This window comes from Oncorhynchus nerka, linkage group LG12 (genome assembly GCF_034236695.1).
Source record: "Oncorhynchus nerka isolate Pitt River linkage group LG12, Oner_Uvic_2.0, whole genome shotgun sequence".
In the NCBI taxonomy this organism is placed as follows: Eukaryota; Metazoa; Chordata; class Actinopteri; order Salmoniformes; family Salmonidae; genus Oncorhynchus; species Oncorhynchus nerka.
The window spans coordinates 61,737,266-61,855,619 of NC_088407.1; the positions used below are offsets into that span (position 1 = coordinate 61,737,266).

Genomic DNA, 118,354 nt, shown 5'->3' on the forward strand with positions numbered 1-118,354 from the left:
CAGCGCAAGAGCTCTTCGTTTTTGAATGAGTTATCCATTGCCAGTGCCTGCGCACATGAGGATTCCGCTAAGGTGCTGAAAGGACAGCTCCTGGGAATCAACAGAGCCGACGACAGGTACAGTATGTCTCAGTAGGCCGGTAGCTCTTGCTTGAAAGGGAAAGGTGTTGTTGAGTACTCTGTAGCCTACATTACTGTTATCTCGATTGTTCAGATAACGGAACAAAACTAAACTGCAAATTGTGTTTTCCATCTCTATAAATAACCATGGACCTTGTAGCCTATTCAAGGGTTCTATAAGCACATAGGGTAAAATAACTCGCAAAGTCCTTGCACATTATTTTAAATGTGCCTTGGTTCAGTACAGTAGGCTACTGTACTGAACCACCGATTCTGCCAAACACTGAAAAAATATCACAGCATCTTCCATGTATAGACGGTAACCTTGTGATTTCAGGTCAGATTCATTAAGGAATTCTAACCATTCACAGTGACAATGGCAAGCAATGTTGGACTTTTTTCTATATGGAGCATCAGTCACAACATCTCTCAGGTCAGACAGCAGGATATCCCCTTCGTTATCTTTGATTTCATTGGTCAAAATATAACCACACAATAGGCTACAGGGAATGAATGCCACAATTGTGAACTGGGTTTCTGTTTTTCTATAGAGAACAAGATCTTGTTGGTGGTATCATCTGTTTGTAGAGATTTGCAGATCTGGATTAGCTAATTTAGGAGTGCCAGATGTTAATTTCGGCAAGATGCCTATGTAATTCTGTTTAATCCAAATCCTACCTTTTAATCTTATTTGTGTCATTGACCCTCCATAATAAATCAATGTCATAAATCTATTTTTATGCATAGAGCTCCCTACAAAGGCAAAGTACAGTAACTATGTAAACAATGTATCTGCAAAATCTGATTTAAGTCTTTTTCTTTCTAGACAGAAAGCAATTTCTGGAACTTCATAATATAATTTGATTGGCTGACTGACTTGTTCTTGTGTCAAGAAACTAAATACCACATTAAATCAGATAATATACCTTGTCATTTCAACAGATCAAATATGTTAGTTTTTTTACAAAATGTGTACTTACTGCACTTTGCTTATAGGCCTATACGCAGAGGAGCTGTCCTTTTCAGCACCACTGTCGCCTTGTGCACACCTACCCAGTTACACAATACTGTAGTCATGTTATAAGTAGCCTAATGCTCGTCTCCATTTTATCACAGGAATGATAATCAGGATGTTTAAATTAAGACTCCTCAACGCTGTCGCCCCAGCATACTTTTTCTCAGCCACAGCGGTAACCTTCATTTTTCACTTCTGCTTTTTCATCCCAACGATTTTTCAAAGCCCGGGCATCTCACTGAGAGCATCAACTGTGATTCACACCGCTGTTTTCCTATACCTGATGCTGAACGCTTTAGGTAACTATATCATGACTATAAAGTACCCCGCTGAGAGCGCAAATGAGACCGTGATTCCTGCATGTTCTGCAGATTGCTCAGATAAAATAGACGCCCACTACCTCCTCAACGGTCGCCACTTCTGCAAACTCTGTAAGAAAGTCATACTCAGGAGGGACCACCACTGTTTTTTTACTGGAAACTGCATTGGCAACAAAAACATGCGATACTTCATCATGTTCTGCATATACACGTCATGCACTTGTTTGTACTCCTTGGTTCTTGGTGTGGCCTTTCTAACTGTGGAATACAACATCTCCTTTGAGAACCCATTGACTTTCCTCACCCTTCTGCCCCTCTCTACTGGTTACTTCTTCCTCGGTGAGTTTCACATATAGCACTTTAAAATTTATGCAAGGATATTGAGTTTCTGAACTTACCAAGCGCTCTTCTTTCTCCTCTATTCCCCTCCCTATCAGGAGTTATTTCAGGTCTGCAGTTCTTCCTGGTGTTGATGCTATATGTGTGGCTGGGCATCGGCTTGGTGTGTGCAGGGTTCTGCTGTCAGCAGGTGCTGCTGGTAGCGCGGGGGCAGACCTACTGCCAGATGAAGCGAGGCCAGCTGGTGGAGAGCTGCAGCTCTTGGAAGGACAACCTGAGTGATGTGTTTGGCTCCCACTGGGCGGTGGGGCTTTTCCTGCCAGTACAGACAGTGGAGGCCTTTTCAGGAGAGGTCGCTGCCCACCACCATAAACATGACTGAGGTTCACCAGGATAGAGAGAACCTGGGCATCATTCACATGAACTACCCCCAGTGGTTCACATAAAGAAGATATCAATTGCATACTCCCCGAGTCCTATCTCTTCGTCTCCGTCTCAAAACCCATTGGATGAGAAAGCCAGAGGTCCCACCCCTCTGACCTTCTCCTCCAATGGGTTATGAGAAGGAGACGAAGAGAGAGGACGTGAGGAGTATGCAATTGAGATCTTCCCATTGACTCATCATCATGCTTCCTTGTTGGGCTTGTCAGGAGGATAGTTTAAAATGTGCATCAAATGAGGGAAGCCCAGAACAAACATAATGTGTCCATGATAGATAGATATGCACACACATACCTGTTCTGACCTCTTCATCTTAACTCGTATACAAGAAAACTGTGCTCAGCATATATACACATATACATATATATATACACACACATATATATATATAAATAACTTACTGATAATGGCTTTTAATGACATTGGTCTACTATTCACGGAATGTATACATGAATACATTCCTTGAAGGACAGGAACAATAGCAATCTGAGAAGTGTATGGAATGCAGGTGTAAAAAGCAATCAAAGAAGATGTATAAGTATGTACACTGCATTTGGAAATTATTCAGAACCCTTGACTTTTTCCACATTTTGTTACTTTACAGCCTTATTCAAAAAGTGATTAAATAGCTTTTTCCCCCCTCATCAATCTACACACAATACCTCATAATGACAAAGCAAAAACAGATATTTTTTGTGTGCAAATTATTAAAAATAAAAATTGGAAATATCACATTTACATAAGTATTCAGACCCTTTACTCAATACTTTGTTGAAGCACAGTTGTCAGCGATTACAGCTACAAGTTTGGCACACCCGTATTTGGGGAGTTTCTCCCATTCTTCTCTGCAGATCCTCTCAAGCTCTGTCAGATTGGATGGGGAGCGTCGCTGCACAGCTATTTTCAGGTCTCTCCAGAGATATTCGATAAGGTTCAAGTTTGGGCTCTGGCTGGGCCACTCAAGGACATTCAGAGTCCCAAAGCCTGTCTTGGCTGTGTGCTTAGGGTCGTTGTACTGATGGAAGGTGAACCTTCTCCCTAGTCTGAGGTCCTGAGCGCTGTTGAGCAGGTTTTCATCAAGGATCTCTCTGTACTTTGCCTCAAACCTGACTGGTCTCCCAGTCATTGCCGCTGAAAAACATCCCCACAGCATGATGCTGCCACCACCATGCTCCACCATAGGGATGGTATTGGCCAGGTGATGAGCGGTGCTTAGTTTCCTCCAGATATGAAGTTTGGCATTCAGGCCAAAGAGTTCAATCTTGTTTCTCATGGTCTAAGAGTCCTTTAGGTGTCTTTTGGCAAACTCCAAGCGGGCTGTCATGTGCCTTTTATTGAGGAGTGGCTGCTGTCTCGCCACTCTACCAAAAAGGCCTGATTGGTGGAGTGCTGCAGAGATGGTTGTCCTTCTGAAAGGTTCTCCCATCTCCACAGAGAAACTCTGGAGCTCTGTCAGAGTGACCATCAGGTTCTTGGTCACCTAACTGACCAAGGCTCTTATCCCGATTGCTCAGTTTGGCCTGGCGGCCAGCTCTAGAAAGAGTCTTGGTGGTTCCAAACTTCTTCCGCGTAAGACTTGATGGAGGCCACTGTGTTCTTGGGAACCTTCAATGCTGTAGGAATGTTTTGGTACCCTTCACCAGATCTGTGCCTCGACACAATCCTGTCTCGGAGCTCTAAGGACAATTCCTTGGACCTCATTGCTTGGTTTTTGCTCTGACATGCACTGTCAACTATGGGATCTTATATAGACAGGTGTGTGCCTTTCCAAATGATGTCCAATCAATTGAATTTACCACAGGTGGACTCCAATCAAGTTGTAGAAACATCTCAAGATGATCAATGGAAACAGGATGTACCTGAGCTCAATTTCGAGTCTCATAGCAAAGAGTCTGAATACTTATGCAAATAAGATCTGCTTTTTTATTTTTAGTACGTTTGCTAAATTTTCTAATAACCTGTTTTCGCTTTGTCATCATGGGATCGTGTCTGTAGATTGAGGAAAATAATTGTTTTAATCCATTTTAGAATAAGGCTGTAACATAACAAAATGTGGAAAAAGTGAAGGTGTCTGAATACTTTCCGAATGCACTGTGTGTAGTTATTTTGGACTACATGATATCAATTATAATTCATGTAGTGGTTACACTTAAATAACTGTAAGTGCATGCTTACCTTTCCTGTGCGGATTTTGTGGCAATATGTTGCTAGATAGCATTTAACACAAAATGCTGTGATAGAACATTTAAAATAAGGATTTAGAGTCTTTAGCTGGTATGCACAGGTATGATACTCCAAACATTTAGACATTCAGGAAAACACAGTAGCATAAATGACTGTATTGGGGCAGATGTTGGGACCTACACATAATGGGGGGAAGATGATGTTATTGTCATCAACAAAGTGATTTTCTTTGGTAGATTTCCCAGTTTTAACTTTCACCAAGGGCTACTGTCGCTAACAATATGTAACTCCACTGGAGGGAAAACTCACTAAAATGGCTGTATAGCACAATTTGCCAGGCTTACAATGGTATCAGGAGTATGGAACATTCTATTGCATAACAACATTTGAACTAGAACACTAATTTAAATACTTTTTGTTGTTGATAAGTTTTCTCTGAAAATAGGGGAAATGTGTTAGCAGTTTGTAGATACACATTCAGACAGTGCTTTACAAGGAGAAACAGAAATCTACAGCAGAGGAAAACCAGGGTAAGAATTGAGGTTGCTGATCTTTATTTCCAAACTATTGTCCATTGTTGTCGTATGGCCTGTACCTACAAATGACCCCAAAGATGATGAACCGTATTTTGGATTTGTTCATGGTGGGATCCTACAATAAGACTGTACACTTGTTCCAAATTTGTTGAGCAAGAGATCGTGCCTTCAGAAAGTATTCATACGGGGGGGTATGCAGGCTGTTGTTTGTTTTCTCACCCATCTACATACCCCATGATAACAAAGTAAAAACATGTTTTTAGAAAATTTGGCAAATTTATTGAAAATGAAATACAGAAATATCTCATTTCCATAAGTATTCACACCCCTGAGTCAATACATGTTATAATCACCTTTGCCGCGATTACAGCTGCAAGTCTTTCTGGGTAAGTCTCTTCTGGGTAAGTCTAAGAGCTTTGTATCCCTAGATTGTACAATATTTGCCCATTATTATTTTCTAAATTCTGTCAAATTGTTTGTTGATCATGGCTAGAAAATCATTTAAGTCTTGCCATATATTTTTGAAGCCAATTTAAGTAAAAACGAACTATTGATTTTAGGTTATTGTCCTGCTGAAAAGTGAATGAATCTCCCAGTGTCTAGTGGAAAGCAGACTAAACCAGGTTCCCTCTAGGATTTTACCTGTGCTTAGCACCATTCTGTTTCTTTTTTATCCTGAAGAACTCCCCAGTCCATACAAGCATACACATAACATGATGCAGCCACCACTATGCTTGAAGATATGGAGAGTGGTACTCAGTAATGTGTTGTATTGGATTTGCCCCAAACATAGGTTTATATTCAGGACAAATTTTTTTTTTTTTGCAGTATTACTTTAGTGCCTTGTTGTAAACACGATGCATGTTCTTTTCACTCTTAGTGTAGTATTGTGGAGTAACTACAATGTTGTTGATCCAGCCTCTGTTTTCTCCACACACACAGCCATTGTATATTTGCCATTGTATATTTGTAATGACTGGATGTATTGATACACAATCCAAAGTGTAATAACTTCACTATGCTCAAAGAGATATTCAATGTCTGCTTAAAAAAACAAAAAAACATCTACCAATAGGTGCCCTTCTTTGCGAGGCATTTGAAAACCTTCCTGGTCTTTTTGGTTGAATCGGTTTAAAATGCACTGCTCGACTGAGGGACTTTACAAATAATTGTACGAGTACAGAGATGAGGTATGTTAAACACTATTATTGCACACAGAGTGATTCCATGCAACTTACAGTATAGTCACTTAAGCAAATGTTCACTTCTGAACTTATTTAGGCTTGCCATAACAAAGGGATTGAATACTTGTCTTGAGTCATTTCAGCTTTTCATTTTTTATTAAAATGGTAAAATAAATATATAATTCCACTTTGACATTATGTGGTATTGTGTGTAGGCCTGTGACAAAACAATCTAAATTGTAGAAATGTCAAATGTAACACAACGAAATATGGAAAAAGTCAAGGGGTGTGAATACTTTCTGAAGGCACTGTATAACATTTTACAGCCCATCTTTAACTGTAATGAATATTCTGGTATTTATTCTGGTATTAGATTCCATCTGGAGCAAATAAATTATCTTATGGAAAAACAAACTGCTTTGTAGAACTATTTAGTCTATTCCTGTTATATTACCACTAAAACAGTTCAGTATGGCAGTGGTCTTTTCTGGCTCAGATGGAGTGCACTCAAAAACACCAACAACAGAGTGTAAAATCATTTCAAAACCACTGTTTATTAAGCAACCATGTCAATGCAAACAATATTTCTTTAAAAAAGTACAAAAAAGTGCACTTCAGTAAATGATGGTTAAAATGGTCTTTGTGCTATTCTCCAAAGCTAGAATTTCCCTGTACTTTATTTTGTACTGATGATCGCAGTATTTTGCCATACCAATTTTGATAACATATCAATACCTCCAAATCACTAAGAACACACAACACAAAGCTAGTTACTGTATTACTAGAGCCAATAGTTTGAGAAGGCTAGCTTACCTAAACCTTTGAGAGCCATTGTAACATTTATAAATGAATTATCAGTACCTACAACAGTTGTAAGTCTATTACCAAATGCTACATTCTAGTAAATAGATGTACAGTCAAGAAAATACTGAGCACCTACTGTAACTAATATTCTAATCACACTGGACAAAACCAGAAGAGCATTAGGCCTACATTTCAGTATTTTGTCAGTCCCGGGACATACACATGTATGACTGACATTTGGCAGTACTTTCTCTTGTTAAAGTTGAAGAACAAAGAGCATTTTATAGGCACAATCAAATAATTGGCCAAAACACAAAGAAAAACTCAAATGAAATGATGTAACTTGCGTTTAGGAAACACATTTATAATAAGTATTCATTCCTAATAGCATTTAAATATATAAATATGATCACTTCCAAGCTATTTTTACCACTCCCCTACATGAACGTTCCAGTAAAGTCCTTTAAAACAAGAACTGCTTCAGCTGAAGACACTTTAGCACAAAGAGTGGGATTCTAGTAAATTACAAATGAGCTGACTAGTAATAACTTCAAATATAAAACATTTTCAACAGTTCTTTCTGTGTGTACAATACAGCATGTGAAGGACTAGTTCCAGTTCGAGAGAGATAACAATCAACACAATGCTACTTTTCATCAGCCATCTGACTCCTCAGATCTGAATTAAAAACATTGTTTTTAGCCTGCAACCACTGGGGTTTTTCCTCAACTCAAATATTGAATGAAATATTATGATGTAATATGTAGTACAACCTATACTGAACAAAAATAACGCAACAACGTAAATTATATGAACTGTAAATAGTTGCAGTTCATATAAGGAAATCAGTCAATTTAAATAAATTATTTAGGCCTTAATCTATGGATTTCACATGACTGGGAAAACAGATATGCATCTGTTGGTCAGATACCTTTAAAAAAATGGTAGGGGCGTGGATCAGAAAACCAGTCCGTATCTGGTGTGACCACCATTTGCCTCATGCATGGCGACACACCTTCGCATAGAGTTGATCAGGCTCTTGATTGTGGCCTGTGGAATGTTGTCCTACTCCTCTTCAATGGCTGTGCAAAGTTGCTGGATATTGGCAGGAACTGGAACACGTTGTCAAACATGTTGATCCAGAGCATACCAAACATGCTCAATGGGTGACATGTCTGGTGAGAATGCAGGCCAAGGAAGAACTGGGACATTTTCAGCTTCCAGGAATTGTTGACAGATGCTTGTGAAATGGGGCCGTGCATTATCATGCTGAAACATGAGGTGATGGCGGAGGATAAATAGCACGACATTGGACCTCGGCAACTCATCACGTATCTTTGTGCATTCAAATTGCCATCGATAAAATGCAATTGTGTTTGTTGTCCATAGCTTATGCCTGCCCATACCATAACCCAACCGCCACCATGGGGCACTCTGATCACAATGTTGACGTCAGCAAAGCGTTTGCCCACACAACACCATACACGTCGTCTGCATTGTGAGGCCGATTTGATGTACTGCCAAATTCTATAAAACAATGTTGGAGTTGGCTTATGGTAGAGAAATTAACATTAAATTCTATGGCAAAAGCTCAGGTAGACATTCTTGCAGTCTGCATGCCAATTGCACACTCCCTCAAAATACTTGAGACATCTGTGGCAACTGCACATTATAGAGTGGCCTTATTGTCCCCAGCACATGTTGCACCTGTGTAATGATCATGCTGTTTAATCAGATTCTTGATATGCCACACCTGTCAGGTGGATGGATTATCTTGGCAAAGGTGAAATGTTCATTAACAGGGCTGGACATCTTTTTTTTTGAGAGAAAGAAGCTTTTTTGCGTATGGAACCTTTCTGAGATCTTTTATTTCAGCTCATGAAACATGGGACTAACACTTTACATGTTGCGTTTATATTTTTGTTCAGTGTATAATGCAAGACAGTATTTCAATAACATACATAAGAATGGGTGCCGTCACTTCAGTAGCTATAATTGTCTGCATTTAACAGGCATTAATTTTTTGGTCTTTCATTAATAAAAGACGCATTGTAACTATGGTGTTTAACTGTACTCTATTCAGTTATTGATGTTGTCCTAATTCAAAGGCAGGTTTAAAAGAAATAGCAACATCAAGGACAAGGCCATATTTCACTAGATACATACTAGGTACATACCTAAAAAAAAGACATCATAATAATACAAAAGCTTTATGTACAGCCCTCTAAAGAATCACAATCAGTAATATACAGTTGAGCGCTGTGCTAGTCTAGTACTGACAAATACTGAAGAGGACATATTGCTAGGCTAGCTAAAATATTCTCTGACTAAATACGATCAACTATGAAATATTCTTAGAGCTGTTCCTAATCTCCCTTTATTGGTTAAAGTTTTTAAAGCAATTTTTAAATGTACACAAAACTCTAATGTCCGGTGTACTTAAATCATCTTTACAATTTGGTCCCAAAAATGATTATCGTTGTCATAAAGTGATGTTTCCCCCATAATAAAGCAGTTACTGTTCTGGCCAGGTACGGATTAATTCATTGTATTATTTTATCCGTATCTATTCCCTGCATGTATTGATAGATGTATTAATCTAGAAGCCATAGCCCTATTGCAAGCAGTACTTGCTATTTAAACAGAACACGGATTATAGGCAAGGGTTCAAGGGTTAAGCACGTTTCTCCATTTGTACTGGTTTACAGCAGGTGTGCTTATGATCCATGCACCTCCTTCTGCTAGTGTCTTATGCCAGGATAACCTGTGGATCCATGGCCTGACACTGCCCCTCCTCAGCTCTGGCAGGGTCTGTGTCTAGCTGCAGGGTCAGCTGGAGCCTAGTCCAGACCAGGGGGTCACCACTGCCCAGGGCCTCCACAAACAGATCTGTCTGCTCCTGCAGCTGCTTCAAATGGCCCTGGGTGCGCCGGTTCTGCCTGATCAGCTCCTTGATGCGTAGCGTTATGCCTAGCAGGCCAGAGTTGCTGAGGATGTTGTAGGTGTTGCTGAAGCGTTTACCTTTGTTGTTGTCTGTGGACAGGCCGTCTTGGCAGCGGTCGTTGTCGCCTTGGCAACTGCTCGCCTCCGACACAGGTGCACATTTATTGGAGACTACAGCAGTGGCCTCAGTGCCCAGGGAGTGAGGCATGCCTAGGAACTGAGGTATTGGCAGCTTCTGAGAGCTGGCCAGCTGTGTTTGTTTGTCAACAACCTCTAAGGTGGCCACTGTTTGGAGGGGTGTCAGAGGCCTTGGCTGGGGGCTATGGGAGCTGTACAGTTTGTCGCCATGGTGACGATACCACCGGTTACGCCTCCCATGATACCCAGGCGTTGAACTTCCCCTCTCAGCCGAAGAGGCCCCCTGCCTCCTGGAAGAGCTCTCCCCAGGGTGAGGGGCGATTTTGGGATAAGATTTCAGTATGGGCAGGTAGTTATTCTTTGAGTCCCGGTGCTTGTCTGAGGAACGCTTTGGAGAGATGTTGTTACTGATGTTGTTGCTGCCGTTGGGGACCATGGGATGGAGGAGGACCACCTGGGACTGGGGGAGAATCTCCAGGGAGGAAGGGAAGCCCCAGGGCTTTACTACTGGAGACATTGGGCTTGGCTGGGGGCATCATAATACCATCTCACTCATTAGATCATACAAAAAGATAGTAACTGACAAAGAAGAATGCAGTACTGTAATTGTTCCCTGTGTTAAAAGAATGTAGGGCTCTACAGTGATACCATTTAAGGGCATTTGCTCCTAAATATTTTGCTGTGCTGGATTTTTTTTTATCTGGGAGCACCCGAGATAAAAAAAATATCAAAGGTAATAATTGTTGTAATGATTTCTTCGCTGTCCCTCAGCCTCAGTAGTATGCAAACATGTCGTGGCACAGACAGAAAAGACAAGGGAGCGCTTCTTCAGGAGATATAGGCCAAATGTAGGATATTATCTCAATCTTAAAAATCACATTTTCTGGTGCTCCTAACACTATGTTGTCATTTATGGCAAGTCTTATAATTAAAGCACCAATCTGCACTTATTACATCAATTTTTGGACATATATTAATGATATAAACCCATTGATTCTTGAAGAGCATAACTTATTAATGCCCCATTAGCTAAGTTCAACCGTCTTACCCCATTAGAAGCCAAAATATAAAACATGTTTTCCAATGTTTGTAAACGAAGTAAAAGTATCTGGTGTGGTTAAATGGTTAAAACTATAATTGTGATATCATGTATGGTCAGTCCTTGCATCCATAGCTCTTTCTATGATTTTGAGGGTGGTTACATTCCTCCAGCCCCGTCCCTCAACCTTTTACCAAAACACCGGTGGGGAAAATGCTTTGTTATTGTTTCAAATGCGGATTGCCGCTTTAGTAACTAAAATATTTTTCATTGTGCTACATTTTTTTCCACTTAGGAGGACATGTGCTCCTTGTAAAAAAAAAATCACTGTAGAGCCCTGGAATATTGAAGCTAATAAACCCAACCACAGAACAACTGAACTACAAGCTGAGCAGAGAATAATAGCACATAGGTCACAAACAAGGCACAGTTTAGTCTACAGTACCAGATTCAGGACTATGTTGTTCATGACGATCATGGGGGAGGGGCCAGGGTAGGATCCTCCGGCTACAGCCACCTGGGGACCTGGGGCCCTCACCATGTCCTCTGAGTCAGTTTGGTCCATCACATTCTGGTACCCAGAGCTGGCATCTGGAAAGGAGAAAAAAAAAGAAAAGAAAAAGTTAATAGAAACACCACCGCCTTTGTTTTCTTTCTGTGCCAAGATCTTGAAGAGCAATTTTGGAAATATTTGCAAGGGTAACAGAGAGATAACAGCTTGAGGTAATAACTCCACAGCCACAGTAAAGATTCCATGGGAATCATGCCCTGACCTAGTCATAGCTAAGTGAACCCACAGCAAAAAAAAAAAAAATAGGTCACCACTCCTGGTGCTCAAAACAACATTTTCGCTGAGGAAATGGTGGTGGCCTAGATTTCTGGATTAGAGTTGATAGAGAGGCAGGGTGTACATTCGTGTGTTTGTAACACCTGAGAAACCGGAGTCCCTCTCAGACTCCCAGTCCCTCTCAGGCTTAGATGCTCTCAGGTGGTACATCATAGTGGATGAGGGCCTCCTGTGGCTTGCTCATCTTTGCTCTTCCTTGGACCTCTCAAACCAAACCATCTACAATGGGGTTGAATCGTCCTAATCATAGAAATAATAAAAGTTATAGTTAGAGCCGATAATCACAGTGTAGTAAGGCTACACATCACATGAAACATTTAATCACAGTTTCAACCTAGCCGCATATGGAGTAAAATTCACTAGGCAAGCAATCTAGCTAAAGTTAGCAGACAGTAACAAACAACAAACAGTTAGCCACAATAATCACGCTTGCGTTTTGTCAAGAGAGCAAGCCAATAACAGCTTACTAGCGATCCACCTCATTTTCAAACGTTGCTATGGGCAAAGACAAACAACGGAAGTGATGCTCCGGGTTGGAGCGAGCGGTCGCATCTGAGCGGTCGCATCTGCACTCGGTCCGCAGGTAGTATTACATTTCATTACATTTCATTATAGTACAACGGTTTGATTTGTCTAATCTTAGCAATTTCTTCTTAGCTAGCTACACAGCCGTCTTTGTATCATAGATAATTGCGTAATTATCGTATTTCGTCGTCCTAACGCAGTCTACACTGCCCTGCAGCTAGCCAGCTAGCTAACGTCCACCGTTAGCTAGTCCACCGTCTACCGATTAGCAGCACAACTATTACACTCAACTGAACGACTTGATTAGTGTAGTGTTAGCTAGCTACATAGTTGTCTTTGCTGTCTTCGTACCCAAGATAATTGTGTAGTTTAGAGTGTGTAGTTTTATGTCGTCCTTAACATAGGAGACTCTGCTAGCTAGCCAACAGCTAGCCAACGTCTACCGAACAGAACTTCTGCACTCAACAATCCGGTCGCATTTCGCTTCGCTCCACAGGTAGTATCACATTTTTCATTTCATTTCATTACAGTACAACGGCTTGATTTGTTTGATCGTAGCTAGCTACATAGCTAGCTACATAGCCGTCTCTGTATCAAAGATAATTGTGTAGTCTAGAGCGATTTCCTAGGTTAGCTAGCCAGCTATTGTCGTTCTTTTAACGCAACGTAACGTAATCAACACTGCTAGCTAGCCAGCTAGCCCCGAATAGCAGCACAGTAGAAACTATTACACTCAACGGAACGACTTGATTAGTGTAGTGTCAACAACGCAGCCAATGCCAACTAGCCTACTTAGTCAACAACGCAGCCTCTGCCAGCTAGCCTACTTCAGCAGTACTGTATCATTTTAATCATTTTAGTCAATAAGATTCTTGCTACGTAAGCTTAACTCTCTGAACACTCGTGACGTGTAGTCCACTTGTCATTCCAATCTCCTTTGCATTAGCGTAGCCTCTTGTGTAGCCTGTCAACTATGTGTCTGTCTATCCCTGTTCTCTCCTCTCTGCACAGACCATACAAACGCTCCACACCGCGTGGCCGCGCCACCCTAATCTGGTGGTCCCAGCGCGCACGACCCACGTGGAGTTCCAGGTCTCCGGTAGCCTCTGGAACTGCCGATCTGCGGCCAACAAGGCAGAGTTCATCTCCGCCTATGTCTCCCTCCAGTCCCTCGACTTCTTGGCACTGACGGAAACATGGATCACCACAGACAACACTGCTACTCCTACTGCTCTCTCTTCGTCTGCCCACGTGTTCTCGCACACCCCGAGAGCTTCTGGTCAGCGGGGTGGTGGCACCGGGATCCTCATCTCTCCCAAGTGGTCATTCTCTCTTTCTCCCCTTACCCATCTGTCTATCGCCTCCTTTGAATTCCATGCTGTCACAGTTACCAGCCCTTTCAAGCTTAACATCCTTATCATTTATCGCCCTCCAGGTTCCCTCGGAGAGTTCATCAATGAGCTTGATGCCTTGATAAGCTCCTTTCCTGAGGATGGCTCACCTCTCACAGTTCTGGGCGACTTTAACCTCCCCACGTCTACCTTTGACTCATTCCTCTCTGCCTCCTTCTTTCCACTCCTCTCCTCTTTTGACCTCACCCTCTCACCTTCCCCCTACTCACAAGGCAGGAAATACGCTCGACCTCATCTTTACTAGATGCTGTTCTTCCACTAACCTCGTTGCAACTCCCCTCCAAGTCTCCGACCACTACCTTGTATCCTTTTCCCTCTCGCTCTCATCCAACACTTCCCACACTGCCCCTACTGGATGGTATCGCGCCGTCCCAACCTTCGCTCTCTCTCCCCCGCTACTCTCTCCTCTTCCATCCTATCATCTCTTCCCTCTGCTCAAACCTTCTCCAACCTATCTCCTGATTCTGCCTCCTCAACCCTCCTCTCCTCCCTTTCTGCATCCTTTGACTCTCTATGTCCCCTATCCTCCAGGCCGGCTCGGTCCTCCCCTCCCGCTCCGTGGCTCGACGACTCATTGCGAGCTCACAGAACAGGGCTCCGGGCAGCCGAGCGGAAATGGAGGAAAACTCGCCTCCCTGCGGACCTGACATCCTTTCACTCCCTCCTCTCTACATTTTCCTCTTCTCTCTCTGCTGCTAAAGCCACTTTCTACCACTCTAAATTCCAAGCATCTGCCTCTAACCCTAGGAAGCTCTTTGCAACCTTCTCCTCCCTCCTGAATCCTCCTCCCCTCCCCCTCCTCCTCTCTCTGCAGATGACTTCGTCAACCATTTTGAAAAGAAGGTCGACGACATCCGATCCTCGTTTGCTAAGTCAAACGACACCGCTGGTTCTGCTCACACTGCCCTACCCTGTGCTCTGACCTCTTTCTCCCCTCTCTCTCCAGATGAAATCTCGCGTCTTGTGACGGCCGGCCGCCCTACAACCTGCCTGCTTGACCCTATCCCCTCCTCTCTTCTCCAGACCATTTCCGGAGACCTCCTCCCTTACCTCACCTCGCTCATCAACTCATCCCTGACCGCTGGCTACGTCCCTTCCGTCTTCAAGAGAGCGAGAGTTGCACCCTTCTGAAAAAACCTACACTCGATCCCTCCGATGTCAACAACTACAGACCAGTATCCCTTCTTTCTTTTCTCTCCAAAACTCTTGAACGTGCCGTCCTTGGCCAGCTCTCCCGCTATCTCTCTCAGAATGACCTTCTTGATCCAAATCAGTCAGGTTTCAAGACTAGTCATTCAACTGAGACTGCTCTTCTCTGTATCACGGAGGCGCTCCGCACTGCTAAAGCTAACTCTCTCTCCTCTGCTCTCATCCTTCTAGACCTATCGGCTGCCTTCGATACTGTGAACCATCAGATCCTCCTCTCCACCCTCTCCGAGTTGGGCATCTCCGGCGCGGCCCACGCTTGGATTGCGTCCTACCTGACAGGTCGCTCCTACCAGGTGGCGTGGCGAGAATCCGTCTCCACACCACGTGCTCACCACTGGTGTCCCCAGGGCTCTGTTCTAGGCCCTCTCCTATTCTCGCTATACACCAAGTCACTTGGCTCTGTCATAACCTCACATGGTCTCTCCTATCATTGCTATGCAGACGACACACAATTAATCTTCTCCTTTCCCCCTTCTGATGACCAGGTGGCGAATCGCATCTCTGCATGTCTGGCAGACATATCCGTGTGGATGACGGATCACCACCTCAAGCTGAACCTCGGCAAGACGGAGCTGCTCTTCCTCCCGGGGAAGGACTGCCCGTTCCATGATCTCGCCATCACGGTTGACAACTCCATTGTGTCCTCCTCCCAGAGCGCTAAGAACCTTGGCGTGATCCTGGACAACACCCTGTCGTTCTCAACTAACATCAAGGCGGTGGCCCGTTCCTGTAGGTTCATGCTCTACAACATCCGCAGAGTACGACCCTGCCTCACACAGGAAGCGGCGCAGGTCCTAATCCAGGCACTTGTCATCTCCCGTCTGGATTACTGCAACTCGCTGTTGGCTGGGCTCCCTGCCTGTGCCATTAAACCCCTACAACTCATCCAGAACGCCGCAGCCCGTCTGGTGTTCAACCTTCCCAAGTTCTCTCACGTCACCCCGCTCCTCCGCTCCCTCCACTGGCTTCCAGTTGAAGCTCGCATCCGCTACAAGACCATGGTGCTTGCCTACGGAGCTGTGAGGGGAACGGCACCTCAGTACCTCCAGGCTCTGATCAGGCCCTACACCCAAACAAGGGCACTGCGTTCATCCACCTCTGGCCTGCTCGCCTCCCTACCACTGAGGAAGTACAGTTCCCGCTCAGCCCAGTCAAAACTGTTCGCTGCTCTGGCCCCCCAATGGTGGAACAAACTCCCTCACGACGCCAGGACAGCGGAGTCAATCACCACCTTCCGGAGACACCTGAAACCCCACCTCTTTAAGGAATACCTAGGATAGGATAAAGTAATCCCTCTCACCCCCCCTCCCCCTGAAAAGATCTAGATGCACTACTGTTCCACTGGAGGTCATAAGGTGAATGCACCAATTTGTAAGTCGCTCTGGATAAGAGCGTCTGCTAAATGACTTAAATGTAAAATGTAAATGTAAATGATGCATTAGACTTCCGCTCTACTGCAGCACGCCGGTGATTTAAAGGAGTACATTTATAGAGTATAAAAGTAAAGTACACAAGTGTAATTTGATATTAATTTAATTCAAATTCACTAACTATAATGATACACTATTGGCTATTAACTATAAAAACAAAGGTGGGCATCCACACTAGAGGAAAGTTTGTTTTACAGTCCTACACCTGTCAATCAACTGATCAAGCCATGCCACTGCTTGCTGCCTATTAATAAAGTGGCAAAACAGACCATTCATGAGGTCTCTAACGCATATACTGGTTCAGACCATTCAGTGCTTTCAGGGTGTGATCATTGTCATAGTGACAACTGCAAGTAATACTTCCATGTACATGTAGGCCTAATGAAAAATAATATTAGGCCTAACTCGTATATAAATTGATAAATTCAACAACAAATGCAGTTTAGCCTGCACGTCTTATACAACATGTCATTGTCTCATTGCTCAAGTGGTTTGTAAGTGATTTCAATGTTTCCATTATTCTTGTTTTGTACTTATTATCCTTTTTTCTCCCCAATTTTGTACGAACTGGGGAGAGGCAAAGGTTGAGAGCCATCCGTCCTCTGAAACACGACCCGACAAGCCGCACTGCTTCTTGACACACTGCTCGCTTAACCCGGAAGCCAGCCGTACCAATGTGTCAGAGGAAACACAGTACAGCTGGCGACCTGAAGTCAGCGTGCATGCGTCCGGCCGCCACAAGAAGTTGCTAGAGCGTGATGGGACAAGGACATCCCAGCCAACCAAACCCTCCCCTAACCCGGACCAATTGTGTGCCGTCTCATGGGTCTCCCAGTCGCGGCGGGTTGCGACACAGCCCGGGATCGAACCTGGTGCAATGCCTTAGACCACTGCGCCACTCAGGAGGCCCGATTTCCATGTTTCTAATGGTTGTCAATTCCTTTCGGCCTTCTTTTTCACTGAGCTCATCTCTCTGTATGTCCTGTGCAACTATTTGCAATGCATCAGTACAACAATGTTATCATAACAGGCTAAAAGTGATCACACCAATGCACTTTCTCTCCTAAAACTTAACCCCGACATGCCTTTTCTATGCTGTAGGCCTGTTTTACATTGAGCAATTAACCAGAACAAGCCTGCTTCTTTCCCTGAATAGGCTATTAGGCCTAGAATTTAAAAAATGTTCCCTGTGAACGCAAAGCTTCACTATTGATTCAGCCTACATTTTTAGTCAAGAAAAATAGTATACCTGGGCTACAAAAACCCAATGCAATGAGGAATGTATTGTTATCTAAAAGGCTATAAACTGCAGCGATTTAGACAAATTTGGGCTGAGTGCTCTCCCTCCCAGTACCCTGGTGCACACCTAGCTAGAAAAGCTAACCTATTGTTCTAGGGACAAGACATGTATCATACCTAGGCTACAACAACACAAAGTAAAGAAGAACTTCACTAAGTTAGTACACAACTCTAGTCTAGGCTGTAAACTGCAGTGAATAGCCTGTCATTTGTATAACCACTCAAAAGCCTGCCTTTTGAATGCATATTCACCTCGAAAGAACTGCATCAAGCCTGCCTGATTGGACAACCATTTGGGTCAGTTATTGTTTTTTTTTCTCAGCAAATTAGACGACAAGGTCCAGACACATCATCAGCAGTGTCAGACCTGTTTTGAGCCCTACCTGTTTAGCAATATAAATATATTGTGGCAAACCTCTTCAAGGTTAGGAGAAGCCACCATTAGGTTCCTCCTAATGCAAGACAATGCTAGACCTCATGTGGCTGGAGTGTGTCAGCCGTTCCTGCAAGAGGAAGGCATTGATGCTATGGACTGGCCCGCCTGTTCCCCAGACCTGAATCCAATTGAGCACATCTGGGACATCATGTCTCGCTCCACAGACTGTCCAGGAGTTGGCGGATGCTTTAGTCCAGGTTTGGGTGGAGATCCCTCAGGAGACCATCCGCCACCTCATCAGGAGCATGCCCAGGCGTTGTAGGGAGGTTATACAGGCACGTGGAGGTCACACACACTACTGAGCCTCATTTTGACTTGTTTTAAGGACATTACATCAAAGTTGGATCAGCCTGTAGTGTGGTTTTCCACTTTAATTTTGAGTGTGATTCCAAATCCAGACCTCCATGGGTTGTTAAATTTGATTTCCATTGATAATTTGTGTGTGATTTTGTTGTCAGCACATTCAACTATGTAAAGAAAAAAGTATTTAATAAGAATATTTCATTCATTCAGATCTAGGATGTGTTATTTTAGTGTTCCCTTTATTTTTTTGAGCAGTGTGTGTATATATATATATATATATATATATATATAAAATAAGATACTAAATGTGGTATATACAGTGCCTTGCGAAAGTATTCGGCCCCCTTGAACTTTGCGACCTTTTGCCACATTTCAGGCTTCAAACATAAAGATATAAAACTGTATTTTTTTGTGAAGAATCATCAACAAGTGGGACACAATCATGAAGTGGAACGACATTTATTGGATATTTCAAACTTTTTTAACAAATCAGAAACTGAAAAATTGGGCGTGCAAAATTATTCAGCCCCTTTACTTTCAGTGCAGCAAACTCTCTCCAGAAGTTCAGTGAGGATCTCTGAATGATCCAATGTTGACCTAAATGACTAATGATGATAAATACAATCCACCTGTGTGTAATCAAGTCTCCGTATAAATGCACCTGCACTGTGATAGTCTCAGAGGTCCGTTAAAAGCGCAGAGAGCATCATGAAGAACAAGGAACACACCAGGCAGGTCCGAGATACTGTTGTGAAGAAGTTTAAAGCCGGATTTGGATACAAAAAGATTTCCCAAGCTTTAAACATCCCAAGGAGCACTGTGCAAGTGATAATATTGAAATGGAAGGAGTATCAGACCACCGCAAATCTACCAAGACCTGGCCATCCCTCTAAACTTTCAGCTCATACAAGGAGAAGACTGATCAGAGATGCAGCCAAGAGGCCCATGATCACTCTGGATGAACTGCAGAGATCTACAGCTGAGGTGGGAGACTCTGTCCATAGGACAACAATCAGTCGTATATTGCACAAATCTGGCCTTTATGGAAGAGTGGCAAGAAGAAAGCCATTTCTTAAAGATATCCATAAAAAGCGTCGTTTAAAGTTTGCCACAAGCCAACTGGGAGACACACCAAACATGTGGAAGAAGGTGCTCTGGTCAGATGAAACCAAAATGGAACTTTTTGGCAACAATGCAAAACGTTATGTTTGGCGTAAAAGCAACACAGCTCATCACCCTGAACACACCATCCCCACTGTCAAACATGGTGGTGGCAGCATCATGGTTTGGGCCTGCTTTTCTTCAGCAGGGACAGGGAAGATGGTTAAAATTGATGGGAAGATGGATGGAGCCAAATACAGGACCATTCTGGAAGAAAACCTGATGGAGTCTGCAAAAGACCTGAGACTGGGACGGAGATTTGTCTTCCAACAAGACAATGATCCAAAACATAAAGCAAAATCTACAATGGAATGGTTCAAAAATAAACATATCCAGGTGTTAGAATGGCTAAGTCAAAGTCCAGACCTGAATCCAATCGAGAATCTGTGGAAAGAACTGAAAACTGCTGTTCACAAATGCTCTCCATCCAACCTCACTGAGCTCGAGCTGTTTTGCAAGGAGGAATGGGAAAAAATTTCAGTCTCTCGATGTGCAAAACTGATAGAGACATACCCCAAGCGACTTACAGCTGTAATCGCAGCAAAAGGTGGAGCTACAAAGTATTAACTTAAGGGGGCTGAATAATTTTGCACGCCCAATTTTTCAGTTTTTGATTTGTTAAAAAAGTTTGAAATATCCAATAAATGTCGTTCCACTTCATGATTGTGTCCCACTTGTTGTTGATTCTTCACAAAAAAATACAGTTTTATATCTTTATGTTTGAAGCCTGAAATGTGGCAAAAGGTCGCAAAGGTCAAGGGGGCCGAATACTTTCGCAAGGCACTGTATATATATATATCACAAGTACCACACACCAACTCATTCCAGGGTTTCTTTATTTTTACAATTTTCTACATTGTAAAATAATAGTGAAGACATCTAAACTATGAAATAAACACATATGGAATCATGTAGTAACCAAAAAAGTGTTACTCAAATCAAAATATATTTGAGATTCTTCAAAGTAGCCACCCTTTGCCTTGATGACAGCTTTGCACACTCTCGTATTCTCTCAACCAGCTTCATGAGATAGTAACCTGGAATGAATTTCGATTAACAGGTGTGCGTGCTTTGTCAGTTGTGTTGTGACCAGGTAGGAATGGTATACAGAATATACTATTTGGTAAAAGACCAAGTCCATATTATGGCAAGAACAGATCAAATAAGCATCAAATTAAATCAAATGTATTTATATAGCCCTTCTTACATCAGCTGATATCTCAAAGTGCTGTACTGAAACCCAGCCTAAAACCCCAAACAGCAAGCAATGCAGGTATAGAAGCACGGTGGCTAGGAAAAACTCCCTAGAAAGTCCAAAACCCTGGAAGAAACCTAGAGAGGAAACAGGCTATGAGGGGTGGCCAGTCCTCTTCTGGCTGTGCTGGGTGGAGATTATAACAGAACATGGCCAAGATGTTCAAATGTTCGTAAATGTTTCATGACAGTCCATCATTACTTTAAGACATGAAGGTAACTACATGCAGAAAATGTCAAGAACTTTGCAAATTTCTTCAAGTGCAGTCGCAAAAACCATCAAGCGCTATGACGAAACTGGCTCTCATGAGGACCGCCACAGGAAAGGAAGACCCAGAGTTACCTCTGCTGCAGAGGATAAGTTAGTTAGCTTCGTAAGGTAAAGGGGGCAGCATTTTCACCTTTGGATAAATAGCATGCCCAATTTCAACTTCCTGCTAATCATGCCAAGAATATAAGATATGCATATTAGTAGTAAATTTGGCTAGAAAACACTCTGAAGTTTCTAAAAATGTTTGAATCATGTCTGTGAGTATAACAGAACTTATGTAGCAGGCAAAACCCTGAGGACTAACCGTTCAGATTTTTTTTTTTAGGTCTCTGTCTGTTCAATGAGTTCTCATTGGGAAACTATATTTCTTAGGAACTTGTTTTCAGTTCCTACCGCTTTCACTGGATGCCACCAGTCTGGAATTTGGTTGAGGTTATTCCTTTGTGCAATGAAGAAGTACGGCCATCTAGGAACTGCGTAACACTGTTGAGAGTTGCGCAAGACTTGAAAAGTAGCTTGGTTTGTTGTCTTCCTGTATTGAACACAGATAGACCCATCTTCAATTTGATCAATTATTAACATTTAAAAATAGCTAAAGTTGTATTACAAAGGTAGTTTGAAATGTTTTGGCAAAGTTTACAGGCAACTTTTGAGACATTTTGTAGTGACGTTGCGCAATTTGGAAGCTGTTTTTTCTGGATCAAACGCGCCAAATAAATCGACATTTTGGATATATATGGACGGAATTAATCGAACAAAAAGACAAATTGTGATGTTTATGGGACATATTGGAGTGCCAACAAAAGAAGCTTGTCAAAGGTAAGGCATGTTTTATATTTTATTTCTGCGTTTTGTGTAGCGCCTGCAGGGTTGAAATATGCTACCCTCTTTGTTTACTGTTGTGCTATCATCAGATAATAGCTTCTTATGCTTTCGCCGAAAAGCCTTTTAAAAATCTGACATGTTGGCTGGATTCACAACGAGTGTAGCTTTAATTTAGTATCTTACATGTGTGATTTAATGAAAGTTTGATTTTTATATAATTTTATTTGAATTTGCCGCGCTGCATTTTCCCTGGCTTTTGGCCAAGTGGGACGCAAGCGTCCCCTATACCATAAGGAGTTAGAATTACCAGCCTCAGATTGCAGCCAAAATAAATGGTTCACAGAGTTCAAGTAACAGACGGATCTCAACATCAACTGTTCAGAGGAGACTTCGTGAATCAGGCCTTCATGGTTGAATTGCTGCAAAGAAATCACTACTAAAAGGCCACCAATAAGAAGAAGAGGCTTGCTTAGGCCAAGAAACATGAGCAATGGACATTAGACCGGTGGAAATCTGTTCTTTGATCTGATGAGTCCAAATTTGAGATATTTGGTTCCAACCACCATGTCTTTGTGAGACGCAGAGTAGATGAATGGATGATCTTTGCATGTGTGGTTCCCACCTTGAAGCATGGAGGAGGTGTGATGGTGTGGGAGTGCTTTGCTGGTGACGCCGTCTGTGATTTATTTAGAATTCAAGGCACACTTAACCAGCATGGCTACCACAGCATTCTGCAGCGATACAACATCCCATCTGCTTTGCGATTAGTGGGACTATCATTTGATTTTCAACAGGACAATGACCCAAAACACACCTCCAGGCTGTGTAAGGGCTATTTGGCTAAAAAGGAAAGTGATGGAGTGCTGCATCAGATGACCTGGCCTCCACAATCACCCGACCTCAACCCAATTGAGATGGTTTGGGATGAATTGGACCGCAGAGTGAAGGAAAAACAGCCAACAAGTGCTCAGAATTTGTGGTAACTCCTTCAAGACTGTTAGAAAAGAGAGAATGAGACAAGAAAGTAGTCAAGACGACTAGACGACTAGCTTGATGTAAGTCTGTGTTATACACTATGTTATAGTCTCCCACAATAATGATTTGATCATTTGTTGCCTGTAAGTTCAATAAATTGGTATAAATATTTTCGAAGAAGTATGGATCATCCTGATTTGGACCGTATAGATTAATGAGCCAAATCTCTTTTTCATTCACTTTCATATTCAAAAAGATCCACCTACCATGCGAATCATTCCTGACTATTTGTACTAGAGGTTGACCGATTAACTCGGCATGGCCTATTAATTAGGGCCGATTTCAAGTTTTCATAACAATTGGCTTTTTTGGATGCCAATTATGGCCGATAACATTGCAATCCACGAGGAGACTGTATGGCAGGCTGACCATCTGTTATGCGGTTCAGCATCAAAGGGACCCTGTGGCTGCAAGGAAGTAAGTTGCTAGCTAGCAAGATAAGTTGATAGCTAGCATTAAACTTATCTTATAAAAAACAATCAATCTTCACATAATTACTAGTTAACTATACATGGTTGATGATATTACTTGGTTAACCTCTTGCTCCTACCTGACACGCAGGCGTCCCATCTAGACATCTGGAAATGCAAATGCGCTACGCTAAATGCTAATAGTACTAGTTAAAACTCAAACGTTCATTAAAATACACATGCAGGGTAGTGAATTAAAGCTACACTCGTTGTGAATCCAGGCAACAAGTCAGATTTTTAAAATGCTTTTCGGCGAAAGCATGAGAAGCTATTATCTGATAGCATGTAACACTCCAAAAGACCCGCAGGGGACGTAAACAAAATAATTAGCATAGTCGGCGCTACACTAAACGCACCAATAAAATATAAAACATTCATTACCTTTGACCATCTTCTTTGTTGGCACTCCTAGATGTCCCATAAACATCACTATTGGGTCTTTTTTTCGTTTAAATCGGTCCATATATAGCCTAGATATCAATCTATGAAGACTGTAATCAAGGAAAAAAACATTGTTTTATAACGCGACGTCATTTTTTTAAATTAAAAAAGTAGACGATAAACTTTCACAAAACACTTCGAAATACTTTTGTAATGCAACTTTAGGTATTAGTAAACGTTAATAAGCGATCAAATTGATCACGAGGCGATGTAAATTCTATAGCTCTACATCTGGAAATAATGTCCAGGTAAATCTCAACCAAAATATCCGGTCGGAGACCGGAAGAAAGGCAATGCCTTGCGTCTTTTTGACCCAAGAAACAAAAGGTAAGCAAATGACAAGACTGTTGACATCGTGTGGAAGCTGTAGGTATTGCAACCTCAGCCCCATTAAATGTGGTTCACCTTTATCAATGGGTTCAAGTCGCGCATGGATATATTTTTCCATTTTCAGTGATCAGATTTTCCTGCACTTTTCGATGAAACGCACGTTCTGTTATAGTCACAGCCGTGATTTAACCAGTTTTATAAACGTCTGAGTGTTTTCTATCCACACATACTAATCATATGCATATACTATATTCCTGGCATGAGTAGCAGGGCGCTGAAATGTTGCACGATTTTTAACAGAATGTTCGAAAAAGTAAGCCCTAAGCTTAAGTGTTTCCTGTTAATTTGTCATAGAATAACCGCCTTCTTCAACTTCGCCAAATGGGTGATGATTTAACAAAAGCGCATTCACGAAAAAAGCACAATTGTTGTACAAATGTACATAACCATAAAAATCAATGCCTTTCTTGAAATCAATACACAGAAGTATATTTTTTGAAACCTGCATATTTAGTTCAAATAAATTAATGGTAACAGGCTATATTAACTCGGGAAATTGTGTCACCTCTCTTGCACCCAGTGCAAGCAGAGTCAGAGTATATGCAAGAGTTTGGGCCGCCTGGCTCGTTGCAAGCTGTGTGAAGACGTAAAACGTTTTGTTTTCTAAATGACAGTTTACGGATTTGACCATATTAACGACCAAAGGCTCGTATTTCTGTGTGTTTATTATATTATAATTAAGTATATGATTTGATATTTGATAGAGCAGTCTGACTGAGCAGTGGTAGGCAGCAGCAGGCTCGTAAGCATTCATTCAAACAGCACTTTACTGCGTTTGCCAGCAGCTCTTAGCAATGCTTTAGGCACAGCACTGTTTATGACTTCAAGCCTATCAACTCCCAAGATTAATTTGGCAATACTAAGGTGCCTATAAGAACATCCAATAGTCTAAGGTATATGAAATACATAAAAATGGTATAGAGTGAAATAGTCAACGCATCATAATTCCTATAACTACAACCTAAAACTTCTTAACTGGGAATATTGAAGACTCATGTTAAAAGGAACCACCAGCTTTCATATGCTCTCATGTTCTGAGCATGGAACTTAAACGTCAGCTTTTTTTACATGGCACATACTGCACTTTTACTTTCTTCTCCAACACTGTTTTTGCATTATTTAAACCAAGTTGAACATGTTTCATTATTTATTTATCTATTATGTCAAGTTAAAATAAAAGTGTTCATTGAGTATTGTTGTAATTGTCATTATTACACACATATATATAATTAAAAACAAATCGGCTGATTAATCGGTATCGGCTTTTTTTGGTCCTCCAATAAAATCGGTATCGGCGTTGAAAAATCATAATTGGTCGACCTCTAAATTGCACATTCAGATCGAAATTTTTGTTAATTAATATCAAATCACACCTTTCAAGTTCCTTTGTCCATGACAGAAAATTATTTCACCACCCTATTCTTTTTCCACACAACTTCATCTAAGGCTGTAGAGTGAGTTTCCTATAAACAGTATATGTTATATTCCTTTTCTTTTAGCCACGTAAAGACAGATCTTTTTTTATAATCTGCTAAACCGTTACAATTATAACTAGCTATACTTATTTCATCCCTTACCATAACTAGATACTTTTCTCAGTCTAATTTGACCATAATTAGTGCTTGTAAAGTTACTGTCATAAGAGGTATTATGACAGTCAAAATTAGAGTTTTCAAATGTCTGATATTTAGAATTCAAGAAATAGGTTCTAGAATTTTTTTTTATTTGATTCCCTTGCCTGTTTTCATGTGAGCCAATGCCACAGATGTTAGGAAATTGAGACAAGATATTATGTGTGTAGTAAATCTGAGTAGATTGATGTGTATGATATTGGACGTGATTTAGTGAGAGCGTGTATGATGTCTGTATAAGAGTAAAACTATAATGTGTGATGTGATGTCCAAATAATTAATAACCCTGCCAATTTGCATGGTTGAGTGTCTATGTGTGTAAAATGTAGTGCAACCTAAATATTCAGGATGATAATTGTAATCCATATCGTATCACCATCATAGTTGCATCATAATTACCTTTAACATCATTGAAAAACACATCCCAGCATTTCCATAGCAATTGACGTTTCACATGATCGAGAAAGAGACCTTGCATTACTATAGAGACGGCTTCACTACAGTACAAATTAGTGATGAACCAATATGACATTTTTGACCAATACCGATATCCAATATTTTCCTTACCAAAAAACATGACACCGATAACCGATATTTAAAATTCTAGCAGCCTTTTAAGCATTCTAGTACAGTTAAATAGTTAACACACACACACACTCAAGGACGCAGCAGTCTAAGGCACTGCATCCCAGTGCAAGTTGCGTCACTAATGTCCCTGGTTCGAATCCTGGCTGTATCACATCCGGACGTGATTGGGAGTCCCATAGGGCGACGCACAATTGGCCCAGCACCGTCCGGGCCATCATTGTAAATAAAACTTTGTTCTTAACTGACTTCCTAGTTAAATAAAGGACACACACACACCAAAAAGTTATTTTGTTTGCATTTACATATGTCCCCATTACCAGTAAAACATAATCAAACCTATTTCTTTCATTTACCTGCTGTGCTTTTTCGTTGTTCATTTGACATGTCAAATAACACTATTTCACGTGTCAAATAACACAAGATAATCTGTTTCAGGAGCTATATAGTTAACTAGCCAAGGTGTCGTCATCTAAAATAACCCTAATTTATAAGAGAGTTCTTATTTGATTAATGGTGCTCGGACCAATCTATGTGAAGCTAGCCACAATAAAGATTAGCCACAATAGTGGACTTTGCGGTTATCCTTCAAAATAAATGTACGGCATAATTATACTATTTGTATTAATTTGCATCACTGTCAATGACATAGTTTTATTTTGAAGGCAAACTGCAAATTCCACTATTGTGCGTAATCCTTATTATGGCTAGCCTCACAATTCATAACCCCCTCATAACACTCATAACCCCAACCCCATCATAACCCCATGCCCGAGATGGCATAGCAGTTCAGACGTCTTTTGTCCTCGTCTTGTCGTGTCGTGTATATATATATATTTACAACTTTTTTACAACTTTTTTCACATACATTTTATTTTTATTTTCCATCAACTCATCTTCAATACACTCTCCTGCAACCTGCCTCACCAATTGATATGTATAAATACGTATTATTTACCTCAAATCTGCAATCCTCCAAGAAGCTAGCCAGAAGCTAGCCAGAAGCTAGTTAGCTTCTTTACTGGCAACTCGTTAGTATTCAGCTAACCACGGTTTGTGGTCATCAGCTATCCTTTAACTCGAAAATCTATCGCCAGTTTTGTACGGCGCAGCGCGGCTCGGAACGGAACATACCGGACCGATTTTTCTCTCCATGTCCCTGGATTTCAACTGCTTTCTGGACATTCACTCCCGGATCTCACAGCTAGCTGGCTGCTATCCGTGTGTCTATCTGCTTTCGTCGATTCCGGAGCAAACATCAATTACTCCGGAGCTAGCCAGCTCCGTCAATCACTCCTGAGCTCCGTCAATCACTCCTGGGCTGCAGTCACCTATCCGGACCCGTTTTACTGCCTACGCGGAGCCCCACCGGGCCTTCACAACTGGACTGCCGACGTTATCTACCCGAAGGAGATCCGGCTGGCTCCTCCGTCGCGACGTTACCTGAACGCCCATCTGCGGCCTGCTAACCGTTAGCTGTCTTACCGGCTGCTCTCAGAATAGACAATCGGACAATTTATTTATTTTTATTATTATTATGTTTCTTCTTGGGCCTCTATAACTATATCTATTGTTTTTATTTTTTTTGTTGTGTGATTTGGACTAATCCCCTCTACAACACGGAACTCCACTAATCTACTGACGGAACGCAAGATGTGGTTAACAACAGACCTCCATCCTATGCTAGCTTGCTACCGATGTCCTGGCTAGCTGTCTAAATCGCCGTGACCCCCAAACCAACCTCTCCACTCCCTGGACCCTTTTGATCACTCGACTAAGGATGCCTCTCCTTAATGTCAATATGTCTTGTCCATTGCTGTTCTGGTTAGTGTTTATTGGCTTATTTCACTGTAGAGCCTCTAGTCCTGCTCACTATACCTTATCCAACTTATTAGTTCCACCACCCACACATGCAATGACATCTCCTGGTTTCAATGATGTTTCTAGAGACAATATCTCTCTCTTCATCACTCAATACCTAGGTTTACCTCCACTGTATTCACATCCTACCATACCTTTGTCTGTACATTATACCTTGATGCTATTTTATCGCCCCCAGAAACCTCCTTTTTACTCTCTGTTCCAGACGTTCTAGACGACCAATTCTTATTGCTTTTAGCCGTACCCTTATTCTTCTCCTCCTATGTTCCTCTGGCGATGTAGAGGTGAATCCAGGCCCTGCAGTGCCTAGCTCCACTCCTATTCCCCAGGCGCTCTCTTTTGATGACTTCTGTAACCGTAATAGCCTTGGTTTCATGCATGTTAACATTAGAAGCCTCCTCCCTAAGTTTGTTCTTTTCACTGCTTTAGCACACTCTGCCAACCCGGATGTTCTAGCTGTGTCTGAATCCTGGCTTAGGAAGACCACCAAAATTCAGAAATTTTAATTCCAAACTACAACATTTTCAGACAAGATAGAACTGCCAAAGGGGGCGGTGTTGCAATCTACTGCAAAGATAGCCTGCAGAGTTCTGTCCTACTATCCAGGTCTGTACCCAAACAATTTGAACTTCTACTTTTAAAAATCCACCTCTCTAAAAACAAGTCTCTCACCGTTGCCGCCTGCTATAGACCACCCTCTGCCCCCAGCTGTGCTCTGGACACCATATGTGAACTGATTGCCCCCATCTATCTTCAGAGCTCGTGCTGCTAGGCGACCTAAACTGGAACATGCTTAACACCCCAGCCATCCTACAATCTAAACTTGATGCCCTCAATCTCACACAAATTATCAATGAACCTACCAGGTACCCCCCAAAGCCTTAAACACGGGCACCCTCATAGATATCATCCTAACCAACTTCCCTCTAAATACACCTCTGCTGTCTTCAACCAAGATCTCAGCGATCACTGCCTCATTGCCTGCATCCGTAATGGGTCAGCGGTCAAACGACCTCCACTCATCACTGTAAAACGCTCCCTGAAACACTTCAACGAGCAGGCCTTTCTAATCGACCTGGCCGGGGTGTCCTGGAAGGATATTGATCTCATCCCGTCAGTAGAGGATGCCTGGATATTTTTTAAAAATGCCTTCCTAACAATCTTAAATAAACATGCCCCATTCAAGAAAATTAGAACCAGGAACAGATATAGCCCTTGGTTCTCCCCAGACCTGACTGCCCTTAACCAACACAAAAACATCCTATGGCGTTCTGCATTAGCATTGAACAGCCCCCGTGATATGCAGCTGTTCAGGGAAGCTAGAAACCGTTATACACAGGCAGTTAGAAAAGCCAAGGCTAGCTTTTTCAAGCAGAAATTTGCTTCCTGCAACACTAACTCTAAAAAGTTCTGGGACACTGTAAAGTCCATGGAGAATAAGAACACCTCCTCCCAGCTGCCCACTGCACTGAAGATAGGAAACACTGTCACCACTGATAAATCCACCATAATTGAGAATTTCAATAAGCATTTTTCTAAGGCTGGCCATGCTTTCCACCTAGCAACTCCTACCCCGGTCAACAGCACTGCACCCCCAACAGCAACTCGCCCAAGCCTTCCCCATTTCTCCTTCTCCCAAATCCATTCAGCTGAAGTTCTGAAAGAGCTGAAAAATCTGGACCCCTACAAATCAGCCGGGCTAGACAATCTGGACCCTTTCTTTCTAAAATTATCTGCCGAAATTGTTGCCACCCCTATTACTAGCCTGTTCAACCTCTCTTTCGTGTCATCTGAGATTCCCAAAGATTGGAAAGCAGCTGCGGTCATCCCCTCTTCAAAGGGGGGACACTCTTGACCCAAACTGCTACAGACCTATATCTATCCTACCATGCCTTTCTAAGGTCTTCGAAAGCCAAGTCAACAAACAGATTACCGACCATTTCGAATCTCACCATACCTTCTCTGCTATGCAATCTGGTTTCAGAGCTGGTCATGGGTGCACCTCAGCCACGCTCAAGGTCCTAAACGATATCTTAACCGCCATCGATAAGAAACATTACTGTGCAGCCGTATTGTTCATTGATCTGGCCAAGGCTTTCGACTCTGTCAACCACCACATCCTCATCGGCAGACTCGACAGCCTTGGTTTCTCAAATGATTGCCTCGCCTGGTTCACCAACTACTTCTCTGATAGAGTTCAGTGTGTCAAATCGGAGGGTCTGCTGTCCGGACCTCTGGCAGTCTCTATGGGGGTGCCACAGGGTTCAATTCTTGGACCGACTCTCTTCTCTGTATACATCAATGAGGTCGCTCTTGCTGCTGGTGAGTCTCTGATCCACCTCTACGCAGACGACACCATTCTGTATACTTCCGGCCCTTCTTTGGACACTGTGTTAACAACCCTCCAGGCAAGCTTCAATGCCATACAACTCTCCTTCCGTGGCCTCCAATTGCTCTTAAATACAAGTAAAACTAAATGCATGCTCTTCAACCGATCGCTACCTGCACCTACCCGCCTGTCCAACATCACTACTCTGGACGGCTCTGACTTAGAATACGTGGACAACTACAAATACTTAGGTGTCTGGTTAGACTGTAAACTCTCCTTCCAGACCCATATCAAACATCTCCAATCCAAAGTTAAATCTAGAATTGGCTTCCTATTTCGCAACAAAGCATCCTTCACTCATGCTGCCAAACATACCCTTGTAAAATTGACCATCCTACCAATCCTCGACTTTGGCGATGTCATTTACAAAATAGCCTCCAATACCCTACTCAACAAATTGGATGCAGTCTATCACAGTGCAATCCGTTTTGTCACCAAAGCCCCATATACTACCCACCATTGCGACCTGTACGCTCTCGTTGGCTGGCCCTCGCTTCATACTCGTCGCCAAACCCACTGGCTCCATGTCATCTACAAGACCCTGCTAGGTAAAGTCCCCCTTATCTCAGCTCGCTGGTCACCATAGCATCTCCCACCTGTAGCACACGCTCCAGCAGGTATATCTCTAGTCACCCCCAAAACCACCTCTTTCTTTGGCCGCCTCCTTCCAGTTCTCTGCTGCCAATGACTGGAACGAACTACAAAAATCTCTTAAATTGGAAACACTTATCTCCCTCACTAGCTTTAAGCACCAACTGTCAGAGCATCTTACAGATTACTGCACCTGTACATAGCCCACCTATAATTTAGCCCAAACAACTACCTCTTTCCCAACTGTATTTAATTTATTTATTTATTTTGATCCTTTGCACCCCATTATTTTTATTTCTACTTTGCACATTCTTCCATTGCAAAACTACCATTCCAGTGTTTTACTTGCTATATTGTATTTACTTTGCCACCATGGCCTTTTTGCCTTTACCTCCCTTCTCACCTAATTTGCTCACATTGTATATAGACTTGTTTTTTTTACTGTATTATTGACTGTATGTTTGTTTTACTCCATGTGTAACTCTGTGTCGTTGTATGTGTCGAACTGCTTTGCTTTATCTTGGCCAGGTCGCAATTGTAAATGAGAACTTGTTCTCAACTTGCTTACCTGGTTAAATAAAGGTGAAATAAGTCAAATAAAAAAATTCAGTTGAGCCTCCCTAGCCAGATGAAGCTATCTTTGGGCAACAGGGTTAATTAGCTGGTTAGCTATTTACTTTCATGAACTGAAGTTCAATTTCAATAGGCGAACAACAAGTGGCAACCTAGCTAATACTTACTTACAAGGATTCCTAATCATTGCTAAGAATAGTGAAAATGACTGCAGTTCCTACTGGTTATTATTTTCAGGCTGGTTGTATTGGTGCACGCTAGGTACCAAGCTAAAGCTTGCTGCCCTAGTAGTTGCGATTGAACAAATTATGCTTTATTATGAACACAGTATTGTAAACACATTGTTCGTGGTCTGTGTTTGTTTTTTGTACAGCTTTGACAGTGACACTATCTTTTTTGACACGCAAAGACCCAAACGGCGTTCCATAGTATGTCGTGAAGATAATAGCAGTGACGCTATTACTGTGCAACTCTGGTAGGGCAACATCTGAACAATAGCACACTTGGTAGTGTGTACCGGTGACGAAAGCCAACATCCCCAACGACAGAGAACGGTTGATTGTCAAGGGCAATGAATTCCATTATCTTGGCTTTAATGGATTTTGCCTTTGAGTTGTCTCGCTGAAATGTTCTTACTCTTTCAAATGACTCCTCAAAATGTTGACTGCTCGATCCACACAGCAGACATTGTGTGGGCTAGGTTAGGAATGTGGCGTTATTATGTCATGTACCTACTTTATATAAGATATACATAGTAGCTTTGACATTGATTTCTAACATCGGTCTAGTTTAACAACTAGAAATGTTGGCATTTTTAGCTAATATCGGCCGATTCTGATATGTTCACCAATATATCGCGCATCCCTAGTACATATGTATCCCGTACAATATGTTATTATTCCCCAATGCCCCTATTCTGATATCTTCCCTTTGCTTGTTGTAAACATATATAAACATGTAAACAAATACAGACAAACAATAAACATATTAAATTATAGAACAGTTCTCGACAATAGAGGGAGAAAAAATTGTGAGAAAGACATGAGTGAGAGAAGAGAGCGAGATCAAGTGTATGTGTAAGTCCGTATGTGTAAGCGAACATGTAATTGAGTAGTATGTGTTCATATCCACCTCATAGTGTTCAGATATTTTTACAGTTCCCGTACTTTTTTTTTCGTAACCTGAAGTCCCTTTAGAATTTACTACAGCCATGGTGTTATGGAGCTGTCTCGGAATAGCTGTCCGTCTATAAAAATAGTTTGTCCCTCTGCTTCCTCTGTACGGATAACAGACACAAGCTAATTCGGGGATTTCTAGTGGCACGCACAAGAGCGCGAGCGCAGGGGGAAGTTGTACCCATAGTTTCCCCGTTTGGCTTCCGTTTTTTAAAATGAGGTGGATATCAATCTCTAAAGTTAGCTACACAGCTAACTGCATTAGCCAGCTGTGTTTGCTAGCCTGTCGTTTACGCTGCGCCCCTTCGCCAGCCATGTCTGGACTGGTTGAACCGAGATTGTTGTTGTCCGGCTCTACTCAGTCAAAACACGGTGCTGTGTAGGCTACATCGGACTTTGAAAGTGGCGGAGCACTGCCAACAATGCAATCACGAGATCACAAAATCAAATATATCGTTTTGTACCTACTTTAAGTGTTGAGTCCTCTTGAAAATTCGACAACGTAGACGTGTTCACATTCACAACTATTAAAGTAAAATAGTTCGCATTGCTTTCGCTTCGATGAAAGACCAAAACTTTTCAATTTAAAACGGATTCAACACTCTAGCCTTTGCCGTATAACTGGGCAGCAGGCGTTGCTAAGGAAACTGTGGAGACGTCACTCCCTCTATTTTTTTCGAGCGTTCCTATTGGTGTACAACATTGGCATTGCGACCAGAGCGATGTATTTAGCAAACGTGACCCACGTGATATGGCTTGATCAGAACCAACATTAACATCATATGTGCGATGTGTAATATAATATGGAACTGTCTGTGCCATTATTATCCTGTATACTGTTAGGTATAATCCAAAACAGATTGAGCTGTTATCAACATATATCTTTCTCACTCACACGCACGTACACACACCACCCTCTCAACAAATGGTTTCTCACAAAAAGTATGATATTTGAGCTACATAAGACAATGATATATTTCTTTATTAACTGTTGCACACTCTTCACAGATATAATATATCTATATCTATTTACAATATATAATACTCACTCAGATGGGCATATCCTTTATCATATTTGATTACAACATCACAGATTCTATTTTATTTTTTAGATAAAATAGGCATACACTTCTCCAGAACAAATTTGTTCTTAGTCATATTAAAGGACACTGTCTAATAAATACACAACAAGCACAAATGATAAAACAATTCTCTACTCTTAAGCGTGAAATGTAATTCATGGTTCTGTACATCAACCCACTGCTTTATTCAACAGACAATACACAAAAATGCCAATATGAAAGTCATGTTAAAAACAGACCCACCACAGGTGGAGGGCAATGTGATAGTGTACTCGATTAGTGTGTAGATTGTAAAATGACTTGAGGTGAGTGGATGACAGAGGGGAATAGAGAACATTGAAACTCTAAGAGCAGCAACTCGTTTTAATATTTGGTTCAGCTGTGAAAGAATCAGAAACACAAAGTAGTCTGGAAAAAACACAATAACACCGTAAGTCATGAAACAGAAATGACAGCAGAAGTTATAGGCCTATAAATGAAATAGAGAAACAAGGAACACACCTAGTCTGAGGGTCTTGATCACCAAGTTAAAATGTTAACAGAGTTTATATGGTCCAATTAGCCATTTCACAGCAACCAGTCAGTTCAAGTTCCATGATTGTTCATAGCTTAAGTTGGTTTAACTCAGCTCTTTCTAATGCAGCTCCTTAAATTCATACTGGGGTATAGGTCTACTTGCAGTGTAGGTATACTTGCAGTGTAGGTCTACTTGTAAGGTCTACTTGTAGGTCAACTTGTTGTCTGATTTAACATTAAGATGAAAAATACAATATGTATGTTACAGTATATTGCATAGCCTACATGTATATAGATGTTGTGGTTATTTTATGATATTTTCTATTTAATTAAATAAAAGTACACCAACACCTTGTCCTATGAAATATTTATGATGGACATAACTGTACCTATTATATCAATAATATAATTCTATACCTCATCCTAAACAAATCTCTTTTTAAAAAATGACTCTGAAAATGCCATTGGTAACCACTGGAGGGTAATATTCTACTAGTATAGTCCTGTTGCTGCTGCTGGGGCTCCTGAGCACTTAGTACGCCCAGACTCCACATAAGGCTGAAACTCACTGACTGTACTAGTCCATAGTCCATGTATGACAGTACAATGTTTTATATCACAACACAAAAAGTTAAATGTAACTTATTCCGTTTGGGAAAGGAGTTGCTAGTCTACTAATGAACCTACTTGCCATGAGAGGACCCCAAGTATTTGGTTAGTCGGTTAGTCCTAAAGATTTTAATGAAACAACATAGAAAGTTCATGAATGGAACATTTATTCATAAATAGGCCTATTCATGTTAAATGGGATAAGCAGCTAAAACAACCACAGCAATAAAATAAACAACACTAAACAATAATAATCATGTAATTATGCAAAATATCCATCATGATTTTAACTTTACAACCTTTAAATGTTTGGTCTTCAATTGCACTGCTTCACAAAAATGTCTCTCAGGTCAGTTGTCACCAAGGTATTTCTTTCACCAAGCAACATGTGCTTCCTGTGGAACCTAAGTTAGAAACACTCCCCTACAGCAAGAGGGCCTGTCACCATAACAACCCAGCTGCTTAAGTCTCTAGGTGCATGGAGACACACAGTATTGATGTGTTTGTTTTGAAGACACTTGATACTGTTAGCGCTGGGCAGGGAATAAATAGAGATGCCGGTTGCAACGGGTGTAGGGCTGCTACTGCAGTTATCTGCGAGGTGGCTGACACCTTGGACACAAACGAGATAGATGATACATTAATATGTGGTGCATTTTTACTTCACACAGAAAGAAGGATGGACAAATGTTTTGCTCATTTTTCCAGACGTCATTACTCACCTGTCACAATCTTTCACTCTCTGTCTCTCCTTTCTTTTCTTTCCTCTCCCTCTCTGTCTCCTTCTGCAGAAATTATCAGCGATATGAGCTCAACTATCAAGTATTATAGAGACATCTGTCCCACTCTCTAACTTTACAATGTACATTATGGCAATTGACAGGCTCACCTTTCACTTTTCACCACAGCCTTCCTGATTCTAGGAATGAAATATGAACACCACTGATTAATTATATAAACATCAGTCATATAATTTTACATAATATCATATTACAATGCAGCTGGTTTACAGTGACCAAACACATACTACCAAAACAGGAAGTCATTTTTTCTCTTACCTACATTCACATGTCTGGTGCTCCACAAAAGTCATCTCAACGTATTCTTGACCCTGCTCCGCTGGCTTGATTTTCAACAGCTGAGAATGAACACGTTGTTGAACAAGTTGCAGGGGAAAAAAAGTAGAAAAAAGCATTTTTCCTTGCCTTGGCATACAAATATTAAATACACTGATGACCTCACAACATGGCATCCATCCTCAGAAGGGATGTGTCCTATTACCTGCATGGTGACATTAGAGGTCCGAGTAGGATGACACTCCAGGTTCTCGTCGCCACAGCAACCAGCGCAGCGCACCAGGGGCACACAGGAGGGGCTGTAGATGTGCTCCACCTCCCCAGGGTACTCTTGGACCACCTCCACCAGCTTCTCTATAGTCCGGCAGAAACTACGGCCCCACACATCCTGGAACATTAGTACTGGAGGAGAGGAGAGGAGAGGAGAGGAGAGGAGAGGAGAGGAGAGGAGAGGGAGAGGAGAGGAGAGGAGAGGAGAGGATAGGAGTGAGACAGCTGTCCATCACAGGACATATAGCCTCATAAAGCCATTGTACAGTTCCCTGGATGCCCCAATCACATCCACCCATGCCTCCTGGCAGCTCCCCAGCCTGATGGATCTGGACTGGAGGAGAGATGGCTGGTGTGATGGCTGGTGCTGAACCTGCACGTAGAGGGGATTACCCGTTTCAACACTTCAGCCGATAGAGACGCACACTTGCACAATTACAGTGTGCCTCATTAGCCTAGTCTCATATCATCTGTCACACTGTGCAATTCAACAAGCAGAGTTTTACACCAACCGGCTGAGGTTTGTGTGTGTGTGTGTTGTCTGTCAGCTTAATTCTGAGATGGCACAACATCCTTTCTTAATATTTCCCAGTCTGCCTTATTGTTTTTTTCTCCATAATGTACTGTACTCACTGTCTATGTTATCACAACCACTATGGCAAAAAATAGAGCCATCTGCAGATTGTTTCAAAAAGATTTAGGACACTCATCAAGTGTAGATGCTGAAACATAAAAAGAAACACTGTGAAATGCTTGGTGTCTATCCTGGTTTTCATTTTTAAGAAAAAAGGTTGTGTAATACGAGCTTTCCTGTGGGAGCATATGTGTGAAAGTGTCCCCATAACATTGTCAGTAAAGAAAAACAAGGACCAACTCTGCCCGAACAAACAGAGAGGAAAGAGAAAACAAACACTGGAAATTGTTTTCCATGAACAGAACCTGCCCGGGAGCAGAGCTGAGCTGAGCTGCCCCCCGAGGCACCTCTGGGATCTGGCTGACCCTGGGGTCACTGCATGGAGCCCGGCACCAGAACAGCTGTTTATAAAAGCAGACAGGTCAGGGGGAGCCAGGCCAGGCCAGGGAGGGGTGAAGGATATGTTGTCTCAATCCTCCTAACAGGTTATAGGTGCACATTACATTAAGTCACACATTCCTTTTCTTTTTCACTGTTGTTGCAGTGATTTACAATATAGTGGGGAGAGAGGATGTGAGAGGAAGTGTGTCAAAGGGGTTTAAGGGTGTCCCCAGTACCTCCTTCAGCAGCCCCTGTAATTCCTAGCTGCTTGTCCTCACTTACCCCTTCAACCCTGAAACCTCAACCCTCAGAGCTTATTAACAAACCTGACATCCTCCACCCCAATCAAGGACCATTCATTAATGCCTTTCAACCATATCTATAATTAAGCTGCTAATAGATGAATCAATTCTGTTTTCGAGTGTTCAGAGAAAACAAGCTACAGAGAGTGTTGTAGTACTTGATGTATTTCAACATGGAAATATCTCACTGTACTAAATGGCTATGCAGCATGTGAGGAAGAGGAGGGAAAGCACCCCATGGTTTACGGCAGGAGGATGTAGACTGTAAAAACAGTGTGCGTCAGCCTCTCTTTCACCAATCTGTCTGTCTGTCAGCAAGACAAGCTGCATAGATGGAAAGCTAGCTTCCCTCCTCTGGGTACATTGACTTCAATACAAAACCTAGGAGGCTCATGGTTCTCACCCCCTTTCATAGACTTAAACAGTAATTATGACAACTTCCGGAGGACGTCCTCCAACCTATCAGAGCTCTTCCAGCATGAACTGACATGTTGTTCACCCAATCAAAAGGATCAGAGAATGAATCTAGTACTGAAAGCTTAAGCTACAGCTATCTAGCACTGCAGTGCATAAAATGTGGTGAGAAGTTGACTGAAAGAGAGAGAAAGACAATAGTTGAACAGTTTTGAACAAATTAATTTCTTCCAAAATTAAGGAGAAGCAAGACAGAGAGAGAGAGAGAGAGATTTCATCCTTTTTTTCACTTTCATAGCTAGCAAATGCAGCTAGCTAGTTTAGTCTACTCAAACACCCCGCTCAAACAGAGGGATGCTATGTTAGCTAGCTGGCTATGACTATCCAACACAACACTAGAACTCTAATACTAATTTATTGCCCCCGGGGCCCGCCGATGTTTGTGTAAAACTGCTTACTGACTGTACACTGTAACGTTACGGTATGATTGTAGCAGGTTTACTAACACATTAGTTATATTAGCTATGCTGACTATGATGTTACTTTAGCTAATATGGTGATAACGATGTAGCGGTTATGATATGGTTTGGAAAGTTTTTTTTCACCTGGTCACATACAGCTGATGTGTTGTGCATTGAAGTCCATAAGCGAAGGGAAAAGGTGAGAGGAGGAGAGAACATATATGTGAGAAGGAATCAAACGTGGTTGTTATGAAAGTGAACTGTGTTTATGTGTGATCAGGGGTGTATTCATTCCACCGATTCTGTTAAAAATTTAAAAAATGTTTCTTAAACGGAAGCAAACGGAACAAAACAGGGATAAACATACCTGAATTTGTCCAATAGAGACTCTTGTTTGCAACTGTTGAACTAATGATTACACCCTAGATCAGCTGGATGCAAGACAGTATTGAATGTGTCACTGTCTGTCCATGTGTCACTGTCTGTCACCTCAACATTTTCTCTCGACCTGTGTGCACCTACATTGTAAACTTTCATTCATAGGCTAGGTTGTAGAAACGTCATGATGGGTATAGGGAAAATTTGAGTATCATGTTGTAGCTTAACCCTATTGTTGTTACATTAAACTGGGAGAATGGAATGGGAATGACAGTCATCCAATATGCTGTAATAGAAATAAGGCCATGCTCATGAAAAAAAAGCTATCTTTCGCCATACAGTACAACAGTGAGCAGGACATCAGTGGTATTGGTATCCCAGAAATACAATTTCTGTGAAACAGAAATGGATATTCAGCATCACCTGTAGGCTAGCTACTCCTGTCTACGGAACCCTCACACATAAATCAGGAAATGTATGTTGCTTTGAAATATATATGATCAACATTATCTCATTTGTGCAGTAAAAATGCAGAAAAGATTCTTACCTCCAGTTGTGTTGTTTGCGCTGGGTGAGGGAGTACTCTGCAAAATAAAATAGACAAGAACTTAACGTTTTAAAAAAGCACCTGGACAGGATCATTTATTTCAGACAAATAAAATGCTTTCCAGCCATCTCAGAGAGTATATAGAGACTTGGAAGATCTACTGCGCTGCCAGAAGCTACAGATAGTATATGCGTGTGTCTTGGACAGTTATAGTTCTTGGAAAAGTGTGTGTTATAAAGTAACACGCCAAATGTATTGGCCTGACTTTACAGCTATGTCCTCTGGTGGTTAAGGTTGGAATTGCAAGGAGACGGAGCCATCTTGCAGAAGGAGCAGTTTTTTGTGTGATTCTTTCAATGGAAAACTCTCTTTGACAAACACCAGATCCAGAGTCTCTTATATACCACATTCCTCTCGGTGCCCAACTGTTTAGGTTCAAAACCTGTTTCCTGTGGTGTAAGATTCAGCTCTCTATTTATTTTCCCGTTGGCGGCTTCCCCCTCTGTCTTGATTTTTCCCATCGTCCAATGATAAACAGTATGCGTTTCTCATTGGGCTGGAATAACACAAAACCTCTGGGTGACTCCATCGCATGATCTCAGGAAGAGAAACCTCTATTTGTTCAAATATCCTCCAGCAGGACCATTGGACAGACAGGCGACGAACAACTTGCTTCCTCATTCTGTCATCGACACCAGTTTTGAGTTTCACAGGCTGATTGTCTGTGATGAGTACCTGATGACAAGTATTTTGATACACTGTCTGGATATCCATCCAACTACTGTGTGTGTGTAACAATGCTGGTCCAACAGTTACCATTGCCTACAATGGAAAATAACGGCACACGAGCAAAGTGACAAAGGACAGTCAGATGAAGTAAATCGGAGGTCTGTTTAATACTCTGTTAAAACCATCTATTAGAGGCCTCCTGAGGTTCTTGAGGTGTCACTACAGACCAGGGTTCGATCCCAGGCTGTGTCACAACCAGCTGTGACCGGGAGTCCCATAGGGCGGTACATAATTGGCCCAGCGTCATCCAGGTTAGGGGAGGGTTTGGCCGGGGGGGAGGGGGCTTTACTTGGCTCATTGTGGCCGAGTGATTCCTTGTGGTGGGCCTGCAGGCTGACTTCAGTCATCAGGTAAAAGGTGTTTCCTCTGACACATTGGGGCGGCTGGCTTCCAGGTTAAGTGGGAAGGTGTTAAGAAGGTTAGGCAGGTCATGTTTCAGAGGACACATGACTCAACCTTTGCCTCTCCCGAGGCTGTTGGGAAGTTGCAGCGACGAGACAAAATCGCAATTAGATATCATGAAAAAAAAATATATATACAAAAGAAAACATATATTAGAAACACCTCGACCATACTTGCAAACATTCGTTTGAGGATCAGCCAATTCAAATTGTCAATGTAGTTCCATGTGATCAAAGGCTACATGTTTGCTGTTCCCATTACGTGACCTGTTACATTCGGCCCTATGCTAACCTCACAAGGTGGCCGTGAATATTTCCTGTAACAAATTCAGATTTCTTTTGACATCTTTTCTATGGCATGCAGGGCATTTCCCACAATGGACTAAAGACAGGCATCGGTCTTGGAATTATTGTATCTGGGAGCTTGCTATGGTACTGTGAGTAACATTGGGTTTTCCCATTCATTTGCTGAATAATTCCTTGTGCCTCCATTGAGCTCAAATGCGTGTCGACGTTAGCTTGCAAGCTTGCTATGTCGAACAGGTTCAGTGACTAAGTTTTAATAATGCATTCTGCACCCGGGGGTTTCTATTTTTATTTCTATATTGTGACCAATGTTCCCATCTAAGCTGCGTGTGATGCGTGGACACACAGTTCCCCTGGGGCTGCCACTGCAGAAGAAATATCAGAGCTCGCAGAGAAGCACAAGATTGAACACTCAACTTTCTAGAGTTTTCACCTTAAGTTTCCCCCTTTAGTTAACACTATCAATTTTTTGTTGTTGTTTTTGTCTTAAACAGGCAGTGTTGTATTTTGAGACAGGCGTGAATAAGCTAAGTAGCCAATAGGCAGAGGGTAGCATAATCTGTCTGATTATTTGTAATAATTTATTTTGTAAAGTGGTTTCTTGCATCAAACAACACAACAACATCTCCTTGTCTTAAGTAAGCAGTGTGGCTTTGCAGCGTCGTGTTTCGGAGGACGCATGGCTCTCGACATTTGCCTCTCCCAAGTCCGTAGGAGAGTTGCAGCGATGGGACTAGACTGTAACTACCAATTGGGGTAAAAAGTACCAAAAAATGTTTTATGGTAGGCCTACATTATGATCAAATAGCCACAGTAACCTACTTGACCACTGTTAAAACTAACTTAAAGTGGGTACCCTCAGTGTTGACAGTAAACGCTAGCCGGAAGTTACACAGAATTTTCACAACGATAAAGTTTGCACTCAGCAGACCTGAAATTTGCTCAGTGACTAAAATAGTTAGAGGGAACATTGATTGTGACTGATCATTTATATTAAATAGCTAATACATTAAAGTCAAATTGCATTCCCTGTGTTGTTGTATTTGTATTGGTTCATTCTGATTTCATGGGAAGACATTCTGAGAAAAAGTTGTCTAAGTCTTTATATAAAGTGCATTCAGAAAGTATTCACACCCCTTGACTTTTTCCACATTGTTTTGTATTACAGCCTGAATTTAAAATAGATTTTACATAGAGATTTTTTGGACGCTGGCCTACACACAATAATGTCAAAGTGAAATTATGTTTTTGACATTTTTACAAATTAATAAAAAATGTCTTGAGTCAATAAGTATTCAACCCCTTTGGTATGGCAAGCCTAAATAAGTGCAGGAGTAACATGTCACATAATAAGTTGCACGGACTCACTTTGTGTGCAATAATAGTGTTTAACATGATTTTTGAATGACTACCTCATCTCTGTACGCCACACATACAATTATCTATAAGGTCCCTCAGTCGAGCAGTACATTTCAAACACAGATTCAACCACAAAGACCAGGTTTTCCAATGCATTGCTAAGAAGGGCTTAGCTGAGATGAGTAAAATAAAAGCAGACATTGAATATTCCTTTGAGCATGGTGAAGTTATGAATTACACTTTGGATGGTATATCAAAACACCCAGCAGTGGTGTGTATTCATGGATGCCAAGGGAAGCCAGGCTTCCCCCAAAAATGTAAAATAAAAAAACATAGATAATAATTCATCTTTTGTCTCGCTGTGTTTTCATACTTTTCCTTCAAATCTCAAATTGCGCGTAACTGCGTGTAACGATGGTGACAGGTGTGCACCAGAACGAGCAGCCTGGTGACCTAGAGGCCGGAGAGGGAGCACACATGGCACCATCTTTCTGATACTATCTGGTCATAAAGAGTATGACATTTTTGCAGCCTGTTACATTGAATGCAAGGGAAGCCAGCGAGCATTTGGCCTCCCTTGATACAATTTTTTTATAAAATAATAATCAATCAGCGTTAAGCTAAACTGAGTGAGTTCAACTCTGAACGGTCCTGGCACACCAAAACAAAGTGTCAAGGGAAGCCAGTTGGATTTGGCTTCACTCCAAATCACATCACATCAAGAGAAATAGGTCATTGTGTTGTTGTCCTCCGATGACTAGCTAGCTAGCTAAAATTGTCCCTTTCCTAAATTAGCCATGGTTGGAGATAGGTATTTGGACATGTGGTTTTACTTAATTCTCTGTACTGGCCAATGATTATAACAGCGATTCTGATCCAACCATAAATTCATACATTGTGACCCTGGACTGAGAGGATGAAAGTCCAATATGTAGCTAGATGTAGAAGGCTAATGTCAATTAGCTAACGTTGCCCATGAAAGGAAGTTAGGGTAGCGAGCAAGCATTTTTTCCAGGTAGCCTGGGACCACAAAACATAAAAGCATGTACTGTATGACACAGTCATAGACCGTTTCATCAACAAGAAAGAGAGGAAGATGGCATTGGCGTTTGTCTGCAAGTAAGGTGAGTCATCATGTTTTTTCTACTTGCATGAACGCACGCATGCACGCACACAGGCACGTGCGCACAAACACAAATCAGAACCATTGACAGCCACATCATATTTAGCTTACGTTGATTGGACTAAATTGTCTTTGGTATCTTTTAGTTGTCACTGTATTAGACTAAACATAGGTGATTTGATGAAGTTGAAATGGTGCTGGAATAGTGGAAACAGCTCGTTTCCTTTGTGACTTGCGGGAACTCTGTGGTTCTAAATCAATAGTTGTTTAGTTGTCCAAAAATGTTGGAAACATGAACTTGCTTGACCATGCTGTAGCCTAGGTCATGTAACTGTTTGTTACATGCAATATGCTTTGTGGAATTCACCAGACAGATGTTGCTCTCTGGTTTTGTGATGAAACAAATGTGTGGTTGAATTTATTCTGCCACTGTGTCTTCTTATTGCCTCAGTCTATATATCACAGTGTCAAGGCAAATTAACTAACAGGTTATAGAGCAAACAACGCAATTATCACCACCGAGCACGCCCCCCATTCTCATCGACGGGGCTGTAGTGGAGCAGGTTGAGAGCTTCAGGTTTCTTGGTGTCCACATCACCAACAAACTATCATGGTGCAAACACACCCAGACAGTCGTGAAGAGGGCACGTCAAAACCTATTCCCCCTCCGGAGACTGAAAAGATTTGGCATGGGCCCTCAGATCCTCAAAAAGTTCTACAGCTTCACCATCGAGAGCATCCTGATTGGTTGCATCACTGCCTGGTATGGCAACTACTCGGCCTCCGACCTGAAGGCGCTACAGAGGGTAGTGCGAACGGCCCAGTACATCACTGGGGCTAAACTTCCTGTCAACCAGGACCTCTATAACAGGCGGTATCAGAGGAAGGCCCTAAAAATGGCAAAAGACTCCAGCCACCCAAGTCATAGAGTTTTCTCTCTTCTACCGCACGGCAAGTGCTACCGGAGCGCCAAGTCTAGGTCCAAGAGGCTTCTTAACTGCTTCTACCCCCAAGCCATAAGACTGATGAACAGCTAATGGCTACCCGGACTATTTGCATTGCCCACCCCTTTTTACACTGCTGCTACTCGCTGTTTATTATCTATGCATAGTCACTTTATCCCTACTGTACGTACATGTACTTATTACCTCAATTACCTCGACTAACCTGTACCCCCGCACATTGACTCGGTATGTTTGTCATCGGCAAAGACTAGGGAGTTTTTTGGGGATAAAAAGAAAAGGAATAGAGCTAAGCACAGGCAAAGTCCTAGAGGAACACCTGGTTGAGTCTGCTGTCCAACAGACACTGGGAGACAAATTCACCTTTCAGCAGGTCAATAACTTAAAAAACAAGGCCAAATATACCAAGACAACATTGAATGTTCCTGAGTGGCCAGTTTTTACTTAAATCGGCTTGAAAAGCTATGGCAAGACTTAAATGGCTGTCTAGCAATGATCAACAACCAACTTGACAGAGCTTGACAGGAATATTAAGAGAATAATGTGCAAATATTGTACAATCCAGGTGTGAAAAGCTCTTAAGAGACTTACCCAGAAAGACTCACAGCTGTAATCGCTGACAAAGGTGATTCTAACATGTATTGACTCAGGAGTGTGAATACTCACAGTACCATTCAAAAGTTTGGAAACACCTACTCATTCCAGAGTTTTTCTTTATTTTTTGCTATTTTCTACATTGTAGAATAATAGTGAAGACATCAAAACTATGAAATAACACCATTTTGGAATCATGTACTGCAGTATCCCAAAAAGTGTTAAACAAATCAAAATATATTTGAGATTCTTTAAAGTAGTCACCCTTTGCCTTGATGACAGCTTTGCTCACTCTTGAGATTCTCTCAACCAGCTTCATGAGGTAGTCACCTGCAATGTATTTCAATTAGCTGGTGAGCCCTGTTAAAAGTTCATTTGTGGAATTTCTTTCCTTCTTAATGTGTTTGAGCCAATCAGTTGTGTTGTGACAAGGTAGGGGTGGTATACAGAAGATAGTCCTATTTGGTAAAAGACCAAGTCCATATTAAAGCAAGAACAGCTCAAATAAGCAAAGAGAAATGACAGTCCATCATTACTTTAAGACATGAAGGTCAATCAATGTGAAATATTTCAAAGTTTCTTCAAGTGCAGTTGAAAAAAACAGAGCACTATGATGAAACTGGCTCTCATGAGGACCGCCACAGGAAAGGAAGACAGAGAGTTACCTCTGCTGCAGAGAATACATTCATCAGACTTACCAGCCTCAAATTGCAGCCAAAATAAATGCTTCACAGAGTTCAAGTAACAGACACATCTCAACATCAACTGTTCAGAGGAGACTGTGTAAATCAGGCCTTCATGGTTGAATTGCTGCAATAAATCACTACTAAATGACACCAATAAGAAGAAGAGACTTGCTTTGGGCCAAGGAACAAGAGCAATGGACATTAGACCGGTAGAAATCTGTCCTTTGGTCTGATGAGTCCAATTTTGAGATGTTTGGTTCCAATCGCTTTGTCTCTGTGAGACGCGGAGTAGTAGCATGGAGGAGGAGGTGTGATGGTGTGGGGGTGCTGTGCTGGTGACACTGTCTGTGATTTATTTAGAATTCAAGGCACACTTAACCAGCATGGCTACCACAGCATTCTGCAGCGATACACCATCCCATCTGGTTTGCACAGTGGGGGACTATCATTTGTTTTTCAACAGGAAAATGACCCAAAACACATGTCCAGGCTGTGTAAGGGCCATTTGACCAATAAGGAGAGTGAAGGAGTGCTGCATCAGATGACCTGGCCTGCAGAATAACCCAGCCTCAACCCAATTGAGATGGTTTGGGATGAGTTGGACCGCAGAGTGAAGGAAAAGCAGCCAACAAGTGCTCAGCATATGTGGGAACTCCTTCAAGAAAGTTAGAAAAGCATTCCTCATGAAGCTGGTTGAGAGAATTCCAAGATTGTGCAAAGCTGCCATCAAGGGAAAGGGTGGCTACTTTGAAGAATCTTAAATATGTTTAACACGTTTTTGATTACTACATGATTCCATATGTGTTATTTCATAGTTTTGATGTTTCACTATTGTTCTACAATATAGAAAGAAAAACCCTTGAATGAGTAGGTGTGTCCAAACATTTGACTGCTACTGTATGTAAATAAGATATTTCTGTATTTTATATACATTTGGAAACATTTTTTAAAGACTTTATCATTATGGGGTATTTTGTTACCTTTATTTAACTAGGCAAGTCAGTTAAGAACAAATTCTTATTTGCAACGACAGATTTGTACCTTGTCAACCTTCCGGTTACTAGTCCAATGCTCTAACCACTAGGCTATGCTGCCGCCTGTGTGTAGATGGGTGTGAATCCATTTTGAATTCAGGCTGTAACACAACAACGTGGAATAATTGAAGGGTTATGAGTACTTTCTGAAGGCACTGTATATATTATTAATATCCGTAGCCTCTTGTGTCCCCCCCACCCCCCACTAACTGATCATCACAGAAATGGCTTCCTTCCTGTTGTGGACCAGAATAAATCAGATAGGGAGGATGATAGCTGTCAGTGGTTCGCTGCGGTCAGCTAAATTTGTCCAAACAATGTGAATGAAGAGGAATGTCCAGCTTTCATAACTATGATCCATCTGTTATCATGACAGCAGACGCCTGACACACACACTTCCTCCTAAGTGCCTTTCATTTTCCTGTGGCAGTCAGGCCTTGGCTGAAGAGGGTTCAGAATCTCTCTGTTCAACATCAGGAGACATTACAGAGATACAAGAGATGGTACAAAGTCATAAGCAGGGAGTGCAGAAACCACCAAACATGCAAGTCCTCCCAATATCTCCTGACATTCTGCACACAAGCACCAGGATAACCTGGCTGTCACTGGTCCTTGGCGTCTCCACCCCTCCCATCATAGGCCTGTGAGTAGTCCCCCTGTGGGCCTGTGTGTAGGCCTGTGCGTGGCTGTTGTGTGTTAACTGTGAAACTGCTACGCAATTCTCCTCTATGAAGGGATACATTTAACATCAGTTAACTACAGTGGCCACCAATAACACATCCCTCTTCATGCACAGCATGGTGAAGGCAGAGTTCACCAGCGTTATTGTTCAAGTAATTTCCCACTCAGTGGGGCATTGATTAATGTCTTCATATGCGGAGGTAAAAACATAAATCCTTTACCAGTGTTAATTGGCATATGATTCGGGCCTCTTCTTTTCATGCGGTTTGGGAGGATCTCCACTCCACCACATCACAAGGTCTTTTTGGCCAAGGTCTGACATGCCTTTGGGTGTGTGATGGGGCGGGGAGGATTTGGTGTGGATTTTCCGAGCCTGGCGTAAGTCTGGCGTCTGGACACGACAAGGCAGTCTCTTGGCACCGTCTGTGGCCATGAGCAGGGGAGCGGGGTTTGGCAGATTAGCAAGTCTGCATGAAGATCCTCACGTAGCAACTCCTTACTCTTTGGGTGTGTGAGTATGTGAGAAAGAGCGAGGCTTGGGAGATAATTCAAGTCTGAGGAAAAATTCCAAAATGACTCAGTATAAACTGGGAAACTGATCTTAGTTTTGTCCCACTCTCATCACAGTTCGTCTCATTCCTTCAGCTTGTCTGAGACACATATACAGACCCCCCTGGCGTAGAATAAGACCATAGCCCACATTTGTATGTGCTGTATTAATAGGTATTGAACAGCTAACCTGTGTCCTATGCGGGTATCAGAAGAGAATTCAATGTCAATTCCTTGGGGATTTCAGAAGCAGTAGGCCTAATACAGCACTAAGGGAGTTGGTCAATTAGCTGGATGAGGGAGCGGGTCTGTATGCCGGTCAATAGGCTGGTGTTGGGCCAGAAGGCTCCCAGAGAGAGGCAATTCTCACTATCTGGAGGAGAAGCAGGGTTCAAGCTCCTCCACGCCTTTCCCTGTATTCATTGGAGAGGTTTGCAGGGTAATCTCTTCACATCCATTCCTCAAGGCCACTGTGCTGAGTGTTACTGTACTCAATACAAAACTGCTCCCTAAGACAGGGCACTAATGCTCTTCACTCATTACATCTGCTCATTTCCTTTGTCTGAAAACTCAGGTTTCACTCAGATATTGTCACCCATTAAAGAACAGGCTCGTATGCAACTTTATAGTACATGCAGATACTTTTAAATGACTCACAATCTCTTAGGGAAAAAACATATAAACTACTGGAACCAAGACTTAAAAATAATTGACATTGGCACAAGATGGAGGGAATGTTGGAACATAACTAACGAAACTGAAAATGTTGCTTATATTATTTTTGCTTATGTATAGAATGCATTACACAAGACAAAATTCACAAATTCCACAGCCCAACAGTAGAGTCATGTCTTAAGTGTAACACTAACTATTACTCAATAATCGATGCATTCTGGGAATGTCAGAAGTATTACAATGTACTACAATGTAAATGTACCTTTAATCTGTCTGTCTGCATATGTCAAGACATGGCATATGAGGGTGCAGTGAGATAACCGATGGGTTGGATGATACTGTTCTCGTCAATCATCTTGAAAAAAGGTATATTTAAAAACTGGAAGTCAACCAGTTCTCAATCGTTAACACAATGGAAAGGTCAAATGCTTTATTATCTAAATGTTGAAAGTGGGTGGGCGAAGGAGAGAAACAGAATGATGCCGTTTGAGGCCATGTGGCCGGGGAGTGTGATACAGGCTCTAGAGATGAGGGTGTGAGCAGGTGGGTCTGGACATGGGTGATGTTGCGTCTGTATGTTGTCGTTTGTACGTGTATATTTTGTATTAAAAAAGATTTGATCAGAAAATCTTACCCAAACAAATCTCCTGTGTCTGATTCCCTCTATCCTGTGTCTGATTCACTCTATCCTGTGTCTGATTCACCCTCTCTCCTGTATCTTATTGACCCTCTCTCCTGTACCTGATTCACCCTCTCTCCTGTACCTGATTGTCCCTCTCTCCTGTACCTGAATCATCCTCTCTCCTGTACCTGATTCACCCCCTCTCCTGTGTCTGAATCACCCTCTCTCCTGTATCTGATTCATCTTCTCTCCTGTACCTGATTCACGCTCTCTCTTGTACCTGATTCACCCTCTCTCCTGTACCTGATTGACCCTCTCTCCTGTACCTGATTCACCCTCTCTCCTGTACCTGATTCATCTTCTCTCCTGTACCTGATTCACGCTCTCTCTTGTACCTGATTCACCCTCTCTCCTGTACCTGATTCATCTTCTCTCCTGTACCTGATTCACGCTCTCTCTTGTACCTGATTCACCCTCTCTCCTGTATCTGATTCATCTTCTCTCCTGTACCTGATTCACGCTCTCTCTTGTACCTGATTCACCCTCTCTCCTGTACCTGATTCACCCTCTCTCCTGTACCTGATTGACCCTCTCCTGTATCTGATTGTCCCTCTCTCCTGTACCTGATTGTCCCTCTCTCCTGTATCTGATTGTCCCTCTCCTGTATCTGATTGTCCCTCTCTCCTGTATCTGATTGTCCCTCTCCTGTATCTGATTGTCCCTCTCTCCTGTATCTGATTGTCCCTCTCTCCTGTATCTGATTGTCCCTCTCCTGTATCTGATTGTCCCTCTCTCCTGTATCTGATTGTCCCTCTCCTGTATCTGATTGTCCCTCTCCTGTATCTGATTGTCCCTCTCTCCTGTATCTGATTGTCCCTCTCTCCTGTATCTGATTGTCCCTCTCCTGTATCTGATTGTCCCTCTCTCCTGTATCTGATTGTCCCTCTCTCCTGTATCTGATTGTCCCTCTCTCCTGTATCTGATTGTCCCTCTCTCCTGTATCTGATTGTCCCTCTCCCCTGTATCTGATTGTCCCTCTCCTGTATCTGATTGTCCCTCTCTCCTGTATCTGATTGTCCCTCTCTCCTGTATCTGATTGTCCCTCTCTCCTGTATCTGATTGTCCCTCTCTCCTGTATCTGATTGTCCCTCTCTCCTGTACCCGATTGTCCCTCTCTCCTGTATCTGATTGTCCCTCTCTCCTGTATCTGATTGTCCCTCTCTCCTGTATCTGATTGTCCCTCTCCTGTATCTGATTGTCCCTCTCCTGTATCTGATTGTCCCTCTCTCCTGTATCTGATTGTCCCTCTCCTGTATCTGATTGTCCCTCTCTCCTGTATCTGATTGTCCCTCTCTCCTGTATCTGATTGTCCCTCTCTCCTGTATCTGATTGTCCCTCTCTCCTGTATCTGATTGTCCCTCTCTCCTGTATCTGATTGTCCCTCTCCTGTATCTGATTGTCCCTCTCCTGTATCTGATTGTCCCTCTCTCCTGTATCTGATTGTCCCTCTCTCCTGTATCTGATTGTCCCTCTCCTGTATCTGATTGTCCCTCTCTCCTGTATCTGATTGTCCCTCTCTCCTGTATCTGATTGTCCCTCTCCTGTATCTGATTGTCCCTCTCTCCTGTATCTGATTGTCCCTCTCTCCTGTATCTGATTGTCCCTCTCCTGTATCTGATTGTCCCTCTCTCCTGTATCTGATTGTCCCTCTCTCCTGTATCTGATTGTCCCTCTCTCCTGTACCTGATTGTCCCTCTCTCCTGTATCTGATTGTCCCTCTCTCCTGTATCTGATTGTCCCTCTCTCCTGTATCTGATTGTCCCTCTCTCCTGTATCTGATTGTCCCTCTCTCCTGTATCTGATTGTCCCTCTCTCCTGTATCTGATTGTCCCTCTCTCCTGTATCTGATTATCCCTCTATCCTGTATCTGATTGTCCCTCTCTCCTGTACCTGATTGTCCCTCTCTCCTGTATCTGATTGTCCCTCTCTCCTGTATCTGATTGTCCCTCTCTCCTGTACCTGATTGTCCCTCTCTCCTGTACCTGATTGTCCCTCTCCTGTATCTGATTGTCCCTCTCTCCTGTATCTGATTGTCCCTCTCTCCTGTACCTGATTCACCCTCTCTCCTGTACCTGATTCACCCTCTCTCCTGTATCTGATTGTCCCTCTCTCCTGTACCTGATTGTCCCTCTCTCCTGTACCTGATTCACCCTCTCTCCTGTATCTGATTGTCCCTCTCTCCTGTACCTGATTGTCCCTCTCTCCTGTACCTGATTCACCCTCTCTCCTGTACCTGATTCACCCTCTCTCCTGTCCCTGATTCACCCTCTCTCCTGCATTATGAAACAACTTTAATTGCTGGATGAGAGTGTGCTCCCTCCCTGGGTCAGATAGGAGGCCCTAGCTGGGCTTCATGCTCCGAGGCCCTGTGCTTGTGCTTCATGCTACTACAGTACTCCTCTCTCCTGACTCCCACACAGCTGAGCTGTGTCATTGTTAACCTTCTCGCTCTTGATGCCGTCTGTGGGAGGCAGGGCAGGAAGTTTAAGGAGCAAAAATAAAACAAAATGGAGACCAAACAATAATTGTCCTTCAGGACTTCTTGGATGTGAGTCTCAAATGTCAGCTGAGAGGCTGAGACGACCTGTTCGTTTATTGCAATTGCTATACTGCTAATTACCACCACACCAATCACAACACCCCAGTACATAATAGAGGACTACAGACAAACACTACTACTTATTTGCCTTCTTATCCTGAGAGGTCGAAGAGATGATGGGAGACTGTTACAATAACTATGACATTGAAAGATGAAAAGTCCCATAAAATTAGGATAATATTGTTCAGGAACAGCCATGTGTATAACCTCTTATGAGTCCTGCAAGAGGTTTTGCCAAATCAAACATTCCTGTTCATAACACACATCAAAGTCTTAAAGGGATGCTTTGGGATTTTGGCAATGAGGCCCTTTATCTACTTCCCCAGTCAGATGAACTGGTGGATACCATTTTTATGTCTCTGCATGCAGTTTAAAGGAAGTTGCTAACTAGCGCCGGCGCAATTGATAACTAGCATTAGTGCAATGACTGGAAGTCTATGGGTATCTGCTAGCATATTAGTAGATACCCATAGACTTTCAGTCATTGCGCTAACTCTTGTTAGCATTGGCTCACGAAATTACCTCTAACTTCCTTCATACTTCACACAGAGACATAAATGTGGTATCCACGAGTTCATCTGACTTTGGGGAAGTAGATAAAGGGCCTCATTGCCAAAATCCTGAAGTATCCCTTTAAAACCATAGCTCCATGGTCCAAATAGACAGGGCCTTTTCTTCTCCTGAGTGGTTGTATTGGTGGAAGTTACACTGCACTTGATTACATCATCTGTCTGTCTCCTCTCCTGTTGGACTGTCAACCTGCTACAGTACAGCGTGAGATGACCAGTTATTACCGGACAGAGGAGCCAGTTTTAGAAACTAGAAAGAGATCGTATAGTAATAGGCCCGTTTTGGGCGATAAGGACATCTTCAATCACTAGTTGATAGTGGAGTAAAACAAAAAGCCAGTTGATATCCAACAGACACACACCAGCCCCAAAACATCACTGTGATAGTGTGTCTCATTACAGTGTAGAAAATACACAGGACAGAAAGCATAATGTTCTTTGTCTTTCACGTAAGCTTTTTCAGGGAAAGGGACTGGGAACGGGGAAAACTCAGGCACAAATGAAGGTGGCCTGAATCTGCGGCAATACCATTGTGGGTTGGCAGGCCCTGGATGAGTTGCAGGTCAGTGAGTGTATGGGTTAGGAGAGCTAAGGGAAAACCAGCCACCATCCCACCCCCACCTCAGGATTCAATCCAGTGTAGCACAGCAGCTCCCCTCCTGGGGTGCCCTGGTCCAAAACACAGGGTCCACTGGAACTGTGTCATGTTGTAGGACTCCTGCTGAATGGTGAGTCTGGCTCTACACTTGAGACCACACAGGTCAGTGGTCAGTCACTAGCAAAGACACACAACAAACTGACAATCAAATAATTGACATTTAATGGTCATGGATTCCAGCTCCACAAATCCACCATAACATGAATAACAAGATTTTCAACGAGCTGGTGTAACGCTGTATCGATCACCACTGTCTGAAAGGGAGAGCACTGCTGTTTTGTATATATTAGGTGAACATAATGACAGCAGCCCCCCTGTGGGTCTGACAATGTCCATCTGGAGCTCCAGGGTGGTCATAGCTCCATGATCAGAGAGCATTCCCCAAATACCACCAATCCAACGCCCACTGAACACACGTCTCATCAGTATACACAGCATATTAAAGATACATTTTAGTATACAGGTGAAATATAAACATTGTAGGATTATTTAAAAACTGGATATAAAGCCAAAAATATACTCCTAAAAGAGCAGTAGTTATTGGGCTTGGGTTAATGGAAGAGTACAAGTGTATTAATGGTAGTATAGTAGCTGTGTTACTGCGTGTTTCAGGAACATAAACATCCATTTGGGGAGAAACAGAAAAGAGCACAGTAGGCTCTGCTGATAGCTTGTGATGTATTCATTTGATGAAGGGTGGGATTACTGTCTGGAAGAACACAGTCCTGAAAACCAAAACCTGTCAAAGGAAGTCTACAGGTAGCACAGTACTTCACTGGGTGCAACTTGTATTGTCTTGTAAAGAAGAAGACCAAGGTGCAGCGTAGACAGCGTACATATTCCTTTTTATTATGGATGATGCCAACAAAAAACATATAAAACCAACCGTGACACTTAAGGGCAAAGTGCCACTAGCAAAGATAACTACCCACATGGAAAGGAGGGAAAAAGGGCTACCTAAGTAATGTTCCCAATCAGAGACAACGATAGACAGCTGTCCCTGACTGAGAACCATACCCGGCCAAAACATAGAAACACAAAATCATAGAAAACAAAACATAGAATGCCCACCCCAAATCACACCTTGACCAAACCAAATAGAGACATAAAAAGGCTCTCTAAGGTCAGGGTGTGACAACACTGCATTGTTCAGGGGCAGAACGGGGATTCAATCTTGCAACCTTTCGGTTACTAGTCCAATGCTCTAACCACTAGGCTACCTGCATGCAAACTAGCTATGTAGGTAAGGGCCTATTTAAATTTGTTAAATGCTGTTTTAGATAGAGCTCATTTCCCCATATGTATATGTGAGCACACACACACTAATCGGGCCCTGGATTAAACTAATGGCTGCTGAGGCTAGCTTCTGACTAAAACGACATATACTGCAGTAACAAAGGACACACACACACACACACACACACACACACACACACACACACACACACACACACACACACACACACACACACACACACACACACACACACACACACACACACACACACTCCCACACACCCACACAATCTAAAGAATAAGGGTGATCGGTGGTAATTGTGGTCCTTGCTACAGTAAATGCTGTACACCCTGTGTAAACTACAGTAAATTACAGCCAGATGGGAGATTAAAGCCTGGTGAGTGGACTGTTGCCCCGAGCGCCACCGCTCCCCAGTCCCCACCCCCGTAGGAGGAAGGAGAAATCCATATTTCCTGATTGTGATTGTACACCTCCTCTGGGCCAGGGAATACAACTAAAGAGGAGTAAAGACCTAAAGACCTTTGTTAGTATAACAACATAACAACTACAACAAACATGACAGCCAGCAGCACCGTGCCATTGTCTGTCCAAACAGTCTGGCATGCTCATTCACCTCATCTGGATCACATAAGACCACCTCTGAAATAGAGCTACACTGAGCATGAGGAGGAAGTTAAAGGTGGAATTGATCTGTGTGTGTGTGTGTGTGTGTGTGTGTGTGTGTGTGTGTGTGTGTGTGTGTGTGTGTGTGTGTGTGTGTGTGTGTGTGTGTGTGTGTGTGTGTGTGTGTGTGTGTGTGTGTGTGTGTGCGTGAGTGCGTGTTTTTGTGTTTGTGATCATAGAGAGAGAGTGTGACCAGTTATCTGCTGTGTAACCTAGTGTCAGGTGTTTACTTTGAGGCCTGGCTGGGTTGCCTACCACAGGGCCAGTGTATAAATAGATACATCTCTTCAGTATAGGCCAGGCCAGGGGTAATTGGCTGTATGTGACACAGATGGTCAGACTCAAGTATTGTTTTGCTCTGAGTGTTGATGTAAAGGAAACACCTGTACAGAATCATCTCCTCACTCACACAAACACAGCACCGGGTGTTAGAGGCTTTCCTCTGTGCACCAGCTCAGGGACGCTCAGGAAATGAATCAATTGTGAAATGTTATGATAAAGACCTTCACCCATATCAGAGGATAGCACTCTCTCAGAGAGTCAAAGGAGGTAAACAAGGAGGGAAATTCTCATCAAACACAAACCCTCTTCTGGGAACGGAGACAGAGGAACAGTGTTCTACCCGTTCATTCATCATAGAGGTTTTCAATGCATAGATAATCCACTATAGAGGAGAACATTATGAGACAGCCACCACTGTGTGAAATTCTTACTTATACTCATCTTCATAGGGAATCTGTTATAAGGTAAGCAACATCATTGAGACACTTCCCATGGTTTTGGTAGCAGGTGTTGGAAGGTTACTGTCAGGGCAATGGGCTGATTGGAGTGGAGTCATTGGTCCTTAGTGTGAATGCAGCTAGTGAAGACAGGATGTCAGTGCTGGTACACACACGGTGCTACAGTCGTCATTTTACACACACGACCATCAGTACCCTCACACCTTGGTGCCCAGGGCAGGAAGTGCTAAAAATACATAGAACAGGAAAGACAGAGCAGAAAATAAATGGAATGTGAGCGTTTGTCTCTGATGTAAGATGGGGTTGGTGACTGGATGATCGTCAGACGGTGAGACAGCCAGGCCACCATTGTTCTAGAAGGAAACCCAGGTGCTTCCTATCCTGACTGTATGGAGAGAACCCATCTACGACAGTGACTGTCTCTAACGAATGTAACACTGACAAAAAAAATACACACTCAGATGAATGCATGTCAGCAAACACAAGAGATGCACAGACAGTCAGGCACGCACACACATACACACGCACACGCACACGCACACACACACACACACACACACACACACACACACACACACACACACACACACACACACACACACACACACACACACACACTCTCTTAGATAAAAGGGTTCCAAACGGGTTCTTTGGCTGTCCCCATAGCAGAACCCTTTTTGGTTCTCCTATGTTTAAAGGGTTCTACGTGGAACTAAAGGGTTCTTCAAAGGCGACAGCCAAAGAACCCTTTAAGGTTCTAGATAGCACCTTCTTCAGTGTGCTTTTGTTCCTTAGAAAGAAGTAGGATGGGTAATTGGCACAGGTCTGAAAACACTTCCCTTCATGGTCCGGTCTGCCTAAACTTTCCTCTCGGACAAGAGTCATAAAAAAACGTGTCCACAGTGGCAGAGAAATCATCATCAATTAAAGGTGGATATTTCAGAGAGGAGAAACAACTCCACGCTAAAAATGTTTGCATTTCCATTCTGGTTGGCAGGCATGCAGAATGGTTTACTGTGGGCCCAGCAGGGTAGATACAGTTGAAGTCGTAAGTTTACATACACTTAGGTTGGAGTCATTAAGACTCATTTTTCAACCACTCCACAAATTTATTGTTAGGACATCTACTTTGTGCATGACACAAGTAATTTTTCCAACAATTGTTTACAGACAGACTATTTCACTTATATATCACTGCATTACATTTCCAGTGGATCAGATGTTTACATACACTAAGTTGACTGTGCCTTTAAACAGCTTGGAATATTCCAGAAAATTATGTCATGGCTTTAGAAGCTTCTGATAGGCTAATTGACATAATTTGAGTCAATGGAGGTGTACCTGTGGATGTATTTCAAGGCTTACCTTGAAACTCAGTGCCTCTTTGCTTGACATCATGGAAAAATCAAAAGAAATCAGCCAAGACCTCAGAAAAAAATTGTGGACCGCCACAAGTCTGGTTCATCCTTGGGAGCAATTTCCAAACGCCTGAAGGTACTACGTTCATCTGTATAAACAATAGTAAACAAGTATAAACACCATGGGACCACGCAGCATGCATACTGCTCAGGAAGGAAACGCATTCTGTCTCCTAGAGATGAACGTACTTTGGTACGAAAAGTACAAATCAATCCCAGAACAACAGCAAAGGACCTTGTGAAGATGCTGGAGGAGACCGGTACAAAAGTATCTATATCCATAGTAAAATGAGTCCTATATCGACATTACCTGAATGGCCGGGAAGCAAGGAAGAAGCCATTGCTCCAAAACCGCCATAAAAAGGCCAGACAACGGTTTGCAACTGCACATGGGGACAAAGATGTTTGGCCATAATGACCATCGTTATGTTTGGAGGAAAAAGGGGGAGGCTTGCAAGCTGAAGAACACCATCCCAACCGTGAAGCAAGGGGTGGCAGCATCATGTTGTGGGGGTGCTGTGCTGCAGGAGGGACTGGTGCACTTCACAAAATAGATGGCTTCATGAGGAATGAAAATGATGTGGATATATTGAAGCAACATCTCAAGACATTAGTCAGGAAGTTAAAGCTTGGTCGCAAATGGATCTTCCAAATGGACAATGACCTCAAGCATACTTCCAAAGTTGTGGCAAAATGGCTTAAGGACAACAAAGTCAATGTATTGGAGTGGCCAACACAAAGCCCTGACCTCAATCATATAGAACATTTGTGGGCAGAACTGAAAAAGCGTGTGCGAGCAAGGAGGCATACAAACCTGACTCAGTTACACCAGCTCTGTCAGGAGGAATGGGCCAAAATTCACCCAACTTATTGTGGGAAGCTTGTGGAAGGCTACCCGAAACCCAAGTTAAACAATTTAAAGGCAATACTACCAAATACAAATTCAGTGTATGTAAACTTCTGACCCACTGGGAATGTGATGAAAGAAATACAAGCTGAAATAAATCATTCTCTCTACTATTATTCTGACATTTCACATTCTTAAAATAAAAGGGTGATCCTAACTGACCTAAGACAGGGAATTGTTACTAAGATTAAATGTCAAGAATTGTGAAAAACTGAATATAAATGTATTTGGCTAAGGTGTATGTAAACTTCCAACTTCAACTGTACCAACATCCCAGTCCTCCTCCTCACATAAGCAGAATTACTCTGAGCACTCAGTGTCACCTAGGTAACCCTGTTGAGGATGACCTCACACAGCATACTGCGTCCAAAGCATAAGCACTTTGTTTAAGTTTCGGTACCTTGTTTAAGCTTGTTCAAATAGGCCATTACCCAAGCCCATCCAGACCTGGTTTTCAAGTACCACATCACATTCAGTAAGATTGAATGTTTCTGGTCAGATGTGAACGTGCAAAAAGATCAATTCTGATCTTATTGCGATCCTCAAAAGTAACGCAGGGAGTGCCCATGGAATGCTGCACATGATGAATTCATGATGAAGTGTGTGGGATTGGGAAAAAGTAGAAAACCCTGCATTGGATAAATCCTTTGGCTACTGTGTGAGATGTCTGGAAATTATTTACTGTTGCATATCAAGACTCCTAAAAGGGAAAGTAAAACATCTTATCTTGGAATAACTGTAGGAAGATGGTTTACACTCATTTTACAATCTTACAGTAAGCTGGGAACATACCGTGGACCAGCACTTAGGAAAAACATGCAGAATACCCTGGCAGCCCCAATAACAGCATTGAGTGTATATTCAGTTTTAGCAAGGCAGCAGATAAAGAGAAGCATTCCATCCAGGCTCTAGCCCAGAAAAACACTGTTATAAAGTTGTAATAAGACAATGTGTATGTCTATTTGTCAATAACTGCTGGTGCACAATGTCTAATATTAAAGAAGTCTCGAGGTATTGCTTGCCAGAGGTAGAGTGCCTCATGATAAGCTGTAGACCGGGCTATCTGCATTGTGTCCCACCACCCGCCAACCCCTCTTTTATGCTTCTGCTACTCTCTGTTCATCATATATGCACAGTCACTTTAACGATACCTACATGTACCTACTACCTCTATAAGCCTGACTAACAGGTGTCTGTACATAGCCTTGCTACTCTTTTTTCAAATGTCTTTCTACTGTTGTTTTATTTCTTTACTTACCTAACTTTTTTTAGCACCATTGGTTAGAGCCTGTAAGTAAGCATTTCACTGTAAGGTTTATTCTGTTGTATTCGGCGCACATGACAAATAAACTTTGATTTGATTTGATTAGACCACACTATCTACTAAGAGAGTACTCATCTATATTATTCGTAGCCGTCTATTTACCACCACAAACCAATGCTTGCACTAAGACCGCACTCAACAAGCTGTATAAGGTCATAAGCAAATAAAGAAAATGCTCATCCAGAAGCGACACTCCTAGTGGCCGGGGACTTTAATGCAGGCAAACTTAAATACGTTTCACCTCATTTCTACCAGCATGTCACATGTGCAACCAGAGGGGAAAAAAATCTAGACCACCTTTACTCCACACACAGAGACGCATACAAAGCTCTCCTTCACCCTCCATTTGGCAAATCTGACCATAATTCAAACCTCCTGATTCCTGCTTACAAGCTAAAACTAAAGCAGGAAGTACAAGTGATTCTCTCAATACAAAAGTCTTTAGATGATGGGGATGCTACACTACAGGACTGTTTTGCTAGCACAGAATGGAATATGTCCAGGATTCATCCAATGGCATTGAGGAGTATACCACCTCAGTCACCGGCTTCATCAATAAGTGCATCAACGACGTCGTCCCCACAGTGACTTCTGGTACATTACCCAACCAGAAGCCATGGATTACAGGAAACATCCGCACTGAGCTAAAGGCTAGAGCTGCCACTTGCAAGGAGCGGGACACTAATATAAGAAATCCCACTATGGCTTTAGATGAACCATCAAACAGGCAAAGCGTCAATACAGGACTAAGATTGAATCCTACACCTGCTCTGACGCTCGTCGGATGTGGCAGGGCTTGAAAACTATTACGGACTACAAAGGGAAACCCAGCTGCGAGCTGCACAGTGATACGAGACTACCAGATGAGCAAATTGCCTTTTATGCTCACTTCGAGGCAAGCAACACTGAAGCATGCATGTGAGCACCAGCTGTTCTGGACAACTGTGTGATCACGCTCTCCATAGCCGATGTGAGCAAGACCTTTAAACAGGTCAACATTCCTAAAGCTGTGGTGCTAGATGGATAACCAGGACATGTACTCAAAGCATGCGCTGACCAACTGGCAAGTGTCTTCACTGACATTTTCAACCTCTCCCTGTCCGAGTCTGTAATATCTTTCAAACAGACCACCATAGTCCCTGTGCCAAAGAAAGCGAAGGTAACGTGCCTAAATGATTACCGCCCCGTAGCACTCACGTCAGTAGCCATGAAGTGGTTTGAAAGGCGGGTCATGGCTCACATCAAACACACCATCATGCCAGAAACCCTAGACACAATTCATTTCGCAAACTGCCCCAGCAGATCCACAGATGACTCAATCTCAATTGCACTCCACACTGCCTTTTCCTACCTGGACAAAAGGAACACCAAAGTGAGAGTGCTGTTCATTGACTACAGCTCAGTGTTCAACACCACAGTGCCCACAAAGCTCATCACTATGCTCAGGACCCTGGGACTAAACACCTCACTCTGCAACTATATCCTGAACTTCCTGACAGGCCGCTCCCATGGTGGTAAGGGTAGGAAACAACACATCTGCCACTCTGATCCTCAACATTGGGGCCCCTCATGGGTGCGAGGTTAGTCCCCTCCTGTACTCCCTGTTCACCCACAACGGCATGGCCAAGCACCGACAATGATGAAACAGCATATAGGGAGGATGTCAGAGACCTGGCAATGTGGTGCCAGGACAACAACCTCTCTCTCAATGTGAGCAAGACAAAGGAACTGATCGTGGACTATAGGAAAGGGAGGGGCCGAACAAGCACCCACTAACATCGATGGGACTGAAGTGGAGCTGGTCGAGAGTTTCAAGTTCCTTGGTGTCCACATCACCAACAAACTATCATGGTCCAAACACACCAATAAAGTTGTGAAGAGGATACGACAACACCTTTTCCCCCTCAGGAGACTGAAAAGATTTGGCCTGGTTCCCCAGATCCTCAAAAATGTATACAGCTGCACCATTGAAAGCACTGGTTGCATCACCGCCTGGTATGGCAACTGCTCGGCATTTTACCGTAAGGTGCTACAGAGGGTAGTGTGTACGGCCCAGTACATCACCGGGGCCAAGCTTCCTGACATCCAGGACCTATATACTAGGCGGTGTCAGAGGAAAATGGTCAAAGACTCCAGTCACCCTAGTCATAGACTGTTCTCTCTGCTACCGCACAACAAGTGGTACAGGAGCGTCAAGTCTAGGACCAAAAGGCTTCTTAACAGCTTCTACCCCAAAGCCATAAGACTGCCGAACAACTAATCAAATGGCCATCCGGATTGTCTACATTGACCCCCCCCCCCCCCCTATTGTTTTTACACTGCTGCTACTCTCTGTTTTTTTTATCTCTGCATAGTCACTTTACAAATGACCTTGACTATCCTGTACCCCCGCACATTGATTCAGTACCGGTACCCCCTGTATATAGCCTCATTATTATGTACATTTCTTGTTTTACTTTTTGATCTATTTGATTTTTTTTACTTGAGATTATTTGATAAATATTTGATCAACTCTATTTTTTTAAACTGCATTGCTAGTTAGGGGCTTGTAAGTAAATATTTGATCAACTCTATTTTTTTTTAACTGCATTGCTGGTTAGGGGCTTGTAAGTAAATATTTTTGATCAACTCTATTTTTTTAAACTGCATTGCTAGTTAGGGGTTTATAAGTAAATATTTTATCAACTCTATTTTTTTTAAACTGCATTGCTGGTTAGGGGCTTGTAAGTAAATATTTGATCAACTCTATTTTTTTTAAACTGCATTGCTGGTTAGGGGCTTGTAAGTAAATATTTTTGATCAACTCTATTTTTTTAAACTGCATTGCTGGTTAGGGGCTTGTAAGTAAATATTTCAAGTAAAGGTCTACACCTGTTGACAACAACAGGTCATGTGACAAATAAAATTGGTTTTGATTTGATTTGATGTTGCAGCATATGAACGTGACATTTGACAAGTGTGATATATATTTTAAAGGCCTCCTTTACTGTATGTTGTAGCTCAGGGTTGTGTAGTTTACATTCCCCATCCGTCTACAAACTGTGGACACCAGCTTAACCTGATACGTGTTAAGAGCGCTGGATTTTCTCACCCCTCATGTTTTGACTAAGCAGGCCATGAGCTGATTATGTGGATTAGTATTAATGATGTGGCAGCCCCAGCCCCAGACCCTGCCTCTCCCCTCCTAGACTCCCACTCTCCTACTAACTCCAGTTCCTGTAGCAGCCAGCCAGCCAGCCTCTCCCTCTGAGCTCTGACTCAGGGCTCTGCTCTGCATGAAAAACCCAGAGGGGTGTGCGGCTCTTGTCCCCCCATCCTTAGAGCTCAGATGAGCCTCAGAGAAGTGGAACTCAAGTCTCCTCATTCACACAACGCCTATGGGCACAGGTCAACAACTGCAGTGCCATTACGACCAATAGGCAGAGTCAGTTTATGAACAGTGAGACAATGGTTGTGAATGGGCCCTGGGAGGAGACCTGCTCTCCATTAAACATGAGTCGCAGGGACTAGCGGCAGTGTAAACAGAGCCAACGATTACTCACCTTAGAGAAAGAGAGAGACTGAATGGATTCGCTCTGGTACTGCACTCACAGCAGACACATTTGCCAGTGTCCAATGTCCGGTTGGTGGCACAAGTGTTATTGCAGGATGGCACAAGACTTTGAATGGGGCCTACCTATTTCCGGGCAAACGTATTGCCGGTACATTTTGTGACTAAGGTTGGCAATGACAAGGCACTGAGAACACAGACCAGCTTTGTCCTAATAGGGCCCTGGATTACACTAATGGCTTCTGAGGCTAGCTTCTGACTAAAACGGCATATAGTGACAGAGGACACACACACACAAACACACACTGCCGTATTAAAGGCAGGAGAAAAGACAGTGGAGAAAATTACAGCTTTTAGCAGGTGAGGTGAAAAGTGCAGAGATGTGAATTTCTCATTACTGCACTCTCTTGCCAGTATGACCAGAGTGACACTGCCAAGTCTCTAAGCCTCTAGCAGAATTACAAGGCATTACAAGGCTCTGTTGCTCTCCTGCCTTCCTGGAGTAGGACGTTTGGAGACAATGGTTTTCTTTTCTAACTCTGAAATTCTCATATTCAATTATGCTTAGAAAAGAACTGAGTGGTCAGAGACAGATCGAGTTTTACCTGAACAGTTCATAAAGAAATCAATCATTATATATACGATGCTCATTTGCGCATATCATTCATAAAGTTCTTAAATCGCCCAAAATGTATCATGGAAACCCTATGAAAACTTTGAACGGTCTGAGACAGAGAGATGCAGTTTGTCACGTTCCACCTCATAACACAACTGTGTCAGGATGGCACGCGTTCAAAAAGGGATCATAGTATCATCAAGACACAATGAGAAATCGACATAGCGCTCTGAATGGCTTTTGCTGAGTCAGTTAGAAAGACGTCTTTGTGGTCTAATCTGATATGTCAATACCAGTGTAATAAAAATATATGTTTACATGTATTTATAGTTATATTAGCTTGTTAACAATACGAATCACAATAATCATACGTTTCAGTGTAATCATACAAATAACCATATTGATCATTTGTTATAACATTAGACGTACCCTCAAATATTTAGGCCAATTATATGCCCTATTGGTATATCGCAATAAACTGGATATGAATTGTAGCTTGAATAAAAATGAAAATAAATATTTAATTTGCGCTGTGTTCTGTGTAGAATATTGAAACATAGCATACCTGAGCAGGTGAAAACTGAAGTTGGAGCGTCACTGCAATCTGGATGACGAACGAGGCAAAGGGTTTCATTTCGTGTTTCTTGTCAGAAGGCCAGATGATGAAGTTTTACAATGTAAGCGATATCCTCCAATGTGCAGATAAGCGGAGCAGTGATTATTCTTCTCCAGTCCAGAGAAGAAATTGCAGCTGAGACACTTCTACCTCGTTCCTTCTTCAATAACGGCGAGGCAATGACCGCTCTCAATAGTAACCTGATGAAGTTGACCGAGCTACAGAAAAAGCCTCTCAGAACGTAAATTGATATATATTTGTATAATCTTATATGCAATTTTTAATTATTATTATTTTTAAATAATATTGTTTCCTTTTTTAAATAGGTTACAAAAATGTCACAGTAATACTGCACATAAAATATCCCTCCTAAACCAAACAATACTTTTACCAGAACGTGTCCAACAAATCAGCAAGTCGAAAAAAAATCTATAGATATTTTTCCAAAAGTTTACATATATGTTCCTTCCAAAAAGTGCACGAGGAGCTGCTGTCACACTTCGGTAACCTGGTTAATTTGAATGGTGGTATTTCGGTCTTGCTCTGTGCATTTCTTCGACAAAGTGACATTCTTGTCACTAATTGCCTCACTACCTCTCAACATGTTACCCATTTAAATCCCCTCCCCTCCAGTTTCCCTCAATCTCTCTCTAGTCGTGATACACTCCTCCTCTCCTCGGGAAATACTTCATGGAACTAGTGGAGGTATATGCTGTGTTCTTATGGTGTAGAGTTTTTCATCCATATACCCAGCTTCTTGATAACTGTATGAATCCTTTGACATGTGTTGGGCAGTTAAGGTTCTTCTCAACAATTTTATCATTGTTCAGGCCCAGAGACCAACATGGTCCCTAATTGTCAGGCTGTTAGGATTTAGACATTACAAATGTGCCAATTTCCAGAATAATGAGTGTCACTGATGACATTGTCATTAGAAAGGATACTATGCTCTTTGGCAGTCACTGTCAAACTATATAATCCACTCTGATCCCCCCCCCCCACCCCAACCCACCCCATGTGTGCAGTGCCATCAAATTTGATGCAAATAGTCTGATTTTGGGGAGACTGATTAGTACCACAATGCAAAAAAAACCAAAAAGATTAATGGTGTGCCACCAAAGCAGCTTCAGTAAGAGCATCTTATTGTTGGTGTTGTACAGTTTGTCCATTCCCAGCCTCTAGTGAAAGCGTTCCTGAAGGTACTCAGGACGTACAAAGTCACTTGAGCAAAGCAAACATTTATATTCCCTTTTTAGCAGGAGCATTTAATACCCTTCTCCATGGGTAAAGTTCAGGATCCAGGATGCATGGAGATTTTCTCTTTAAGAGAGATGGACTTTTCTATTTAGTTAGGTCTGAGAGACAGAGAGATTCCTTGACTGTTGACGCGCAGAGTTAATCTTCTGTATGGGACTCCTGTGTTTGCAGTAGCACAGGAATGCAAGGATTCTTCACTTGGCTTCCACACATTCCTCCAGCAGCCCTGAATGATTCCACCGCCGTCCACTATTGTACAGACCACACGTAGGATGATGGTGTTTGTAAACATTTCAGACACTCTGAGGAGTCCCAGCGATCCCCCCTAGCACCACCTACACACCCAGCCCAGCTCTATGGACCATGGGTCAGCGCAAATGGACATGCATGATAAACAACTCCTCAAACAGTACCATAGAATTACAACACATATATACTTACAATATATAATGATGTTTATATATGTATTTTAAGAACCTTTAAGGTAAACCACACATTTAGCTTCATATGGTTGTGCGTATATGAGTCAGGTAGATTATATCATGGAAACCATAGGTATGCATTTACATCATAGGGAAGATACCTTCTACCCTCATGACCACCTCTGGCCACTCCAGTTCAGACTGCCATATTCTTTCTTCATAGCAATAATAATCTTTATCTGTAGTTTTCCAAATATCATCCCTTCATTACCTAAACAGCACCCTGGACAGACTATACTCCCAGAATCTGCCAGAACACGATTATGGAAAAATGTAACTCAAAGATCTTTTGTGCATCTTTAGTATTCACACATTCAAAATCAGAAACATAAATTATATATTGGTGCCAAATGTGTCTGCATTTCTCTATGGAGGGTGTATCAAATTTAAGTGATTCGCTTTATTTTTTACATTTTCTAAAAGTACAGACACTGCGCTTCAAAATGCATCGTACACTTTAGTTGGATGCTGCTTTGAAAGTTGCTAAATTTATAATTCCTTTTAGGAGAAAAGGGCATTTTAAAAATGTTACACACTTGCTCCACGTTAATCCTTGGGAAACATGTATTTACAAAATGAATACTTTCACCAAACTGACAACATGGATTATCTGGACTGAACATTATCTCACCAAGTTCCGCCATTAGGCAAAACATTAACAGTGTCTGTGACTTGGAAGGAAGGGAACAAATATATTATGTCCTAAAATCATCCAATGCAATCACATTTACAATATCACAAATATCAGCACCATCAACCATGACTAGGGACTTTGTGTTTGTTTTCACAGGCGTTTTGCATAAAAGGAAAGAAAAATAAGTACAACCTGTGAAAATGAAGGGCTAAAAAACCCAAGTGGTCATCTCCTACAACAACAGTGGCCTTGGGCTGTGTTTGTTCAGAGGACAGACTCAAACACTCAGTACAGAGCTACGCCTCTGCTGGCTCACCATCTTGTCCAGTGATATATGCCTGTTTTTAAATGTGCACTGTCTGATAGGAGCTAATTAGCTCCCTCAGTATGTTTGCAGTATAAATATATGCTGACAGGACAAGCAAACGTGGTGAGAGTGACTGGGCTCTAAAGGCAGATGAATCTTTATGCTGTCCTTCGTCCCCTGAAACAACCCTGGGTCCTGCAGTGCTTTCGCTCAATACATAGTGCTGGAGGTTCAATGTTATTCTTGTGCTCTCTTGTCCAATGTCAAACATTCTGACGCCTGTCTGTGTGTTTAGACAAGAGAAAGTCTAATTCCTGCTCTGATCATACATTTGGTATGAGTAAAATGGAACTGGGGTTTATTTTCAAGAACTTCAAATAATGAATAGAAGTCAAGGACTGTCTGTAATGACAAAACATATTTTAAGCCAAGTTCACAGTTCAAGTAATAAACCTTAACGTATTAAATGTGGGTGATAAGCCTGTAAAACTGTCACAAACGGAGTAGTCAATGGAAAATGAGCTGCTTCCTCCACAGTATGTGGATAAGTGACAGATAATCTAGGAGACCATTAAGAGCAGAAAAGTTATTAATTATTCCCAATCTCAAAGATTCATTAAATAAGATGTAACAAGTCCATGATTATTTTGTCAAGGAATTTGGGATAAGTGATATTAAAAAAATCCTAACTAAAACTCCATAGTAATAGGCCTTGTGAGGAGTGCTCCAGTAGAACGTAGTGCAGAAGATTGTCAGGTCAATGTGTAGTACACTCTGTAGTGGCTATTGATGTTCTGAAGACCAAATGGGTGGCTTGCAGGAACTGGGGTGCCGAAGTAAGAACATTTCCTCCTCGTTGTTGACCCCTCATTTTCCCAGATTGCAGAGAAAAAGGTAAACAGATGAACAACATTAATGACGTCCATTCATCATTGTTAGGGCAGCTCTGGTTTCCTCCATGGTGGGCCCTTTAGGGAGGAGGTGGCCAGGGAACCCCTCCTGCCATTTCAGAGGACTGATTGATAGTACAGAGATCTCCTCAGCTCCTGAGATATAGGATCAACCATGGGTAAGTCATTGCAGTAACTCCTATGGTACATTGTGGTCTTTTGTTGATGATATGGCCCGTGGACAATAAAAGGCTGTGGAATCCCTTATTATAGTATGGCGCACTGAAGTTCTTGTTGGGTAAATGTGGTCTTCAGTTCCAAAAACAGTATGATCTATAAAGAGAAGCAAAACTAAGGAAATGGTTACTCAAGAGGACTCTCTGATGATTCAGAGTTGTATCATATCGGTGAGGCCTGACCGGGCCAACACTCAACCACCTGGCCAGCAACTCAACAGGATATTACATCATCCTATCACCAGACCCTGTCTTCCTGCCATTAATTGGCCCAGACACTCTTGACATGTTTTGTCCCCCAAACACTGTTGAAAAACCATGATATAGTGGCAGGGGGGGTAAATGCACCAGTCCTGAGTAAAAATCTGCTTATTGTTGCTTAAGGTGATTACCATTATTTCATTTGAACCACTTCAAATCCTGTTTACACTTCCGCGTCACATCTTCAAGGTTGTCAGGTGTCATCCTGTTTTCATGCATGGTCTATTCTGTCCGAGTATTGTTTCCCTCATAAGGATGTCCGGCACAACACTTGTTGTAGGAAGTTATTTTAGTCATAAGGTGTTAAACAGCGTTAACTAAATAGAAAAATCAAAACAGGGTTTTCCCTGATTTGAGCTTTAACTTGAGGATTGTGTAACGTGATGCAGCTGTGACTTGGACAACACAGCTCCAATCATCCACAGTGAACACAAGCCAAGAGGGAAGATGTTCAGTATTCTGGAAACATCCACAGAAATATTGGCTCTGTTCTTCAGTCTTCATCTGAGAAGCAATTCTAGGGACCTGCAGCTGTGCAATGTCTGTGCTGAACTACCAGTACTGGTGCGATACACTAGCAAGATTCACCAAATTCTCTATGTGCAGCATACCACCCTGCATCCCACTGCTGGCTTGCTTCTGAAGCTAAGCAGGGTTGGTCCTGGTCCATCGCCTAGATGGGAGACCAGATGCTGCTGGAAGTGGTGTTGGATGGCCAGTAGGTGGCACTCTTTCCTCTGATCTAAAAAATATATATCCCCAGGGTAGTGATTGGGGACATTGCCCTGTGTAGGGTGCAGTCTTTTGGATGGGATTTTAAATGGGTGTTCTGACTCTCTGTGGTCACTAAAGATCGCATGGCACTTATTGTAAGAGTAGTGGTGTTAACCCCGGTGTCCTGGCTAAATTCACAATCTGGCACTCAAACCATCACAGTCACCTAATCATCCCCAGTGTACAATTGGCTCATTCAGCCCTCCTCTCCCCTGTAACTATTCCCCAGGTTTTTGCTATAAACGAGAATGTGTTCTCAGTCAACTTACCTGGTAAAATAAGGGTTAAAAAAATACAATCTATGAGCAGTTCAGTTCCTCTGATAGCCCTCTCCACTCCAGTGAGCCCTCCTGTCTTTGTGAGGCTGTTCTCTCTAGCTGAGCCTGATGAGGACCTGCAGCAGAGCAGAGGAACTTTCAGAGGGAATCCCAAGTGTTTTTCTAAGATAGAGTTTCATGACTTGCACCAGCCAGCCACGGTGAAGGACGCAGCATGCGGTTGGTCAGCCAGAGGAGGAAAAACCGCTTTCAGAGTGAGTTATCATGGCTCGTGTTGATGCGACTGGTAAAAGCCGTTAGATTTATAAATGAGGAGCCAGTGGTGGATAGTTGCCGAAGCAATCCTAGTCTCCCACAGTCAAAGAGCAGGTTATAATTCATCACGGCCATGATGATATGCTCAACTCCATTAAGAGGTAACACATGTCCAGAACAGACAGGAGTCCATGTGGAGAAGGGGAACATGTTTAACTTCCAGCTGGGCTGGGGCCGCTGCCGAGTAAATGAGATGTTCTAAACATCATTCTTCTGCTATAACAACCTGATCAAAACATGTAATAAAACACCAGGTGCTAAGTATATAAACATTGTATACACAGTTTTTTGTTGTACAACAGCAGGTGTACTGAGGAATATAGAATAAAGCTGTAGATTGCTTTATAAACATGATTCTTCATCAGCTCTATAACTTGAACGGAGGTCATTTTTGGAGGGCAGTATGAATGTGTTGACATACGATAAGGATATGAGGAAGTAAACGTTTTGATACTGTTGATTATACTGAGATTGATTGTCATAGAGATTAGATTTATTTCTGAATGTGAGAGACACTTAAAAAAACATGGAATTAGTCAAAGAGCAGTTAGATTCAATAGACGGCAGTCCCACCAGAGCACTGCTGTTTATTTTTCCTGGGGAGAAAGTTTTTTTTTTACGCTCAAATGAGTTTATCCTCTGGGGTTAAATGGAAGAGTTTCCTCAGAAACACACACATCTACCCATTAAATAAACCTGAATAAATTAAAGGGGTAATCTACAGTTGCTACATCCATTTCTGGACGTATTGATTCTTGAAAAATATAACCTATAAATGACTCATGAGCTATAGTTCAACTGTTGTATCCCGGCAGAACCCAAAATGCAAGCTTGTTTTACTCCAATGTTTGTAAAAAATAAAAAAAAGGAAAATAACTCTATAGCCTCAAGACATTGTAAAAAAAATATACACTACCGTTCAAAACTTTGGGGATACTTAGAAATGCCCTTGTTTTTGAAAGAAAAGCAAATTTCTTGTCTATTAAAATAACATCAAATTAATCAGAAATATATAGAGGTCTGTAATTTTTTATCATAGGTAGACTTCAACTGTGAGAGACGGAATCTAAAACAAAAATCCAGAAAATCACATTGTATGATTTTTAAGTAATTAATTTGCATATTATTGCATGACATAAGTATTTGATCACCTACCAACCAGTAAGAATTCCGGCTCTCACAGACCTGTTGGATTTTCTTTAAGAAGCCCTCCTGTTCTCCACTCATTACCTGTATTAACTGTACCTGTTGGAACTCATTACCTGTATAAAAGACACCTGTCCACACACTCAATCAAACAGACTCCAACCTCTCCACAATGGCCAAGACCAGAGAGCTGTGTAAGGACATCAGGGATAAAATTGTAGACCTGCACAAGGCTGCGATACAGGACAATAGGCAAGCAGCTTGGTGAGAAGGCAACAACTGTTGGCGCAAATATTAGAAAATGGAAGAAGTTCGAGATGACGGTCAATCACCTGTATGAAGGAGTGGGCCAAAATCCCTGCTGCAGTGTGTGCAAACCTGCTCAAGAACTACAGGAAACGTATGATCTCTGTAATTGCAAACAATGGTTTCTGTACCAAATATTAAGTTCTGCTTTTCTGATGTATCAAATTCTTATGTCATGCAATAAAATGCAAATTAATTACTTAAAAATGATACAATGTGATTTTCTGGATTTTTGTTTTAGATTCCGTCTCTCACAGTTGAAGTGTACCTATGATAAAAATTACAGACCTCTACATGCTTTGTAAGTAGGAAACACTGCCGATTTTGCAGGTTATCAAATACTTGTTCTCCCCACTGTATATATATCATGCATGGTCAGTCCTTGCATCTGAAACTAGAACGCGTCACAATCTGACTAATGATGCTGATGTCTGTTCGTGGTTACAACATGTTCAACTGACCCTGTTCTAACTCCCTATTTTCATAAAACAGATCGCTGCACCAATAGCAGTGATCGTGACCTTAAAGATCATCATCACAGTAAGTGGTAAAGGTCAGATGACTTGGGGCTTGATCAGTGAACATTTCAAGCGCTTACAGTATCATCATGAATACCAATGGAGGCCTCGTACCCTGTCTCTAACGAAGAGGTGTCCCTAATTCACACATTAACACTGTGTGTTTATTGATGACAAACTCTGTGGGGAGAAGTGCTGAAATGAGAGATGGACTATCCAACAGGAGCCTGAGGAGAGAGAGAGAGAGAGAGAGAGAGAGAGAGAGAGAGAGAGAGAGAGAGAGAAGAAAGTAGGACATGGCCTGAGCAAGTGTGAGGTGAAATCCATCCCTGAACTAGTGTTTACACAAACTGAAGCCAAGAAAAATTGTGCCTTAACAGTTATTTATGTGTAGAGAAATACATTCCCTCAAATAGCTATAGCTTGTAGAACACAGCACATCAGTTAAGGGAAGGGGAGCAGGGAGAGGGTGGACGGGGGTCAAAGCTGGGGAAGGTTAATAACTTAGAATGATAAACTATACAACCAGGCTGATGGGAATTTGGTAGTAGTGCCATCTATTATCAGGACTCAATTCACGTCCGCTTGCTGCTCCACGGCTACTGTGCACTTGCTAGACAGTGGTTTTCATTACTCCTGACCATGTCTGTTTGTTGTTGTATGCCTGGTTGTAAGCGTCTGGTCGTGGAGCATGGAGCATGGCTGCCAGGCAGATAGTAGAGAAAAGCAGTCCCAGATGGCTGTGTGCCTGGAAGGGACAGCTAAATGAGACCACCAGGGTGGATAAACAACAGGACACCGACACAGGGCCGTTGAACCGATGGGATGCACATGGCAGTATATGAACCATGCTAAAGCAAATGCTAAGGGTAAAGATGGCAAATATTTGTGACTGCAGGTCACACCCTGATCTGTTTCACCTGTCCCTGTGATTGTCGCCACCCCACCAGGTGTTGCTTATTTCCCCCAGTGTATTTATCCCTGTGTTTCCTGTCTCTCTGTGCCAGTTCATCTGGTATGTTTAATCAAGTCAACCAGCGTGGTTTTCCCCGTACTCCTTTTCTATTGTCTTTTGCTAGTCTTCCTGGTTTTGACCCCTGCCTGACTCTGGACTACTTTCCCGCCTGCCTGATCATCCTGCCTGCCCTGACCTTCAATCTGCCTGCCCTTCGGTACCTATTGGACTCTGAACTGGTTTTGACCTTTTGCCTGTAAACGACCATTCTCTTGCCTACCCCTTTTTGGATTAATAAACATTGTAAGACTCCGTCCATCTGCCTGAGGAAGGCTGGGCTTGTGAGAAAGGAGGGGCCTGTCCTGAGGTTCTCAGTGCCTCTCTACTGGCCCAGCCTGGACTCCTCTCTGACCCTCTGTCTCTGTCTGACTCAGCTAAACAGGAAACACACATATTCATGATTAGAAATGAATCACATGTGAGTAAAATCACCCATGAAATTCAATATAAATCCAACATGAAATACAATCTAATTATTCAGAAATCAAAATGATGCATGTTTCAAGGTGTGTTTGCCAAGAACGATCAAAAACCTGTCTGTTCTACATTGGTGCGTCAATGAAGTAATTTGATTAAAGTGATTTGCAGGCTGTTGGGAACAGAAGCTGATCAATGTCACCTGGTCCAGGATATCACCCAAAACCCTTCAGTTCCCTTATTACGTTTTCAGAGATTTTAGTAATCCGCAGAGCTGAGGGATCTGATGCTGAGCCGGTCTCTTTTCCAGCAGCCAACTGTGAGGTTGCTGTATCGTCAGCCTGCTGTTATGTAGGCCTACAACTGGGCGGCCATCTTATCTGTAAAACCAGAACATGCCAGTAATCTCATGTGTTATCACATATCATGAACTCCTTCGGACAGTGCAAGTCTGGGAGAGACACAGAGAATCACAAGCACTAGCAGTGGTGAGTGTTGAAATTGTATCACTGTTCTGTGCAACCTGAGCTGTCACTATGCTAAGAGAGAGCTTGTGGTTGATTGAAGCTAAGAAGGAGCTGTGTTTGACACTCCCTGCAGAGAGAGAGAGCGACAGGGCAACACTTGGGGCATGAGTGTGTGTTTTGGGGGCAGTCAGAGTTTTGTTGGGGGGGGGGGGGTATTCTGGGGACCACAAGGGGAGTGGGCGACATTGAATGGATGCAGGCTACAGCCCCCCACATCCCGCTGCCTCTGACTCTTCAGCGAGGAGTGTGTGAGAGAGTGAAAATAAGCAGTGCTAATCAGGGGAAAATAAACAGAGCAGCACCCCTGAGCGTCGTGGTAACAGGAGAGGGCTGTGGCCAAGTCAGGCAGAGTCAATGTGTCACACATGTTGAACACTACATGTGGCCACCTACCACACCACACAACCAGCCCATTTATTAATCAATTCACTGACCTGGATTGTATCCAGGGATGCGTAGAGGAAGAGAATGCAAATAACTGCACAATTCACAGTGCAAAGACATGATACAAGACCAATTCAATCATTAATGGTGTGAAATCTCTAAATCAAGCCACAAAACTGGTTTAGGAGTTGGAGTTAGGGTGTGAATAGCATAATAAGGCTTAAGTATGTCTGGCAATGTTAAATTCAGGCAGCAGACAAAGCAATAAAGAGTATGCATCATGTTGCCACGGTGCCTGCTGTCACCAATATCCAACTCACAATAAGAGCTCACAATCAGCCAAGACCTCTACACATTATTCCTTTGTGCCATTGTCTCACCCATACATTATCTATCCCAGGGAGTGTGTCACTACAGTTCTGGCTAGGGTTCCGTTCATCCTGGCGGAGGGGGTCACAGTGGAACTGGGCCAACAAGGCCAGAGGGAGCTCGCTTACGATGTCGGAGCCTCCGAGGAGCCAGGCTGCTATATCTGAGGGACTCCAGCCAAATCTCCAGGATCAGGGGAATTTTCCCATCGAGATGAGAAACAGATGTGTGTGTGTGTCTCTCTCTCCTCACAGCCGGACCTACTCTATCCTCCTCTTCCATCCCCCCTCCATCCCCCTCTGTCCCCCTTCGTCCCTCCAGGCCCCAGGAGGGACATGGGAGGAACATGAGCACCATGGGAAGGATGGTTGTCCCCAGACCCCGGCACATGACGGAGGAGCCTTTCTGTGGGAGGCATGGACCTTAAGGTAGCTGTGAGCGCATGGAGCCGGGCCAAAAGCTTCCTACTTTCTCATGGAAAACACAAACAAGGCTGTTATATTAAACGTCATGTTTTGCAGATTCCCACTTAAGATGAATAAATTCTGTCTGGTTCTAGGTAGACAGGGTTTCCAAAAATGCATCCCTGACTTCATTTTTCAGTTTCCAGTATTGATCTAGCACGTGAACTCTGACCTCTGGTGTAGTGAGGATGTATGGAGATCAGAGGGCCAGTGGCTTGGCCGCTGCTGTACCAATCCCCTCACCCCCCTGACTGCCCATCCCCAGGGCCTGTACCACCCCCTACCACCCACTTCTAAAGTCTGTGGCCCATTCCTGCACCTGCAGCCCCCCATGGGTCGCGCCCCCTGCTCCCCTAGAGTTCATCCCCTAGGCTACAGCCTCTGTGTGACTCAGCAGTGACGTGCATGGCCTGGCTCACAGCGTAAACAGACAGAGAGAGGGACTGCTGTGGAGCCGTCATATGTGCAGCGGTCACAGGGTGTTGGACCAGGGTTTGTAAACAGAGCTGGAGGAGGAACATCATCTCCCTGTGGAGTACAGACTCTCAGACAGACAGAGAGACCGAAGTGATGGAGAGAAAACATAGGGATGAGATGCTCTATAAATCCTATAATCATAGCTGCTTAATCTCCAAATTGCCATGTTGAATCAGGATAAGGGGTTACCCTCATGAAAATACTGCTTACAGATAACATGGGATTGTTTAAACAATAAGTATGGTTCATGTTGTGTACTGTACATGTCCTGAGAATATATCAAAAAGGAGTATCCATTTTTCAATGATTGATTCGTACCTATCATTACCACAACTCAATGTTATAGGGAACTGTTAGTTCTCATACAAGGCACAATAGAAGAGGTCAGAGGGTATTCTAGGGCATCTCAGTTAGTTTATATGGCCAGAGGTCTAACTATCAGGAAACAGATGTAACATCTGGCCCACATCTGCAACACAACCAAACTTTGGAACAACGAGAATGTACTGCAATCTGGAACAGGTGCTTTATGGTTGACTCCCAATGAAATACATGGACATAACTGAACTGTTTAAAACACCAGGAGAATCATATTCATTTCAATTCCAGACAATCAGGACAGGACTGAAAGTAGAGCTCTTTTTAAGGCAAATGTCAAATAATTTCATATTGACAAACATTCTTGAGCAGATTATTTGACAAATGAAAATTCATATATGCATCTGTTATACAAAAGGGCATAACTTCATCCACTGTTGATGTGAAATAACCACAATATTGATAGTGGGAATTAAACCAAATACACTCAATACTCCAAGTAATGTTTGCCAACTTTCTCCACTCCACTGGCTCCTCTTCTCAGAGCACCAGCTCCAAACGGAATGGGGTGGAGGGGGATAAACTCCAAGTCATGGTTGAGGGTTACTGAGGATTCCCATCTAAAGCCTTGCAGTGTGTTAATAAGGCTGTGCTGACACTGAGTCGCTCTGTGTTTAGGCAGAGTTGAATGGTCAGGATTAAGGAGAGGCTGGTGGTGTTACGGTGCCCCCCCCCCCCCCCTTCCTCCTCCGATCTGCACTCATACTGGTGCCGATAAGATGAGGGTTTGAAAGCAAGAGCCCTGTTAGGCCAGCCTGCAGGAAGTGCTCAAATGGCTTTCATGTCAACGTAAAGTGCCAAGTCTAAATGGCACAATCAGTTACATAGCAGAGCTGTGATTAAATAGGGGCCTGACAGACACTTTACCACGCCCACTTACTCAAAGCCCCTGGCCCGTATGGATTATGGTCCTTTTAGCAGCAAAGAGGCCTAGATTACACTGGATCATATCAAACACTTACCAACAAGTTGCAGTGAGATTTTTCAGTGAGATGCGAAAGTCACGTAGCTGTGCTTAGGAACAGGTTTGTGGAGCTGATAGGGAACAGGTGAACTTGTGAGTACAAACGTCATCATACTGAAGCAAGGTAATTAGCAATCAAACCAACCAAGGAAGAACAAGACGCAAAGCAAGGATAACCATTTAATTTACTGGAATATCAGAAAAAAACAATATATCACGATTAGTTGACCCTGCTCCTTGCTGGCAAAGAGTGAATTTAAGTAATCTGAAACCTACACCTAAGGACTAATGACCACCTCCCAAAATCAGAGTTAGCTGTGCCTACATCAAAACACGCACTGACCATGTCAGATACTAATAGACAGTGTACATCTTTACCAAAGCTTCCCATGGTAACAATCTCCATCTCCCCACAAGTGATTGCTGGGTAAAGTAGTTCAGTGTAGTTCAGTGTAGTGTAGTAGCCTCCACACCAGGAGCATGCAGCAGCTGGAGATTGTCAGAGCCAGGCTGCAGTGTCCATGAGGACCATGTTAATGGGGTCTTAATCACCTTTACAGATGGGTCATAGAGGGACTTCCTCTGGGCTAGCTCCACTCTCCAGCTTGTAGCCTCAGCACAAATGGTGGCACAGCACAGCTCTGAGAGAATCTACTACTGTACAGTATATATGTAGTTTCAATGTATTAGTACTGTAAAAAAGCTTTAAATGTATGCGGGGTAGCAGGATAATGTTTACTATTCGTGCCATTCTTACCGGGGATCTTATCTTGCACATGTGTGTGATAGATAATGTCAATCACCGTTTGATCAGGCCCTTAGAGTTGACGATGGTGTTGTTGTTCTCTTACAGATAAAGACATTGCCCAAGATGATGATATCCAGATAAATGTCCAGCTGTGTTGAGTTACTGACAGATAAATTAAAAAAGGAGAAATGTAGTGTTTTCTTCATTTTTTTGGACCATACAGAGACATCAGTTAGGATCAGAGAGGCACTTCTTTCGTATAGCTCCTTGTACCTGATACTGTATCCATATCTCCAGCCAACAAAAGAGGGACATTTTACACAGGACTCATCCATCATTGTGACATATTTTGGAGCAAGAAAATTGCCACTTTGATCTAATGTTTGGCTGGCCAACCCTCTGGGGTCTTTCTGGTCCCAGCCTCACTCCTCTACACCTGGAACCCTGGTCTACTGTTGCCTCACTCCTCTACACCTGGAACCCTAGTCTACTGGTGCCTCACTCCTCTACACCTGGAACCCTAGTCTACTGGTGCCTCACTCCTCTACACCTGGAACCCTAGTCTACTGGTGCCTCACTCCTCTACACCTGGAACCTTGGTCTACTGGTGCCTCACTCCTCTACTCCTGGAACCCTGGTCTACTGGTGCCTCACTCCTCTACACCTGGAACCCTGGTCTACTGGTGCCTCACTCCTCTACACCTGGAATCCTAGTCTACTGGTGCCTCACTCCTCTACAACTGGAATCCTGGTCTACTGGTGCCTGACTCCTCTACACCTGGAATCCTGGTCTACTGGTGCCTCACTCCTCTACACCTGGAATCCTAGTCTACTGGTGCCTCACTCCTCTACACCTGGAATCCTAGTCTGCTGGTGCCTCACTCCTCTACACCTGGAATCCTGGTGCCTCACTCCTCTACACCTGGAACCCTGGTCTACTGGTGCCTCACTCCTCTACACCTGGAATCCTGATCTACTGGTGCCTCACTCATCTACACCTGGAATCCTGGTCTACTGGTGCCTCACTCCTCTACACCTGGAACCCTGGTCTACTGGTGCCTCACTCCTCTACACCTGAAACCCTGGTCTACTGGTGCCTCACTCTTCTACACCTGGAATCCTGGTCTACTGGTGCCTCACTCCTCTACACCTGGAATCCTAGTCTACTGGTGCCTCACTCCTCTACAACTGGAATCCTGGTCTACTGGTGCCTGACTCCTCTACACCTGGAATCCTGGTCTACTGGTGCCTCACTCCTCTACACCTGGAATCCTAGTCTACTGGTGCCTCACTCCTCTACACCTGGAATCCTAGTCTGCTGGTGCCTCACTCCTCTACACCTGGAATCCTGGTGCCTCACTCCTCTACACCTGGAACCCTGGTCTACTGGTGCCTCACTCCTCTACACCTGGAATCCTGATCTACTGGTGCCTCACTCATCTACACCTGGAATCCTGGTCTACTGGTGCCTCACTCCTCTAAACCTGGAACCCTGGTCTACTGGTGCCTCACTCCTCTACACCTGGAATCCTAGTCTACTGGTGCCTCACTCCTCTACACCTGGAACCCTGGTCTACTGGTGCCTCACTCTTCTACACCTGGAATCCTGGTCTACTGGTGCCTCACTCCTCTACACCTGGAATCCTAGTCTACTGGTGCCTCACTCCTCTACAACTGGAATCCTGGTCTACTGGTGCCTGACTCCTCTACACCTGGAATCCTGGTCTACTGGTGCCTCACTCCTCTACACCTGGAATCCTGGTCTACTGGTGCCTCACTCCTCTACACCTGGAACCCTAGTCTACTGGTGCCTCACTCCTCTACACCTGGAATCCTAGTCTACTGGTGCCTCACTCCTCTACACCTGGAATCCTGGTCTACTGGTGCCTCACTCCTCTACACCTGGAACCCTGGTCTACTGGAACCCTGGTCTACTGGTGCCTCACTCCTCTACACCTGGAACCCTGGTCTACTGGTGCCTCACTCCTCTACACCTGGAACCCTGGTCTACTGGTGCCTCACTCCTCTACACCTGGAATCCTCGTCTACTGGTGCCTCACTCCTCTACACCTGGAATCCTAGTCTACTGGTGCCTCACTCCTCTACACCTGGAATCCTGGTCTACTGGTGCCTGACTCCTCTACACCTGGAATCCTGGTCTACTGGTGCCTCACTCCTCTACACCTGGAACCCTAGTCTACTGGTGCCTCACTCCTCTACACATGGAATCCTGGTCCACTGGTGCCTCACTCCTCTACACCTGGAATCCTAGTCTACTTGTGCCTCACTCCTCTACACCTGGAATCCTGGTCTACTGGTGCCTCACACCTCTACACCTGGAATCATAGTCTACTGGTGCCTCACTCCTCTACACCTGGAACCCTAGTCTACTGGTGCCTCACTCCTCTACACCTGGAACGCTGGTCTACTGGTGCCTCACTCCTCTACACCTGGAATCCTCGTCTACTGGTGCCTCACTCCTCTACACCTGGAATCCTAGTCTACTGGTGCCTCACTCCTCTACACCTGGAATCCTGGTCTACTGGTGCCTGACTCCTCTACACCTGGAATCCTGGTCTACTGGTGCCTCACTCCTCTACACCTGGAACCCTAGTCTACTGGTGCCTCACTCCTCTACACCTGGAATCCTGGTCTACTGGTGCCTCACACCTCTACACCTGGAATCATAGTCTACTGGTGCCTCACTCCTCTACACCTGGAACCCTAGTCTACTGGTGCCTCACTCCTCTACACCTGGAACCCTGGTCTACTGGTGCCTCACTCCTCTACACCTGGAATCCTGGTCTACTGGTGCCTCACTCCTCTACACCTGGAATCCTAGTCTACTGGTGCCTCACTCCTCTACACCTGGAATCCTAGTCTACTGGTGCCTCACTCCTCTACACCTGGAATCCTGGTCTACTGGTGCCTGACTCCTCTACACCTGGAATCCTGGTCCACTGGTGCCTCACTCCTCTACACCTGGAATCCTAGTCTACTGGTGCCTCACTCCTCTACACCTGGAATCCTGGTCTACTGGTGCCTCACACCTCTACACCTGGAATCATAGTCTACTGGTGCCTCACTCCTCTACACCTGGAACCCTAGTCTACTGGTGCCTCACTCCTCTACACCTGGAACCCTGGTCTACTGGTGCCTCACTCCTCTACACCTGGAATCCTGGTCTACTGGTGCCTCACTCCTCTACACCTGGAACCCTGGTCTACTGGTGCCTCACTCCTCTACACCTGGAATCCTAGTCTACTGGTGCCTCACTCCTCTACACCTGGAATCCTGGTCTACTGGTGCCTCACTCCTCTACACCTGGAACCCTGGTCTACTGGTGCCTCACTCCTCTACACCTGGAATCCTGATCTACTGGTGCCTCACTCCTCTAAACCTGGAACCCTGGTCTACTGGTGCCTCACTCCTCTACACCTGGAACCCTGGTCTACTGGTGCCTCACTCCTCTACACCTGGAATCCTCGTCTACTGGTGCCTCACTCCTCTACACCTGGAATCCTCGTCTACTGGTGCCTCACTCCTCTACACCTGGAATCCTAGTCTACTGGTGCCTCACTCCTCTACACCTGGAATCCTGGTCTACTGGTGCCTGACTACTCTACACCTGGAATCCTGGTCTACTGGTGCCTCACTCCTCTACACCTGGAACCCTAGTCTACTGGTGCCTCACTCCTCTACACATGGAATCCTGGTCCACTGGTGCCTCACTCCTCTACACCTGGAATCCTAGTCTACTGGTGACTCACTCCTCTACACCTGGAATCCTGGTCTACTGGTGCCTCACACCTCTACACCTGGAATCATAGTCTACTGGTGCCTCACTCCTCTACACCTGGAACCCTAGTCTACTGGTGCCTCACTCCTCTACACCTGGAACCCTGGTCTACTGGTGCCTCACTCCTCTACACCTGGAATCCTGGTCTACTGGTGCCTCACTCCTCTACACCTGGAACCCTGGTCTACTGGTGCCTCACTCCTCTACACCTGGAATCCTGGTCTACTGGTGCCTCACTCCTCTACACCTGGAACCCTAGTCTACTGGTGCCTCACTCCTCTACACCTGGAATGCTGGTCTACTGGTGCCTCACTCCTCTACACCTGGAACCCTAGTCTACTGGTTCCTCACTCCTCTACACCTGGAACCCTAGTCTACTGGTGCCTCACTCCTCTGCACCTGGCTGTAAAGAAACCCTAGTCTACTGGTGCCTCACTCCTCTACACCTGGCTGTAAAGGAACCCTAGTCTACTGGTCCTCACTCCTTCTACACCTGGAACCCTAGTCTACTGGTGCCTCACTCCTCTACACCTGGCTGTAAAGGAACCCTCGTCTACTGGTGCCTCACTCCTCTACACCTGGAACCCTATTCTACTGGTGCCTCACTCCTCTACACCTGGCTGTAATGGAACCCTAGTCTACTGGTGCCTCACTCCTCTACACCTGGCTGTAAAGGAACCCTAGTCTACTGGTACCTCACTCCTCTACACCTGGTTGTAAAGGAACCCTAGTCTACTGGTGCCTCACTCCTCTACACCTGGCTGTAAAGGAACCCTAGTCTACTGGTACCTGTACCGTCAGGACAGCTCCAGATGGAGAGATTAATAATAGAGAGAATGAATGGGTGATTAATGGGAAACAGTGACAGCATGGTCATAACACACTGACATACATGTGGGATGGCCTTTGGGAGGACTAAATGGGCCATTATTTGAAATTCAACTCCAGGGACACCAACTAAGGGCTTCCCTCTTTATGTGGAGGGACGGCGGGATGAGGAAGTGAAGTTGTCCCACATCTTCTCCTTTGGTAGTGCAGTACAGTAAGAAAAAGAGTAGTTTGTCCATCCCTCTTCCTCCTTCTCCATATACATGTACGTCTATTATTTACAATGACGACCTGTCAAACACATCAATAAACAACAATGCCCGATGTGATTAACTGCATCCAATGGCTTCAACACAGTGGCAGCGGCATTCATATACAGTGTACAGTACTGTATTCCCAACGTGAGACTTAGGCTCTGGGCCCTCTCTGTTGTGACTATGTCCACTTCCACCCCAGAGATAACCCAATGGGTTTATGACTCTGTAACGGTTGAGGAGGAAGGGACCCCCTGTCCCGCTCCTCACCTCTCTTCTGCATGCCACATTCTAATAGATAAGCCGTAACAAATTACTTCTGGGAAGTGCATTTGCACACTCACGTGACACATTCTCGGCCACTCACCCATTTTGCATCCCCTAGGTGCCTTCTGGGATGCCTCTTATCAATGTGGGAGAAGGCACAGGAGGAAATGCCTCCTTAACTGGAGGATCTGCACACTGCTGTTTGTGTTGGGGGCTTAGTGCTCCCTCTGTCCACAGTGACAGAGGATGATGGGGGGTAGATGATGTCTCGTAACTATTAGGCAGCGTGCTTGGTGGCACTCTACTCCACTCCAGGATCTGCATAGTGGGGTCCATTATCTCCAATAGAAGGATCAGATTACAGAGCTCTGGGCTCTGGGAGAGGGGGAGAGGAGAGGTGTACATAACAGGGAAGCAACAGGATCCTGCTAAGCACGCGATCATGGGATCGACAGGCTCTTTTACTCAGGGCAGGAAACACATATCTGCAGATGTTCAACATCTGGGACACATCACTAACTATACCATGGGAACTAAATCAAATACACTATACTGTCCGTCTATATGCATCACTCTAATCTTTATTCACTTTTTCATATACTTTAGTCATGGAGATGAATCATTTCATGAAGTGGACTAGTACATTAAACAGATGCAAATAAATATAGATCTATGTACTGTACTGCTGATTTCATTTTTGTTTACCCACATGGTACAGTAATTGTTTTATTGATTTAATGATTAATTCATTAATGATGTATTCACCAGGTAGTGTTGATTTTCAAGAGTTTTGATTGAAAAAGGCTCTATTGCGTTTTGGTCGAGTAATATGCACATTTGAGCGATGCTTTAAAAAAAAAGAAGGTTTGGTGCAATGTAAAGCAGAGTTCATCTGAATCTGTCTTAGTGGACATGAGATGAAAGCTGGGGAAAGTGGAGCAGAGGACGAGATGAGAACACTACATAATCACCCAAATGCAGAGAGATAGTAACTGGCACACTGCACTCATTGTCCTGTCCAATGCTGATGGTATCAAAAACAATATACATACCAGCCAAAGGGAAGTCCCCTGAGGAAAGAGTGAAAAAGTTCAAATAAAGCTGGACATTCCCATGGACAGGCTGGAGAGAGACGAGAGGATTTTATGCAATGCTGTGGTTTTTTCCTGGCAAGTTCTTGGCTCTAGCCATCACTCACAGCAACAAGCCTTCTCCATGAATGCAAGTACGTTTGAAGAGATTCCTGGCATCTATAAACTCGGTCAATACTTCCTTTATGAACGGAGTCAATGAATTTCTGTCACAGCATTGCAACAACAATCAATACCACTCGGTGAAAAGTTGTGCCAGGTTATCTTAAAGAGATGACATCCTATAAGGAGAGCTTGTCAGTAAAGGTAAACTTTATTGGATGAAAAGGACTTGTAAAATGGAGTTTAACTGACCCTGTCTCACTTGTTCAACTTACACCACTTTCATTCTTCACATGAATCAAAAGAGTTTTCATGGCCGATAAACATCTGAGATTTTGTTCTCCCTCTCGGCTAAATGGTTAGAACTTGCTATCAATTCTGCTGACCTGGAACAGGGGTTCTCATGGTCATTGGAGTCTGACTGGGTTCTAGGACACTGTTCGTGCACGCTATGCTAGAGCATCGGAGACAATCTGTTTTGGCTTCCAATGTTAAAGTCTACTTGCCCTGTCTGTGGCCAGTTAACAAATACTTGTTTCCCTGGCTCTGCAACACAATTGGACCTATTCTATAGATTTCATTTAGATTTTTGTCATTTAGCAGACACTCTTATCCAAAGCAACTTACAGTATGAGTGCATACATTTCTGTACTGATTTACTACTTGATTTCTATTTACAGTGCGTTTGGAAAGTATTCAGACCCCTTGACTTTTTCAACATTTGGTTATGTTACAGCATTATTCTAAAATTGATTAAATTAATGTTTTTCTTCATCAATGTACACACCAATACCGCATAACGACAAAGCGAAAACAGGTTTATGGAAATGTTTGCTAATTTATTAAAAATTAAAAACAGAAATACCTTATTTACATAAGTATTCAGACCCTTTGCTATGAAACTCTAAATTGAGCTCAGGTGCATCCTGTTTCCATTGATCATCCTTGAGTCCACCTGTGGTAAATTCAATTGAATGGACATGATTTGGAAAGGCACACACCTGTCTATATAAAGTCTAACAGTTGACAGTGCATGTCAGAGCAAAAACCAAGCCATAATGTCTGTCACGACTTCCGCCGAAGTCGGCTCCTCTCCTTGTTCGGGCGGCGTTCTGTGATCGACGTCACCGGCTTTCTAGCCATCGCCGCTCCATTTTTCATATTTCCATTTGTTTTGTCTTGTTCCATTCACACATGGTTTTCATTCCCTAATCACACTGCATGTATTTAGTCCTCTGTTCCCCTCTATGTCTTTGTGTGAAATTGTTATGTGAGTATTGTCACGCGCCAGACTTTTGTTCATGTTCCGTGTTTTGGACACGTTTATGTACTTATGTGCTTTCACTTGGACCGGAATAAAAAGTGCAGCTGTTAACCACACTCTGCTCTCCTGCACCGGACTTCGCCTCCAGTACACACCCGTAACAAGGTCGAAGGAATTGTCAGTAGAGCTCCGAAACAGGATTGTGTCGAGACACAGATCTGGGGAAGGGTACCAAAACATTTCTGCAGCATTGAAAGTCCCCAAGAACACAGTGGCCTCCATCATTCATAAATGAAAAAAGTTTGGAACCACTATGACTCTTCCTAGAGCCGCCCGGCCAAACTGAGCAATCGAGGGAGAAGGGCCTTGGTCAGTTAAGTGACCAAGAACCTGATGGTCACTCTGAAAGAATTCCAGAGTTCCTCTGTGGAGATGGGAGAAACTTCCAGAAGGACAACCATCTCTGCAGCACTCCACCAATAAGGCATTTATGGTAGAGTGGCCAGACGGAAGCCACTCCTCAGTAAAAGTCACATAACAGCCCGCTTGGAGTTTGCAAGGCCATGAGAAACAAGGTTCTCTGGTCTGATGAAACCAAGATTTGAACTCTTCGGCCTGAATGCCAAGCGTCAAACCTGGCACCATCCCTACGGGGAAGTATGGTGGTGGCAGCATCATGCTGTGGGGATGTTTTTTAGCGGCAAGGACTGGGAGACTAGTCAGGATCGATGGAAAGATGAACAGAGCAAAGTACAGAGATATCCTTGATAAAAACCTGCTCCAGAGTGCTCACCTTCCAACATGACAACAACCCTAAGCACACAGCCAAGACAATGTAGGAGTTTCTTTGGGACAAGTCTCAGAATGTCCTTGAGTGGCCCAGCCAAGGCCTGGACTTGAACCCGATCGAACATCTCTGGAAAGACCTGAAAGTAACTGTGCTGTGACGCTCCCCATCTAACCAGACAGAGCTTGAGAGGATCTGCAGAGGAGAATGGGAGAAACTCCCCAAATACAGGTGTGCCAAGCTTGTAGCGTCATACACAAGAAGACTCGAGTGTCACGTTCGTCGTAAGAGTGAAACCAAGGCGCAGCGTGGTATGTGTACATTCTCATTTATTGAATGAAACACTTAACAAAAACAATAAAACCAACAAATGAAACGTGAAGCTATACAACTTAGTGCAGACAGGCAACTAAACATAGTCAAGATCCCACAACATAAATGAGGAAATGGCTACCTAAATATGATGCCCAATCAGAGGCAACGATAAACAGCTGTCTCTGATTGGGAACCATATCAGGCCAACATAGACATACAAAAAACCCTAGACATACAAAAACCCTAGACATACAAGAACTAGAGTACCCACCCTTGTTATGCAGGTGAGTGAGGACCCAACAGCGATTCAACAGAAACAGAGTCTTTTAATGTCCAAACAGGGAAAACATAAATCCTCAATCTTTACAGGAGATGTCCAAACAGGGAAAACATAAATCCTCTATCTTTACAGGAGAGTCCCCCTTCTAGTAGTAGAGGAGAATAGCAGGGCTAGCGGCAACAGACTGCTGGTCCCTCCGGGTAGGCGCGGGCCGTAGAGGACAGAGACACCTGCTCACACGCAGCATCTGATGAAGAGGCAGATTATGACAGGACGGGACAAGGGCAAAGCAAACAAGAATCCGACAAGGACAGAAGCAGAAACAGAGAGAGAAATAGAGACTTAATCAGAGGGCAAAAGAGGAGACAGGTGTGAGAGAGTAAACGAGGTCGTTAGGAGAATGGGGAACAGCTGGGAGCAGGAACGGAACGATAGAGAGAGAGAGAGATAGTAACCTAATACGACCAGCAGGGGGAAACGAAGAGAAGAGAAAGCACAGGGACAAGACATAACATGACAACCCTAGTCACACCCTGACCTAACCAATATCTATAGAAAAACAGAGATATCTAAGGTCAGGGCGTGACAGTACCTCCCCTCCCCCCAGGAAAAACTCCTAGAAAGGCCAAAACCTAGGAGGCTCTGGACTGCAGCTCGTCACTAGAGGCCCCGGACTGGGGACCGTCACTGGACACCCCGGACTGGGGACCGTCGCTGGAGACCCGGACTGGGGACCGTCTCAGGAGGTTCCGGACTGGGGACCGTCGCTGGAGACCCCGGACTGGGGACCGTCGCTGGAGACCCCGGACTGGGGACCGTCTCAGGAGGTTCCGGACTAGGAAAAACAGTGACGGTCCCCAGTCCGGGGCCTCTAGTGACGAGCTGCAGTCCAAAGCCTCCTAGGTTTTGGCCTTTCTAGGGAGTTTTTTCTAGCCACCGTGCTTCTACACCTGCATTGCTTGAGTGTTTGGGGTTTTAGGCTGTGTTTCTGTACAGCACTTTGAGATATCAGCTGATGTACGAAGGGCTATATAAATACATTTGATTTGATTTAGACCATCTCAGGAGGTTCCGGACTGTGAAATGTCGCTGGAAGCTCTGGACTGGGAACTGTCGCCGGAAGCTCTGGAATGTTGATCTCAGGGCGAGTGCGAGGAAGAGGCACAGGACGTACTGGACTGTGGAGGCGCACTGGAGGCCTGATGCGTGGGACTGGTAGTGGTGGTACTGGGCTGGTGACACGCACCTCAGGGCGAGTGCGGGGAAGAGGCACAGGACGTACTGGACTGTGGACATGCACTTGAGGGAGAGTGTGAGGAGCAGGAACAGGACACACCTGACTGGGAAAGCTCACTTGAGGGAGAGTGCGAGGAGTTGGCACAGGATGCACTGGGTTGTGAAGGTACACTGGAGACCTGGTGTGTATAGCCGGCATCAATTGTTCCGGAACTTTAACACACGTTTCAGGATGAGTATGGGGAGCTGACTCAGGTGGCACCAAACTGACAACACGTTCCTTTATTCCAAATCCGTGCATCCTCCACCAACTCAACAACTCCCCCATTTCTCTCTCCTCCAAATTCTTCTTCTTCTCCCAGACTGGCTGTGGTTTACTCCTCAGCTCTGCCGACTGCTCCATGTACCCCCCCAATAATGTTCATTGGGGTTTCTGTGGCCTACCTCTCGGACTTAACTCCTCGTATTGACGCCGTTCCTCTCTCGCTGCATCTATCTCCTCCTTCGGACGGCAATACTCCCCGGCCTGCGTCCAGGGTCCTTTTCCATCCAGGATCTCCTCCCAAGTCCAATCCTCCTGGCCACGCTGCTTGGTCCATTTGTGGTGGAATCTTCTGTCACGGTCGTCGTAAGAGTTAGATCAAGGTGCAGCGTGGGATACGTACATTCTCATTTCATGAATTAAACACTTAACAAAAACAACAAAACCAACAAACGAAACGTGAAGCTATACAACTTAGTGCAGACAGGCAACTAAACATAGTCAAGATCCCACAACACAAATGAGGAAATGGCTACCTAAATATGATGCCCAATCAGAGGCAACGATAAACAGCTGTCTCTGATTGGGAACCATATCAGGTCAACATAGACATACAAAACCCCCTAGACATACAAAACCCTAGAAATACAAAAACTAGAGTACCCACCCTAGTCACAGCCTGACCTAACCAAAATATATAGAAAAACATAGATATCTTAGGTCAGGGCGTGACATCGAGGCTGTAATCGCTGCCAAAGGTGCTTCAACAAAGTCCTGAGTAAAGGGTCTGAATACTTTTTATTTTCAATACATTTGCTAAAATGTCTAGAAACCTAGGCATTATGGAGTATTGTGTGTAAATTAATGAGGGGGAAAAAACTATTTAATCCATTTTAGAATAATTCTGTAACGTAACAAAATGTGGAAAAGGTCAAGGGGTCTGAATACTTTTCCGAATGCACTGCATGTAGTAATTTAAGTAGTAATGAGTGGTAAATTGAGACATTTCATTACTGGCGAGCACTACATATTTCCCATTCAAATCACTACATAATTCTCCCTTAATGACTAATGTGTAACTACTGAGCTTTTGGGTATCAACTACTTAAAACCTACACAATTCCTACATGTTAATTGTTTAATTACCACATAATGCCTACACATTACTGCTGTATGCCTACTCAATCCCTAGTGAATGACTACTGCCATTTGTGAGTGTAGTGTTTTGTCACTACTGAATTGCTCGTGATCTTTTTACTTTCCTCATTTCTCATTACAGTATTCAGAGGTAGTCAACAAACGTCAATTGAAAAGGTGAACCTTCAGTTCTACCGATAAACTAAACTACACTATTTCAGCCACGCCCCTGCTGACATGTGTATAAAATCGAGCACACCGCCATGCAATCTCCATAGACAAACAATGACAGTAAAATGGCCTTACTGAAGAGCTCAGTGACTTTCAACGTGGCACCGTCAGGGAGCCACCTTTCCAAAAGGTCAGTTCGTCAAATTTCTGCTCTGCTTGAGCTGCCCCAGTCAACTTGAAGTGCTGTTATTGTGAAGTGGAAAGTCTAGGAGCAGCAACAATGGCTCAGTGGTAGGCCACACAAACTCACAGAATGGGACCGCAGAGTGCTGAAGCTTGTAGTGCGTCTGTCCCCAGTTGCAACACTCACTACCGAGTTCCAAACTGCCTCTGGAAACAAAGTCAGCACAAGAACTGTTCGTCGGGAGCTTCATGAAATGGGTTTCCATGGCTGAGCAGCCGCACACAAGCCTAAGATCACTATGCGCAATGCCAAGTGTTGGCTGCACCACCATTGGACTCTGGAGCAGTGGAAACACATTATCTGGAGTGATGAATTACGCTTCACCATCTGGCAGTCTGATGGACAAATCTGGGTTTGCGGATGCCAGGAGAATGCTACCTGCCCGAATGCATAGGTGCCAAAAGTTTGGTGGAGGAGTAAATGGTCTGGGACTGTTGGTTCGGGCTAGGCCTCTTTGTTCCAGTGAAGGGAAATCTTAACGCTACAGCATACAATGACATTCTAGACAATTTTGTGCTTCCAACTTTGGGGCAAAAGTTTGGGGAAGGCCCTTTGCTGTTTCAGCATGACAATGCCCCCGTGCACAAAGCGACGTCCATACAGAAATGGTTTGTCGAGATCGGTGTTGAAGAACATGACTGATCTGCAGAGTCCTGTCCTCAACCCCATCGAACACCTTTGGGAGGAATTGGAACACCGACAGTGAGCCAGGCTTAATCGCCCAACATCAGTTCTCGACCTCACTCATTTTCTTGTGGCTGAATGGAAGCAAGTCTCTGCAGCAATGTTTCAACATCTAGTGGAAAGCCTTCCCAGAAGAGTGGAGGCTGTTATAGCAGCAATGTTTCAACATCTAGTGGAAAGCCTTCCCAGAAGAGTGGAGGCTGTTATAGCAGCAATGTTTCAACATCTAGTGGAAAGCCTTCGCAGAAGAGTAGAGGCTGTTATAGCAGCAAAGGAGAACCAACTCCATTGTAATGCCCATCGTTTGGAAATGAGATGTTCGACAAGGAGGTGTCCACATACATTTGGTCATGTAGTGTTGCTATTTACAAGGCTACTGTGAAGTGGGTACAATTATAATTATGAAAGATGGGACGAATGGTAGCCTATCCTAACTTGTTGTAGGTCTATAGGCTATTTCGAAACCATCACAGTCAGAAAAGGTGAGGAATTTATTCTGCAATGATCATGGAAATAAATAATAGGAAATACATGCCCATTTCAAGGCCTCCCGGGTGGCGCAGTGGTTAAGGGCGCTGTACTGCAGCGCCAGCTGTGCCATCAGAGACTCTGGGTTCGGGCCCAGACTCTGTCATAACCGGCCCTGACCGGGAGGCCCGTGGGGCGATGCACAATTGGCCTAGTTTCGTTAGGGAGGGTTTGGCCGGTAGGGAAATCCTTGTCTCATCGCGCACCAGTGACTCCTGTGGTGGGCCGGGTGCAGTGCGTGCTAACCAAGGTTGCCAGGTGCACGGTGTGTCCTCTGACACATTGGTGCTTCTGGGTTGGATGGTGCTGTGTTAAGAAGCAGTGCAGCTTGGTTGGGTTGTGTATCGGAGGACGCATGACTTTCAACCTTTGTCTCTCCTGAGCCCGTACAGGAGTTGTAGCGATGAGACAAGTTAATAGCTACTAAAAAACAATTGGATACCATGAAATTGGGGGGAAAATAAAAAAAAACACAAAAGAAATACATGCACATTTCTAATTATTTTCAATGCAAAGATAAAATAGATTGTAGCTGTTCTCACTAACGGCAAATAATTGCATCTTGTTATTATATTTAGCTACCTGTTTTATTGTTATGAATAGGAGTGTCATCATACAGGACATTCCCCATTTCCACAAGGCTACTAGGCTTTAGCTTTCTTGCAATGCAATACTTCAACCACTAGAAACAGTGCATACATGGTCTGAAGTTTGCGGGAGGATCAGCACATTATCATGTCAAGTTCAGTTTTTATGAATGCCATCTTTTGGTTGAAAACGGACTGCATGAATACATTTTGTGTAACAATTCAGTAGTTATTTGTCATAAGGGATATGACCCTGACACTTTCCATTCAGATAACTGATTAGGTTAGGAGAGGTGGAATGCTGGAAGCCACACTCTGCCAAATGATAAAATGGCCTGTAATGACAGACAATCACATTGAGTCCCCGAGAATAGGATGGTTTAAATGGTTAAATGTTAACTATCCCTTAAGTGAACTTAAAAATATGTTTTAAAAGACTCTCCGGATTGTAATCTTAATTTTAAATGGTTTTAAATAGAGAGACAAGAGAAGGTGTTCCTAACATTATCCACTTCTCCATCACATTTCAAAAACATTTTTGAAAACGATCTTGAGATAGAAGCCATCCTTAAAGTCAAGCGGAATATAAACGTTGGGTTTATATTGGCAGCCTGCTGCAGTATGCAAACCTGTTTCTGGCAAATCTGAACTAAAATGTATGGAGTTAAATGGGAGCAAGACCCAAACTACAACCTTTTGTTCCCACTGTTGAAGCCAGTTCAAGACCAGCAGTGCATAAAGTTGATATCTGCCTGTTTGATGCTGTTTCCACCATCCTAGGATACTTCCAAGATATGCTATCCAGTCATAATTGTTTTTTAATAATCCATGTGAGCTGTGGGCAAGCGTTTAGAGTATAGAGTGCAGAATCAGCACTTACAATTGGCCATTTCATCTTTTGATGTTTTGAATGTCATACTAAGTGTATATGATATCAGAGTTGGCAATCTCCAGACCACGACCCATTTGTATATTACTGAAATCTCCTAATGGGAGCTAAACTGAGGTCAATTAGACCTGTAGTTACGCTTAGTACAATCTATCCCCAAAGTACACAATTCATAACCTAACAGGTCATTTTTGCCAACTGCATATTGCGTTGTACGGTCAGAACTGATATTGATCATTCAGTACAGATTAGTTTCTCCAAGTAAGGCCAAGTAACGGCCATGGTGAAGTGACCTTATCTATGCGATTGACTTGGCTAGGCCTCGGACCTGACAGATTTGAGCTTTGAGAGAGCTGGCAGTGGGTTGTGTTCTACAAACTACTCACAATTTCCGGAAAACGATTGTGCAATATTATAATCTTATAGTAACTGAGTTCCCAGTCAGTGTCATCATTAGGTCATTCTTCCACAGAATGAAGTTTGTCTTTTATAAGATGCCAATGCATAACTTTTGACAAAGTCTATTCTGGTCTGTTCTGACTGAGCTCAGAGAGTAACACTGAGTGAGAGTGTCAGTGTTCATCATGTCTCTCTGCACTGACATTGATAATATATACCATACCAGCAGCATGGCCGGACTACCGCATTTGGGGCCCCGGGACACATACCTCCAGGGAAAACAGCTAACTTTTTTAGGAAAACAGCGAACTTCCTGCATTTCAATACATTTTGCCATGGGGCAGAGAGGAAAATGTGCAGTTTTATAATGCCATTCTACACATTTTGTCATGAGGCTGAGATGTTTAAAAAAATAGTTTTGAAGGTAATTTCCTGCTATTCTACACATTTTGCTATGAGAATGAGAGTAAATGGTGTAATTTTACCTTCTTAAGGATCGGTGTCTGGTGAAACTGGAGTCCGTGCAATTAAAATAAATAATCATAAATATTATGAGATAGGCCTATAATTTTCATCATAGGTACACTTCAACTATGACAGACAAAATTAGAAAAAAAAATCCAGAAAATCACATTGTAGGATTTTTTATGAATGTATTTGCAAATTATTGTGGAAAATAAGTATTTGGTCAATAACAAAAGTTTATCTCAATACTTTGTTATATACCCTTTGTTGGCAATGACAGAGGTCAAACTTTTTCTGTAAGTCTTCACAAGGTTTTCACACACTGTTGCTGGTATTTTGGCCCATTCCTCCATGCAGAGCTCCTCTAGAGCAGTGATGTTTTGGGGCTGTTGCTGGGACAACAGGGACTTTCATCTTTTTAAGTGGGAGAACTTGCACAATTGGTGGCTGACTAAATACCTTTTTGCCCCACTGTAAGTGTCTTATGTCGGCTGAAAGCTTCAATTCTTGTTAATCTAACTGCACTATCTGATTTACAGTAGCTATTACAGCGAAAACATACCATGCGATTGATTGAGGACAGGTTTCATAAATTCACATAAAGATGAAATATTCACTTACTTTTTGAAAATCTTCCTCTGATTTGTCATCAAAAGGATACCAGCTATAACATGTAGGGTCATTTTGTTAGATAAAATCCTTCTTTATATCCCAAAAAGTCAGTTTAGCTGGTGCCATCGATTTTAGTAATCCACTCATTCAACTTGCAGAGAAGGGAATCCAAAAATCTACCCTTAAACTTTGTTTCAACAAGACAATTTTTAAAATTTATTTACGCCTCAGATACCCTAAAATGTAATCAAACTATAATATTTCATTCGGAAAGAACTATGTTCAATAGGAAACCGATTTTAACAGGTGCATAATGTCTTCATGGCGTGCGCAAACACACATTTCCAAGACTGTGTCTCTCTACTAAAACTGTTACTTCTTCTTTGTTTTTGAAGTTACAAGCCTGAAACCTTGAACATAGACTGCTGACACCCTGTGGAAGCCATAGGAATTGTATCCAGGGAGCTAATTTTCCATATGAAAATTCTTTCTCTTGCATTTCTAAGAGAATGGTTTCTCCCAAAACATTATTTCCGGTTGGTTTTTCTTTGGATTTTCTCCTACCATATCTATTGTGTTATATTCTCCATCTCCTGATTTTCTTTCCAATGGTACCAATTACAGTTGAAGTCGGAAGTTTACATACACTTTAGCCAAATACATTTAAACTCAGTTTTTCACAATTCCTTTTCACAAAAATTTTAGGTCAGTTAGGATCACCACTTTATTTTAATAATGTGAAATGTCAGAATAATAGTAGAGAGAATGATTTACTTCAGCTTTTATTTCTTTCATCACATTCCCAGTGGTTCAGAGGTTTACATACTCTCAATTAGTATTTGGTAGCATTGCCTTTATATTGTTTAACTTGGGTCAAATGTTTCGAGTAGCCTTCCACAAGCTTCCCACAATAAGTTGGGTGAATTTTGGCCTATTACTCTTGACAGAGCTGGTGTAACTGAGTCAGGTTTGTAGGCATCCTTGCTCGCACACGCTTTTTCAGTTCTGTTCACACATTTTCTATAGGATTGAGGTCAGGGCTTTGTGATGGCCACTCCAATACTTTGACTTTGTTGTCCTTAAGCCCCTTTGCCACAACTTTGGAAGCATGCTTGGGGTCATTGGCAATTTGGAAGACCCTTTACGACCAAGATTTAACTTCCTGACTGATGTCTTGAGATGTTGCTTGAGTGTTGGACTAGGAACTGAAAGGTTGCAAGATCGAATCCCTGAGCTGACAAGGTAAAAATCTGTCATTCTGCTCCTGAAAAAGGTAGTTAACCCAGTGTTCCCAGGACGTCATTGAAAATAAGAATTTATTTTGTTCATAACTGACTTGCCTAGTTAAATTAAGGTAAAATAAAAAAATGCTCCTTCAATATATCCACATAATTTCCCTTCCTCTTGATGCCATCTATTTTGTGAAGTGCACCAGTCCCTCCTGCAGCAGAGCACCCCCACAACATGATGCTGCCAACCCCGTGCTTCACGGTTGGGATGCTGTTCTTCGGCTTGCAAGCCTCCCCATTTTTCTTCCAAACATAACAATGGTCATTATGGCCAAACAGTTTCATCAGACCAGAGGACATTTCTCCAAAAAGTACAATCTTTGTCTCCATGAACAGTTGCAAACCGTAGTCAGGCTTTTTTATGGCGGTTTTGGAGCTGTGGCTTCTTCCTTGCTGAGCGGCCTTTTAGGTTATGTCGAGATAGGACTCGTTTTACTGTGGATATAGATACTTTTGTACCTGTTTCCTCCAGAATCTTCACAAGGTCCTTTGCTGTTGTTCTGGGATTGATTTGCACTTTTCACACCAAAGTATGTTCATCTCTAGGAAACAGAACGTGTCTCCTTCCTGAGTGGCATTACGGCTGCCTGGTCCCATGGTGTTTATACTTGCTCACTATTGTTTGTACAGATAAACGTGGTACCTTCAGGCATTTGGAAATTGCACCCAAGGATGAACCAGACTTGTGAAGGTCTACAATTTATTTTCTGAGGTCTTGGCTGATTTATTTTGATTTTCCCATGATGTCAAGCAAAGAGGCACTGAGTTTGAAGGTAGTCCTTGAAATACATCCACAGGTACACTTCCAATTGACTCAAATGTTGTCAATTAGGTATCAGAAGCTTCTAAAGCCATGACATAATTTTCTGGAATTTTCCAAGCTGTTTAAAGGCACAGTCAACTTAGTGTATGTAAACGTCTGACCAGCTGGAATTATGATACAGTGAATTATAATTGAAATATTCTCTCTGTAAACAATTGCTGGAATAATTACTTGTGTCATGCACAAAGTAGATGTCCTAACCGACTTGCCAAAACTATAGTTTGTTAACAAGAAATTTGTGGAGTGGTTGAAAAACGGGATTTAATGACTCCGACCTAAGTGTATGTAAACTTCCGACTTCAACTGTATATGCATATCCTGGCTTCAGGGCCTGAACTACAGGCAGTTTTCTTTGGGCATGTAATTCAGGCAGGAAGTGGAGAAAAAAGGGCAGAGCCCTAAGAAGTCCTGCACTTCTACACAGTTGGCAATTGTTTATGATGTGTTTATATGTCATCTGGGGGCCCCCTGGTGGTTGGGGATCCCAGGGTACGTGCCTTGCTTGCCGGTTCAGTAAGCCAACCCTGACCAGCAGGTCATAAAATGCTATAGTATACTCGGGTGCTTTTGTAGAGGAGCCAAACATAAACATAAGGCTATAAGGCAGTATGATTGTAAGTTATCATGGCTCAGAATAAGACCCAGATGCAGACACTTCAAATAACAGACGTCTATTTATAAAACAGGGGGCAGGCAAATGACAGGTCAAGGGCAGGCAGAGGTCGGTAGTCCAGGGCAGAGTCCGTAAGGTACAGAGCGGCAGGCAGGCTCAGGGTCAGTGCAGGCAGAATGACCAAAACTGTGATAACTATAAAACAGGGGCTCAAGAAAACAGGAGTATGAAAAACACGCTGGTAGGCTTGACGAGACAAGATGAACTGGCAACAGACAAACAGAGAACACAGGTATACATGCACAGGGGATGATGGGGAAGATGGGTGACATCTGGAGGGTGGTGGATACAAGCACAATGACAGGTGAAACAGTACAGGGTGTGACTATAAGTAATCATTAGGCAAGGATGGAGTGAGACATGATATTGATTTCTTGTTGTTCCTGGAAATACAAAGTACCAAATATTAAATTGAACAAATAAAAAAACTTCCAAAGAAGTATAGGGAACATCTATGGACATCTAGGTCATACTGGCTGTCTTTAGCAACAGCTAAACTGTGTCATAAGTTTCCACGTGATCATCCTCATTGTCAAACCATTGGAGGAGAAGCTGGTTGGATGGATTTTCCCAAGTTTAAAACTCTTGTTTCATATACCCTCTGGGCTTTGGTTGTAACTGGTGGTTGAAGCAGTCTTCCAGGTGGAAACGGACGGGAAGCTTTAAACTTGTGAAACCTCAGAGAAAGTTTGTGGGAGTTTCCCTGAGCCCTAGCCACTGTGCTCCGCCTTGACGTCATACACACTCAGCACACAACCACCTGCTTAGATACAGGAACTAGCTAGGCTACGCAGAGTGCACCGTTTACACAGAGAATTTCCTATCTAGACTTATGCTTCCTTTTCTATTGTTCATGGTGGAAACTGTAACATGTTTAAATGCACAGTATGAAATTGTATCATGATGTAATCAGCTGTGTGATCAGCTGTATAATAAAGCTGTGATTGACCATCCTTGCTTGGAACTGGTTTCGACAGTATTATTATGTGTGGCAAAGGGACACCATTACATTATTGATCTAAACGGAATGATTTCACACAGGTTTCAAAGTGATTTACCCTTTCCACATACTATGCCCATTTTTAGGGACAGAGTCGAAACTGAAGTTGGAGGCCTGTGATGCCTGTCCAGCTTGAATATAGTCTTAATGCTGACCACTGCATGAATTCAACAGGACCAGAGTCTTTTGCACTTCCCAACACCATGGCAACCCTGTGTAAATTGGGAGATAAGTGTTGTGCCTCAGAAATGGGTGCCATCTGGCCTGGTGTGGCGGCTGGGCTTTGCCCATTGACTCCAGTGCCTTAACACACAACCCAAGAGTGTTTGGTTAATGCTTTGTGCTCCCATGGCTCTTGAGGAAAGGTCTTTGTGGGAAAGAAGAGGCTTTTGGGAATTATTGAGAGCATACACAGACTTAAGGTAACCTCCGAACTTAATCCTACTGGAACACTTAATCCTACTGGAACACTTAATCCTACTGGAACACTTAATCCTACTGGAACACTTAATCCTACTGGAAAATTGCAGCTCATTCCTAACTCCATCAATCTATTTGTATTATGCAGCTCTATCTACACTGCAATTTACTATAATTATTGAACTGTCTACACAGTTCTTAAAAGAGGGGTAATGATGATTACAGAATAAAGTATTGACACAAGGCCTTGTAGGCAATTGCTGTTTTACTAGCACCAGTTTAAGGAAATACGCAATAAGGCCAATCTACTCAACATGCCCACACCATAGACACAATTGTGTCCCCTAGTGCACTTACTTTGTATTACCTCAATAAACAATTACCTCTGTCCTCATTACTGTCTTGTTCATGCCTTTATTAAATATATCTAACTTGATTGTTGAAATATTTGATAAAGTAATTGCACCTGTAAATAAAAAATACTGTAGATCTTATGGATAAATGCAAAAACCTAACCTAATGCAAGTTTGTGCTGCATAGATACTGACATCATGAATGCTGTTAGGCTACATTGGTCCGGGGCAGATAATCAGACTGACCTAACTCTCTACATCCTGAGAGTGATCATTCCCAGTGGTGTAAAGTACTTAAGTAGAAATACTTTAAAATACTACTTAAGTCGTTTTTTGAGGGCATTTGTACTTTACTTTACTATTAATTTTTTTGACAAGTTTTACTTTTACTTCACCACATTTCTCACTAAAATAATGTACTTTTTGCTCCCTAAATTTTCCTTGACAACCAAAAATACTTGTTACATTTTATATGCTTAGCGGGACAGGAAAATGGTCCAATTCACACACTTTTCAAGAGAATAAGTGGTCATCCCTACTGCCTCTGATCTGGCGGACTCACCAAACACAAATGCATAAGTTGTAAATTATGTCTGAGTGTTAGAGTGTGCCCCTGGCTATGGTGCCGTCTGCTTTGCTTAATATAAGGAATTTGAAATGATCAATACTTTTACTTTCGATACTTAAGAATATTTTATCAATTACATTTAGTTTTGAAACTTAAGTACATTTAGAACCAAATACTTTTAGACTTTTACTCAAGTAGTATTTTACTCTGTGACTTTCACTTTTACTTGAGTAACGTTCTATTAAGGTATCTAAACATTTACTCAAGTATGATAATTGGGTACTTTTTCCACCACTGATCATTCTACTGGATTGAACTGTTGAACTGTTGAACTGTTTCTTTCCAGGAGGACATTCACTAGAACCACACCACCCAATAGAGAACACATCAAGATACATCTTCACCCATATAGTGTCCTGTCAGTCCAAGTTAGGGGTGTGGTCGAAACTGTGGTTTATCCATTCTTTTTCCCTGCTCTGGATACAGCATAACCTGTTATGTGAAATAAATACAACTCAATTCTATCTGTAGTCAGCAAAACCACACATATGGGCACCCTATTATATTTGTCAGAATATAAGTCCTTCTAACCATTGCAATACAGATTGCCATTTTGGTGGGCATATCAATCTTGTCAGTTGTCAGGAATGAAGATTATGTTTGAATTGAGTTGACAAACTGCATACAGGGAAAATATAATTCCGAAAAAGAATTATGAGCTTGACTGAAATGACTGAATTTCACGTTGATGAACAGAAGAAAGTCTTCTGAAAATATATTCTGAGTTTGACTGAAATGACTGAATCTCACTTTGATATATGTTCTCCGCTACCTATCCTACTGATGAGGCAGCCGCAATGGAAAATTACATCTCCAGAAGATCCGAGATCACAGATTCATCCAAAGATATTCATAGTTCTCCTGAGTCCCAATCCCAACATATAGGGTGTAAACACAGACCAGGAGAGCAAATAAATGCTATTAAGAGAAACAACACATTAGCAAGAAGCATAATATCATTTGATGATCCACATAAACCACTAAGCACCATTCCCAACAGAGATGGTATGCATCCTGACGAACAGGTACTTTCATGAATAGCTGCAAATAGGGGAATTGCACAACAAACAGTGTAAACTCTCACAGTGTATCAAACAATCACTTGTTTGTGAAGGAAATGGTATTTTCCCCATCTTCCCTCTGTAAGAACAAACTGTTGAAATTGTACACATTGTGTTGTATACTGGTTGTCCACAGGGTGGCAGTCTAGTCATATCCCTAAAATCGATGTCAAAAGGCAAGTAAAATAACCCAAAAGATCATTGTAGGCTACTGTATACTCTCTCTATGCCCTTAGAAAGTATACATACCCCTTGACTTATTCTTCATTTTGTTGTGTTATAGCATGATTTCAAAATTGATTAAGTTTGAGGGGTTTTTCTCACGCATCTACACACAATACCTAATAATGAGAACGTGAAAACATGTTTTTAGAAAATGTTACAAATGTACTGAAAATTAAATACAGAAATATCTCATTTACATAAGTATTCACACCCCTGAGTCAATACATGTTAGAATAACCTTTGGCGGTGATTACAGTCTTTCTGGGTATGTCTCTAAGAGATTTGCACACCTGGATTGTGCAACATTTGCCAATTTCTTGAAACAATTAAGGGCCTTCAAGGGCCTCCTGAGTGGAGCAGTGGTCTAAGGCACTGCCTCGCAGTGCTTGAGGTGTCACTACAGACCCGGGTTCGTTCCCAAGTTGTGGTAGGTATCACAGGTGTCACAAGGAGCCCTAGCAACTCCTTGTGGCGGGCCAGGCACCTGCAGGCTGACTTCAGTCATCAGTTGAAAGGTGTTTCCTCCGACACATTGGTGTAGCTGGCTTCCAGGTTAAGAAGCGCGGTTTGACGGGTTTCGGAGGACGCATGACTTGACCTGTGCCTCTCCAGAGCCCATTGGGGAGTTGCAGCGATGAGTCAAGATCGTAATTGGGGAGAAAAGGGAGTAAAATGTATATTTATACATGTTTTATACATGTTAATAAAATCAGACTTCATTTGTCACATGCGCCTAATACAACAGGTGTAGTAGACCTTATCGTGAAATGCGCACTCACAAGCCCTTAACCAATAATGCAGTTCAAGAAAGAGTTAAGAAAATATTTACCAAATAAACTAAAGTAAAAACAAATAAAAAGTAACATAATAAAATAACAATAACGAGGCTGTATACACGGGGTACAGGTATAGAGTCAATGTGCGGGGAACAGGTTAGTTGAGGTAATTTGTTCATGTAGGTATTGTAGGGTTAAAGTGACAATGCATAGATAATAAACAGTGAGTAGGGGGGCAATATAGACAGTCCGGGTGGCCTCTAGATTGGTTGTTCAGCAGCCTTATGGCTTGTCCGGGTGGCCTCTAGATTGGTTGTTCAGCAGTCTTATGGCTTGGGGGTAGATGCTGTTACGGAGCCTTTTTGTCTTTGACTTGACGCTCCTGTACCACTTGCTGTGCGGTAGCAGAGAGAACAGTCTATGACTTGGGTGACTGGAGTCTTTGACAATTTTCCTCTGACACGCCTAGTATATAGGTCCTGGATGTCAGGAAGCTTGGCCCCAGTGATGTACTGGGCCGTACACACTACCCTCTGTAGCACCTTACGGTCAGATGCTCTCAATGGTGCAGCTCTAGAACTTTTTGGGGATCCGGGGACCCATGCCAAATCTTTTCCGTCTCCTGAGGGATAAAAGGTGTTGTCGCGCCCTCTTCACGACTTTCTTGGTGTGTTTGGACGATGATAGTTTGTTGGTGATGTGGACACCAAGGAATTTGAAACTCTCGACCCACTCCACCACAGCCCCGCCAATGTTTAATGGGGCCCGTTCGGCCCGCCTTTTCCTGTAGTCCATGATCAGCTCCTTTGTCTTACTCACATTGAGGGAGAGGTTGTCGTCCTGGCATCACACTGCCAGGTCTCTGACCTCCTCCCTATAGGCTGTCTCATCATTGTCAGTAATCAGGTATACCACTGTTGTGTCGTCAGGCAAACTTAATGATGGTGTTGGAGTCGTGTTTGACCACGCAGTCATGGGTGAACAGGGGATTAAGGGGATTAAGCATGCACCCCTGAGGGGCCCCAGTGTTGTGGATCAGTGTGGCAGATGTGTTGTTATCGCCCCTGATCATTGCTAGACAACCATTTTCAAGTCTTGCCATAGATTTTCAAGCAGATTTAAGTCAAAACTGTCACTCTGCCACTCAGGAACATTCACTGTTTTCTTGGTAAGCAATTCCACTGTAGATTTTGCCTTGTATTTTAGGTTATTATCCTGCTGAAAGGTGAATTCATCTCCCAGTGTCTGGTAGAAAGCAGACTGAACCAGGTTTTCCAGATTTTGCCTGTGCTCAGCTCCATTCCATTTATTTTTTATCCTGAAAAATTCCCCAGTCCTTAATGATTACAAGAGTACCCATAACATGATGCAGCCACCACTATGCTTGAAAATATGAAGAGAGGTACTCAGTATTGTGTTGTAATGGATTTTCCCCAAACATAACACTTTTTATTCTGGACAATAAGTTAATTGATTTGCCACATTTTTTGCAGTATTTCTTTAGTCCCTTGTTGCAAATAGGATGCATGTTTTGGAATATTTTTATTCTGTACAGGTTTCCTTCTTTTCACTCTGTCAATTATGTTAGCATTGTGGAGTAACTACAATGTTGTTGAGCCATCCTCAGTTTTTCCTGTCATAACCATTAAACTGTAACTGTTTTAAAGTCACCATTGGCTTCATGGTGGATTCGCTGAGCGGTTTCCCTTCTCTCCTGCTACTGAGTTAGGAAGGATGCCTGTATCTTTGTAGTGACTGTGTGTATTGATACACCATCCAAAGTGTAATTAATAACTTCACCATGCTCAAAGGGATATTCAATGCCCTTCTTAGGGAGGCATTGGAAAACCTCCCTGGTCTTTGTGGTTGAATCTGTGTTTGAAATTCACTGCTCGACTGAGGGACCTTACAGATAATTGTATGTGTGGAGTACAGAAATTAGGTAGTTCAAAAATCATGTTAAACACTATTATTGCACATGGAGTGAGTCCAAGCAACTTATTACGTGACTTGTTAAGCACATTTTTACTTCTGAACTTATTTAGGCTTGCCATAACAAAGGGGTTGAGTATTTATTGACTCAAGATATTATAGCTTTTTATCTTTTATTCATTTGTATAAAAATCTGAAAACATACTTCCACTTTGACATTATGGGGTATTTTGTGTATGCTAGTGACAACAAATCCAAATGTAACACATTTTAAATTCAGGTTGTAACACAACAACATACTTTCTGAAGGCACTATATTACTATTTCAACAATATGTGAAATATACTACAGCCTAAGACAGAGCATTTCTGTCAAATACAGGAGGCTGATAAGTGCTCAGTAATAGTTCAGCTCACTCAGATCAACAATAACAGTCAGATCTTGTTGTCGCAGGCAGCAGTAGTGTTGAGAGTGGTTCTATATAAGAAGCCACCTCAAGGTCATGAAACTCATGTTTCTCCCATGAATAACCCAGAGTCTGTCTTAGGTGTCTCTGACTGTACTGGAGTAAAGAGTAGACAGAGATCAGCCTGACTGCAACCAAACCTCAACAACAACAGGGCCGTCAAAGTTTTTATTTCCTGTAACTCCACAGATGCAAATCAATCCATTCATACACCATAATACAGATTCCTTAGCTAATTAATTAATCATTAATTAATAATAAACAGAGGGTGATGCCATCGTTAACCACTCATGGTCAGGTCATGTCACATTAAAGGTCTGGTAAGTAATGCCTACGTGGGTTGAGTTACAGAAATATCACTGTCCAATTACTCATACTAGAACCCAGAGGAGATCTTATGAATGATCCATCAATGATCCTATCTGGCTGCCAATACCAGGCAGGATTGGTCCGTTTTTGGCCACAGAGGAAATTCTCTGGGCCAGTTCAAGCCGAGGGAACAACCTTGGGGTCGGGGAGGCATTTATCAGAGGGCATTGATTCCCTGTTAAGTTGCCCTTGGGTAGACAGTGATCATGGGAGAGAAAGCTCAACCTTCTGCCTTAAACGTCAGACTGGACAAATTGGTTTGGTTATGCTTGCCCTCTCGGGAGGAGAGAGGGGCATTGTGGGTTATGTGGATGCATGCGCTGTGTCTTTTGTGGTAAGGCAGATCAATATGTGAAACAGGGAAGCTGTCAGACTGAGATGGAGGGTGAGCATGGTGCTGCAAGCAAGAGATGGCTGACAGGATACATCAATGGAGTGCTTAACAGTTATCTGGCATGTTAGTGGGTAAACACTAAGCACAATAATTTTTGTTCGAATCAAAATCAAATCTCATTTTATTGGTTGAGTTCACATATTTTGCAGATGTTATCGCAGGTGTAGTGCAATACTTACACTGTATGTTCCTAGCTCCAACGGTACAGTAATACCTAACAATACAAAACAATACACGCAAATTCCAAAACTAATGTGGGGTGAATATGGGGTGTTACAGTACAGAACATAATGATTAAACAAGTAAGAAATATAAGTTTAGGGAATTGTAACCCATGGAAATCTCTGCAGGTATTAGGTAATCCCAGTATGGCAACCCTAAAGATGAGGACCTATGGCCATGGATACCCTTACAAAAAAACGTTGAAATACGCAGTTTCACATATGAAAAATGAGCGTGAAAAAAAATCAATATAAAACTTTGCACGTGTCTGACTCATGAATGTGACATTTTTCATGTGATTTGTTTACAAGTCAAAAATCCATGTAAAACTTCTGTCCGAAAACCAGGTATTTTAGATCTCTTGCTCCTCCCCTCCGACGTACGATGTTGCCAGAATACTAACCACCAGTCCTGGGGTTCATCATTACGCACACCTGTCACTCATCATTACGTGTACCTGTGAATCATTTTGATTACCTTCATCATTTCCTCCCCTTTATATGTCACTCTCTTATGTTCACCAGTTGTTATTATTCTTGTGTACCGATGTGTAGCCACATGGAATTGTCTCGTTCTTGGTTTTGTTGTTTTATTAAACGTTTCACCTGCTCCATTATTAATCAATCAATCACATTTATTTATATAGCCCTTCTTACATCAGCTGATATCTCAAAGTGCTGTACAGAAACCCAGCCTAAAACCACAAACAGCAAGCAATGCAGGTGTAGAAGCACGGTGGCTAGGAAAAACTCCCTAGAAAGGCCAGAACCTAGGAAGAAACCTAGAGAGGAACCAGGCTATGAGGGGTGGCCAGTCCTCTTCTGGCTGTGCCGGGTGGAGATTATAACAGAACATGGTCAAGATGTTCAAATATTCATAGATGACCAGCAGGGTCAAATAATAATAATCACAGTGGTTGTCGAGGGTGCAACAGGTCAGCACCTCAGGAGTAAATGTCAGTTGGCTTTTCATAGCCGATCTGATATTACTAGCCGATATTACAGAATACCAACTCAAACTATGGATGCAGCAGGAAAATCTTATATCTCTCAGACGGTCGACGAACAAGGGTACCTTCTACGTCAACACCATGACCAGCTGGCTCAACTGGGGATGGCCATGGAAGAGGTTCTCAGTTCTATTTTTCACACCAGTTGGGAGCCCCCACCACCGAGAGGTCTAAGGTTGCCACGGTTATTTCTCTGCTGACCGGGTGGGCATTGGAATGGGCTATGGCCATCTGGGAGAGAGGAGAGAAGGAACTAGATTCTTATGAGGGGTTCATGGCTCTGTTCAAATGGATTTTCGATCATCCCGCGGAAAGCCGAATGGGAGGTGAGCATCTGCTTCAACTACAGCAGGGGAATCAGACGGCTGCTGAGCATAGAATGAGCCGGCGCTTCGCTCGTTATTTAGAAGAGGGCTGCGCGAGGAGGTCCAGACAGAACTGGCCTGTCGGGCCCGAACCAATGGAGGTAGGGGTCACATGCCTTTCTGCTGCAGAATGACTCAGACAGATACAGCTGGGGCTTTGTCTGTACTGTGGGCAAGGAGGGCACAAGCTCCAGCGGTGTCCGGTACTTCAGAATCTGGGATTCACTAGAGCAGAGGGACGGTCACAGGATGTTTCATCCCCTGGACCAGGAGTGAGTATTCCAGATTCAGCTCTTCCTGCTAGATTCCTTTTGGTGTCCATCACTCTGGCAGACTGTTCCTCGTGTACTGTGTGTACAGCTTTAGTGGATTCTGGCACCGCGGGGAACTTTATGGATCAGACCCTTGCCTCCTCCCTCAACATTACCATCTGCTCTCCTCTCCTTTTCCGGTTCAAGGTCTTGACTGTCGGCCATTAGGATCTGGAACCATCACACACATCACTCAACCACTCACCCTCAACATGGAGTCCAATCACCAGGAGAACATCCCCTTATTCATTACCAGGGTTCACAAAAACATCCTCGGCCTCCCATGGCTCCAGCGCCATGACCCTACCATCTCATGGTCGTGGATGAGAATCACAGACTGGTCACCTGACTGCCGGAAGACCTGCATCCCTGTCCCCTGTGGTTCCACGTCGGTTGAGAGTCTGTGGTTGCCCTTCAGCGCAAACATCCCAGAGGAATACCAGGACCTAAGGGAGGTATTCTCCAAGACCTGCGCTACCTGTCTCCCTCCTCATCGCACCGGGCACTGTGCCATCGACCTGTTTTCTGGTGCCATACCTCCATGCAGACATATATACCCTCTGTCTGTGACTGAGACCCAGGCCATGGAGGATTACATTCAAGAGGCGCTCCAACCGGGTTTCATCCGCAAATCCACGTCTCCTGCGTCGGCTGGTTTCTTTTTTTGTGGCCAAGAAGGAGGGAGGATTACAGCCATGTATAGATTACCGAGGACTCAATGACATCACCACAAAGTATTGTTACCCTCTCCCATTGATGCCGTCAGCCATCGACCAGCTCTGCGGGGACCAGTTCTTCACCAAACTGGACTTGCGGAGTGCCTACAATCGCATCCACATCCACGAGGGGGGGATGAGTGGAAGACGGCATTCAGCACGATGTTTGGTCACTACACGTACTTGGTTATGCCCTTTGGCTTAGCCAATGTCCGTCAGTGTTCCAGGCATTCGTAAACGAGGTGTTCAGGGACATGCTTGGAGGTCAGGTGACTGTATACATCGATGACATCCTGATATTCTCGACCAACCTGGAGGATCACATCACCCACGTTTGAGCAGTCCTGGAATGCCTCTTGGTCAGTCACCTGTTCGTCAAGGTGGAGAAGTGCCAATTCCATCAGAGGGCTGTATCCTTCTTGGATTACCAAATCAGCCCGCAGGGAGGGAAGATGGAGCACAAGAAGGTAGATGTGGTAATGTCATGGCCAGTCCCAACCACCATCAATGGGTTACAATGGTTTTGGAGTTTGCCAACTTCTACCGCCACCTCATCAGGAACTTCAGCGCCGTCGCTGCCCCTCTCACCTCCCTACTCAAGGGTGGGCCTCGTAGGTTGGTGTGGTCTCTTTCACCTCCGCCCCCTTGCTAAAACACCCAGATTCCACGCTACTTTTTGTGGTTGAGGTAGAAGTGTCTGAGGTGGGCGTGGGGACAGTTTTATCACAAAGACAGGGAAACCCATTGAAATTGTATCCTTGTGCTTTTTTCTCTAAGTCCGCGATCGGGAGCTCCAGGCGGTGAAGTTGGCATTAGAGGAGTAGAGACACTGGCTGGAGGGCGCCAAGGAACCATTTGTCATCGGAACCGACCATCGGAACCTAGAATGCATACGGACAGTGAGGAGACTGAATCCGCGCCAAGCCAGGTGGGCACTTTTCTTCACCAGGTTTGACTTCACGCTGATCTATCGCCCAGGTTCTAAGAACATGCCCTGTCTCGTATCTACGATTCGGGAGAGGTTCCTGTCCAGAGGGCACACATAATCCAATCCTCCCGAGTCGTAGGTCCAGTGGTTTGGGACGTAGATGTGGACATCCTTCAGGCTCTAGAGAGGAAGCCCACTCCCCGGAATTGTCCTCCCGAGCGCATCTACATTCCCACAGGGATAAGGGATTGGCTGCTGACCTGGGCACACACAGCTGTCGTTGCCGGGCATCCAAGTATTTCTCGCACCATCCATTCCATCGCTGAGAAGTACTGGTGGCTCACCTTGGTGCAAGATGTTACGCAGTATGTCAACTCCTGTTCCGTATGTGCTCAAACCAAGTCCCCCCGGAATGTTCCAGCAGGGAAGCTCCTGCAGCTTCCCGTGCCTCAGCGACCTTGGTCACATCTATCCATCGACTTTGTAACCGATCTCCCCCCTGTGATGGTTTCACCACCATTCTGGTGGTAGTGGATAGATTTTGATGTTGATTATTCCCTCTTTCTGGTCTCCCTACTCCAGGTCTCCAGGAGACTGAGGCACTCTTCCATCAGGTCTTCCAGCATTATGGCCTTCCGGAGTACATTGTCTCCGACCATGGCCCCCAATTCACATCATGAGTATGGAGGGCCTTCTTGGATAAGCTCTGGGTCATGGTCAGCCTCACTTCCGGGTATCGGCCTCAGTCCAATGGGCAGGTGGAGAGGATGAACCAGGAGCTGGGGAGGTTCCTGAGGAGTCACTGTCAGGAATGGCAGGGTGAGTGGACACGATTCCTTCCATGGGCAGAGTACGCCCAGAACTCCCTACATCACTTCTCCACTGGGTTGACCCCCCTTCCAGTGTGTTTTGGGTTTCCAGCCGGCCCTGGCCCCGTGGACCCGGGCCAGACCGTGACTCAGTAGATGAGTGGTTCCAGGGTGCGGAGGAGGTGTGGAGCAACGTGCACGTGAGACTCCAACACGCCGTCCATTGTCAGAAGGAACAGGCAGACTGCCACCGCAGTGAAACCCCTGTGTTTCATCCTGGGGACCGCATCTGTCTCTCTACCAGGAACCTCCCACTCCGCCTGCCCTGCAAGAAACTGATCCCCCGGTTCATGGGGCCGTTCAAGGTTCTCCAGAGGGTCAACATGGTGACATACAGGTTACAACTACCCAGTCACTATCTTATCTCACCCTCTTTTCATGTCTCCCTTCTCAGGCCGGTGGTTCCTGGTCCCTTAGCTGATACTGTCCCCCACGACACATCTCCAACCCCCCGGATATCAATGTGGGTCCGGCGTACGTTGTCAGATCACTACTTGACTCCCGACGTCGTGGGGGTCGGCTCCAGTATCCGGTGGACTGGGAGGGGTATGGCCCAGAGGAGCGGTGTTGGGTTCCGGTGGAAGACATTCTGGACCCCAACATCATCCATGATTTCCACCTCTGGTCTGCATCGTCCTGTGGCTGGAGCCGCACATTAGGGGGGGTGGATTACTGTCACAACTGCTCCTCCCCTCCGGCGTACGGCATCACTGGAATACTAACCACCAGTCCTGGGATTCATCATTACGCACACCTGGCACTCATCATTACGCGCACCTGTTAATCATTATGCTTCACACCTGGACTTCATTACCTTCATAATTTCCTCCCCTTTATATGTTACTCTCTTATGTTCACTCACCAGTAAGTATTATTCTTGTGTACTGGCGTGTAACCACAAGGAATTGTCTCGTTCCTGGTTTTGTTGTTTTATTAAACATTGCACCTGGTCTCATAGCTCCATTAGTACACATTTTTCATGTGATTTGTTCATATGTGTGCTCAAACGTCTGAAAACCATGTTATTTTTGTTGTTGTTGTAAGGGCAATCTCAGGAGTCACGGTCATAGTGCTAAATCAGGCTTACTTCCATTGTAAAGACAAGAGACCATACCACACTATAAACTTTCTATTACACAACAACACAGACACTTCAGTATGCTCACTTTGAAAAGCAGGCCAGAGGAGAGTCATCAAAGGCAATGTGGAAACCATCCCTCTACGTGTCTCATCTACCATGTGATGTTAACTGTTCTCTCTCTCTAATTTCATAATGACAAATGGCTGCCATTGGCATGTTATATAGATACAGTTTAGTGAGTGGTCAAGTAGGAGCTACTCATGACAACACTTCACTTGGTTAGCGATTCTACATACGTGAGGAAATGGGCCAACCGTAAATACCCAGAGTTTAATGAGTGTGTGTGAAGCCAGTGGAGGAGGACTGAGCTGAGAGAGGCTGATTTAAAGCGACACTGGTCCTGACCTGGGAGGGCATCATGCTCGGCCAACCATCTCCATACTGCTCTGAACACCAGCTAGTGGAGAAATCTTTGCCAATCTCCAAAAACATTTCTCTCATTACGGACAAATGACAGAGGCTGGTACAGAGGGCTCTTTTGAGACTTCCCAAATCCCTTCACCAGTCTCTCCCTCTCTGGTGACGTCGACCTTGAATCCCCAGAGTTAGTGGTGCCTCTTCTACCATCAGGGTTCAATGGGTTTTGGTCTGAGGAATGAACTCTCTTAATGACCGATGGGGAGAGTGGCTATAGGCTGCGTGGACAATGTCAGGGTCATACATCTAGCCAGGGAGTAGAGTGGAGTGGAGACACCCACCACTACACTGACTCCACGGTAACGTAGGCTTATCTCATAGTGCTGGTGCATTTCAGGAAGGAAACTGCAGCGTAACCATAAACTTCCAAAATGACTGTCAACAGATAATTAATAGTCGATTGAGTGTCTAGGTCTTCATCGATTGGTACTTTTATCAGAACTGCAGTAGTAAGGTTGGGTTGATTAAGTGGCAGAACTCCCATGGGACCTGGTCATAAACATGTGTTTTACAGAAGACACCTGATAGAATTCCATATCCATTCACCTATATTCATCTCTTCTTTCAATCAATGAGATTTGTATCTGGTAGCTGATAAAGAGAAAAGGTGGTTCTATGAATTTCATCTCGTAGGTCTCAGTTTTTAGAGTGAAGCTTTATGGTGGAGGTGGTCAGTGAAGAATGGCTTGATCATTCTATGTTTTTCTATTTTGGACACTCGCCTGCATTTTACACTTGCCTTACTCTTGCTTTCTTCAGAGACTTTTCCCCTCATAATTGTCTTAATCTCTGAGAGTTATGTAAACCAAAACTATGAAATTACCGATATGGAATTGTGTAGTGTTAAACAAATCCAAATATATTTTAGATTTTAGATTCTTCAAAGTAACCACCCTTTGTCTTGACAGCTTGGCACACTTTTGGCATTCTCTCAACCAGCTTCACCTGGAATGCTTTTCCAACAGTCTAGAAGGAGTTCCCACATATGCTGAGCACATGTTTGCTGCTTTTCCTTCCCTCTGCGGTCCAACTCATCCCAAACCATCTCAATTGGGTTGAGGCTGGGTTATTCTGCAGGCCAGGTCATCTGATGCAGCACTCCTTCACTCTCCTTATTGGTCAAATAGCCCTTACACAGCCTGGAGGTGTGTTTTGGGTCATTGTCCTGTTGAAAAACAAATGATAGTCCCACTAAGTGCAAACCAGATGGGTTGGTGTATCGCTGCAGAATGCTGTGGTAGCCATGCTGGTTAAGTGTGACTTGAATTCTAAATAAATCACAGACAGTGTAATCAGAAAAGCACCCCCACACCATCACACCTCGTCCACCATACTTCACAGTGGGAACCACACATGCAGAGATCATCCTTTCACCTACTCTGCGTCTCACAAAGACACAGCAGTTGGAACCAACATTCTCAAATTTGGACTCATCAGACCAAAGGACAGATTTCCACCGGTCTAATGTCCATTGCTCCTCTTCTTCCTATTGGTGTCCTTTAGTAGTGGCTTATTTGCAGCAATTCGACCATGAAGGCCTGATTCACACAGTCTCCTCTGAACAGTTCATGTTGAGATGTGTCTATTACTTGAACTCTATGAAGCCTTTATTTGAGCTGCAATTTCTGAGGCTGGTATCTCTGGGTCTTCCTTTCCTGTGGCTGTCCTCATGAGAGCCAATTTCATAATAGCGCTTGATGGTTTTTGCGACTGCACTTGAAGAAACTTTCAGAATTCTTGACATTTTCCGTATTGACTGACCTTCATGTCTTAAAGTAATGATGGACTGTTGTTTCTCTTTGCTTATTTGAGCTGTTCTTGCCATAATATGAACTTGATATTTTACCAAATAGGGCTATCTTCTATATACCACCACTACCTTGTCACAACACAACTGGTTGGCTCAAACGCAATAAGACGGAAAGAAATTCCACAAATTAACTTTTAACAAGGCACACCTGTTAACTGAATTGCATTCCAGGTGACTACCTCATGAAGCCGGTTGAGAGAATGCCAAGAGTGTGCATAGCTGTCATCAAGGCAAAGGGTGGCTACTTTGAAGAATCTCAAATATAAAATATATTTGGATTTGTTTAACATTTTTTTGGTTACTACATGATTCCATGTGTGTTATTTCATAGTTTTGATGTCTTCACTATTATTCTACAATGTAGAAAATAGTAAAAATAAAGAAAAACCCTGGAATGAGTAGGTGTGCCCAAACTTTCGACTGGTACTGTATATATCTTTGTTTGTTTCCCAAAAAACATTCTTCCCCCGGACAGGGACAACCAGGCAGGATATAACCTCACCCACTTTAGCAAAGCACAACCCCAACACCAATAAAGGGATATCAATAGGAAACTAACTTACTACCCTGAGACAAGGCCCGAGTATAGCCCACGAAGATCTCCCCAGAGTCTGCGACTCTGTCCATTCACGTGACAGGTGTGGCATATCAAGAAGGTCATTAAACAGCATGATCATTACACAGGTGCACCTTGTGCTGGGAACAATACTTCAATAGAAGATTTGAAATCACAGGTCACCTTAATAATGAACATTGCTCTGTAACGCCCGTCGGAAGAAGTTGACCAAGGTGCAGCGCGGTACGTGTTCATGATTCTTTATTTAATCTGAACACCAAACAAAAGAACAACGAATGTCATGTTCTGAATGCTACACAGAGCTAACAAAAAAAAAAACATCCCACAACCTAAGGTGGCAAAACAGGCTGCCTAAGTATGATTCCCAATCAGAGACAACGATAGACAGCTGTCCCTGATTGAGAACCATACCCGGCCAAAACATAGAAATACAAAAACATAGAAAACAGAACATAGAATGCCCTCTTAAATCACACCCTGACCAAACCAAATAGAGACATAAAAAGGCTATCTAAGGTCAGGGCGTGACATGCTCATCCAAATATTTAGATATTCTTAATTCCATTCCTGTGTGTGTATTGTGTGTATTGTTGTGAAATTGTTAGATACTTGTTAGATATTACTGCACTGTTGGAGCTAGAAACACAAGCATTTTGCTACACCCGCAATAACACCTGCTAAACATGTGTATGTGACCAATAATATTAGATTTTGATTTGAATATAAGGCCACTTTAAAATGCACAGTTTTGTCACCCAACACAATACCACAGATGTCTCAAGTTGAGGGAGCGTGACATTTAAATGCTGACTGTAGAAATGTCTACCAGAGCTGTGGCCAGAGAATTTAATGTTAATTTCTTTACCATAAGCCGCCTCCAATGTTGTTTTAGAGAATTTGGCAGTACGTCCAAATGGCCTTACAACTGCAGACCACGTGTATGGCGTCGTGTGGGTGAGTGGTTTGCTGGTGTCAACATTATGAACAGAGTGTCCCATGGTGGCAGTGGGATTATGGTATGGGCAGGCATAAGCTATGGACATCACCTCATGTTACAGCATGATGATGCACAGCCTCATGACACAAGGATCTGTACACAATTCCTGGAAGCTGAAAATGTCCCAGTTCTTCCATGGCCTGCAGACTCACCAGACATGTCACCCATTGAGCGTGTTTGGGATGCTCTGGATTGACGTGTACGACAGCGTGTTCCAGTTCCCGCCAATATCCAGCAACTTCGCACAGCCATTGAAGAGGAGTGGAACAACATTCCACAGGCCACAAACAACAGCCTGATTAACTCATGCGAACATTGACAAAAAATACATACTGACATTGTAAAATAAATCAAACGGTGTGAAAAATCATATTTCATGCTGAAACCCTCATATTCACATTTTAGCAGAGGCTCTTATCCAGAATGAATTACAGATGCAATTAGGGTTAAGGGCCTTGCTCAAGGGCAAATTGACATATTTTTCACCTCGTCCGCTCAGGGATTCAAACCAGCAATCTTTGTCTTACTGGCCCAATGCTTTTAAACTCCACCTATCATACACTGCAAATGTAATGTTCCAGGAATTCCTTCTTCTCCACTGTTATTGACATGGTTGTGCAGTGTTACTTGTCAGGCTACTCTGCTGCATTCATGTTACCACTCTGGAGACCTTGACCACTTCGGGAATTGTATGGAAAAGTGAACGAATACAGAAGAAAGCCAGTTTAGAGGGTACTAGAGCGCAGCCCCAAGGTTGATGTCACATGATTTCCGTGTGGTGGCAACGTGATGGAATGTGAGAGGACAACACCTTCACCATCACAGACTTCCTCGAGTACTTGTCTCTGTAGTGGCACGTCTGACTGTCTCTCGCTAAAAGCGTGTTCAAACATGTATGAAACCAAACAGGGCGGAACTTGGCATGTTAGAGTAGCCCAGCGCTGTTCATCTTCTATTTTTAAAAATGCAGTCTGTTTACTATATGTTTTATTCATATAGAGACTGGCTTAGGACTACTTACAGCAATTGCATTTTCTAGAGGCAAAACCAACCTTTGAATGTCAGAGGAAGAGGAAGAAGAAATGTCATGGGCCGACCAATTCACAGCAAGACCAAGTTACAAAAAAAAGCTGACTGTACTGTATGTGTGTGCTGCAGATCAAAACAACAAAGAAAGGTCATCATCAAATGGCATCTTGATATTTCATCTAGAGTGCATTGTCCATGGAGGTGGAGGCAATATTATTCCATTGATAGGCATTTTGTTTCAATGATGAAGCAAAGCTCATACAGCATATGACACACATGTAAGAATGGCCCTAAGTATTATACTACTGTATGTTATATTATATTAGGGCCTCAAAGAATACTCTGTACATTGGGGAATAATTCAGTGATCAGGCTCAGACTGCATGCACAGTTCGTTCTGTATTGGCTTTTGATGATACATAACTCCTGAAATGCTATCTGGCGACTGCATGGCCAACATCAAAGGTGTCTGATCACACATATTATCTCCTCTCTGATTTGTCTGAGGCTGCTATAGTTTGCTTCCATCCATCCCAGTAGGTACTGACTATACTTTCCCGACAGTGTTCTCAGTCCTGCCCCACCTCCACCCCCTTTGATTAAAATTACAGCGACCCACTGATCAAAGACATCAAATATTTAGCAGCCTTTTAAACCTTTAAGCAGGTCAACACGGCATGCAGCCACAGCTGGCCTTGCTATATTCTAATGAGAAAACATTTTCTACAACAGACCTCTTTCTTCACCACCACGGCACGAGCCATGCAGGTTGGCTTTAGTGCACATTGAATAATTATATGGGCAAGAGGCTGGGAGCACCGCCACTGATCTCTAAGGTGACTTGGGTACTTTTGGAAACTTCAGATTATCTGTAATCTGTGTGTCTGTAATTATCTCTGGCCCTCTGTGTGGCCTTATCACATGTAGAATATATGAAATAATTCAACAAGATGATTTTAAAAGAAAAAAGAGAATGAGAAAGCTTTAAAACATGATCCTAAATAGTAACCATAAACCAATGAATACCATTGGTGATTAATACAAGACAGCAGGTAGCCTAGCTGTTAAGAGTGTTGGGCCCGTAACCAAAAGGTTGTTGGTTCAAATCCCTGAGCCGACTAGGTAAACAATCTGTTAATGTGCCCTTGAGCAAGGCACTTAACCCTAAATGCTCTGGATAAGAGCCTCTGCTAAAATGTAAATATGAGAATTTAAGCATGAAATACTCTTCACAGTTTTATTTAATTATGTACTTTTTTGTCAATGTTTTGGTAAATAGTCAGAAGAGTTGCAGAGTTCATTGAAAGTAATGCTAATGTTGATAAGATGCTTTTTTTAAATTAATTAAGAATAAATATTAATATTTTAAAAAGTCACTCAAGTATAAATTACCAAAGTTATGAAAGATTGCCATCGATTTTCTGTTATTTACCAAAATTACTAAAGATTACAGTAACATTGGTATATTACCGGTAGCTTTGCAACCCTACTTGTGGTGGCTTTGCGGGGTATGCTGGTGGAGGGGCTGGCAGTGCTGGGGGAGGGGGCCTGGCTGTCAAAGAACGAACAACTGCACAGTGTCACATTGCACATCACTCTCTCGTTTAATGACATGTGCCACTCATCCTGACAACCCATTCATCCGTAAAGCAGCACACTGTTGTAAACCATAACAACGTACAGTATGACGAACAGCACGTCGTACCATACATAACATTTCACGCCCCTTTCCAAAACCAGGGACTTGTACCATGTATAAAAATGTCCATAGGGCAAAAACCTAGAGTGATATCTGTAAGAAAGAAACATGAACCTTTAAATGGAAGAGGTAAATAACGACTCTTCGAACTAGCCAGTTCAGTCCATTAACCTGGAGGCTGACTAAGACGCCTAACGGAGCCTAAGAATGAAAGGAGGTTAAGTAGTCCCCCAGATGAGTAGGGCAAGTTCGTGCCCTCATAGGCCGTTCTTCAGCCATCCCCGCATATGGCTCTGGACCTTGGGGAGCCCACAGAGGCTGGGGCTCGGGTGGTAGAAGTGGAGGAGGTCCATCAGGTGGCGTCTCTGGTCTCTAAGTCAGTTTTGTGGGCATTTGTGTTCCTTGAGGGGCAGGGACTTTTCCGAGGTGGCTGGCGTGCTAGCGTGATCCATTGCTCAGCATGAAGGTGGCGGGCCCCAGTTGTCGACTGACCTGCAAGGGGTCCGACCAGAATTAGGCCATTTTGTTGCATTTACATTTACATTTAAGTAATTTAGCAGACGCTCTTATCCAGAGCGACTTACAAATTGGTGCGTTCACCTTAAGACATCCAGTGGAACAGCCACTTTACAATAGTGCATCTAAATATTTTAAGGGGGGGAGGGGGGTGAGAAGGATTACTTTATCCTATCCTAGGTATTCCTGAAAGAGGTGGGGTTTCAGGTGTCTCCGGAAGGTGGTGATTGACTCCGCTGTCCCGGCATCGTGAGGGAGTTTGTTCCACCATTGGGGGCCAGAGCAGCGAACAGTTTTGACTGGGCTGCGCGGGAACTGTACTTCCTCAGTGGTAGAGAGGCGAGCAGGCCAGAGGTGGATGAACGCAGTGCCCTTGTTTGGGTGTAGGGCCTGATCAGAGCCTGGAGGTACTGAGGTGCCGTTCCCCTCACAGCTCCATAGGCAAGCACCATGGTCTTGTAGCGGATGCGAGCTTCAACTGGAAGCCAGTGGAGAGAGCGGAGGAGCGGGGTGACGTGAGAGAACTTGGGAAGGTTGAACACCAGACGGGCTGCGGCGTTCTGGATGAGTTGTAGGGGTTTAATGGCACAGGCAGGAGCCCAGCCAACAGCGAGTTGCAGTAATCCAGACGGGAGATGACAAGTGCCTGGATTAGGACCTGCGCCGCTTCCTGTGTGAGGCAGGGTCGTACTCTGCGGATGTTGTAGAGCATGAACCTACAGGAACGGGCCACCGCCTTGATGTTAGTTGAGAACGACAGGGTGTTGTCCAGGATCACGCCAAGGTTCTTAGCGCTCTGGGAGGAGGACACAATGGAGTTATCAACCGTGATGGCGAGATCATGGAACGGGCAGTCCTTCCCCGGGAGGAAGAGCAGCTCCGTCTTGCCGAGGTTCAGCTTGAGGTGGTGATCCGTCATCCACACTGATATGTCTGCCAGACATGCAGAGATGCGATTCGCCACCTGGACATCAGAAGGGGGAAAGGAGAAGATTAATTGTGTGTCGTCTGCATAGCAATGATAGGAGAGACCATGTGAGGTTATGACAGAGCCAAGTGACTTGGTGTATAGCGAGAATAGGAGAGGGCCTAGAACAGAGCCCTGGGGGACGCCAGTGGTGAGAGCGCGTGGTGAGGAGACAGATTCTCGCCACGCCACCTGGTAGGAGCGACCTGTCAGGTAGGACGCAATCCAAGCGTGGGCCGCGCCGGAGATGCCCAACTCGGAGAGGGTGGAGAGGAGGATCTGATGGTTCACACCGCTGAGGTCGTCGGGCTCGGACCCAGTCTTACACTTGGATGATTGTCTTCTTCACCCTGTGTGCCTTGTCAAAACGCTGTTTCATTGCTCTTTGGTGCCTGGTCAC

The 118,354-nt window shown here is 43.4% G+C and overlaps 3 protein-coding genes across 5 annotated transcripts; 1 reads left to right on the top strand and 2 right to left on the bottom strand.

The window, feature by feature from the left end:
• Positions 1-1,036: 1,036 nt before the first annotated feature.
• On the top strand, positions 1,037-6,552 carry zdhhc22 (zinc finger DHHC-type palmitoyltransferase 22). Its single transcript, XM_029676160.2, has 2 exons — positions 1,037-1,793; positions 1,892-6,552. Exons 1-2 carry the CDS (start codon positions 1,238-1,240, stop codon positions 2,173-2,175), a joined length of 840 nt encoding a protein of 279 aa, XP_029532020.1. The 5' UTR covers positions 1,037-1,237; the 3' UTR covers positions 2,176-6,552.
• A 121-nt stretch (positions 6,553-6,673) lies between these two features.
• cipca (CLOCK-interacting pacemaker a) lies at positions 6,674-33,849 on the bottom strand. 3 transcript variants are annotated; one of them, XM_029675442.2, is made up of 4 exons: positions 33,664-33,849; positions 11,993-12,149; positions 11,508-11,653; positions 6,674-10,549 (listed from the first exon to the last, which is right to left on the bottom strand). In XM_029675442.2, exons 2-4 carry the CDS (start codon positions 12,060-12,062, stop codon positions 9,692-9,694), a joined length of 1,074 nt encoding a protein of 357 aa, XP_029531302.1. In that variant the 5' UTR covers positions 12,063-12,149; positions 33,664-33,849; the 3' UTR covers positions 6,674-9,691. The 3 variants fall into 3 exon arrangements, with proteins under 3 accessions (XP_029531302.1, XP_029531303.1, XP_029531305.1); XM_029675443.2 differs by lacking the exon at positions 11,993-12,149 and having other exon boundaries at positions 33,664-33,848; XM_029675445.2 differs by lacking the exon at positions 11,993-12,149 and having other exon boundaries at positions 33,660-33,848.
• Positions 33,850-34,159: 310 nt separating this feature from the next.
• Positions 34,160-65,214, bottom strand: pgfb (placental growth factor b). Its single transcript, XM_029675446.2, has 7 exons — positions 64,574-65,214; positions 39,866-39,902; positions 36,684-36,880; positions 36,461-36,540; positions 36,292-36,321; positions 36,125-36,187; positions 34,160-36,014 (listed from the first exon to the last, which is right to left on the bottom strand). Exons 1-7 carry the CDS (start codon positions 64,640-64,642, stop codon positions 35,993-35,995), a joined length of 498 nt encoding a protein of 165 aa, XP_029531306.1. The 5' UTR covers positions 64,643-65,214; the 3' UTR covers positions 34,160-35,992.
• Positions 65,215-118,354: the final 53,140 nt, after the last annotated feature.

Bases quoted from the DNA above. Each gene is read 5' to 3' on its own strand.
- pgfb (XM_029675446.2), bottom strand. From the start codon at position 64,642: ATGAAACCCTTTGCCTCGTTCGTCATCCAGATTGCAGTGACGCTCCAA. The intron at 39,903-64,573 runs GTATGCTATGTT...TTTATTTTGCAG, and splicing joins TTCAGTTTTCACCTGCTCAG to AGTACTCCCTCACCCAGCGC. The intron at 36,541-36,683 runs GTAATAGGACAC...GTTCATTCTCAG, and splicing joins CCTCTAATGTCACCATGCAG to CTGTTGAAAATCAAGCCAGC.
- cipca (XM_029675442.2), bottom strand. From the start codon at position 12,062: ATGATGTACCACCTGAGAGCATCTAAGCCTGAGAGGGACTGGGAGTCT. The intron at 11,654-11,992 runs GTGTTACAAACA...TCTCCTTTCCAG, and splicing joins GAGGGACTCCGGTTTCTCAG to ATGCCAGCTCTGGGTACCAG. The intron at 10,550-11,507 runs GTACTGTAGACT...TGATGCCCCCAG, and splicing joins ACAACATAGTCCTGAATCTG to CCAAGCCCAATGTCTCCAGT.
- zdhhc22 (XM_029676160.2), top strand. From the start codon at position 1,238: ATGATAATCAGGATGTTTAAATTAAGACTCCTCAACGCTGTCGCCCCA. The intron at 1,794-1,891 runs GTGAGTTTCACA...CCTCCCTATCAG, and splicing joins TACTGGTTACTTCTTCCTCG to GAGTTATTTCAGGTCTGCAG.